The sequence below is a fragment of the Arachis hypogaea genome, chromosome 17 (assembly GCF_003086295.3).
Source record: "Arachis hypogaea cultivar Tifrunner chromosome 17, arahy.Tifrunner.gnm2.J5K5, whole genome shotgun sequence".
NCBI lineage: Eukaryota > Viridiplantae > Streptophyta > Magnoliopsida > Fabales > Fabaceae > Arachis > Arachis hypogaea.
The window spans coordinates 99,643,133-99,787,311 of record NC_092052.1 but is presented as its reverse complement, the minus strand read 5'-3'; the positions used below and the strand labels follow the sequence as shown (position 1 = coordinate 99,787,311).

At 39.6% G+C, this 144,179-nt stretch overlaps 2 protein-coding genes and 3 non-coding genes across 7 annotated transcripts in view; 3 read left to right on the top strand and 2 right to left on the bottom strand.

Annotated features, from left to right (window-relative positions):
• Positions 1–1,077, bottom strand: part of LOC112762446 (uncharacterized) — a 4,069-nt gene extending 2,992 nt beyond the window's left edge. The window contains exons 1-3 of one of the 3 annotated variants that reach the window (XM_072223023.1): positions 575–716; positions 390–489; positions 1–113 (exon numbers count right to left, since the gene is read on the bottom strand). The exon at positions 1–113 is cut by the window's left edge and continues 44 nt beyond it. The gene's annotated coding sequence lies outside the window, so the exon portion shown is untranslated. Of the gene's footprint in view, positions 114–389; positions 490–574 lie in introns of all 3 variants that reach the window. The other 2 variants (XR_011875394.1, XR_011875393.1) reach the window with 2 other exon arrangements.
• A 59,925-nt stretch (positions 1,078–61,002) lies between these two features.
• On the top strand, positions 61,003–61,105 carry LOC112768882 (small nucleolar RNA R71). Its single transcript, XR_003186261.1, has one exon. It is a non-coding gene; the product is annotated as a small nucleolar RNA R71 (small nucleolar RNA).
• Positions 61,106–75,496: 14,391 nt separating this feature from the next.
• LOC112768270 (small nucleolar RNA R71) lies at positions 75,497–75,603 on the top strand. The gene has a single exon (XR_003185707.1). It is a non-coding gene; the product is annotated as a small nucleolar RNA R71 (small nucleolar RNA).
• Positions 75,604–92,487: 16,884 nt separating this feature from the next.
• Positions 92,488–92,916, bottom strand: LOC140180659 (uncharacterized). The gene has a single exon (XM_072221922.1). The coding sequence runs from the start codon at positions 92,914–92,916 to the stop codon at positions 92,488–92,490; it is 429 nt and encodes a 142-aa protein (XP_072078023.1).
• Positions 92,917–107,204: 14,288 nt separating this feature from the next.
• LOC112768032 (small nucleolar RNA R71) lies at positions 107,205–107,308 on the top strand. Its single transcript, XR_003185471.1, has one exon. It is a non-coding gene; the product is annotated as a small nucleolar RNA R71 (small nucleolar RNA).
• The last annotated feature ends 36,871 nt before the right edge of the window (positions 107,309–144,179 follow it).

Genomic DNA, 144,179 nt, shown 5'->3' with positions numbered 1-144,179 from the left:
GCATCAAACTCCTTTGGATATTTCAATGATTTTGGATGAGTCACAATGGTTGCACCTATCAGTTCCTTCTTAGGAGTTGGTTTAACACCAAGCAGGCGCTTAAATTCTCCAACCTGCACATCAAGCACAATATAGATTCTAAAAATGATAAAATTATAAAAAAATTACCATATTTTTAGCAAGATGTTGGATCTTTTTTAATTAGCAGTGCAATAGCAACAAGATCTGCTTCAGTGACATGAAGATGATATTTTGTCCCAGCAGTAATATTTCAGTCTTAGAATTTTCTCCCACGTCTATTAAAATGTTAACAAAGGAAAAATATACCGCAAGCAAATAATTAAATAGATAACTCTACGGCATAAAGTAAGGATATTAAAAATTGTAACCTTGTTAAGTATTTCTTCCAAATTATATCCAATTTGGGATTAGATCGAACCCTAGGCCCTTCTACATTCACTTGGTCTGCTTACTCAAACCAGTCAATTCCTATAATGCAGAATGTATCATATACAATTCACATAATTAAAACCACAAAATTGAAGTCCCGTAATAAACAAGAACAAATTCTCACCGTAATGACTTGGAACGGCATGAGAATTAGTTCCACGAGATCTAATAGCTTCGAATGCAGCTTCAATCGAAGCTTCCAAAGACTCCAGCTCGCTCACTTTCTAGATCTCCTCAGCCAGTGCCACCGAGTCTGCGAAGAAACTGTGCTGTGAGTGCTTCAAGCTGCCAGAGCAAAATCAGAACCAGCGAAAGAAGCCGCCATCAAAGACGACGTAGAAACGGAATATCTAAGCATTATCTCAACGATTTGAATGAAATCTTCCCTGAAGTACTATCCTGAGAGGCAAGAGCTCCACGAATTGAGAGGCTCCACAATCACCTCGTCCTCCATTCATAACTCCAGCGGGTGACGCGTTGAGCTGTTGACGGAGGAAACTTGGCGGCAATGGCGGCAAGGAATTGACCGGCGATGGCGATGAAATCCATATTTTAGGGTTTCAGACTCTCCGTCGTTCTCTCTCTCGAATAACTTTTATTTTTTTTCATTTTTGGTATGCGTTTGGTAAATATTTGTTTGGTTTGGGTCTTTTATAATTAATTGGGTTAAAAACAAACAGTAGGAATTTTTGTTAATTATTTAAAATAGTTACAAATAAAATAGATTGTGGAGGTTCTAATAACTCTCACTAAAAAATTTTCAAAGAATTTTGTAGTGTGATAAAGTGATAAGAGTAATATATATTTTGTTTGTGATAATATTAAAAGTATGTGAAGTTATTAGTGTTTGAAGTGTGCTTTGAATAAAAAATTATATATATTTAATTTTATTATAAAAATATATTGTTACGTACATCTAAATAATCTTTGATATGTAAGTCATTATCTTATTAAGTTATTTATATGGATGTGTTTGTTTTACTATTAGTGTTTTTTTTTTTCAATTAAATCGTTAACATTATTGCCATTTTAAATATTAAGATAATTTGATTACTTTATTAATATTGATATTAACATTATTAAAATGATTCCCCTAGTACATGTATCCTGAATATTAATATTTGTAGGTAATATATATAATTCAAAAAATTTTCTTTTTTTTATAATATGTTACAGGCATTTTTTAATTGGTTTTTTTTTCTATTGTTAATAATATTATCTATACTAATATTATCATGTGTAATAATCTGAAAATTATACGTTATTATTAACTTTAAAAATATGACATTAGTATTAATAATTATAACTAACGTTGAATATTGTTCTATATGTTAAATTAATATTATATATTAATATTCATACTTCTAATTATCGTAAATTATTACCGAATATAAAAGTTATTATGTATTAACATTAAAGTATTTCATATTAATAATATTTATATTAATATATTTATGATAAATATATTATTAAATAAAATACGCAACATACATAAAACATGTTATTCATATATATATATATTTAGTAATTTTCATTATATGTTAGTCTACTTTTTTTTTTCATCTGTATTCATATTCATATTCATATTCAAGTGATGAGAATTTTTAAATCGAAGAAATTCGTTCCACGAGAACAATATAGTTATTTGGTGATCGATGTATTACAGAAAATTAATTTTTATCGCATATCTCAAATAGAAAGAATAGAATATAAAACACCTCTAATAACAGCATTAATAGACATATAGTGATTTGAGACATGCATATTTTATTTCTAGTGAGTGAATGCACGATCACACTAGAAGATATGGCACATATATATAGTCTCCTGATCGACCGTCATGCTATAAGTGCAAGAAGGATAGTAGTTTTTTCCACTTGGTTGGTCAGTGCGTGACCAACTTTGGGATACCGCCAAGTGAAAATAATCATATTTCTAGTGTGATTAAACTGTTATGAATTAGACAAAATCTATCATGCGAAAGCGTTGGACACTCTAGAGCCTGTACAATGCTATGTCCCTTGTCATGTATTCAACTTTATTGAAACCACTTTTTTTTCTGACAAGTCAATGTCGATGGTGAGCTGCAAGTACTTGCCCTTGTTAAGAAATTTTTCGAAAATCAGATCTTTTAGGTAGGGATCGGCATATTTGGCATATCTATAGAAGTCTTTGTTTCGGGTCTCGCGTTATCATACGAAGGAAAGGTTCACTAGTCCTATTGCACGTTTGGGGGACGGAAGCGAATGCCACGGCTAGCTTCGATTTTCGCACTTATTCCTGCAGGTGGAGTCTTTTCGTTGACATAAAAGTAAAATTGTATTTTCATGTGAAAAATGAAATTATTATTTAGTAAATTGTATATTATTATATTAAGTCATTTTTGTTATGTTTCTAATTAGAAAGCTTAATATTTTCAGGTGGAGTATTTGGAGGCAATGCCAGAACCATAGAAGAATGAAGGTAGCACATGTTTGGCAGATGCTTGATGATATACAACCTAAAGCGATAATAACTAGAAACATTAAATTATACTAATAATTAGTATCTTTGTGGTTATTAGCATCTACTCTCTGATGGTGTAACATTCTAATGCAGTTTCTATGGATTTCAGACGTCCAAATCCACCATGAGGTGCCACAAGATGTATACGATCATCATGAGATATGGATTGTTGTTGGCTCCTTGATCAACCTTGAGATCATAAAATGGTACCCAACTGATCAAGTTCATCGATAATTTGGCTATCCCCAGCCAGTACCTAGCCTGCCAAAGGATCTAGAGTAGGATCACAATGTTAGGTTGCATGGTGAACAGAATACCAACTGGAGAGAATACCATAGCCTATTCTCTAATGCTTGTAAAATCTTCTGCAACTTCGCAATGGGAAATTCTGAGAAGGCATGTTTAGCATTGATGCGCTCTTGAATCTCGGCTCTCTTATGGGTAAATAGCTCATTCAAGCAGTAAAAGGTTGCCTTGACAATGCCGTGACAAGAAGGTTGCCTGCACCTTTCAACACAGAGTTTATGCACTCAACTAAATTGGTTGTCATGTGAACCTAGTGATGCCCTTCATCGAAAGTCATAACCTACTGCCGATGATCGATACTGTCACACCATTGAGTGTGTGCCTCTCCCCCCTTTCGCAATTGCTAGTACTGCTCGTTGTATTGTTGTTCTGCCTTAGAATAACAACTACAAAAAAAGGTCTATGGTCACGGTGAAAAACCGTGACCATAGCTAGTGAAATGAGTGACCATAGGTCTATGGTCACGGTTTTTGACCTATGGTCACGGTTTTTCTGCCGTGGCCTATTATCTCGTGGCCATAGACCTATGGTCACAGTTTTTTTCTCTATGGTCACGGTTGTAATGTTCAAATTCTGGCATGGCCTCTATGGTCACCCCTTCCCAAAACCGTGACCATAGCCTTATCTATGGTCACGGTTTTGGCCGTGACCATAGCCTCTATGGTCACCCCACCAAAAACCGTGACCATAGCTATGGTCACGGTTTTGGCCGTGACCATAGCCCCTATGGTCACCCCTGATTAAACTGTGACCATAGAGTTATCTATGGTCACGGTTTTGGCCGTGACCATAGCCTCTATGGTCACCCCACCTAAAACTGTGACCATAGCCTTAGCTATGGTCACGATTTTGACCGTGACCATAGCCCCTATGGTCAACCCTCCTTAAACTGTGACCATAGCCTTATCTATGGTCACGGTTTTCACCTTGGCCATAGCTTATCTATGGTCACCCTATTTTTAAATGGTGACCATAGCCTGTTTTACGTTATGAGATTTATTTTTTTTAAAACATAATCACATCCCAAAATGATGATAATCACAAAATAAATCTAAGAATGAGAAATTTGATAAATCCAAATCATAAAAGTTTCATTAAAAACTAGATATCCATTATAACACTAATTAAAATAGGGTGTAATCTATCCATTACATGTAATATCGGATAAAGTCTCTTATCAAAAAGTAAAGAATACATCAAAATAATACATTTAGATAACCAAACTCATTATAAGACCCATCCCATCTTGTATTTGTATTAAACATATTTTTTTCACATCATGTCCTCCTGCTAGCAAAAGAAATAAACATGTTAGAATAGAGCAAAAATATTTTTGATGATGCAGTACAGTTCAGTAATGAATATGGAGCACAAGTTTAATAAGTCAATCAACATGAAAATTTCATCCACTAAATAACAAGGAGCATTGATAAACTCCTATTTCGTGATTTATCTTGTACTTATTTTGGGAGATTTTATCACCTTTTTCCACATTTATTCAATAAAATAGCATGGTTTTGTGATTCTCCCTTGAATTTTGCTTAAGTGTAAAAACATGCTTTTTAGGCCCTAAATTGGTAATTTTGATTCATTTTAATTCTATTCGATACCTTGATGTGTGTGTTGAGTGATTTTAGGTTATAAGGCAAGTATTGGATGGAAGAAATGAGTAGAAAAGCATACAAAGGGGAGAATGCATGAAGAAACAAAGATTAGGATGCGCACAAGGCGCGCACGCACAAAAGAGATCTCGCCCATGGACGCGCACGTGTACATGCCGCTTCCGCACGGATGAAGAAATTGCCAATCGACACGCACGCGCACATGTCGCGCACGCGCCAATACTCTTACTTGGCCCACTTGAAGGCAAAACGTTGGGGGCGATTTCTGAGCTGCCCAGGCCCAAGTCCAACTTGTTTCTGAGTGTATTTCATGTAGAATTGAAGTACAAGCAAAGGGGGAGCAATTAGTTTAGCCAACATGAGCCTTTAGTTAGTCTTCTAGAGAGAGAAGCTCCCTCTTCTCCCTAGAATTAGGTTAGGATTAGGGTAGATTATCTTAAATTCAAGTTCAATTACTTGATCTCATCTTGTTTATTTTATAATTTCTCATTCCCACATCTTGGTCTTCTTAATTGTGATGTTAATTTCTCGTTTTGCTCTCTTTTGTGATGATGAACCCATGTTGGATTTGATTTGTTTTTAATGCAATTTAGTGTTGATGTTCTTTTTATTGATGAATTGAGTTGTGATCTTACTTTTCTAGCACTTAATAGATGTTAGATTTTATTATTCTTGCAATTTATGATGCTTACTTTTATTGCACTCTATGTGTTTGATGAAATGCTCTCTTTAATTTTTGAGTAGTTTTGTCAACTCTTGGCCTAAGCCAAGGGAATTGGATAATCTTGAGTCATTGGGTATGATTGATTTGGTGATTTGAGAACCCATGGTGATCAATTTGACACCCATTAACGCTAACCCACTACTAAGTTAATTAGTAGGTAGGTTAGGACTTAAGGGTGGATGTGATCAAATCTATTTGATGTACTTCAAACTTAGGAGTAAATGTTACGTACTTAAAGCTTTTGGGAAGTAGACTTAGTAGGTTGGCCTCTCTTGATTATCAATATTCGGTTTTGTTGACAAGGATGGTCATCTCAATTATCCAAATCTTAGCCAAGAGTTCTTTATCTTACTTACTTCACTCACTTGCTAAATTTACTTTCTTGTCATCTCATGAACCAAACCCCCCCCCCTTTTACCCCTTCATAGCCAATAACTAAGCATTACATTGTTATCCTAGGGAGACGACTCGGAGTCCAAATACTTCGGTTAATTTTCATTGGGGTTTGTTCTTTGTGACAACTCAAATTTTTGATGTGGGAATTGTTTGTTGGTTTGGAGCTATGCTTACAACGAAGTAATTCTTTCTACAAGAAGAAATCTAAACCATCGTGCAAATCTCATTTATCAAAATGACGCCGTTGCCGGGGAACGCAATGGTGCTATGTTATTGGCTATTGTATATATTGTGAATAGCTTGAATTTTGGTTTGTTTGCTAGTTTTTACTAGTTAGGATTTTATCTTCTTTGTTTCTTATTGTTCTTTGTTTTTATTTTCTCTTTCACTATGAATTCTCCTCCTTTTGGCTATGAGTGTAGTTCAAACTATGTTGTAGGAAATGAAAGCTCCAATGAGGATATGATCAAGGGTTTGGAATTCAAGGATGGGAGGAACCTCAAGCTTATGAGCAACCTTCATGGCAACAACCTCCTACGAACTCCTATGGGTATAATCCTAATCCTAATGTGTATCAATACAGTGTGTGTGATGACCCTCATTGTGGTTGTCAACCACAATCATCATATGCATGTGATCCCATTCCTCAATATAGCCACACACCATACTCACAAGCCTCACATTACCATTCAACTCCATGTGACCATAACTCATGCACACCCTATCAACCACCATTTGAATCACATCTAGAACAACCACCATCCCAATACCAATACTCCCAAGAATCACAAATTCTACATACACCACCTCAAGAATTCCACCAATATAAACTAACTTCTGATTACGAAAATCTTCCCTCAAGCAATGAATTCTCTCTTTCACCACCACCTTCCGACAAAGCCTTCATATTAGAACTGAGAGACCTCGAATCTCGCATCTTAAGGCGACTAGAGGAGGATGAAACTAAGTTTAAGGAGCTAAAGGCAAGGATAGCTAGCATGGTAGAAGCCGTGAATCACCTAACATCTCACCTAGGTTCATGTACCCTAAGTACTCCCCTTGTTGAATGCAGAGAAACTATTAAGGAGCCTAGCGAGGGAATAAACTTGAAGCTCCTAGTTGGGGAAGAAGAGTTGAAACAAGAAGTGCAACAAGAGGAGAAGATAGAGATTAGCGAACAAAAGGAAGTAGTGGATAGATGTTTGGGATATGTTGAGCTCATAAAGGATGTTAAAAAGGAAAGTGAAGTTGCGGAAGTAAACGAAGAGTTGAAGGAAAATATAATCAGGAAGTGGATTCCATCACTAGTGATTTTTTGCCCACATTGATCAACCCCCTTGACGATCTTGTTGAGCCCTCTCCCAGTGGATTAAAAAGCAAGGTTGAGAAGGATGTACAACCTTCAAAACCCATTGTAAGTGAAGAACTGGAAGAAGTGTTCCAAGGAACAAGCCCTCCTATCTATGATGATTCCGCATCAACATGTGATCCTTTCGAGTTTGAAGAGTCCTCCCCCAAAATGCTTGAACTTCATGAGGAGATAGACTTCACTAGACCTCCTATCTATGATGAGAGTGATGGGGAGGAGATGGAAGAAATTGGTGAAGAAGAATGTGAACTTGAGGAAGCTTGGCATGAGGAGAAACTTGAAGAATCTTGCCAAGTGGTGGAACCCTCCAGAAGAGGATGCACGGGAGTATAGCATGCTTTATCAAGACCCTTGGGAACTCCTTCACCTAGTTCGTCATCCAATCCTCTGCTTGAGTGGGTAAACCTTCTAACTCTCAGCTTTATTATCCTACTTGAGTATGGTTTGCTTGAGACGGATGGCCAACTTAGGGCGCTTTGTGGAATTAAGCAAAAAAGAAGGATGTTTAGTGGTTGGCGTTGAAAATCTAGATTCATTATGGTTGGAAGCTCAAAATTGAAGAACATAAATTCGTGTAATGCTCAATTAAATGGGTCAAGGAGAGTAGTTTGGTGCCTCCATGAGAATTCTGCTTTCTCGTCACCCGGACAAAGTCAAGGCAATCAATTAGAAGATGGGTGCAAGGACAAGATATGGGATCCTGGATTAGCTTATGAAAATCAATTTTGGGAGCTCGTGTCTTGGAGAGGACCTCACCAAAGCTTAATGAAGATGGCTGGAACTTCCGACAACCGATTGGAAGACTAGCACTCTTGGAGGTTCAAGGATGGGTACAAACATAAGCCAACTTGACAAGAAGCCTCCCAAATGTCCAACTTAAGGACTTAAGCCAAAAGTGCTTAGTGGGAGACACCCCACCATGGTAAACTCTTTCCATTCCCTTGTAGATATAACAAATGAATGAATTGAGTTCCATTGTATATAAATCCTTTGCTTCTTGGTACATTTCACTTTGCTTGTTAAGGTGTTTATACATTTTATGCTTTAATTAGGGATGATTCTTTGAATTTGAGTTTTTGCTTGGATTGTAAGTTTCCTCAATTTGTTTGAAAGATTCCCTATTTCTCAAAATGTGTTTAATTTTGCACCTTAGCTAGTTTTAAAATTTAGAGGAGGATAGGAAGGTTATGAGCTCTCTTTGATGCTCATAAAAAAAAAGAGAGAGAAGCCACGTGCAAGCGCAAGGCGCGCGCGCGTGTCGGCTGTGCGTTTCAACTATCTGGGCCAAGGACCAGAGAGTTGGGCCACTTTTGGGCCAACTCTGTGTCTCAACCCACGCAGACGCACGCTGTACGCGTTCACGCCACTCCTTGTTTCACTACCCACGCATTGGCGTACTTGACGCCCCGGCGCCCATTCCATCATCTCAAGCCATCCATGCGCAAGCGCACAGTGCGCGCGCGCGTCGATGCATTTTAGCATCACCCAGGCTAAAGGACCCGAGAGTTGTGCCAACTCTAGGACTCTTTTGTTCCTCTGCCCAGCACACCCGCGCGGACGCGCACCATACGCGTCCGTGCCGATCTCCAATTCTCTCATCTACGCGTAGGCGCATATGGCACCTCCGCGCCACTTCCCTATTTCTGTCACCCACGCAGACGCGCACGGTGCGCGCCTGCGTGGATTTAAAAATCCCATTTAACCAGGGACGCGAAAGCCCTAGCGTAGAAGCGCCCCGGCTCCCTCTCTTCTCTAACATCTTTCCCTCTTCTCCCTCCTCCATAACCACCTTCCCTCTCCATAACCGGCGAGCACTCTGGCGTCCACCACCGCCGTCGCCGCGTGCTCCAATGCCCCTCTTCCTCGCTCTCCCTCTCTTTCACTCAACCCTCTCTATTTCTGCTCTCTCACAGCATCACAGCGCCCTGCTCCACCACGAGCACAGCCGCGGTGCCGTCGTCACCGGAGTGGGTAACACAGTTGGCAACCTCACATTGTTGCCCTCTCCGTCCCTTCCTCCCAATTCTGCTTCCGCTTGGCTTACAGGTTTCTGTTTCCCTTGTTCTGCTTCCCTTTTTACTGCTTTATGATAATTTTGTTAGTTTAGTTAGATTAGCTTATTTAGTTAGTTTAGTTTAATTTAGGCGGTTAGTGAATCTGGGCTGAGTAGTGAATTTAGGATTAATTGAAATCTTTGCTGCTGTGTGAATTTATTCTGTTTCGTTGAATTGCTCTATTCTCTTGGATTGTTCTGTGTTCATTTGATAGGTGATGCTGCTTGCTTGTGTTTGATTGACGAAGCAACTACTGCTATTCTTTGTACTATTTGATTTGCTGTTGCATTATTGGCTGTTTGTTCCATCCATGTGAATTCATATATATGGTTTTGTGTTTTCAAGTATTGATGAACTCATATGGAACCTGATTTGCTGTTTAAACTTGGAAATAGCCAATTTACTGCTGAGATGCTGCCAGATTTTTCTTAACCATGTTCCATGAACTAACGATGCTTTGATTGGTGTAGTGACGTGGCGAAAATTGGCGAGTCAAGAATTGTTATAAGATACGCGTTGCAAGTATAGTTCTCAACCAACCAGAATTCCGCTTATCAATTTAGAAGGGTTGTCACAAAAATTAAAATTGAGATACTGGGAGTATGAATCCCAGGTCGTCTCCCAACGAGTTACAGAAAGGTGTGCTATTTTATTAATCAGAAGTTTTCAAAAAGAGTTTGAGTTGAATAAACAGGAAATTAAATTGGAGAAATTAAGTAATTTAAATAAAAGCCTTGACTGGGAGTAGATTAGTTGGAAGCCCTATTCTTGTTGCAGTACTCTCAAGATTAATTGATAATTGAAGGTTGTTCTGTTTAGTTATCCCTTACTAGGTAAGGAAAAGTCAAACAAGTTGGAATGCTGTTTCTATTCACAAGTCCCAATCCGCTTACTTGGAAGGACTGGCGTTAGTGACTAGATAGCAATCTAACAATAAATCCAATTACAATTTCTCTTTTGAGCAATCCAACTCAAGGGTTCCTTTCAATCAACTCCCCATCAAATTAGGAAACTACTCGCTCATTGTGAATGTGGAATTCATAACATAGAAAAGAGAATTAAAGAAAGACATGATAAATAAAACTCAAAGGAATCAATTAAAAATAAAAGTAACTCTTGTATTAATAAATTCTAAAATAATCCAATAGTAAAATTGAGTAAATTAAAGGACATGGAAGAGTAAAGCCAAGTAAAGAAAACGAACTAGAATGATGAAGTCTTGGTGAGGTAATAACTTTTCTCAATATCCCAATGCAAAGAGCAATAGAAATAAAATCCTAAGAACTATGAATGTGTGTAGAGAGAAAACCTAGGAGAGGAGTAAAACTAGATCTAAAAACTAAAAATTGTGTAGAATGAATGTTGTGTTTGGTTTATGCATGTCCTCTGGCTCTAGTCTGCTTTTCCGGGCCGAAAACTGGGTCAAAACAGGGCCCAAAATCGCACCCAGCGAATTTTGTAGATTATGCAGATCGTGCACGTCACGCGATCGCGTCATTCATGCGGACGCGTCATTCGGCGTTTTGCTTTGCCACGCGGGCGCATCGTCCACGCCTCCGCGTCACTTGTTCTATTCCAATCCGCGAGTCACTATGATTTCCTCTCTTCCGTGCGGTCGCGTGAGCCATGCGGCCGCGTCACGTCTCGCTGGTCATCTCCTCAATTTCTTGTTTTCCTTCCATTTTTGCAAGCTTCCTTTCCAATCTCCAACTCATTCATGCCCTATGAAGCCTGAAACACTTAACACACAGATCACGACACCGAATGGAATAAAGGTGAATTAAAATACATAATTAAAAGTCTCTAGGAAGCAAGTTTTCAATCATGTAGTAATTTTAGGAAGGAAATATAAATGCATGCTAATCATATGAATAAGTGGGTAAAGATCATAATAAAACCACACAATTAAACACATTATAAACCATAAAATAATGGTTTATCATATGGCAAACTCTAGTTGATGATTTTTGTTTCAATTAGCACTTTGTTACCTAAATGATCTTGGAAAATCCTCAAGAACAAGTTTTGGTCTTGCTTATACTCTTTGCTTGTTATTCATGATGATTTGTGTATAGGCATTGAATAGTTTGAATGAATTTTCTGATTGACCATAACTTGTGACTTCCTTAAAATGTCAGATCTCTTTTGCATAAACATACAAGTTGAAAGTTTTTAATCTATGAGGCTAATTGATTCACATGATCGTGCATAATTGACATTAAGCCACATAGACCATAAGGTTTTTCACTCTTTTCTCAGCTTGTAACTTTTATGCATTATTGAATTTAGTGTTGAATAATTCTTTATTGATTTTTTTTAATGATTTGACTTCACCAACACAAGTTCATTTGACTCTAGTGATCATTGCATTGATTGATGTACTATTTCATATTAATTGCTTTCTAGCTATACCATATTTCATCATCAATGACTTATTGCATTTCATGATTGTGAACATGTTTATATTCTTATTTTGTGCATTCTCTTTTGAATTGAGCTAGTAACTACCATATCACTGATTTTCAAACCGATTTCTAACTTTAACTTGTTTAACCAACTAACCTCTTTTAGTTTTCAACCTAACTCTTTTTATCATTATTTTGGATATGATGTTTCCTAAGCTTGATGAACAAGTAATGTGCAAAATATGGTTTGAATTCTCGGTCTGAAGTTTGGCCTGCATTCTGAATTCTGTTTGCTTGCATTCCAAGAAATCTCCTTTCTTTATTCACTTCATGAGTATACTTTGCTTTGAGTGCTTTGTATCTATTTGTCTATCTGCTTATATTGTATCATCTCTGTTTTTCAGGATGTCAGACAAAGGAAAGGCTATAGCCACTACTTCCAAAAAGAGGAAGCGCTCTAAGACCTCTACCCCCTCTCCCTATACAAATTATGCTAAGAATCCGCTGAATGAGGTGGATAGGGAAAACCAGTTGCTACCACCCACTGACCCAATTAAATTCCCAAACCTCTACTGTGAGCTTTGCTTCTCTGACTTCCGGAAGAAAAATCTCAACATTGAGAAGAAACTGCTTCTTCCTAATGATGTGAGGCGTGCCATTAACACCCGAATTCTGGAGTTAGGATTGGACTTTGTTGATAGAGACTTGGGGAGGGTGAATAATTCATGGGTGAGAGAATTTTATTGCAACTTCTTCCGAGCCAATGTTGATTCAGTTCAGCTGAGGGGTAGAGAGATTATGATCACTAAGGATGCTATTGGAGATGCACTGCTTTGCCACCATCATCCTGATGAGACCTGCGCCTATAGGCAGGTAGAGGTAGCTATCCTTTCCATGACCTTTGACTATGAGGCGCTTAAGCGCATAATTGCCACACCAGATGCTCCCTGGGTGATGGATTCGAACAACAAGAAGCCTAAGGGGATGCGCTTTGCTTATCTGACGAGGGAGGCCAAGACCTGGCAGCATATCTTCGCACACTATGTCTTCCCCACCACTCACTTTTCAGAGATCCCGATGGATATGCTGGTTCTGATTGGGTGTGTGATGGAGGGGAAGGAGATAAATTTCCCCCGACTAGTCAGACATAGTATCTGGAGAGCTCATATTCGTGGCTTGCTACCCTTCCCTACACTGGTCGCCAGCATGATCGAGCTGGCAGGTGTCCTATGGAAGGATGATGATGTGACACCACTACCCCCAGATGACAATGACAAGGAGACCACCATTCCATGGGGTGGGTGGGTGCACGAGAAACCCCCACCCAAACGCCGTTCACGAGCCAGAGCAGTGGAGGAGGCAGCTCAGCCCTTATCGTCAGCAGCAGTCATAGGACCCCCTTCTACTTCAGCAGCCGGAGCATCCTTACCACCACCACCACTAGTACCTGAGCCGACTTATCTATTGGTGCAGCACCTTCTTCGCTTCATGGAGCGCTTCAAGCGTCGTGTCATGTGACGTCTCAATCGCATCGACCAGGTGTTTGTATCGCAGGGCATCGAGCTACCACCGCTCTCAGACTCTCCAGCTTCCGACGAGCAGGATCAGGAGGAGGAGCTGGCTGAGGAGCTGATTCATCAGGATGCACCTTCAGAGACACAGGCCACCACTGAGGTCCAGCATCCCCCTGAGGATCCACAGCCACATCCAGAGCCGCAGCCAGTCCCAGTTCCACAGCCTGAGCTTGAGGAGCCCGGTGCGATTATTGACCCCCAGCCCGAGCTTCAGCAGTAGCATCGAGGACGATGCTTGATTCTAAAGTGTGGGGAGGTCACTGTTCGTGACCGGTGTTTACATTTATGTGGTGAACTTTCGGACATCTATTTATGTTTTCTGCTACTTTATTTTATTTTGCACTTTATCTTTTAGATCATTTTGGGATGACTGTATATACTTGCTATTGTAGATACTCTTGTTTTGGTAGTTGCATACTTTTAATATATATATATATATATATATATATATATATATATATATATATATTTCATCTTAGTTTTTGATTGTGATTAGAAAAGTGTTTTGGATTGTTAAAAATCTAGTTGACCATTTTTATATAAGAATTGTGTTTTGATTGAAAAAGGGATAAACTAGGAAAATTTTTAGAATAAGCTTAGTCAATATGATGAAAATTTTCAAGAAATTCATTTTTAGGGTACCACCCAATTGGTTGAAAAAAAATTTTTTTAGAACTTGCTTGAATTATATACTTTGTGGAACATGATTTTTGAGCTAAGAACATAAGCATGTGAGATTTGAGCCTAATTGTGTGGTTACATCATATATGACCACTTATTTTCATTCTTGTGTGCATTATTCTCTTCCTATGATTGTAATCTTTGATTTGTTTAATTCTATATGTCCATTATTTTGTGTATACATGCATTTATATGATTGAGGCCATTGTTCAAATAGCTCACTTACCCAAATAAGCCTACCTTTTATCTTCCATTGATAACCAATTTGAGCCTATGCTTAACCCATTTGTTCTTAATTGTAGCACATTACAAGCCTAAGTGAAAAACAATAAATATCCCTTAATTTGGATCTTGATTAGCTTAGGCTAGTGAGAGTGTTTATCATTTGATTTTGGGAACATTGGGTAGAGATAAAAGTGTGTTTTTGTATTTATGTTGAGAATCTTGGGAATTGGGTACATACTCATGTATTAATCATGTGTAAACCATATGCATTTATGTTCTTGTATATATTTTAGTTTGAAAAAAAATGATGAGAAAAACAAAAAGAAAAAATATATATATATAAGAAAAAAAAAAAGAGAAAATATATAGAAAAGAAAGAAAAAGAATTACAATAAAAAGGGGACAAAAATGCCCTAAAGTCAAGGTTCAATAAAAAAATCAATGCATATGTGTAGTGATCGAAAGGGAATGCATGAGTGTGTGAAAAAGTGAAGAATGGATAGCTAGGTTTGTTTAGAATTGTATAGGTTGTCATAGGTTAGGTGGAAAGTTTAAATTGATCAAAGATTCAGATTTCAAGCTTACTTGACCATATGCATCCTACCTTGACCCTAGCCCCATTACAACCTATGGGAAAGCCCTCATGATATTTATATGCATGCATGAATTAATTGTTGATTGTTAGATGAAAAAAAAAATCTTGGAAAGCATGATTAGGGGAGAATTGAGTGAATCAACCCCATACACTTGAGTAACTAGAGCGAATACACATCCGGTGAGGGTTTGATCGCTCAATTACATGTTTCCATCCATGATCATGTTTTCTTGCAAGTTTGTGAACTCTTTCAATGATTCAATCCAATTGTGGTTTGCTTGATTGCTAATACCTTGTCCCTTGTGCTTGTATGTGTATTCTTGGAGATTGATTTATTTTGATAAGCCATTGCATCATGTAAATAGATTGCATATAGATAGATTGCATTTAGTAGTTGCATTGAATAAATGTTAATACCCTTTGCTTCTTCTTGATTTTAGCATGAGGACATGCTTAGTTTAAGTGTGGGGAGATTTGATAAACCCCGATTTTGTGATTTATCTTGTGCTTATTTTGGGGGATTTTATCACCTTTTTCCACATTTATTCAATAAAATAGCATGGTCTTGTGATTCTCCCTTGAATTTTGCTTAAGTGTAAAAACATGCTTTTTAGGCCCTAAATTGGTAATTTTGATTCATTTTAATTCCATTCGATGCCTTGATGTGTGTGTTGAGTGATTTTAGGTTATAAGGCAAGTATTGGATGGAAGAAATGAGTAGAAAAGCATACAAAGGGGAGAATACATGAAGAAACAAAGATTAGGACGTGCACGCGCACAAGGCACGCACGCGCAAAAGAGATCTCGCCAATGGACGCGCATGCGTACATGCCGCTTCCGCGCGGATGAAGAAATTGCCAATCAACGCGCACGCGCACATGGCACGCACGCGCCAATACTCTTACTTGGCCCACTTGAAGGAAAAATGTTGGGGGCAATTTCTGAGCTGCCCAGGCCCAAGTCCAACTTGTTTCTGAGTGTATTTCATGCAGAATTAAAGACCAAGCAAAGGGGGAGCAATTAGTTTAGCCAACATGAGCCTTTAGTTAGTTTTCTAGAGAGAGAAGCTCCCTCTTCTCTCTAGAATTAGGTTAGGATTAGGGTAGATTATCTTAAATTCAAGTTCAATTACTTGATCTCATCTTGTTTATTTTATAATTTCTCATTCCCACATCTTGGTCTTCTTAATTGTGATGTTAATTTCTCGTTTTGCTATTTTTTGTGATGATGAAACCATGTTGGATTTGATTTGTTTTTAATGCAATTTAGTGTTGATGTTCTTTTTATTGATGAATTGAGTTGTGATCTTACTTTTCTTGCACTTAATAGTTGTTAGATTTTATTATTCTTGCAATTTATGATGCTTACTTTTATTGCACTCTATGTGTTTGATAAATTGCTCTCTTTAATTTTTGAGTAGTTTTGTCAACTCTTGGCCTAAGCCAAGGGAATTGGGTAATCTTGAGTCATTGGATATGATTGATTTGGTGATTTGAGAACCCATGGTGATCAATTTGACACCCATTGACGCTAACCCACTACTAAGTTAATTAGTAGGTAGGTTAGGACTTAAGGGTGGATGTGATCAAATCTATTTGATGTACTTCAAGCTTAGGAGTAAATGTTACGTACTTAAAGCTTTTGGGAAGTAGACTTAATAGGTTGGCCTCTCATGATTATCAATATTCGGTTTGTTGACAAGGATGGTGATCTCAATTACCCAAATCTTAGCCAAGAGTTCTTTATCTTACTTACTTCACTCACTTGCGAAATTTACTTTCTTGTCATCTCATGAACCAAACCCCCCCCCTTTTACCCCTTCATAGCCAATAACTAAGCATTACATTGTTATCCTAGGGAGACGACTCAGAGTCCAAATACTTCGGTTAATTTTCATTGGGGTTTGTTCTTTGTGACAACTCAAATTTTTGATGTGGAAATTGTTTGTTGGTTTAGAGCTATGCTTACAACGAAGTAATTCTTTCTACAAGAAGAAAATCTAAACCATCGTGCAAATCTCATTTATCAAAATGGCGCCGTTGCCGGGGAACGCAATGGTGCTATGTTATTGGCTATTGTATATATTGTGAATAGCTTGAATTTTGGTTTGTTTGCTAGTTTTTACTAGTTAGGATTTTATCTTCTTTGTTTCTTATTGTTCTTTGTTTTTATTTTCTCTTTCACTATGAATTCTCCTCCTTTTGGCTATGAGTGTAGTTCAAACTATGTTGTAGGAAATGAAAGCTCCAATGAGAAGATGTATCAAGGGTTTGGAATTCAAGGATGGGAGGAACCTCAAGCTTATGAACAACCTTCATGGCAACAACCTCCTACGAACTCCTATGGGTATAATCCTAATCCTAATGTGTATCAATACAGTGTGTGTGATGACCCTCATTGTGGTTGTCAACCACAATCATCATATGCATGTGATCCCATTCCTCAATATAGCCACACACCATACTCACAAGCCTCACATCACCATTCAACTCCATGTGACCATAACTCATGCACACCCTATCAACCACCATTTGAATCACATCTAGAACAACCACCATCCCAAGAACCACAAATTCGACATACACCACCTCAAGAATTCCACCAATATGAACCACCTTCCGATTACGAAAATATTCCCTCAACCAATGAATTTTCTCTTTCACCACCACCTCCCGACGAAGCCTTCATATTAGAAATAAGAGACCTCGAATCTCGCATCTTAAGGCGACAAGAGGAGGATGAAACTAAGTTTAAGGAGCTAAAAGCAAGGATAGCTAGCATGGTAGAAGCCGTGAATCACCTAACATCTCACCTAGGTTCATGTACCTTAAGTACTCCCCTTGTTGAATGCGGAGAAACTATCAAGGAGCCTAGCAGGGGAATAAACTTGAAGCACCAAGGTGGGGAAGAAGAGTTGAAACAAGAAGTGCAACAAGAGGAGAAGATATAGATTAGCAAACAAAAGGAAGTAGTGGATAGATGTTTGGGATATGTTGAGCTCATAAAGGATGTTAAAAAGGAAAGTGAAGTTGCGGAAGTAAACGGAGAGTTGAAGGAAAATGATCAGGAAGTGGATTCCATCACTAGTGATTTTTTGCCCACATTGATCAACCCCCTTGACGATCTTGTTGAGCCCTCTCCCAGTAAATTAGAAAGCAAGGTTGAGAAGGATGTACAACTTTCAAAACCCATTGTAAGTGAAGAACTGGAAGAAGTGTTCCAAGCAACAAGCCCTCCTATCTATGATGATTCCGCGTCAACATGTGATCCTTTCGAGTTTGAAGAGTCCTCCCCTAAAATGCTTTTACTTCATGAGGAGATAGACTTCACTAGACCTCCTATCTATGATGAGAGTGATGGGGAGGAGATGGAAGAAATTGGTGAAGAAGAATGTGAACTTGAGGAAGCTTGGCATGAGGAGAAACTTGAAGAACCTTGCCAAGTGGTGGAACCCTCCAGAAGAGGATGCATGGGAGTATAGCATGCTTTATTAAGACCCTTGGGAACTCCTTCACCTAGTTCGTCATCCAATCCTCTGCTTGAGTGGGTAAACCTTCTAACTCTCAGCTTTATTATCCCACTTGAGTATGGTTTGCTTGAGACGGATGGCCAATGGTGTATGAAATCACAATCACACTTTTGCAATTCGGCACAACTAACCAGCAAGTGTACTGGGTCGTCTAAGTAATACCTTACGTGAGTAAGGGTCGATCCCACGGAGATTGTCGGCTTGAAGCAAGCTATGGTTATCTTGTAACTCTTAGTCAGGATATCAATAATTCTTAGATTTAATTGTAAAAAGTAAAAGAACTTGAAATAAATACTTGTTATGCAGTAATGAAGAACAGGTTGAGGTTTCGGAGATGTTTTGTCTTCTGAATCTCTGCTTTCCTACTGTCTTCTTCTTCATGCATGCAATGCTCCTTCCATGGCAAGTTCTATGTTGGGCATCACCGTTGTCAATGGCTACTTCCCGTCCTCTCAGTGAAAATGTTCCAAATGCGTTGTCATCACCGCACGGCTAATCATTTGTCGGTTCTCGATCATGTCGGAATAGGATCCATTGATCCTTTTGCGTCTGTCACTACGCCCAACACTCGCGAGTTTGAAGCTCGTCACAGTCATCCCTTCCCAGATCCTACTTAGAATACCACAGACACGGTTTAGACGTTCCGGATCTCAGGAATGGCCGCCAATAATTCTAGCTTATACCACGAAGACTCTGATCTGAATCATAAGGCTAAGAGATATTCATTTAATCTAAGGTAGAACGGAGGTGGTTGTCAGGCACGCGTTCATAGATGAGAATTATGATGATTATCACGGATCATCACATTCATCAGATTGAAGTGCGAATGAATATCTTAGAATAGAAGCAAGCGTGATAGAATGGAAAACAGTAGTAATTGCATTAATTCATGAAGAACAGCAGAGCTCCTCACTCCCCAACAATGGGGTTTAGAGACTCATGCCGTAGAAGATACAATATGAAACGTGTAGAATGTCATCTGGTACAAGATGAATCACTAAAAGTAGTTTTTATAGTAAACTAGTGACCTAGGGTTATAGAAAATGAGTAAGCTAGGGTGTTTAGTGTAAAAATCCACTTCCGGGGCCCACATGGTGTGTGCTTGGGCTGAGCATTGAAGCCTTCATGTGTAGAGACTTTTCTTGGAGTTAAACGCCAGCTTTTGTGCCAGTTTGGGCGTTTAACTCCAACTTTTATGCCAGTTCTGGCGTTAAACGCCAGAATTCTTAAGCTGACTTGAAACGCCAGTTTGGGCCATCAAATCTAGGGCAAAGTATAAACTATTATATATTTCTGGAAAGCCCAGAATGTCTACTTTCCAACGCAATTGAGCGCTCCAATTGGGCTTCTGTAGCTCCAGAAAATCCACTTCGAGTGTAGGAAGGTCAGAATCCAACAGCATCTGCAGTCCTTTTTCAGCCTCTGAATAAGATTTTTGCTCAGGTCCCACAATTTCAGCCAGAAAATACCTGAAATCACAGAAAAACACACAAACTCATAGTAAAGTCCAGAAAAGTAAATTTTAAATAAAAACTAATAAAAATATAATAAAAACTAACTAAAATATACTAAAAACATACTAAAAATAGTGCCAAAAAGCATATAAATTATCCGCTCATCACAACACCAAACTTAAATTGTTGCTTGTCCCCAAGCAACTGAAAATCAAATAGGATAAAAAGAAGAGAATATACAATAAATTCCAAAAACATCTATGAAGATCAGTATTAATTAGATGAGCGGGGCTTTTAGCTTTTTGCCTCTGAACAGTTTTGGCATCTCACTTTATCCTTTGAAGTTCAGAATGATTGGCTTCTATAGGAACTCAAAATCCAGATAGTGTTATTGATTTTTCCAGTTAAGTATGTTGATTCTTGAACACAGCTACTTTATGAGTCTTGGCGTGACCCTAAGCATTTTGTTTTCCAGTATTATCACCGGATACATAGATGCCACAGACACATAACTGGGTTAACCTTTTCAGATTGTGACTTAGCTTTTCTAGAGTCCCCAATTAGAGGTGTCCAGAGCTTTTAAGCACATTCTTTTTACTTTGGACCATGACTTTAACCGCTCAGTCTCAAGTTTTCACTTGACACCTTCACGCCACAAGCACATGGTTAGGGACAGCTTGGTTTAGCCGCTTAGGCCAGGATTTTATTCCTGAGGGCCCTCCTATCCACTGATGCTCAAAGCCTTAGATCCTTTTTATTACCCTTGCCTTTTGGCTTAAAGGTTTATTGGCTTCTTCTGCTTGCTTTTTCTTTCTTTTTCTCTCTCTCTTTTTTTTTCGCATATCATCCTCTTTCTTTCTATTCACCGTTTTTTCTTGCTTCAAAAATCAATTTTTTGATTTTTTAGATTATCAATAACATTTCTCCTTTTCCATCATTCTTTCAAGAGCCAACAATTTTAACATTCATAAACAACAAATTCAAACATATGCACTGTTCAAGCATTCATTTAGAAAACAAGAGTATTGCCACCACATCAAAATAATTAAACTGTTTTAAAATTTGAAATTCATGTACTTCTTTTTCTTTTTCAATTAAAGACACTTTTTATTTAAGAAAGGTGATGGATTCATAGGACATTCATAGCTTTAAGACATAAACTTTAAATTTTATTAATCATGGAATGACAATAAGACTCAAAAATAAATATAAGAGCAACCCAATAATAATAGAAGACAGAACATAATAAAAAAAAGAAAAATAAATGACACTTAAAATAGACTCTCAATAATAAAGGTTATCACAAAGTTAGGACTCAACAACCTTGATTTTGAGAAGTGGATGCTCCCTCAATCTATGGGGTGCTTGGTCCTTCAAGGGAGAGCTTCTGGCGCTTCAGCTCCTGTAGCTCATGCCCCTGCTTCTCCTGTTCCTTCAGCAGTTTGCAGAGCATGCAGTTTTGATTCTGCTGTTCTTCCTTAAGTTGTTCCATAGCTTCTTGCAACTTGGTAACAGATGCTTCTAGGCGGGTCCAGTAGTCAATTTCAGGAATTTCTGGGAGGAACTCTTGCGCCCTCCTTTTTATGGAGTTGTCTTGCACTTGTCCTTCATTGACTTCTTGGTGATTGGGTGTTCAATTGGGATAAATTTATCTACTCCCATCCTCACCCCAGCATCTTTACATAGCAGAGAAATTAAGCTTGGGTAGGCTAGTTTGGCTTCAGTGGAGTTCTTGTTTGTAATTGTGTAAATCTCATAAGAAATCAGATGATGAATCTCCACTTCTTTTCCAAGCATAATACAATGAATCATCACTGCTCTTTTGACAGTGACCTCAGAACGGTTGCTAGTGGGCAATATAGAACGCCCAATGAAGTCCAACCAACCTCTTGCAACTAGTTTGAGATTTCCCCTCTTGAGTTGGTTTGGGACACCTTTTGAATTGGTTATTCACTTAGTTCCAGGGAGGCATATGTCCTCTAGAACTTGATCCAACCCCTTATCTACTCTCACCATTCTCCTATTAAAGGATTCTGGATCATCTTGTAGTTGAGGCAGTTTGAAGACCTCTCTTATTTTGTCCAGATGGAAGTAAATAAGCCTCCCTCTGACCATGGTTCGGTAGGTATGAAAGGTGGTTCCAGTTATTCTCTGCTTATCTGTTAGCCACAGATTTGAGTAGAATTCCTGAACCATATTTCTTCCAACCTTTGTTTCAGGATTAGCTAGAATTTCCCATCCTCTGTTTCGAATTTGCTCTTAGATCTCCGGATATTCATCTTCTTTCAGATTGAATTTAAATTCCGGGATCACTGACCTCAGACCCATTATTTTGTGGTAATGGTCTGCATGTTCTTTGGTTAGGAACCTCTCTTGATTTCAAAGACTCTTTGGAGTATTCTCTTTTTTGCCTCTTGATTTGGTTTGTTTTCTCTTAGGTGCCATGATCTTGATGAGTCTTAGCTCAGTGATCACGGGAAAATACACCAAACTTAGAGGTTTGCTTGCCTCAAGCAAAAGAAAGGAAAGGGGAGAGAGAGGAGAAGAGGCAAATTTGAATGGTGGAGAGGAAGGGTGGCCGAATGTGTATTTATAAGAGGAGGGGAGGGATTTCGAAAATTTTGAAAGAGATATGCCATAGAGATATGATTGGTGGAAGAAAATAAAATCATGATATGAAAAAGATGAGATTTTCAATTGAAAAAGATATAAAAAGGTTAAATCTGAAAATTTGGTTATGCATCTAAGAAATAAGAGATGATATGATGGGTTTGAAAAGATTTGAAAAGAAATTGAAAAGATACTTGAGTTTTTGAAGAAGATTTGGGAAGGATTTGAAAGAAAATTGAAAAGAAATTTAGAGAATTGTTGAATTTTTGAAAATTGAGGGTGAATAATGAAAGTTTGAAACATGTTTATGCAGAAAATTATGAGTTAAAACATGAAAATTTGAAAAAAATTTGAATTTGGAAACAAAATCTCCTCCCCTGCCTTTCTGGCGTTAAACGCCCAATTGTTGGCCATTATGGGCGTTTAACACCTAGCCAGGTGGCGTTAAATGCCAGAAACCCCTTTATCACTGGGCGTTTTGCTGAACGCCCAGGATGCTGCAATTCTGGCGTTAAACACCCAGAATGGTACCCATTCTGGCGTTTAATGCCCAAAATGCCCTTTACTGGTGTTTTCTTGTCAGCAAGCTCCTTTTCTCTGCTTTTTGCACTGAATCCTTCTGTAACTCTGTGAATTCCTTCAATTTCAATGATTAACCTTTGAAGAAAATGTATATCAAATTTCTACAAGTATTAATTACAACAAATAACCTGCTAATGGCTGGGTTGCCTCCCAGCAAGTGCTTCTTTATTGTCTTTAGCTGGACCTTTACTGAGCTTCATTCAAGCCTCAGTTTTGAGCATTCTTGCTCAAAATTGCTTTCAAGATAATGTTTGATTCTCTGTCCATTAACAATGAACTTTTTGTCAGAATCAATATCTTGAAGCTCAACATATCCATATGGTGACACTCCTGTAATCACATATGGTCCCTCCACCGGGATTTTAATTTCCCGGGGAATAATCTGAGCCTAGAGTTGAACAGCAGAACTTTTTGTCCTGGCTCAAAGACTCTGGATGACAATTTCTTGTCATGCCACTTTTTTGCTTTTTCCTTATAAATTTTTGCATTTTCAAAAGCATTGAGTCTGAACTCCTCTAGATCATTTAGCTGGAGCAATTTTTTCTCAGCAGCTAACTTAGCATCCAGGTTTAGGAATCTGGTTGCCCAGTAGGCTTTATGTTCTAGTACCACGGGCAGATGACAGGCCTTGCCATACACAAGCTGGTATGGAGAGGTTCCTATAGGAGTCTTGAATGCTGTTTTGTATGCCCACAGAGCATCATCCAAACTCTTTGCCCAATCCTTTCTACGGGAAATTACAGTCTATTTCAGGATTCTTTTTAGCTCTCTGTTAGAGACTTCAGCTTGCCCATTTGTCTGTGGATGATACGGAGTTGCTACTTTGTGGATAATTCCATATCGGACCATAGCAGAGTAAAGCAGTTTATTGCAAAAATGGGTGCCCCCATCACTGATTAGCACTCTGGGAATACCAAATCTGCTGAAAATATGTTTCTAAAGGAACTTCAGCATAGTCTTGGTATCATTAGTGGGTGTGGCAATTGCCTCCACCCATTTAGATATGTAGTCTACTGCCATCAGAATGTAAGTGTTTGAGTATGATGGTGGGAAAGGACCCATGAAGTCAATACCCCATACATCAAACAACTCAATCTCCAAGATCTCTTGTTGAGGCATGGCGTAACCATGAGGTAAGTTGCCAGCTCTTTGGCAACTGTCACAGTTATGCACAAACTCTCGGGCATCTCTATAGAGAGTAGGCCAGTAGAAGCCACATTAGAGGACTTTAGTGGCTGTGCGCTCACTTCCGAAATGTCCTCCATACTGTGATCCATGACAATGCCACAGGATCTTCTGTGCCTCCTTTCTAGGGACGCATCTGCGGATCATTCCGTCTGCACATCTCTTAAAGAGATATGGTTCATCCCACAAGTAGTACTTTGCATTAGAAATTAGTTTTTTCTTTTGAACCCTGCTATACTGATAAACCACTATTTTATGGTTTATTTTGTACTCAATTGAGTGGTTTTTATCTACTCTTTACCCACTTATTCATACTATTTGCATGGTTTTACATTTGCCTTCCTAATTATGTGCTTTGATTGAAAACATGCTTCTTTGATCTTATATTTGCTTATTATTAATCCTCTCTTATCACCATTAGATGCCTTGATATGTGTGTTAAGTGTTTTCAGATATTATAGGGCAGGAATGACTCGGAGGATGGAAAGGAAGCATGCAAAAGTGGAAGGAATACAAGAAGATGAAGAAGTTGCTAAGCTGTCCAGCCTGACCTCTTCGCACTCAAACGGCTATAACTTTAGCTACAGAGGTCCAAACGACGCGGTTCCAGTTGCATTGGAAAGCTAACGTCCGGGGCTTCGATTTGATATATAATATGCTATAGTTTCCCTGACACTAGGCGACGCGACCGTGTGATCCATGCGGCCGCATCGCAGTGACGGAAATCATCGTGTTTGAATTCTTCTCCAGCGATTTTCGGGCTGTTTTCGACCCAGTTCGCGGCTCAGAAAACACAGATTAGAGGCTATAAAGTGGGGGATTGCATCCATTCATAGGAGGCTCTGATAATTCATAATTTTAGGAGTAGATGTAGTTTTTAGAGAGAGAGGTTCTCTCCTCTCTCTTAGTTTTAGGATTTAGGATTTCTTTTAGTTTTAGGAGTGACTCTCAATCCCAGGTTCTTTATTTTTATTTATTTTCTTAATTTAATTTATGAACATCTATGCCAGATTTAATTTCTTTTGTTAATGCAATTCGAGGTATTTTCAGATTTAAGATTGCTTTGCTTATATTGATGCTTTTAATTTAATTTAGATATTTTTCTCCCTTTTGGCTTTGGTCAAGTGATTGGTAGTACTTGAGTTATCAAACTCAGCAAGTGATTGAAATTGGCAGATTTTGCTTTAGCTAGGATTGCTCTAACACTAGTCTCTCCACAGGAGTTGACTAGGACTTGAGAATCAAGCTAATCAGTCCACTTAACATTCCTTTGTTTAATAAAGGCTGACCAAGTGGGATTAAAACCCAATTCTCTTCACACTTGATAAGGATAACTAGGATAGGAATTCCAATTCTTATACCTTGCCAAGAGATTTTATTATTATTATTTTATTTTACTTGTCATATAACATATTCCCTCCTTACTTCCAAAACCCCAATTTACAAACTCATAACCAATAATAAGAACATACCTCCCTGCAATTCCTTGAGAAGACGACCCGAGGTTTGAATACTCGGTTATCAATTTCAAAGGGGTTTGTTACTTGTGACAACCAAATTTTTTGTAAATTGTTTTCATTCATGTTTTGGTTTGGTGTTTCTGAACTCTGTTTTACTCTGCTTTACCCAACCCGTTTCATGAATGCTATGGTAGACTTTCTTATCCTCTTTGGTTTCCTGGTTCATAAACTGCATTTGTGATTCACTGATTCTAATTTTTGCTTTATTTCTATTCGAATCAGCATCACCCTGTTTTCCTTGTTCGATTATGAGTACTTCTATTCTTACCTGTGAATCCTTGTTATATGGAATTTTTTTCTATGCCACTTATCTTAACCCGCACTTTACTAACTCACTAATTTTAATTTACTAATTTCTTCTTCAAATTCTAACCATACTAACCCTTTTGATCTCTTTTCTGTTTATTTTCACTTTCCTCTAACTTTCTAACCATGGCATATTGATTATTTTTCTATTTAACATAAATTCAATCACATTTCATATACTCATTTTCCTTATTTTATTTCTCCTTTGCCGCTTTGAGTTTCCTTTGTTTAATTGCCTATTTGCTTTACTATTCTTATCCATATCCTGGTTTTCTGTTTTTCAGGATGTCTGCCTCACAAAGGAAAGGAAAAGGCAAGGCTACTGGTAAGCGCAAGCGAGGAGATTCCTCCCAGTCCATCATTGCCCTCATGCACGATTCCTCATGGCGGGAGAAGAACTTCACACAGCAGGAAAAAGCTGACCAGCTGCTCCCTGTAAATGATCCTATAAAATTTGCAAACCGGTACTATGAGCTGAAGTACCCGGCTTTTGCAAACTCCAGAAATCTATACCTGGAGTGAACTCTGAAGATTCCAGAAGCACTCCAGCAGTACACCACTGAGCAAATCAAGCAAAGGGGCTGGTTCTTTCTGGAGAGAACACTGACAGAGGTCAACGCATCTTGGGTCCGGGAATTCTACTGCAACTACTACCTCACCACCCTAGATGCAGTGAACCTGAGAGGAAAACAAATTCTGGTCACTGAGGAGGCCTTAGAGGACATTCTCCAGCTCCCAGCCAAGTCCGATAAGCCTGATGGTTATTCAAAGGCTGAGGAGGACATGCGTCAGATGCAGTTTGATTGGGATGCCGTGAAGGCACGAATAGCTCTCGACCCGACAGTTCCTTGGGAGACGGGTCAGGACACCACCATGCCTTGAGGGATCAAGAGAGCGTACTTAAATGATGAGGCTCGGTTATGGCATCAGAACTTGAGTAATTATGTGATGCCGAGTACTCACGAGACGGAGATCCCGACTGCTATGATCACCCTCCTTTGGTGTGTGATGGAGGGGAAGGACCTTTATCTGCCACGCTTTATCCGGTATTTTATGGCCAGGGTCCACGTCCGAGGCACCCTCCCTTTTCCATATCTGGTTACACAGCTAGGCCGTCGAGCTGACGTGCCATGGGAGGATGCCGATGAGAGACCACCAGCGGCAGATTGCAGGAAGATCATTCCTCACAGCAGAAACTTCTTAGCTTTGGGCTACAGACCACCACCCTTCACTGCTACCGATGAGCCAGCCCCACCGTCTGCTGGACCCTCTTCATCCACAGCTGCCACTGCTGCTCCTGCTGCTACCACTGCACCTTCACCTGCCTCTGAGCCCATATACCGCCTCGTGCACCGCCTATTCCAACAGCTTGATCAGATGGAGCGCCGTAACCGGCGCCGGTATGAGCGATTGGAGCGTCGCAACAAGCGACGCTATGAGCACCTGAAGCTGATGATACGATCCAGCGACATCCCTCTGAGTCCGACACACCATCTGAGCCATCAGAGGAGGAGGAGGATGGGCACGAGGAGGAGACTCATTTCCAGGAGGAGACCCATCAGCAGGCAGCCACAGAGCAGGCTCCCCCGCATCAGGAGGTTATGCCCAAGATAGAGGCTGCGGATCCGGAGATCCCAATCCAGTCAGCCCCACCTCTACAGCAGCCAGACCCTCAACCCACCACCACCGCAGAGCCTCCAGCTGCCATCCCTACCAGTGATGACACCCCTTCACACCCGACTTGATTGAGCATCAGGGACGATGCTTCATTTTAAGTGTGGGGAGGTCGCCATCTCTGGCGTTTATTTTGGTGAACCACTACATACTTTTTCTTTTATTTTGAATATTTTTCTGTATTTTTCTTTTTACTTTTATTTTCTGAGTACTTATACATTGTTTTTATGTATTTTTACTCTAATTTTGTATATTGCATCTTTAGTTCATATTTTTAGTTATTTAGTTTAGTTTGCAATTCTGATTTATTAGTGGATTAATTAGTATAGTTTACCCTTTTTAGCATAAGATAGTATAGTTTAAATTGAAAAATATAAAAAGAAAGTAAGCTAGAAAATTGAACATATGAGATTTAAATCCATAAACCTTGTATATAACATTACATGATGTAGTTAAGCTGACAACATTTCATCAAGGAGGAACATTAAAACTTTAAAAACTACCCTAAATAATTTTTTTATGAGAATAATGGGAATTTTTAACTAAACCTGCATAACATATATGAATGATATATGATGCTTGAGTTAGAGAACACACAGCCTGTGAGTTTTGAGCTTAATTGTATGGTTGCATTCAAACCATAACTTCATTCCTGTGTGTTTTGCTTCTTTTTAATTCTGATGTTCTTTACTTTGCTTTAATCTATATGTCCAATTATAGAATATAGAATAGATACATACCAAAAGAATGATTGAGGCCATCATTTGATTTTAGCTCATTTACCCCAGAATAACCTACCTTTCACATCACCCTTGTCAGCCCCCTTGAGCCTTTTAACCCCCTCTTATTCTGTATTTTACCATATCACTAGCCTTAAAGCAGAAAAATAATTAAATATCCCAATTGAATCTTTGGTTAGCTTAAGATAGTGTGTTAATTAAGTATGAGAAAACTGTGGGAACATGGGTTAATAAAGGAAAAGTATAATGTTTCTAATTTATTTGAATATCAGGAATTTGGGAACCTACTCGTGAAAAACCAAAATAGAAAAATAATAGAAAATCCATGTGCATTAATAAGTTATGTTTGTTTCTCTACAAAAAAACAAAAAAAAAAGAAAAAAAAAAGAGAAAAAAGAGAAAAATCCAAAAATACTCAATAAATAAGTAAATAAGGGGACAAAATTACTCCAATATTAAGTTTAATAAAAGATCAATGCACATGTGATAAAAATTAAAGAAAAATTTGGTACATGAGTATGGGAATTATACAAAAGTGAGAATTATGGGTAGCTAGGCATGAATTTAAAGTATATAGAGTATATGTATATTAGGTGAGAGCTTAGGTTAATTGAAGATTCATATTATAGCTCACTTGGCCATACATATATCCTTACCTTTACCTCAGCCCCATTACAACCTTGAAAAGACCTCATGATGTTTGCTTTGGTACATTAAATATTTTTTGATTGGTTAGATGAAGAACAAGGTTTAGAAAGCATGACTAGAGAAGAGTAGAGTGAATAACCCTATACACTTGAGAGATTAGAGTGATATACACTACCAGTGAGGGTTCAATGCTTGATTCTATGTTCCCTGCTTTCATGAGCTGTCTTCTTACAAGTTTACTTGATTTTTATTTTATGATTTGAATTACTGAAATCTGATTTATGTTTGTCTTGGAGAACTTATTTATTTTTAACCAAGTAGGTAGAAACATTTTGCATGTAGTTGCATTCATATAGATAGGATTGCATTTCATACATTCTTACTTTCTTCTTCATTCCTTTAAAGCTTCTCTTGAGCTTAGCATGAGGACATGCTAATGTTTAAGTGTGGGGAGGTTGATAAACTACTATTTTATGGTTTATCTTGTGCTCAATTAAGTAGTTTTTATCTACTCTTTACCCACTTATTCATACTATTTGCATGGTTTTACATTTGCCTTCCTAATTATGTGCTTTGATTGAAAACATGCTTCTTTGATCTTATATTTGCTTATTATTAATTCTCTCTTATCACCATTAGATGCCTTGATATGTGTGTTAAGTGTTTTCAGATATTATAGGGCAGGAATGACTCGGAGGATGGAAAGGAAGCATGCAAAAGTGGAAGGAATACAAGAAGATGAAGAAGTTGCTAAGCTGTCCAGCCTGACCTCTTCGCACTCAAACGGCTATAACTTTAGCTACAGTGGTCCAAACGATGCGGTTCCAGTTGTGTTAGAAAGCTAACGTCTGGGGCTTCGATTTGATATATAATATGCTATAGTTCCTCTAACGCTAGGCGACGCGATCGTGTGATCCATGCGGCCACGTTGCAATGACAGAAATCAGCGTGTTTGAATTCTTCTCCAGCGATTTCCGGGCTGTTTTCGACCCAGTTCACGGCCCAGAAAACACAGATTAGAGGCTATAAAGTGGGAGATTGCATCCATTTATAGGAGGCTCTGATAATTCATAATTTTAGGAGTAGATGTAGTTTTTAGAGAGAGAGGTTCTCTCCTCTCTCTTAGGATTAGGATTTAGGATTTCTCTTAGTTTTAGGAGTGACTCTCAATCCCAGGTTCTTTATTTTTATTTATTTTCTCAATTTAATTTATGAACATCTATGCCAAATTTAATTTCTTTTGTTAATGCAATTCGAGGTATTTTCAGATTTAAGATTGCTTTGCTTATATTGATGCTTTTAATTTAATTTAGATATTTTTCTCCCTTTTGGCTTTGGTCAAGTGATTGGTAGTACTTGAGTTATCAAACTCAGCAAGTGATTGAAATTGGCAGATTTTGCTTTAGCTAGGATTGCTCTAACACTAGTCTCTCCACAGGAGTTGACTAGGACTTGAGAATCAAGCTAATCAGTCCACTTAACATTCCTTTGTTTAATAAAGGCTGACCAAGTGGGATTAAAACCCAATTCTCTTCACACTTGATAAGGATAACTAGGATAGGAATTCCAATTCTTATACCTTGCCAAGAGATTTTATTATTATTATTTTATTTTACTTGTCATATAACATATTCCCTCCTTACTTCTAAAACCCCAATTTACAAACTCATAACCAATAATAAGAACATACCTCCCTGCAATTCCTTGAGAAGACGACCCGAGGTTTGAATACTCGGTTATCAATTTCAAAGGGGTTTGTTAATTGTGACAACCAAAACGTTTGTATGAAAGGACTTTTGAAGGTTTAGAAACTATACTTGCAACGAGGATTTATCCACAATTTTCTAGACCACGCAAAAGTTCTCTCATCATGTACTCCTGGGGTATGAACCTCACAGCTTTATAATTTGCAATGTCTGCAAACCATGGTGCTTCTTGAATGGCAAAGAGTTGCTCATCTGGAAAGGTCTCAGAGATCTCAGTAGAAGGGAGGGACGCCCCAGCTACTAGCTCTATCCAGGACAGGTGATCAGCTACCTGGTTTTCTATCCCTTTTCTGTCTCTTATTTCTATGTCAAACTCTTGCAGAAGCAACACCCATCTTATGAGCCTGGGTTTTGAATCCTGCTTTGTGAGTAAATATTTAAGAGCATCATGGTCAGTGTACACAATCACTTTTGATCCTACTAAATAGGATCTAAACTTGTCAATGGCATAAACCACTGCAAGCAGCTCTTTTTCTGTGGTTGTGTAATTCTTCTGTGCGTCATTTAGAACACGACTGGCATAGTAAATGACGTGTAGAAGCTTGTTATGCCTTTGTCCTAACACTGCACCAATGGCATGGTCACTGGCATCACACATTAATTCGAATGGTAATATCCAGTCAGGTGCAGAGATGACTGGTGCTGTGATCAGCTTAGCTTTCAGGGTTTCAAACGCCTACAGACACTCTGTGTCAAACACAAATGGCGTGTCAGCAGCTAGCAGGTTGCTCAGAGGTTTTGCAATTTTTGAAAAATCCTTTATAAACCTCCTATAGAATCCTGCATGCCCCAGAAAGCTTCTGATTGCCTTGACATTGGTAGGTGGTGGTAATTTTTGAATTACCTCTACCTTGGCTTGATCCACCTCTATTCCCTTGCTTGAAATTTTGTGCCCAAAGACAATTCCTTCAGTCACCATAAAGTGATATTTTTCCCAGTTTAAGACCAGGTTAGTCTCTTGGCACCTTTTTAGGACAAGTGCTAGGTGATCAAGACAGGAGCTGAATGAGTCTCCAAATACTGAGAAGTCATCCATGAAGACTTCCAGGGACTTCTCTACCATATCAGAGAAGATAGAGAGCATGCACCTCTGAAAGGTTGCAGGTGCATTGCACAGACCAAAAGGCATTCTTCTGTAAGCAAATACCCCAGATGGACATGTGAATGCTGTTTTCTCTTGGTCTCGAGGATCCACTGCAATTTAGTTGTAGCCTGAATAGCCATCTAAAAAGCAGAAGTATTCATGGCCTGCTAGTCTCTCTAGCATTTGGTCTATGAATGGTAAAGGAAAATGATCCTTTCTGGTGGCTGTATTGAGCCTTCTGTAGTCAATACACATACGCCACCCTGTAACTGTTCTTGTAGGAACCAGTTCATTCTTTTCATTATGAACTACTGTCATGCCTCCCTTCTTGGGGACGACTTGGACATGGCTCACCCAGGGGCTATCTGAAATAGGATAAATAATCCCAGCCTCTAGTAACTTAGTGACCTCTTTCTGCACCACCTCCTTCATGGCTGGATTTAGCTGCCTCTGTGGTTGAACCACTGGCTTAGCATCATCCTCCAATAGGATCTTGTGCATGCATCTTGCTGGGCTAATGCCCTTAAGATCACTTATGGACCACCCAAGAGCTGTCTTGTGTGCCTTTAGCACTTGAATTAGTACTTTCTCTTCCTGTGGATTTAAAGCAGAGCTTATGATCACTGGAAAAGTATCACCTTCTCCCAGAAATGCATATTTCAGGGATGGTGGTAGTGGTTTGAGCTCGAGTTTAGGAGGTTTCTCCTCTTCCTGAGGGATTTTTAGAGGTTCTTTTATTTCCTCTGGTTCATCTGGATCAGGCTGAACATCTTTAAAGATGTCCTCTAGCTTTGATTCAAGACTCTCAGTCATATTGATCTCTTCCACCAAAGAGTCAATAATGTCAGTGCTTATGTAGTCATTTGATGTGTCTGGATGCTGCATAGCTTTGACAGCATTTAACTTGAACTCATCCTCATTGACTCTCAGGGTCACTTCCCCTTTTTGTACATCAATAAGAGTTCGTCCAGCTGCTAGGAAAGGTCTTCCTAGAATGAGAGTTGCACTCTTGTGCTCCTCCATCTCCAGCACTACAAAGTTAGTGGGAAAAGGCAAATGGCCCAACCTTGACAATCATGTCCTCAATTATGCCTGATGGATATTTAATGGAGCCATCAGCAAGTTGAAGACATATCCGGGTTAGTTTGACTTCTTCAGTCAAGCCAAGCTTTCTAATAGTGGATGCTGGTATTAGGTTGATACTTGCTCCAAGGTCACATAAAGCTGTCTTGGTACAAGCACCTTCTAATGTGCATGGTATCATAAAGCTTCCTGGATCTTGAAGCTTCTCTGGTAAGCTTTTCAGAATGATTGCGCTGCATTCTTCAGTGAGAAACACCTTTTCAATTTCTCTCTAATCCTTCTTATGACTTAAGATCTCTTTCATGAACTTAGCATAAGAGGGTATTTTCTCAAGTGCCTCTGCAAACGGGATCTTTATCTCAAGAGTCCTGAGATAGTCTGCAAAGTGGGCAAATTGTTTATCCTGTTCCGCTTGGCAGAATTTCTGAGGATAAGGCATCTTGACTTTATATTCTTCAACCTTAGTTGCTGCAGGTTTATTCCCTACAGAGGTGGTTGGAGAAGCCTTCTTAGAGGGGTTATTATCAGCACTTGCACGTGTTTGATCCCTCATTGGTGTTTGAACGCCAGGATTGGGTGCAGGATGGGCGTTTAACGCCATCTTCCCACCCTTTCTGGCGTTTGAACGCCAGAATTATTTCTCTTTGAGCGCTTGCTGTCCTCAGAGGGATTTTGGGTAGTGGTTTGATCATCCTCTATCATTTGTTCCTTTCTTGACTTTTTGCTACTTTGAACTGAATTATTCAATGTCTTCCCGCTCCTTAGTTGGACAGCTTGGTATTCTTCTGTTATCTGTTTAGATAGTTGCTGTCTTATCTGATTCAATTGTGCTTCTATATTTTTGTTAGTATTTTTGGTGTCTTGGAGCATCTCTTTAAATTCTGCTAATTGTTTTGTCATAAGGAGAAATTGCTGTTTAAGTTCAACAATCTGTTCTTGAGGATTATGATCAGTAGTTGCTGTCATAACTTCTTCTTTTATGGAGGGCTCACTACTTGAGTACAAATGTTGATTTCTAGCAACTGTATCTATGAGTTCTTAAGCCTCTTCAATTGTCTTTCTCATGTGTATAGATCCACCAGCAGAGTGGTCTAGAGACATTTGAGCTCTTTCTGTAAGCCCATAGTAAAAGATGTCTAACTGTACCCACTCTGAAAACATTTCAGAGGGGCATTTCCTTAGCATCCCTCTGTACCTCTCCCAGGCATTATAAAGAGATTCATGATCCTCTTGTTTAAAGCCTTGGATGTCCAGCCTCAGCTGTGTCATCCTTTTTGGAGGGTAAAATTGATTCAAGAATTTGTCTGATAACTGTCTCCATGTTTTTATGCTTGCTGTGGGTTGGTTATTTAACCACCTCTTAGCTTGATCTTTTACAGCAAACGGAAACAGTAATAATCTGTAGACATCCTGATCCACTTCTTTATCACGTACTGTGTCAGCAATTTGTAAGAACTGTGCCAGAAACTCAGTAGGTTCTTCCTATGGAAAACCGGAATACTGGCAATTTTGCTGCACCATGATAATGAGCTGAGGATTTAGCTCAAAACTGCTTGCTTTGATGGGAGGTATACAGATGCTACTTCCATATGCAGCTGTAATGGGGTTAGCATATGACCCCAGAATACTTCTGGATTGTTCATTTCCACTTATGTCCATGATGGAGAAAAGGGAATTGAAATGAATTACAGATAAATTATATTTTTATTTTTATTTATTTAATTAAAAGTGACCGAAATTAAAATAGAATAAAATAAAATAAATAGAAAATAAAATAAAATTTCGAAAAAAAATAAAATAAAAGCAAATTGAAAACTAAATTAATTAATTAATTAAAAGGATTTTGAGATTAACAATCAAAAGGATATGATTGAAAATTATTTTGAAAAAGATATGATTGAGAAGATATGATTGCAATTTAAAAAAAAAGATATGATTGAAAAGATATGATTGAAGAAATTAGAAAGATTTGATTTTTGAAAAAGATTTGAAAAGATCAATTTTTGAAATTGGAATTTTGACTTGACTAAAAAGAAAAGATATGATTTTGAAAATCTTTGACTATTTTAATGCCAAATTTCGAAAATCATGAGTAAAATAAGGAAAAGATATTTTTTTTATTTTTGAATTTTAACGAGGAAAGAGAGAAACAACAAAATGACACTAAACCTAGAAATTTTAGATCAAAACAGAGAGAACAAACAAGAAAACTTTGGATGTCAAGATGAACACCAAGAACACTTTGAATATCAAGATGAACACCAAGAACAAATTTTTGAAAAATTTTTAAGTAAATAAAGGCACGAAACACACCAAACTTAAAATTTTTAGAAAATCAAACACAAATTTTCGAAAATTTAAAGGAAAACACAAAGGAGACACCAAACTTAGAATTTTTAAGGATCAAGAAACAACTAAGAGCATGCAAATTTGAAAAATTAAAAGAAAGTAAAAGCATGCAATTGACACCAAACTTAAAATATGAAACTAAACTCAAATAAAAGACTCTAAACCAACAAAAATAAAATATTCCTACTCTAAGCAACAAGATAAACCGTTAGTTGTCCAAACTCGAACAGTCCCCGGCAACGACGCCAAAAACTTGGTGCACGAAATCACAATCACACTTTTGCAATTCCGCACAACTAACCAGCAAGTGCACTGGGTCGTCCAAGTAATAACTTACGTGAGTAAGGGTCGATCCCACGGAGATTGTCGGCTTGAAGCAAGCTATGGTTATCTTGTAACTCTTAGTCAGGATATCAATAATTCTCAGCTTTAATTGTAAAAAGTAAAAGAACATGAAATAAATACTTGTTATGCAGTAATAAAGAACAGGTTGAGGTTTTGGAGATGCTTTGTCTTCTGAATCTCTGCTTTCCTACTGTCTTCTTCTTCATGAACGCAAGGCTCCTTCCATGGCAAGCTCTATGTTGGGCATCACCGTTGTCAATGGCTACTTCCCGTCCTCTCAGTGAAAATGTTCCAAATGCGCTGTTACCGCATGGCTAATCATCTGTCGATTCTTGATCATGTTGGAATAGTATCCATTGATCCTTTTGCGTCTGTCACTACGCCCAACACTCGCGAGTTTGAGGCTCGTCACAGTCATTCCTTCCCAGATCCTACTCAGAATACCACAGACAAGGTTTAGACGTTCCGGATCTCAGGAATGGCCGTCAATAATTCTAGCTTATACCACGAAGACTCTGATCTGAATCATGAGGCTAAGAGATATTCATTTAATCTAAGGTAGAACGGAGGTGGTTGTCAGGTACGTGTTCATTGATGAGAATGATGATGATTGTCACAGATCATCACATTCATCAGATTGAAGTGCGAATGAATATCTTAAAATAGAAGCAAGCGTGATAGAATGGAAAACAGTAGTAATTGCACTAATTCATGAAGAACAACAGAGCTCCTCACCCCAACAATGGGGTTTAGAGACTCATGCCATAGAAGATACAATATGAAACGTGTAGAATGTCATCCGGTACAAGACGAATCACTAAAAGTAGTTTTTATAGTAAACTAGTAACCTAGGGTTACAGAAAATGAGTAAGCTAGGGTGTTTAGTGTAAAAATCCACTTCCGGGGCCCACTTGGTGTGTGCTTGGGCTGAGCATTGAAGCTTTCATGTGTAGAGACTTTTCTTGGAGTTAAACGCCAGGTTTTGTGCCAGTTTGGGCGTTTAACACCAGCTTTTATGCCAGTTCTGGCGTTAAACGCCAAAATTCTTAAGCTGACTTGGAACGCCAGTTTGGGCCATCAAATCTTGGGCAAAGTATAAATTATTATATATTGCTGGAAAGCCCAGGATGTCTACTTTCCAACACAATTAAGAGCGTGCCAATTGGGCTTCTGTAGCTCCAGAAAATCCACTTTGAGTGCAGGGAGGTCAGAATCCAACAGCATCTACAGTCCTTTTTCAGCCTCTGAATCAGATTTTTGCTCAGGTCCCTCAATTTCAGCCAGAAAATATCTGAAATCACCGAAAAATACACAAACTCAAAGTAAAGTCCAGAAAAGTAAATTTTAAATAAAAACTAATAAAAATATAATAAAAACTAACTAAAATATACTAAAAATATACTAAAAACAGTGCCAAAAAGAGTATAAAGTATCCGCTGATCAGCCAACTTAGGGCGCTTTGTGGAATTAAGAGAAAAAGAAGGATGTTTAGTGGTTGGCATTGTAAATCTACATTCATTATGGTTAGAAGTTCAAAATTGAAGAACATGAATTGGTGTAATGCTTAATTAAATGGGTCAAGGAGAGTAGTTTGGTGCCTCCATGAGAATTCTGCTTTCTCGTCACCCGGACAAAGTCAAGGCAATCAATTAGAAGATGGGTGCGAGGACAAGATATAGGATCCTGGATTAGCTTATGAAAATCAATTTTGGGAGCTCGTGTCTTGGAGAGGACCTCACCAAAGCTTAATGAAGATGGCTGGAACTTCCGACAACCGATTGGAAGACAAGCACTCTTGGAGGTTCAAGGATGGGTACAAACATAAGCCAACTTGACAAGAAGCCTCCCAAATGTCCAACTTAAGGACTTAAACCAAAAGTGCTTGGTGGGAGACACCCCACCATGGTAAACTCTTTCGATTCCCTTGTAGATATAACGAATGAATGAATTGAGTTCCATTGTATATAAATACTTTGCTTCTTGGTACATTTTGCTTTGCTTGTTAAGGTGTTTATACATTTTATGCTTTACATTATACACCCGCGCGGACGCGCACCATACGCGTCCGCGCCGATTCCCAATTCTCTCATCTATGCGTAGGCTTATATGGCGCCTCAGCGCCACTTCCCTATTTCTGTCACCCACGCAGACGCACGGTGCGCGCCCGCATGGATTTAAAAATCCCATTTAACCAGGGACGCGAAAGCCCTAGCGTAGAAGCGCCCCGGCTCCCTCTCTTCTCTAACGTCTTTCCCTTTTCTCCCTCCTCCATAACCACCTACCCTCTCCATAATCGGCGAACACTCCGGCGTCCACCACCGCCATCGCCACGCGCTCCAACACCCCTCTTCCTCGCTCTCCCTCTCTTTCACTCAACCCTCTCTGTTTCTGCTCTCTCACAGCATCACAGCGCCCTGCTCCACTAGGAGCACAGCCGCGGTGCCGTCGTTACCGGAGCGGGTATCACAGTTGGCAACCCCACATTGTTGCCCTCTCCGTCCCTTCCTCCCAATTCTGCTTCCACTTGGCTTTCAGGTTTCTGTTTCCCTTATTCTGCTTCCCTTTTTACCGCTTTGTGTTAATTTTGTTAGTTTAGTTAGTTTAGCTTAGTTAGTTAGTTTAGTTTAATTTAGGTGGTTAGCGAATCTGGGCTATGTAGTAAATTTAGGATTAATTGAAATCTTTGCTGCTGTGTGAATTTGTTCTGTTTCGTTGAATTGTTCTGTGTTCATTTGATAGGTGATGCTGCTTGCTTGTATTTGATTGACGAAGCAACTGCTACTATTCTTTGTACTATTTGATTTGCTGCTGCATTATTGGCTGTTTGATCCATCCATGTAAATTCATATATATGATTTTGTGTTTTCAAGTATTGATGAATTCATATGGAACCTGATTTGCTGTTTAAACATGGAAATAGCCAATTTACTGCTGAGATGCTGCCGGATTTTTCTTAACCATGTTCCATGAACTAACGATGCTTTGATTGGTGTAGCAAACTCTAGTTGATGATTTCTGTTTCAATTAGCACTTTGTTACCTAAATGGTCTTGGAAAATCCTCAAGAACAAGTTTTGGTCTTGCTTATAATCTTTGCTTGTTATGCATGATGATTTGTGTATAGGCATTGAATAGTTTGAATGAATTTTCTGATTGACCATAACTTGTGACTTCCTTAAAATGTCAGACCTCTTTTGCATAAACATACAAGTTGAAAGTTTTTAATCGATGAGGCTAATTGATTCACATGATCGTGTATAATTGACATTAAGCCACATAGACCATAAGGTTTTTCACTCTTTTCTCAGCTTGTAACTTTTATGCATTATTGAATTTAGTGTTGAATAATTCTTAATTATTTTTTTTTAATGATTTGACTTCACCAACACAAGTTCATTTGACTCTAGTGATCATTGCATTGATTGATGGACTGTTTCATATTAATTGCTTTCTAGCTATACCATATTTCATCATCAATGACTTATTGTATTTCATGATTGTGAGCATGTTTATATTCTTATTTTGTGCATTCTCTTTTGAATTGAGCTAGTAACTACCATATCACTGATTTTCAAACCGATTTCTAACTTTAACTTGTTTAACCAACTAACCTCTTTTGGTTTTCAACCTAACACTTTTTATCATTATTTTGGATATGGTGTTTCCTAAGCTTGATGAACAAGTAATGTGCAAAATATGGTTTGAATTCTCGGTCTGAAGTTTGGCCTGCATTCTGAATTCTATTTGCTTGCATTCCAAGAAATCTCCTTTCTTTATTCACTTCATGAGTATGCTTTGCTTTGAGTGCTTTGTATCTATTTGGCTATCTGCTTATATTGTATCATCTCTGTTTTTCAGGATGTCGGACAAAGGAAAGGCTATAGCCACTACTTCCAAAAAGAGGAAGTGCTCTAAGACCTCTACCCCCTCTCCCTATGCAAATTATGCTAAGAATCTGCTGAATGAGATGGATAGGGAAAACCAGTTGCTACCACCCACTGACCCAATCAAATTCCCAAACCTCTACTGTGAGCTTCGCTTCTCCGACTTTCGGAAGAAAAATCTGAACATTGAGAAGAAACTGCTTCTTCCTAATGATGTGAGCCATGCCATTAACACCCGAATTCTGGAGTTAGGATTGGACTTTGTTGATAGAGACTTGGGGAGGGTGAATACTTCATGGGTGAGAGAATTTTATTGCAACTTCTTCTGAGCCAATATTGATTCAGTTCAGCTGAGGGGTAGAGAGATTATGATCACTGAGGATGCTATTGGAGATGCACTGCATTGCCACCATCGTCCTGATGAGACCTGCGCCTATAGGCAGGCAGAGGTAGCTATCTTCTCCATGACCTTTGACTATGAGGCGCTTAAGTGCGTAATTGCCACACCAGACGCTCCCTGGGTGATGGATTCGAACAACAAGAAGCCTAAGGGGATGCGCTTTGCTTATCTGACGAGGGAGGCCAAGACCTGGCAGCATATCTTCGCCCACTATGTCTTCCCCACCACTTACTTTTCAGAGATCCCGATGGATATGCTGGTTCTGATTGGGTGTGTGATGGAGGGGAAGGAGATAAATTTCCCCCGACTGGTCAGATATAGTATGTGGAGAGCTCATATTCGCGGCTTGCTACCTTTCCCTACACTGGTTACCAGCATGATCGAGCTGGCAGGTGTCCCGTGGGAGGATGATGATGTGACACCACCCCACCCAGATGACGATGACAAGGAGACCACCATTCCATGGGGTGGGTGGGTGCACGAACCCCCACCCAAACGCTGTTCACGAGCCAGAGCAGTGGAGGAGGCAGCTCAGCCCTCATCGTCAGCAGCAGTCACAGGACCCCCTTCTACTTCAGCAGCCGCAGCATCCTTACCACCAACACCACTAGTACCTGAGCCGACTTATCTATTGGTACAGCACCTTCTTCGCTTCATGGAGCACTTCGAGTGTCGTGTCATGCGACGTCTCGATCGCATCGACCAGGTGTTTGTATCGCAGGGCATCGAGCTACCACCGCTCCCAGACTCTCCAGCTTTCGACGAGCAGGATCAGGAGGAGGAGCTGGCTGAGGAGCCGATTCATCAGGATGCACCTCCAGAGACACAGGCCACCACTGAAGTCCAGCAGCCCCCTGAGGATCCACAACCACATCCAGAGCCGCAGCCAGTCCCAGTTCCACAGCCTGAGCCTGAGGAGCCCGGCGCGATTGTTGACCCCCAGCCCGAGCTTCAGCAGTAGCATCGAGGACGATGCTTTATTCTAAAGTGTGGGGAGGTCACCGTTCGTGACCGGTGTTTACATTTATGTGGTGAACTTTCGGACATCTATTTATGTTTTCTGCTACTTTATTTTATTTTGCACTTTATCTTTTAGATCATTTTGGGATGACTGTATATACTTTTAATATATATATATTTTGCATCATAGTTGTTGATTGTGATTAGAAAAGTGTTTTGGATTGTTAAAAATCTAGTTGACCCTTTTTATATAAGAATTGTGTTTTGATTGAAAAAGGGATAAACTAGGAAAATTTTTAGAATAAACTTAGTCAATATGATGAAAATTTCCATGAAATTCATTTTTAGGGTACCACCCAATTGGTTGAAAAAAAATTTTTTTAGAACTTGCTTGAATTATATACTTTGTGGAACATGATTTTTGAGCTAAGAACACAAGCATGTGAGATTTGAGCCTAATTGTGTGGTTACATCATATATGACCACTTATTTTCATTCTTGTGTGCATTATTCTCTTCCTATGATTGTAATCTTTGATTTGTTTAATTCTATATGTCCATTATTTTGTGTATACATGCATTTATATGATTGAGGCCATTGTTCAAATAGCTGACTTACCCAAATAAGCCTACCTTTTATCTTCTATTGATAACCAATTTGAGCCTATGCTTAACCCATTTGTTCTTAATTGTAGCACATTACAAGCCTAAGTGAAAAATAATAAATATCCCTTAATTTGGATCTTGATTAGTTTAGGCTAGTGAGAGTGTTTATCATTTGCTTTTGGGAACATTGGGTAGAGATAAAAGTGTGTTTTTGTATTTGTGTTGCGAATCTTGGGAATTGGCTACATACTCATGTATTAATCATGTGTAAACCAAATGCATTGATGTTCTTGTATATATTTTAGTTTCAAAAAAAATGATGAGAAAAACAAAAAGAAAAAAAAATATATATATATAAGAAGAAAAAAAGAGAAAATATATAGAAAAGAAAGAAAAAGAATTACAATAAAAAGGGGACAAAAATGCCCCAAAGTCAAGGTTCAATAAAAAAATCAATGCATATGTGTGGTGATCGAAAGGTAATGCATGAGTGTGTGAAAAAGTGAAGAATGGATAGCTAGGTTTGTTTAGAATTGTATAGGTTGTCATAGGTTAGGTGGGAAGTTTAAGTTGATCAAAGATTCAGATTTCAAGCTCACTTGACCATATGCATCCTACCTTGACCCTAGCCCCATTACAACCTATGGGAAAGCCCTCATAATATTTGAATGCATGCATGAATTAATTGTTGATTGTTAGATGAAAAATAAATCTTGGAAAGCATGATTAGGGGAGAATTGAGTGAATCAACCCCATACACTTGAGTAACTAGAGCGGATACACATCCGGTGAGGGTTCGATCGCTCAATTACATGTTTCCACCCATGATCATCTTTTCTTGCAAGTTTGTGAACTCTTTCAATGATTCAATCCAATTGTGGTTTGCTTGATTGCTAATACCTTGGCCCTTGTGCTTGTATGTATATTCTTGGAGATTGATTTATTTTGACTAAGCCATTGCATCATGTAAATAGATTACATATAGATAGATTGCATTTAGTAGTTGCATTGAATAAATGTTAATACCCTTTGCTTCTTCTTGATTTTAGCATGAGGACATGCTTAGTTTAAGTGTGGGGAGATTTGATAAACCCCGAATTCGTGATTTATCTTGTGCTTATTTTGGGGGATTTTATCACCTTTTTCCACATTTATTCAATAAAATAGCATGGTTTTGTGATTCTCCCTTGAATTTCGCTTAAGTGTAAAAACATGCTTTTTAGGCCCTAAATTGGTAATTTTGATTCATTTTAATTCCATTCGATGCCTTGATGTGTGTGTTGAGTGATTTTAGGATATAAGGCAAGTATTGGATGGAAGAAATGAGTAGAAAAGCATACAAAGTGGAGAATGCATGAAGAAACGAAGATTAGGACGCACACGCGCACAAGGCGCACACGCGCAAAAAAGATCTCGCCCATGGATGCGCACGCGTACATGCCGCTTCCGTGCGGATGAAGAAATTGCCAATCGATGCGCACGCGCACATGGCGCGCACGCGCCAATACTCTTACTTGGCCCACTTGAAGGCAAAACGTTGGGGGCGATTTCTGAGCTGTCCAGGCCCCAAGTCTAACTTGTTTCTGAGTGTATTTCATGCAGAATTGAAGTCCAAGCAAAGGGGGAGCAATTAGTTTAGCCAACATGAGCCTTTAGTTAGTTTTCTAGAGAGAGAAGCTCCCTCTTCTCTCTAGAATTAGGTTAGGATTAGGGTAGATTATCTTAAATTCAAGTTCAATTACTTGATCTCATGTTGTTTATTTTATAATTTCTCATTCCCACATCTTGGTCTTCTTAATTGTGATGTTAATTTCTCGTTTTGCTCTCTTTTGTGATGATGAACCCATGTTGGATTCGATTTATTTTTAATGCAATTTAATGTTGATATTCTTTTTATTGATGAATTGAGTTGTAATTTTACTTTTCTTGCACTTAATAGTTGTTAGATTTTATTATTCTTGCAATTTATGATGCTTACTTTTATTGCACTCTATGTGTTTGATGAAATGCTCTCTTTAATTTTTGAGTAGTTTTGTCAACTCTTGGCCTAAGCCAAGGGAATTGGGTAATCTTGAGTCATTGGGTATGATTGATTTGGTGATTTGAGAACCCATGGTGATCAATTTGACACCCATTGACGCTAACCCACTACTAAGTTAATTAGTAGGTAGGTTAGGACTTAAGGGTGGATGTCATCAAATCTATTTGACGTACTTCAAGCTTAGGAGTAAATGTTACGTACTTAAAGCTTTTGGAAAGTAGACTTAATAGGTTGGCCTCTCATGATTATCATTATTCGGTTTGTTGACAAGGATGGTGATCTCAATTACCCAAATCTTAGCCAAGAGTTCTTTATCTTACTTACTTCACTCACTTGCTAAATTTACTTTCTTGTCATCTCATGAACCAAAAAAAAAAACCCCTTTTACCCCTTCATAGCCAATAACTAAGTATTACATTGTTATCCTAGGGAGACGACTCGGAGTCCAAATACTTCAGTTAATTTTCATTGGGGTTTGTTCTTTGTGACAACTCAAATTTTTGATGTGGGAATTGTTTGTTGGTTTGGAGCTATGCTTACAACGAAGTAATTCTTTCTACAAGAAGAAAATCTAAACCATCGAGCAAATCTCATTTATCTAGCATTTATAACAAAATCCTTTTTCTTAAATAAATCAAAAACGAAATATAATTTATCCTATTCTTAATAAATCAAATAACACAGTTTCCCAAATATTCAAACACATTGTCACCCAACTTAACCAGAATTTTATCAACATTGACACCAAAACACACAAAAATATGTATTATTCACAAAATCCTGGTTCTCCTATAATCAACTATTATGTTCACCCAAAAATTCAGCTTCGTATAGTTTCCAATTATTACAAATTATCTTTATACTTTTAAAATAACTACATTAGTTTACAATTTAGATTTTAAGGAATTAATTTAACAATCGATTTATGATCTCTTTACAATTCACAAGTTCAAACCTAGCTTATCAAAAATCAATTCAACATCCAATGTACTGCCAACAAGCAAAATCAGAATCTCCAGCAAACGTTCACCAAGCAATCCTCAATTCACATATTACTATAATCAAAGCATAAACATAACGTACTCATAGCTAGCCCAACTAATCAGGATTAAGTAAAATAATCAAAACACTGATCATTATCATAACAACCACAAAAGTTGTTACAGTCCATAGACATAATCAGAATCAATAAATCATGACACAGAAAATTAGTCCAACCATTACAGAACTATTTATATACTCTTAAAGTTGCTATTCTATTTCAGAAAATCAAGTTTTCAAGACAGTTTAATCCCTTAAAATCCAATCCTTCAATAATCACCAAAGCCAATTTCAACCAGTCACAAGTCAATTTCATAGCCATTCCGATTTATCAGATAACTAAAATCAACAAGCACTTATTCTCAATAATCAGAATACAGTCACAACTTAACCAATTCAGCATAATAAAATTAGAATTTTCAACAATTCCATTAAAATCAGAAAAAAATCAATATCAATTACAGCTTCAAACACTCACAACAACAAAACCCAATAACATTCACCACCATAACCTAAATTCAATAATTTAATTGAAACACTAAAGCATCATCAAACTTAATCCAAATTTCACAACCTCATACCAAGCTTATTCCTATCAATTAATCATATTTATGAATTATTTGCAATTACTCACTAAACCTCATTGGCATTCATAAGTTAAAACTGTTAATTTTGAAATAAATTTCCTACCTCGATTAGCCGAAATTCGATAATCAAACGCAACAAAACCTTCTTTTATTTTTAATTCGCAGTGGCAACAACAATATTGAATCGAACTAACAGCAGAGGCATTTTTTATCACTTCTCAGCAGCAGCTGATAAACCACTATTTTATGGTTTATCTTGTGTTTAATTGAGTGGTTTCATCAAGTCTTTACCCACTTATTCATATGATTTGCATGATTTTATAATCCCTTCCTAGTATTGTTTTATGATTGAACACTTGCTTCCTATAGATCTTTAATTAGTATATTTTAATTCTCCTTTATACCATTTGATGCCGTGATCCGTGTGTTAAGTGTTTCAGGCTTTATAGGGCAGGAATGGCTTAGAAAATGGAGAGGAAGCTTGCAAAAATGGAAGGAACACAAGAAACCAAGGAGATGACCAGCGAGCACTGACGCGCACGCGAGCGTGCGAAATGGAAAAAATTGCAGCGACGCGAAGGCGTGCCTGACGCGTACGCGTAGATTGGAGTCTGCACAAAAGACACGCACGCGTGACAAGGAAATTCGCCAAATGACGCGCACGCGTGAATGACATGTACGCGTGACCTGCGCGATCTACAGAATTAGCAGAAAATGCTGGGGGCGATTTCGGGCTGCATTTTGACCTAGTTTTTGGCCCAGAAACACAAAATAAAACTAGGGAACATGCAGAGAATCAACACACACATTCACATATTCTCATTAGGATAGCTTTAGATTTTTAGATCTGAATCTAGAGAGAAACTACTCTTCCTCTAGGTTCTCTTTACATTCATAGTTTATTGCTTTTGCTTTTGGATATTGAAGAGTCATCACCTCTGTTGAAGATATTATTCTAGTTTGTTTCCTTACTTACTCTTTTATTTATTCCATATTTTTAATTTTTGTTTAAAGTGGTAATTGGATTATTTTCATGGATTGTTAATGCAAAGGATTACTTTTATCTTTAATTAATTTTCAAAGCTTTATTTTATTTAATTTATCATATCTTCTTCTTATATTCTTATGAGCGTTACATTCATGTCAATGGAGTAGATTCTCCACTTGACACGGGGGTTGATTAGGAGGAGACACTTGAGTTGGAATGCTCAAGTGCTTAGTTAAATTGGGAGTTGTTGGCTAATTCTGTATTTACTAACGCTAGACCTTTCCAAGGGAGAGGACTAGGATTTGCGAATAAGAGTTAGCTTAATCACTTGACTTTCCTTTATTTAGTTAGGGTTAACTAAGTGAAAATAACAACCTTTTTACACTACACTTGAGAGAATTCCAACAAGGATAGAACTTTTGATTAATCATTCCCCCAATCAAGGCTTTTTATTTTGAATACTATAAATTCCTTTTTATTTTCATTGCATTTAATTATAATTATTTATTTTCTGTTATTCAACTCTCAAAATTCTCGGAAAACTCCTGATTAATAACTAAGCACCCTTTCTAGCAACTCGTTGGGAGACGACCTGGGACTCAAACTCCCAGTATTTTTATTCTAAACTTTTGTGACAACTTTTCTAAATTGATGAGGCATATTTTTGCTGGTTAAGAGCTATATTCGCAACGCTTTTCTATTATATTACAATCTCTTAATTGGTCTAACTTCCGCCCCTCGTCAATTTTTGGCGCCATTGCTGGGGAGTTGCAATTGTGTGCTAAATTATTAATTAGTGTACATATTTTTATTTTATTTGCGTATTTTATTTTATTTTATTACCATGAGTTGTATGTTTCTTTCATTGAATGATGCGTTCACTGCCTGATCCGAGCTTAGCTGCTTTTGATCCTGAAATTGAAAGAACTCTTTCACGTATTAGCCGAGCTCGATGTAGGTTAGCCTCTGAGGATGGTGAAGTCATTGTTATCGATTTACCAGTCTCATCTGAGGGCGAATCTAAACCGCCATCTGAGGAAGAAACAAGCCCCTTTACTACTGATTTAGTTGATTCACGTGCAGATAACATGGCAGCACCTAGGAGGATTACTTTCTAGGAAGTTGGAGCCCCAGATTTTACACTGCAGCCATATCAAGTGCATCATCCAACTCTGGCTGTAGATTTTGAGCTGAAGACTGCATTAATCAACCTGATGCCCAAGTTTCATGGTTTACCTGCTCAGGAGCCTATCAAGCACCTAAGAGATTTCCAGACAGACTGTTCTACTGTTAGGCGCCATGGTGCAAATGAAACTTCTATTCTGTTAACCGCCTTCCCGTTTTCTCTTAAGGGAAAGGAAAGGGAGTGGTACTACTCCCAACCTGAAGCAACTGTTACCAATTGGGATACGCTCAGGAGAAAATTCTTGGAAAAATACTTTCCAGCTGAAGTTACAGACAGACTAAGAAAAGAGATTTCCTGCATTGTTCAAGGAGAATCAGAGACTCTTTATGAGTACTGGGAGCGCTTTAAGAACCTTCTAGATGCATGCCCCCATCACATGATTGACAGGCTAGTCTTAATCAGCTACTTCACTCAAGGCATGAAGCCTCGGGATAAAACCACACTAGATGGTGCTAGTAATGATTCTCTGAAAAAGTACAAGACCACAGATGAAGCATGGCAACTGATCAGCGACTTAGCTGAGTCTACTAGGAATCACAGGCACAGGAGCAGCCACTCAAAAGCTGTTGCAGAAGTTTTCTCTAGCACTGAGACTTCTGCTCTTACACGGAGTATATGTGAAATGACCAACCTATTGAAGCAAATGCAGTTGAACCAACAACAACAAGCTCAGCCTTCCCCACCACAACAAAACCAACAGTTAGTTCCCCAAAGAGTATGCGGAATATGTGCTGATTATAGTCATTATACTGATGAATGCCCGTAGCTCCAACAAGAAGACAACACTATTGCAGCTACTCATAACTTTTATGACCGCCCGAATCAAGGATACAATCAACAAGGCGGCAACTACAACCAAGGTGGGAACTATAACCAAGGATGGCAGGACAACTCCAACCAAGGTTGGAGAGATAATTCCAACCATGGCTGGAGGGACAACTATAACAGAGGAGGCAAAGATAACAATGGAAACCAGAGGTGGAATAACAACAATAGACAGTAGAATCAGAACCAACCTTACAGGGTTCCTCACCTAAGGCAATCACAAGGACCCCAGCACAACCAACAACAGGTCCCTCAGATCATTTGTCCCACTTCCTCATCAAATGACGAGATGCTTCGTTCTCTTGCATAAGGACAACAAGACATGCAGGCTATACTAAACTCTATTTTAAATGGTCTGAATGCTACTTTACAAGCTCTCGCCGCCCGGATAGATTCATTATCTACTTCCACTAACTAACCTTTAAGCTCCAGTGGAATTCCTTTTCAACCCTTACCTAACCCCAAGGGTGGCATCAATGCCATCACTTTGAGGTTCGGAATCACACTGCAAGAGAAGACCCAGGAGGAGCCAAGCCCAATAGAACATACCCAAATTGAAGACTCAGTAGACGTGGAAGATGCCGAAATGAAAAATGCTGAAGAGGAAGAGGAGGTACAAGACAAGGTTGAAGAAGAACTAGCTTAGCAAAGGAATAGAGCACCAAAGGATACAGAAGCTGCAAGTGGCACCATTCCTATCCCATTCCCACACCTTGCAAGGAAATCCAGGAAGCAGATGGAACTTGATCCCAAAATAGTAGAAATTTTCAAAAAGGTTGAGGTAACTGTTCCCCTTTTTGATGTCATTCAGCAAGTACCTAAATATGCAAAGTTTCTGAAAGATTTATGCATACATAAAGATAAAATTAATGGGAGGCATACTTGAAAAATGTAGTGATCCAGGTCCATGTATGGTAAACTGTACCATTGGAGGTGTAATATTTTCTGATTGCATGTGCGATTTAGGAGCGTGTGTTAGTATAATGCCATTGTCTATATATGATACTTTAAGGCTCCCTCCCTTAAAAAGGTCGGCAGCTCATTTTGTGTTAGCAGATAAAAGCATTATTACAGTAGTTGGAATTGCTGAAGATGTATTAGTGAGCATTAAGGGGCTCACATTTCCCATTGACTTCTATATCCTGGAAATGCCCCCTAATGACTCAGGAAGACCATCACCAATCCTGCTTGAAAGACCATTCCTGAAGACTTTGAAATTCAAGCTGGATGCATTCTCAGGAACTTACTCCTTTGAGATAGATGGCAGAACAGTGAGTTTCAATTTAAATGAAGCTATGAAGCACCCTTCAGAAGATCATTCTATCTTCTAGTGCGACATCATTGATGAAACGGTAGCTGAAGTTCACCAAGAAGAAGTAGAAGAGAGACACATGGAGCAAGGTCTAAGTGTGGGGACACCCTCTGAACACAATAAGGACACTTTGCCATTATCATTAGCTCAAGATGATCCAGAGCCTAGCCCTGAGTAGAAATTGGAATTGAAACCCCTTCCTCCACACCTCAAGTATGCTTACCTTGAGGATAATTAGAAGTTTCCAGTTATCATTTCAAGGGAACTCACTTCCCAACAAGAAGAGCAGCTACTTAGTGTGCTGAGAAAACATAAGAAAGCAATTGGGTGGAGCTTGGCGGATATAGTAGGCATCAGTCCTCGAGTTTGTGAGCACAGAATATACTTAGAAGAGGGGGCAAAGCACGTCCGTCAACCCCAAAGAAGATTGAATCCCACCATCTTAGAAGTTTTCAAGAAAGAAGTGACCAGGCTACTTGAAGCAGATATTATCTACCCTATCTCAGACAGTGAATGGGTCAGTCCAGTACAAGTGGTGCCCAAGAAGTCTGGAGTCACAACAGTAAAGAATGAGCATGGAGAGCTCCTGACAAATAGAGTGCAGAATTCATGGAGAGTTTGCATTGACTATAGGCATCTCAACCAAGCTACTCGTAAGGATCATTACCCCTTGCCATTTATTGATCAGATGCTTGATCGCCTGTCAGGTAAATCCCATTACTGTTTTTTAGATGGTTATATAGGCTATTTTCAAATTCATATAGCTCCTGAAGATCAGGAGAAGACTACTTTTACATGTTCCTTTGGAACATATGCATATAAAAGGATGCCTTTTGGCTTATGTAATGCACCGGCTACTTTCCAAAGATGCATGATGAGTATCTTTTTAGATCTTATTGAGAACTGTACGGAAGTTTTTATGGATGATTTTAGCGTATATAGTGATTCCTTTAGCCTTTGCTTGGATAGTTTAGCTAGAGTATTAGACAGGTGTGTTAGTTCAAACCTTGTATTGAATTTTGAAAAATGTCACTTTATGGTAAAACAAGGGATTGTTCTAGGACATGTTGTTTCTTATACTGGTATTTCTGTAGATCCAGCAAAGGTGGATGTCATTTCTAGTTTACCTTACCCCTCCTCCGTGAGGGAAGTCCGTTCGTTCCTTGGCCATGTTGGTTTTTACAGGAGATTTATTAAGGACTTCAGTAAGGTAGCATTACCTTTATCCAGACTGTTGCAGAAAGATATTGAGTTCGAATTCAGTGAGGATTGCATGCAAGCATTTGATAAGATGAAGATCGCCCTGACTCAAGCTCCAATCGTGAGAGGACCAGACTGGAGCCAGCCATTTGAGATTATGTGTGATGCCTCCAACCATGCAGTAGGAGCGGCGCTGGCTCAGCGCGAAGGTAAGGATCCTTTCGTAATTGCTTATGCGTCTAAGACCTTAGATGCTACTCAGTCTAATTACACTACTACTGAAAAAGAGCTTCTAGCCATTGTTTTTCCTCTGGATAAATTCTGAGCCTATTTACTTGGTACTAAGGTGGTAGTGTACTCAGACCATGCAGCTCTAAAATATTTATTAGCTAAAAAAGAGTCCAAACCAAGGCTAATACGTTGGATACTGCTACTGCAAGAATTTGATTTAGAAATTAAGGATAGGAGTGGTAACCAGAATTTAGTGGCAGACCACTTGAGTCGCCTTGAGCATATTAAGGATGACCCCACTCCTATAAATGATACTTTTTTATTTGACAGTTTGCAAGCAGTATCTGAAGTAGTTCTTTGGTATGCACCTGTAGCTAATTATCTAGTTAGCCATACTTTCCCTCCAAATTTTACTAAGCATCAAAGGAACAAGCTGAAAAGCGAGTCTAAATATTATATATGGGATGACCCATACTTATGGAGGTGTGGTGCTGACTAGGTAATTAGAAGGTGTGTACCCTAATCAGAATTTCAGTCCATTTTAGAGGCCTGCCACTCTTCTGACAGTGGAGGACATTTTGGCCCTCAAAAGAACAGCTAGAAAAATCTTAGACTGTGGATTCTGGTGGCCTACTCTTTTTAAAGATGCTGCTGAATTTTGTAAATCTTGTTCCACATGCCAAAGGTTTGGTAATATATCCAAGAGGGATGAGATGCCTCAACAGATTATGCTTTTCTGTGAAATTTTTGATGTTTGGGGCATTGACTTCATGGGTCCATTTCCAAACTCTAATGGTTACCTTTATATACTGTTAGCTGTAGATTATGTTTCTAAATGGGTGGATGCAATTCGTACCCGTACTGATGATGCTAACACTGTTGTTTTCTTTGTTAGAAACCATATTATTTGTCACTTTGGATCACCACGACCAATCGTGAGCGATCAAGGCACTCATTTTTGTAACAGGAGACTAACAGGATTATTGAAGAAGCATGTGATTGTTCACAAAGTAGTAACAACTTATCATCCCTAGACCAATGGGCAAGCAGAAGTGTCTAATAGAGAGATTAAACATATTCTGGAGAAGATAGTGAAGCCTCATAGAAAGGACTGGAGTGCCAGGCTACAAGATGCACTCTGGGTATATAGAACAGTATACAAGACACCCATTGGGATGAGCCCCTTCCGCTTAGTGTACAGAAAGGCTTGCCACCTTCTAGTAGAGGTGGAACACAAGGCTTTCTAGGCTGTGAGAGAGTGCAACATGAATTTTGAGGAAGCTAGTGCTGAAAGGAAGCTACAACTGGCAGAATTAGAGAACCTTCGCCTAGAAGCATATGATAACTCCAAGCGATACAAAGAGAAGATGAAGGCTGTCCATGACAAGCACATAAAAAGGAGAGAATTCAGACCAGGGGAGTTAGTTCTTCTTTATAACTCCAGACTGCGGCTTATGCCAGGTAAACTGAGATCAAGATGGGAAGGTCCCTATGAAGAACTGAAGATTGATGGTTTAGAAGTTATAGTAAATTCTCGTTGCAAGTATAGTTACTAAACCAAGCAATCAACCTTTCTTACAAAAGTTTTAGTTGTCACAAGTAACAAACCCCTTTAAAATTGATAACCGAGTATTTAAACCTCGGGTCGTCTTCTCAAGGAATTGCAGGGAGGTGTTCTTATTATTGGTTATGAGTATTGTAAATTGGGAGTTTTGAAAGTAAGGAAGAAGTATGTTAATGATAAGAAAAATAAAATAGTAATAATAAAATAAACTCTTGGCAAGGTATTAGAACAGGAAATCCTGTCCTTGTTATCCTTATCAGATGTGATGAGAATTGGGTTTTAATCCCACTAAGTTAACCTTTACTAAAGCAAAGGAAAGTCAAGTGGACTAATTAGCTTGATCCTCAAGTCCTAGTCAATCCCTGTGGGAAGACTAGCTTTAGAGCAATCCAGATCAATTAGTAATTTGCCAATTTCAATCACTGCTGAGTTTGACAACTCAAGTATTACCAATTACTTAACCAAAGCCAAAAGGGAAGAAATTCTACTTGAATGAAAATAATTTGGATAAATTAAAAGCATTCATAACATAAATAAAACAATCTTAAATCTGAAATACCTCAAATTATATTAAATAAAATATTCAAATATAACATGGAAAAGTTCATAAATTAAATTAGAAAAATAAATAAAAGGAATATTGAACCTGTGATTAAAGAAGTTGAAATCCTAAATCCTAAGAGAAATCCTAATCCTAAATCCTGAGAGAGAGGAGAGAACCTCTCTCTCTAAAAACTACATCTAAATCCTAAAATTGTGTATTATGAGCTGATTATTATGAATGAGTGGATTCCCCAGACGTTAGCTTTCCAACACAACTAGAACCGCGTCATTTGGACCTCTGTAGCTAAAGTTATAGCCGTTTGAATGCGAAGAGGTCAGGCTGGACAGCTTAGCAATTTCTCCAACTTCTTGTATTCTTTCCACTTTTGCATGCTTCCTTTCCATCCTCTGAGCCATTCCTGCCCTGTAATTTCTGAAATCACTTAACACACATATCAAGGCATCTAATGGTAATAAGAGAGGATTAAACATACGGAACTTAAGACCAAAGAAGCCTGTTTTCAATCAAAGCATATAATTAGGAAGGCAAATGTAAAACCATGCAAATAGTATGAATAAGTGGGTAAAGAGTTGATAAAAACCACTCAATTGAGCACAAGATAAACCATAAAATAGTGGTTTATCAACCTCCCCACACTTAAACATTAGCATGTCCTCATGCTAAGCTCAAGAGAAGCTATAAAGGAGTGAAGAGGAATGATAGAATGTATGAAATGCAACCTATCTGTATGAATGCAACTACATGCAAAGTGTTTCTACCTACTTGGTTAAAAGTAAATAAGCTCTTCAAGACAAACATAAATCAGATTTCACTAATTCAAATCATACAATAAAAAGCAAATAAACTTGTAAGAAAATAGTTCATGAAAGCAGGGAACATAGAATGATCCACTGAACCTTTACTGGTATTGTATATCACTCTAACTCTCAAGTGTCTAGGGTTAATCACTCTACTCTTCTCTAGTCATGCTTTCTAAACCTTTTTCTTCATCTAACCAATCAACAAAAATTTAATGTACCAATGCAAACATCATGAGGTCTTTTCAAGGTTGTAATAGGGCTAGGTAAGGGTGAGGGCATATATATATATAAGGCTAAGTGAGCTAACAAAGTGAATCCTTGATTAGTCTAAGATCTCACCTAACATATACATACTTTATATAATTTAAAAATACTTTACCTAACTACCCAATTTTTTTCCACTTTTGTATTACATGCTCATGTATCAAACTTATTTTTGAATTTTGTCCCATGTGCATTGATTCTTTTTATTTTGCATTTGGGGTAATATTATTTTTCTTTCTTTTTTTCTCTCCTTTTTTTTGTATCCCCTTATTTAATTACTTAATATTTTTTTTTCAATGCACATGTGGTAGGCGAAATTGTGATCATCAACAATGGCGCCAAAGGACTTGGAGCTCTTAAACGTGAATCACACTTTGTCACAATTCCGCACAACTAACCAGCAAATGCACTGAGGGTCGTCCAAGTAATAAACCTTACGTGAGTAAGGGTCGATCCCACGGAGATTGTCGGCTTGAAGAAAGCTATGGTCATCTTGTAAATCTCAGTCAGGCAGATTCAATTGGTAATGGAGGATTGATAATTAAAAGATGAATAAAACATAAAATAAAGATAGAGATACTTATGTAATTCATTGGTGGATTTCAGATAAGCGTATGAAGATGCTTTGTTCCCCTTGAACCTCTACTTTCCTATTGCCTTCTTCCAATCATTCATACTCCTTTCCATGGCAAGCTGTATGTTGGGAATCACCATTGTCAATGGCTACATCCCGTCCTCTTAGTGAAAATGTTCAACGCATTCTGTCACAGCACGGCTAATCATCTGTCGGTTCTCGATCATGTTGGAATAGAATCCAGTGATTCTTTTGCGTCTGTCACTAACGCCCAACACTCGCGAGTTTGAAGCTCGTCACAGTCATTCAATCCTTGAATCCTACTCGGAATACCACAGACAAGGTTTAGACTTTCCGGATTCTCAAGAATGGCCGCCAATGGATTCTAGCTTATACCACGAAGATTCTGATTAAGGAATCCAAGAGATACACACTCAATCGAAGGTAGAACGGAGGTGGTTGTCAGGCACACATTCATAGGTGAGAATGATGATGAGTGTCACGGATCATCACATTCATCAAGTTGAAGAACAAGTGATATCTTAGAGAAGAAGTAGGCGTGAATTGAATAGAAAAACAGTAGTAATTGCATTAATTCATGAGGAACAGCAGAGATCCACACCTTAATCTATGGTGTGTAGAAACTCCACCGTTAAAAATACATAAGAACAAGGTTCAGGCATGGCCGTGAGGCCAGCCCCCAAACGTGAAAAGATCTATGAAAGTATATCAAGTGTATCAAGTGTGAGTAAAAGATAAAAATACAATAGCAAAGGGTCCTATTTATAGAAAACTAGTAGCCTAGGGTTACAGAAATAGGTAATTAATGCATAAATCTTCTTTCAGGACCACTTGGTGTGTGATTGGGCTGAGCATTGAAGCATTTTCATATAGAGACTTTTCTTGGAGTTAAACGCTAGCTTTTGTGCCAGTTTGGGCGTTTAACTCCAACTTTTGTGCCAGTTTTGGAGTTAAACACCAGAATTCTTGAGCTGGTTTGAAACGCCTGTTTGGGCCATCAAAGCTCGGGCAAAGTATAGACTATTATATATTGCTGGAAAGCTCAGGATGTCTACTTTTTAACGCAATTGAGAGCGTGCCAATTGGGCTTCTGTAGCTCCAGAAACTCCACTTTGAGTACAGGGAGGTCAGAATCCAACAGCATCTGCAGTCCTTTTTCAGCCTCTGAATCAGATTTTTGCTCAGGTCCCTCAATTTCAGCCAGAAAATACCTGAAATCATAGAAAAAGCACAAAAACTCATAGTAAAGTCCAGAAGAGTGATTTTTATTTAAAAACTAATAAAAATATAATAAAAACTAATTAAAATATACCAAAAACATACTAAAAACAATGCCAAAAAGCGTATAAATTATCCGCTCATCACAACACCAAACTTAAATTGTTGCTTGTCCCCAAGCAACTGAAAATCAAATAGGATAAAAAGAAGAGAATGTACAATGAATTCCAAAAACATCTATGAAGATCAGTATTAATTAGATGAGCAGGGCTTTTAGCTTTTTGCTTCTGAATAGTTTTGGCATCTCACTTTATCCTTTGAATTTCAGAATGATTGGCTTCTATAGGAACTCAGAATCCAGATAGTGTTATTGATTCTCCTAGTGAAGTATTTTGATTCTTGAACACAGCTACTTTATGAGTCTTGGCCGTGGCCCTAAGCACTTTATTTTCCAGTATTACCACCGGATACATAAATGCCACAGACACATAACTGGGTGAACCTTTTTAGATTGTGACTCAGGTTTGCTAGAGTCCCCAATTAGAGGTGTCCAGAGTTCTTAAGCACACTCTTCTTTTTGCTTTGGACCTCGACTTTAACCGCTCAGTCTCAAGTTTTCACTTGACACCTTCACGCTACAAGCACATGGTTAGGGACAGCTTAGTTTAGCCACTTAGGCCAGGATTTTATTCCTGTGGGCCCTCCTATCCACTAATGCTCAAAGCCTTGGATCCTTTTTTTCACCCTTGCCTTTTGGTTTAAAGGGGTATTGACTTTTTTTGCTTGCTTTTCTTTTTTTTTTTCTGCAAGCTTTTCACTGCTTTTTCTTGCTTCAAGAATCAATTTTATGATTTTTCAGATCATCAGATAACATTTCTCCTTTTCCTTTCATTCTTTCAAGAGCCAACAATTTTAACATTCATAAACAATCAAATTCAAAAACATGCACTGTTCAAGCATTCATTCAGAAAGACAATAGTATTGCCGCCACATCAAAATAATTAAACTGTTTTAAAATTTGAAATTCATGCACTTCTTTTTCTTTTTCAATTAAAAACATTTTTCATTTAAGAAAGGTGATGGATTCATTTTCATAGCTTTAAGGCATAGACACTTAGACACTAATGATCATGTAATAAAGACACAAACATAAATAAACATAAAGCACAATTTTCGAAAAAATAGAAAAATAAAGAACAAGGAAATTAAAAAATGGGTCCACCAGAGTGATGGCGGCTTGTTCTTCCTCTTGAAGATCTTATGGAGTGCTTGAGCTCCTCAATGTCTCTTCTTTGCCTTTGTTGCTCCTCTCTCATGGTTCTTTGATCTTTTCTGATTTCATGGAGGAGGATGGAATGCTCTTGGTGCTCCACCCTTAGTTGTTCCATGTTGGAACTCAATTCTCCTAGGGAGGTATTGATTTGCTCCCAATAGTTTTTTGGAGGAAGATGCATCCCTTGAGGTATCTCAGGAATTTCATGATGAGGAATTTCCTCATGCTCTTGATGAGGTTCTCTTGTTTGCTCCATCCTTTTCTTAGTGATGGGCTTGTCCTCATCAATGAGGATGTCTCCCTCTATGTCAATTCCAACCGAATTGCAAAGGTGACAAATGAGATGAGGAAAGGCTAACCTTGCCAAAGGAGAGGACTTGTCCGCCACTTTGTAGAGTTCTTGGGATATAACCTCATGAACTTCCACTTCCTCTCCAATCATGATGCTATGTATCATGATAGCCCGGTCTATAGTAGCTTCGGACCGGTTGCTAGTGGGAATGATTGAGCGTTGGATGAACTCCAACCATCCCCTAGCCACGGGCTTGAGGTCATGCCTTCTTAGTTGAACCGGCTTCCCTCTTGAATCTCTCTTCCATTGAGCGCCCTCTTCACATATGTCCATGAGGAATTGGTCCAACCTTTGACCAAAGTTGACCCTTCTAATGTAGGGGTGTGCATCTCCTTACATCATGGGCAAATTGAATGCCAACCTTACATTTTCCGGACTAAAATCTAAGTAATTCCCCCGAACCATTGTAAGCCAATTCTTAGGGTCCGGGTTCACACTTTGATCATGGTTCTTGGTGATCCATGCATTGTTATAGAACTCTTGAACCATTAAGATTCTGACTTGTTGAATGGGGTTGGTGAGAACTTCCTAACCTCTTCTTAGAATCTCATGTCGAATCTCCGGATATTCGTCTTTTTTGAGCTTAAAAGGGACCTCGGGGATCACCTTCTTTTTGTCCACAACTTCATAGAAGTGGTCTTGATGCACCCTTGAGAGGAATCTCTCCATCTCCCATGACTCGGAGGTGGAAGCTTTTGCCTTTCCTTTCCTCTTTCTAGAGGTTTCTCCGGCCTTTGGTGCCATAAATGGTTATGAAAAAACAAAAAGCTTTAGCTGTTACCACACCAAACTTAGAAGGTTGCTCGTCCTCGAGCAAAAGAATAAAGAAGAGAGTAGAAGAAGAAGAAATAGAGGAGATGGAATGGGCTTTGTGTTTCGGCCAAGGGGGAGAAGTGGTGTTTAGGTTGTGCGAAAATGAAGGAGTGAAGATGGGTTTATATAGGAGTGAGAGGGGTGTGTGGTTCGGCCATTATGGGTGGGTTTGGGAGGGAAATTGGTTTGAATTTGGATGGTGAGGTAGGTGGGGTTTTATGAAGGATGGATGTGAGTGGTGAAGAGAATGGTGGGATTTGATAGGTGAGGGGTTTTTGGGGAAGAGGTATTGAGGTGATTGGTGAATGGGTAAAGAAGAAAGAGAGTGGTGGGGTAGGTGGGGATCTTGTGGGGTCCACAGATCCTGAGGTGTCAAGGATATCTCATCCCTGCACCAAGTGGCGTGCAAAACGCCCCTTTCTGCCAATCCTGGCGTTAAACGCCAGGCTGCTGACCATTTCTGGCGTTTAACGCCAGCTTCTTGCCCATTCCTGGCGTTAAACACCAGTCTGGTGCCCATTTCTGGCGTTAAATGCCCAGAATGGTGCCAGATTGGGCGTTTAACGCCCATCCTGCTACCTTTACTGGCGTTTAAACGCCAGTAACTATCTCCTCCAGGGTGTTCTATTTTTTATTCTGTTTTTCTCTCTGTTTCTTCATTTTCAATTATTTTTGTGACTTCACATGATCATCAACCTACAGAGAATATAAAATAACAATAGAAAATAGAAATTTAATATAGATAAATAAAAATTGGGTTGCCTCTCAACAAGCGCTTCTTTAATGTCAATAGCTTGACAGTGGCTCTCATGGAGCCTCACAGATGTTCAGAGTAATGTTGGAACCTCCCAACACCAAACTTAGAGTTTGAATGTGGGGGTTCAACACCAAACTTAAAGTTTGGTTGTGGCTTCCCAACACCAAACTTAGAGTTTGACTGTGGGGGCTTTATTTGACTCTGTATTGAGAGAAGCTCTTCATGCTTCCTCTCCATGGTTACAGAGGGATATCCTTGAGCTTTAAACATAAGGGAGTCTTCATTCACTTGAATGATCAATTCTCCTCTGTAACATCAATCACAGCCTTTGCTGTGGTTAGGAAGGGTCTGCCAAGGATGATGGATTCATCCATACACTTCCCAGTTTCTAGGATTATGAAATCAGCAGGGATGTAATGGTCTTCAACCTTTACTAAGACATCCTCTAACAGTCCATAAGCCTGTTTCTTTGAATTGTCTGCCATCTCTAGTGAGATCCTTGCAGCTTGTACCTCAATGATCCCTAGCTTCTCCATTACAGAGAGAGGCATAAGGTTTATGCTTGACCCTAGCTCACATAGAGCCTTCTCAAAGGTCATGGTGCCTATGGTACAAGGGATTGAGAACTTTCCAGGGTCCTGTCTCTTTTGAGGTAATCTCTGCTTAGTTAAGTCATCCGGTTCTTTGATGAGCAATGAAGGTTCATTCTCCCAAGTCTCATTACCAAATAACTTGGCATTTAGCTTCATGATTGCTCCAAGGTACTTAGCAACTTGCTCTTCAGTGACATCTTCATCCTCTTCAGAGGAAGAATACTCATCAAAGCTCATGAATGGCAAAAGTAAATTTAATGGAATCTCTATGGTCTCAGTCTGAGCCTCAGATTCCCATGGTTCCTCATTAGGGAACTCCATGGAGGTCAGTGGGTGTCCATTGAGGTCTTCCTCAGTGGGAATCACTGCCTCTTCCTCCTCTCCATGTTCGGCCATGTGAGATGTGGTTATGGCCTTGTACTCTCTTTTTGGATTCTCTTCTGTATTGCTTGGGAGAGTGCTAGGAGGGAGTTCAGTAATTTTCTTACTCAGCTGACCCAATTGTGCCTCCAAATTTCTAATGGAGGACCTTGTTTCAGTCATGAAACTTTGAGTGGTCTTGATTAAATCAGAGACAATGGTTGCTAAGTCAGAGTGGCTCTACTTAGAATTCTCTGTTTGTTGCTGAGAAGATGATGGAAAAGGCTTGCTATTGCTAAACCTGTTTCTTCTACCATTATTGTTGTTGAAACCTTGTTGAGGTCTCTGTTGATCCTTCTATGAGAGATTTGGATGATTTTTCCATGAAGGATTATAGGTGTTTCCATAGGGTTCTCCCATGTAATTCACCTCTTCCATTGCTGGGTTCTCAGGATCATAAGCTTCTTCTTCAGAGGAAGCTTCCTTAGTATTGCCTATTGCTGCTTGCATTCCAGACAGACTCTGAGTAATCATATTGACTTGTTGGGTCAATATTTTATTCTGAGCCAATATGGCATTCAGAGTATCAATCTCAAGAACTCCTTTCTTCTGAGCTGTCCCATTATTCACAGGATTCCTTTCAGAAGTGTACATGAATTGGTTATTTGCAACCATTTCAATGAGTTCTTGAGCTTCTGTAGGCGTCTTCTTCAGATGAAGAGATCCTCCAGCAGAGCTATCCAATGACATCTTGGATAGTTCAGACAGACCATCATAGAAGATTCCTATGATGCTCCATTCTGAAAGCATGTCAGAAGGGCACCTTCTGATCAATTGCTTGTATCTCTCCCAAGCTTCATAGAGGGACTCACCATCCTTCTGTCTAAAGGTTTGGACTTCCACTCGAATCTTACTCAATTTTTGAGGTGGAAAGAACTTTGCCAAGAAGGCGTTGACTAGCTTTTCCCAGGAGTTTAGGCTTTCTTTAGGTTGTGAATCCAACCATGTCCTAGCTCTGTCTCTTATAGCAAAAGGAAAAAGCATAAGTCTGTAGACTTCAGGGTCAACCCCATTGGTCTTGACAATGTCACAGATTTGCAAGAACTCAGCTAAGAACTGATGAGGATCTTCTAATGGAAGTCCATGAAACTTGTAATTCTGTTGCATTAGAGAAACTAATTGAGGCTTAAGCTCAAAGTTGTTTGCTCTAATGGTAGGGATTGAGATGCTTCTCCCATAGAAATCAAGAGTAGGTGCAGTAAAGTCACCAAGCACCTTCCTTGCATTGTTAGCATTGTTGTTGTTTTCGGCTGCCATGGTTTCTTCTTCTTTGAAGAGTTCTGTTAGGCCCTCTAAAGAGAATTGTTCTTTAGCTTCTCTTAGCTTTCTCTTCAAGATCCTTTCAGGTTCAGGATCAGCTTGAACAAGTATGCCTTTATCTTTGTTCCTGCTCATATGAAAGAGAAGTGAACAAGAAATTATGGAATCCTCTATGTCATAGTATAGAGATTCCTTGAGGTGTCAGAGGAAAAGAAGAATAGAAGGAGGGGATAGAGATGAGAGAATTCGAACTTATCAAGAGGGATAGAGTTCGAATTGCACCTTGAGGAGGAGTGTTAGTCCCTTAAATAGAAGGATGTGAGAAGAAGGGAAAAAATTTTTGAAATTAATTAAAAGATTTTAAAAAGAAATTTGAAAATTTGATTGAGATTTTCAAAAACTAAGATTGGGAAAGAAATAAAGTGATTTTTGAAAAAGATTTTGAAATTAGAAAAAGATATGATTGAAAAAATTAATTTTGAAAAAGATGTGATTGAAAAGATATGTTTGAAAAGATATAATTGAAAATCAATTTAGAAAAAGAAAAATTTTTGAAATTAAAGTTGATTACTTGACTATCAAGAAATTAAAAGATATGATTCTAAAATTTAAAATTTGATCATTTCTTAATAGGCAAGTAACAACTTGAAAATTTTTGAAGTAAATCTTGAATTAAAGCAAGGATTTTGAAAATAGTAAAAATAAATATAAAATGGAAAGAAATTGATTTTGAAAGAGATATGATTGAAAAGATATGATTTGAAAAAGATTTAATTTTGAAAAATTATGAAAACTTGAAAAAAAGTGAATTAAAAACAAAATCTTCCCTCTAGTGTCATCCTGGCGTTAAACTCCCAGAATGGTGCCCATTCTGGCGTTTAACGCCCAAATCTCTACCTTTTTGGGCGTTAAACGCCAGTTTTCCTTCTTTACTGGGCGTTTTGCATGCCCAGCTTTTTCTGTTTGATTCCTCTGTTGAATGTTCTGAATCTTCAATTCTCTGTATTATTGACTTGAAAAGACATAGTTTAAAAATATTTTTTGAATTTTTGATGATGAGAAATAATAAAAATGCAACTAAGATCAAGTAAACAATGCATGCAAGACACCAAACTTAAATGTTTGTATACTAAGGACTATAACAATGTTAAAATGCATATAAAAAACAACAAAACACACTAAACAAGAGAATTTAAAGATCAGAGCAATGAAATCATCAAGAACAACTTAAAGATTAATGAAGAACAATATGTATAAATTCGAAAAATGCAAGAAGAAGAAAGTCATGCAATTCACACCAAACTTAAAAATTAGACAATAGACTCAAATAAGAAACATAAAATATTTTTGATTTTTATGATTTTATAAAATTTTTTTGTGATTTTCGAAACTTATATGGAAAAGAAAATAAAGGGATTCAAAAATTTTAATAAGAATTCCAGGAATCATGCAATGCTAGTCTAAAGCTTCAGTCTAAAAACATTAGACATGTTTGGCCAAGCTTCAGCAGGACATTACATTCAGCAGCTAAATTGATGAGAATCAATCAGCTTTTGTGATGATAAGAACATCACCTTGAAACTCTAGAATTCATTCTTAAAAATTCTGAAAAATACCTAATCTAAGCAACAAGATGAACCGTCAGTTGTCCAAACTCGAACAATCCCCGGCAACGGTGCCAAAAACTTGGTAGGCGAAATTGTGATCATCAACAATGGCGCCAAAGGACCTGGAGCTCTTAAACGTGAATCACACTTTGTCACAATTCTGCACAACTAACCAGCAAGTGCACTGGGTCGTCCAAGTAATAAACCTTACGTGAGTAAGGGTCGATCCCACGGAGATTGTCGGCTTGAAGCAAGCTATGGTCATCTTGTAAATCTCAGTCAGGCAGATTTAATTGGTGATGGAGGATTGATAATTAAAATATGAATAAAACATAAAATAAAGATAGAGATACTTATGTAATTCATTGGTGGATTTCAGATAAGCGTATGAAGATGCTTTGTTCCCCTTGAACCTCTACTTTCCTATTGCCTTCTTCCAATCATTCATACTCCTTTCCATGGCAAGCTGTATATTGGGCATCACTGTTGTCAATGGCTACATCCCGTCCTCTCAGTGAAAATGTTCAACGCACTCTGTCACAGCACGGCTAATCATCTGTCGGTTCTCGATCATGTCGGAATAGAATCCAGTGATTCTTTTGCGTCTGTCACTAACGCCCAACACTTGCGAGTTTGAAGCTCGTCATAGTCATTCAATCCTTGAATCCTACTCGGAATACCACAGACAAGGTTTAGACTTTTTGGATTCTCAAGAATGGCCGCCAATGGATTCTAGCTTATACCACGAAGATTCTGATTAAGGAATCCAAGAGATACACACTCAATCGAAGGTAGAACGGAGGTGGTTGTCAGGCACACATTCATAGGTGAGAATGATGATGAGTGTCACGGATCATCACATTCATCAAGTTGAAGAACAAGTGATATCTTAGAGAAGAAGTAGGCGTGAATTGAATAGAAAAACAGTAGTAATTGCATTAATTCATGAGGAACAGCAGAGCTCCACACCTTAATCTATGGTGTGTAGAAACTCCACCGTTGAAAATACATAAGAACAAAGTTCAGGCATGGCCGTGAGGCCAGCCCCCAAACGTGAAAAGATCTATGAAAGTATATCAAGTGTATCAAGTGTGAGTAAAAGATGAAAATACAATAGCAAAGGGTCCTATTTATAGAAAACTAGTAGCCTAGGGTTACAGAAATAGGTAATTAATGCATAAATCTTCTTCCGGGCCCACTTGGTGTATGCTTGGGCTTAGCATTGAAGCATTTTCGTGTAGAGACTTTTCTTGGAGTTAAACGCCAGCTTTTGTGCCAATTTGGGCGTTTAACTCCAACTTTTGTGCCAGTTTTGGAGTTAAACGCCAGAATTCTTGAGCTGACTTGGAACGCCTGTTTGGGCCATCAAATCTCGAGCAAAGTATGGACTATTATATATTGCTGGAAAGCCCAAGATGTCTACTTTTCAATGCAATTAAGAGCGCGCCAATTGGGCTTCTATTGCTCCAGAAAATCCACTTTGAGTATAGGGAGGTCAGAATCCAACAGCATCTACAGTCCTTTTTCAGCCTCTGAATTAGATTTTTGCTCAGGTCCCTCAATTTCAGCCAGAAAATACCTGAAATCACAGAAAAATACACAAACTCATAGTAAAGTCCAGAAGAGTGATTTTTATTTAAAAACTAATAAAAATATAATAAAAACTAATTAAAATATACTAAAAACATACTAAAAACAATGCCAAAAAGCGTATAAATTATCCGCTCATCAACATGGTAATTTAATTATTTTGATTTCATATGAGCATGCTTTCCAAATTTTTAAATAACTTATTCAGTTTAATTCCCTACTTTTTCATATCATCCCATGTTCCCATAAAATTCCCCACACTTAAATTATACACAGTATCTATCTTAAGCTAACCAAGGATTCAACTTGGGATTTTTATTTTGTTTTTCTGCTTAAGGCTAGTAATGTGGTTATGAAATAGAAGGGGGTTAAAAAGATCAAAGTGGCTAACAAGGGTGATGTAAAAGGTGGGCTTATTTGGGATAAGTGAGCTAATAACAAATAATGGCCTCAATCATATGCAAGCATGTAAATACACTAAATAATGGACATATAGAATGGAACAAAGCAAAGATTGCAATTATAGAGAAGAAAACACACAAGAATAAAAATTTATGGTTAAATAATGTAACCATGTAAATAAGCTCAAAATCTCACAGGTTGTGTGTTCTTTGGCTCAAAAACCATGTTCCAAATACAACTTCAAACAAGTTTTACACAAAAAATTTTGATTTTAAATTAGTTAAATTTTTCAAAAATAGGATCTTAAAAAGAAACTTATTATTTTAACCAAGCAGTGGCTAAAATGCATAAAATCAAACAATCATGCAGTGAAACATGCAAATGTAAAAATGTACCAAATAAAATATTGGTGTTGAGAAGAAAATAACTAACCCATGGAGATCGGTATCGACCTCCCCACACTTAAAGATTGCACAGTCCTCGGTGCATGCTGAGATGTGCAGGTGGACGGGTTGTTCCAACTGATGCTTTTCTTCAAGGATTGTGCAGATGGACTTGTTTGTCTCCCCTTTTAGAAGTTTCTCCCTTTTTCCGTCTTCGGTGGCCAGCCTGAAAGAAGAGAAAAAGAAGAAAAGTAACCTAAAAGATAGAAAATAAATAAAATATGAGTATTAATGCCAGATGATAAGGGTCTCATTTACATGGAAGCTTCAACATGTTCGTGAGAAAATAATAGAAGCACATGGCATATCAGTGGTGTAGAAATTGCAACAAAGGGGAGGAGTGTGGGTAATGAAAATATCAATATAAGTTCATGTCAATGCAAATGAAGTGCTAGTATCATAAAAGATTGGCATTGGCAGATAATTAATATCATCCCACAGTGTAAAACAAGTCACTAAGCACCAAAATAATTCAAGAAAAGATGCAACAGTTGAATAAGAACATTTAACACCAATGGTAAAATAATAAATTTAGAAAAAAAAAATAAAAATATGCACAAAATTAAAATGCAATGAATGAAATATGAAAATAAATTAAGTAAAATAGAATGAAGGTGAAAAGGAATGAGAAGTGGAAGAAATAAAGTAAGAAAAAAAGAAGAAAAGACAGAAGAAATTAGGATTAGAGAAGAAAAGAGAAAATAATTAGCGCTGATTTGGATGAGTTGTGCGGCGCAGGCGACGCGGACTCGTGAGTGACGCGGTCGCGTGGTGCACGATAAGGTCAGGTGACGCGGACGCGTGGGTCACGCGATCGCGTGGCCTGATTTGTGCGATTGGCGCGAGGGCAGCCTCGCGTTCCCGCAACTCTCTGTTGTAAATGCATATTGCCAAAAAACTAGGTGACGCGATCGCGTGGTTGATGCAATCGCGTGAATGGCCTTTCTTTTAAAAATGACGCGAACGCGTGGGGCACGCGTTCGCCTGGTAGGGCTTGTGCTTTTAGCATGGCTCCAGCCCCACTCCATCACAACTCTCTGCCATACACCTGTTTACGTCGATTTCACAGAGCCACGCGTTCGCGTGGGTGACGCGGATGCATGGGAGGCATTTTTTCCACATGACGCGGTCGCGTGGGGCTATTTGTGCCAAAGGCACGCCTCCAGCCACGCTCTCGCGTGACTCTCTGTTCACTTTTCTTTTCTTCCTAATGCAGTTGTGACGCGGACGCGTCGCGTGCGATTTTTTTTAATGCAGTATTCAGAATGCAAAATGATATGGATGTTATGAGTAATTCCAGGTTCAATGAAAATAATATAAAATAAAAACAAACAACACGAAATAAAATTGAAAAAGAAACGATCATACCATGGTGGGTTGTCTCCCACCTAGCACTTTTAGTAAAGTCCTTAAGTTGGACATTTGGTAGGTCCTTTGTTATGGTGGCTTGTGCTTGAACTCATCTAGGAATCTCCACCAGTGTTTGTACTTCCAAAAACCTCCGGGATCCCAAACTAGGCGCAGAAAGCCTTCAAGCAAGTTAAAGCAAGTGACAAGGCCCCAAGAGTGTTGATTTCCAGACTGAATTCCGGGGTCCCAGACTTTACTTTTACACCCGTCTTCTTGTTGATCATCATGATTCCATCTGGGTAGCAAGCAATCTGAATTCTCACTAAAGCGGCCAAACAACTTCCTAGACCCATTCAGTTGAGCTTTATACCAACCTTTGTAATTCAATTTAGAGCATGCAACCATATTGAACCTTGCATGACAATTCCTACAACTGACCATCTCCCGCTTGCTCTTATAGCCACAAAGAGCTCTAAGCTGATCATCTGTTTCAAGCAAAACATATTCAAGTGAGCTAATTAAGGATAGAGATGAGAGATTTACCCACTTGAATGAAGGGATGGATGGTTGATGCTCACGGAAACTTGTTTCTCAACAAATTTTCTTCAGCAAGTGTACCGAAATTGTCCTCAGGTAAAAACTCACAATAGAGTGAGGTTGAATCCCACAGAGATTGATTGATCAAGCAACTTTAATTAGAGGAATGTTCTAGTTGAGCGAACCAGAATTTGATTTGAGATTTGCAGAAAATTAAATGGCGGAAAAGTAAATAGCAGAAACAGTAAATACTAGAAATAAATAGCTGAATGTAAATGGTGGAAAGTAAATTGCAGAATCTTAAACGGGAATGGGGTAATTGCTCATAAAAGTAAATGGCAGAAATTAAAGAGAATGGGTAAGATCAGAAATGGGGAGTTCATTGGGCTCAGGAGATGTTGCATTCTTCGGATCAAGTTCATTTTCATCTCTTCCTCAATCAATGCATTCATTGATCTCCTTGGCAATCTTAAGTGATCGAATTCCAATTTCTTGGTAATTCAATCTCTCAAATCTTGATCAATAGCCAATTCCTTGGTCAATTGCTCATGAGAAGAAATGAAGTATGGTCACCGATTATACCACATGCATTTCCCAAATCAAATGTTGGTAGGATTACAGTCACATATCCATCCAAATCCAATTTGGTCCAGCATGAGAAAGCATTTCTAGCATGATCTCTTCATTCCTCTTTCAAGGTTCAGAAGAGATCCAAGTATGAATAGCTTCTTTTCCAAGATAACTACCCAATTGGATGAAGATCGAAAGCTTTCTAGTAAAATCAAGAGAAAAGATAGAAGAAGGAGAATGAAAACTAATATTGATCCATCAAATTACAACAGAGCTCCCTAACCCAATGAAAGGGGTTTAGTTGTTCATAGCTCTGGAAAATAAAAACCAAGATGGAGAATACATGATGAAAGTAAAACTAGAAGTGCAGAGAAAGTAAAATACAGAGAGTAGTTCTATGCCAAAGGCTCCCTAAAGTTTCCAACTCTCCTAAACTAATTCAAAGCTACTCCTATATATACTACTCTTCCGATCTTCTAGTTGGCTCTTCAAGTCTTGGGTATGGGCCTCTGAATCTTGAGTTTGAAGCAGTTATCCTTTTCATTGGGCTTAGCTTTGCTTGCAGAGAGAAAAGGTGAAGTAGGCAGGGACTTTGACTCAGGACGTTAGTGGTGTCAACGTTAAGTGAAAGTGTGGGTTCGAGAACGTTAGTGACAATCACCTTTTTCACTAACGTTCCTAACCCAAATATGATCACGTTGACTTCAACGTTAGTGGCACTAACGTGACCACTAACTTTGCCTCTTGGTCCTTCGCACACGTTATTGGGACTTACCTTTCCCAATAACGTGAAGAGTCCTCCCTTGTCCCTACGTTAGCATCCATGTTAACTAGGTTAACGTGGCTTCTAACGTAGTAATGCCAATCCTTCGAGAACGTTAGTGACACTTACCTTTGTCACTAACGTTCCAATGTGCCCCTATTTCCCACGTTAGAGTCCATGTTAACTAAGTTAACGTGGCTTCTAACATAGTCATGCTAGCCATCTCCAACGTTAGTGACAAAGGTGAGTGTCACTAATGTTGGCTCATCATCTCTTTATCCACGTTAGCTTCCACATTAACTAAGTTAACGTGGGAGTTAACGTTGCTCATGGTGGCTCTTGGTGGTTCACCCCAACGTTAGTGACAAAGGTAAGTGTCACTAACATTGGCTATCAATTGCTCTCTCCACGTTAGCTTCCACGTTAACTAAGTTAACGTGGGAGTTAACGTGGCTTATGGAGGCTTGGCCAACGTTTGTGACAAAGGTGAATGTCACTAACGTTGGCTTCTCTTTTGCTTCTTAACGTTAGAGTCCACGTTAACTAAGTTAACGTGGCTCTTAATATGGCCACTTATGAGCTTGGTCCAACGTTGGTGACAAAAGTAAGTGTCACTAATGTTGGCTCCATTTTCTTTCTTCCACGTTAGAGTTCACGTTAACTTAGTTAACGTGACTCTTAACGTGGGTTATGATGGCTTCGAGGGCGTTATTGGTGATTACTTTTCTCATTAACGTTGCGAGCTAGCTCCCATTCCACGTTAGTAGTCACGTTAGTTAGACTAACGTGGCTGCTAACGTGGTTCTTCCTTGCTTCCTTTGTCCTGAAATCAAGCAATAAAGTGCATCAAAGTTCTAATCCAAATCATGAGACATGCATCCTCTAATTTATGATATAATTCATGCAAAATTCTCATGAAATCATGTAAAGTGCACAATGTATGCTTGAATCAAGATGTAAGTAAATATCTACCCAAAACTAGCTTATTTTCTAAGAAAATGCATGAAACTACCTTAAAACAGTAAAGAAAAGGTCAGTGAAACTGGCCAAAATGCCCTGGCATCACAACACCAAACTTAAAGCTTTCTTGTCCCTAAGCAAGTACTGGAACAAGAGAATGATGAATGAAATGCCAAGAGAAAATGAGTCATTCTTGTGGAAGTCATGTCCCTGGTTTTATGGTGGTTTCATGCATAGCAACTTAGGTTCATTCCTTCACTGGCTTTCAGACCTTTATCATGTCCTAGAATACTCACTTTGCTTGCATCCGTGAGACTTTTATTCATTGATCCCTTTTGTTTCTTGTCAATTCAGGGCTTATTTGTGTTCTTAGGCTAAGTGCTCTGTAAGGGGGCAACTCTTTAAAATAAGCTTTCAGCCAACACTCCCGAACCAGTTGGTTCAATGTGCTAGGTGTTGAAACACCCCTAAGGACTTACTTCCTCAAGTCTCTCCCCCATACATACACACCACAGGCACATGGTTTGTTTATTTTCTTTCCTTGAGGTCTTGGTGTCCAGCACCTATTTGGGCTACTAAATGTTCTGTAGCAAAGATTGCTCTTGATAGTGGACTTTCAGCTGATAATCCCGGGTTAGTTAACCCAAGTTACCAGGTGATAAAGCACCCCTGAGAGCTTAGTAATCCAAGCAGATCTTTGGTACAAGAACACCACAGACACATCCCTCAAAACTCAAACCCTTGGTGCCCATCCTCTTTTCTTGCTATTTTTCTTTTATTCTTCACTTTAATTGTTTCTTTCCCTTTTTCTTATTAGGATCATGTTATTTAGCTAGTCTCATGGGGTGTGTTCAAAGCATATGATTTAGGACAGATAGTTGTCTTCCCACCTTGTTGGTGAACCAACTTAGCTTACTTATGACTACACCACAAACTTAGGAACTTACTCCATAGTATGAACTCCACTCTGGTCTTTTATAAAACACTCATTCTCTTTTCATTTGATTCAAAAGGACAAGCATACAAGTAAGTAAGGAAATGATGCAGTAATGACATTCAGACTAGCAAACACAGCCCTAATCAACAAAAAGTTTAAAAGACAGAATTGAAAAAGGTTCAAACTAACATGGAAACATGTTTTATTTCATACAAGATCTTCCTTATTTAAAGCATAGAAAAAAAATGGATCAAAGAGGGAACTCTAAAACCTTTTACTCATGTGGATGCCCATGCTCCCCTCCTTGTTTGTCTTCTTTGTGTCCTCTTGTATTTCCTCGCATCCGTGCCAATCTTGCTTGCTTCCAATCCTCAAGTGCCTTCGTCACTGATTCATGACTCTCTTCCACCTTTTGTCTTTCTTCTCGTGCTAATTCATCCTTCATTTGTTCATACCTTGCGATTCCCGGATGCAATATAGGCAGCTGTCCTACTAAGTATCTGAGCCTGGCTTGAGTGTTTATATGATGCCCAGTCTCGCTCATGTAAACTCCTTCTGTGAATGCCCTTTGCTCGTCCAATAGTTCTGCATGTTCTATTTGTCTTCGATGCATCTCATGTATATATGCACCTTGATGTGCTTGGATGTTGATTAGCTTCTGGATAGATTCTTGTTGTTCATTTTGCCCTTGTTCTATCCTGTGGAATGTTTCACTCCATTGTTGTCCTTGACTCAGTTGCTACTCCATCATTTGCTTTTGCCACTCCCCTTGTTGAGTCATCCATCTTGAGAGTGATTCCTCTTGCTGCCCCATCATCTGTAATTGAAGCTCTTTCTTTGCTCCTTGGCTTTCCAAATATTGTCTAGATAGGCCATCAATGGCTTCCTGTAGTTGGTGCATATCCAAAGTGGCTGGTGTTTGCCCCTCTAAGACTTGTCCTTCTACTACTTGAGGGGCTGGCCTCTTCCTTTGCTTCCGTTGAGGCAGGGGGGATGCGGCAGCATGCATCCGTCGAACGGTTATTGGAATGCCCTCTTTTATCCACATGGGGTCCTCATCATCAAACACCACCCCAGCTTTCTTGCATAGTCGGTAAATAGTGTTGGGGTAACCTAACTTTCCTCTTGAGTCGCTTTTCTCTGTTATCTTTCTAATGCCTGCGGCTATGAGTTCATGAACCTTGATCTCTCCTCCTTTGAGTATACAGTGCACCATTGTGGCTCTCTTGAGGTTCACCTCCGAGTTGTTCCCTGCTGGGAGGATGGATCTCCTTACAAATTCGAACTACCCCTTTGCTTCCGGAGTGAAGTCTGCTCTCTTGATGAACCTTGGTCTCCTATCCACATATCTTTCCCAGTCAGCTCCGGGTACATAAATATCTTGCACAATCTGGTCATAATTGGGGCTGTTGTCCATTCTTGAATGATAACCCTCTTCAAACGGTATGGACCATAGCTTTAATGCCCTCATGACACTCATGGGATTGAAATCCACAATCTTTCCTCCCACAAAGCTTGTATATGACTCATCGGCCTTATCATATCGGACCGCATTTGCATAAAACTCTCTTATAAGATTTGCATTTACCTTAACAACCGGATCAGTGAGGAGCTCCCATCGCCTCTTTTCTACCTTCGTCGTGATTTTCGGGCACTCATTCTTTCTGACTTGAAATCCAAGTTCATATATTATTTCCTTATCAACCATCCACCCGTACTGCAATGCACGGTGCAAGCTTCTAAATTTCTTTTCATCATATGGGTGTTGCTCCATAGGTTCCTTTCCCTTCCTTCTTTTAGAGCTCGAAGATTTCATGAATGGGAGTTAATGTGTGAAGGTGGTAAGGGTGTGGAGACTTTTGGTTGTTTGGGATTGAGTGCAATGAAGGGAGTGAGGGGGAATGTTTTTAATGTGGTAAGAATGGTTTGGTTCTGAGAGGGGATGTTAAGCTGGGCGTTTGGAATGTGAAGGGGGTATGGAGGGAGAGCTACTTATATATGGAAGTGATGGGCAAATGAAGGGTTTGGATAGATGATTTGAGTGTGAGATGGACGGATGGGGTTCAGCACAGAGAAAGGACAAGGATCATCAACTTTATGAAGGGTGTTGTTCGGTCTTTAAGGGTCTCATCCTTTTCAATGTTGCATGGCAACATTTTCCCAATGCATTCCCCCTTGAGACATGTGTGAAATATTCTCCTTTTGTGTTATCCGAACCTTCCTCATTTAATTGTCTAATCAATCCCCTTCAATGCTCCTTTCCCTTTTCCTATAAAAATAAAATAAGAAAAATTAATATTATTGAGAAATTAAACTTTATGGCTAGAATAATAAAAAAAGAACTAGATTGTTTATTCATGAACACCAAGTAACTAACTAACTGTGTATCCTTATACGCACATTGGTGGCACCTTGGGTGACACCAAACTTAGTTTGTAGCACTGTGATGAAAAAGTTTTGTTCAAGGCTCCAAGACTAGCATGCTCTGAATTGCATTCATGTTTTCTTGGCGTACTTTGAACACCACTTATTCTTCACTATATATTGCATAATAAGGATTTCACCAAGTGTTTGTCAAATTTGGGTTAGAATTCTTGAATATTGACTTATTCACTATTTTCTAAAAGCATATAAAACATGGGTTGCCTCCCATGAAGCGCTTCTTTAGCGTCACTAGCTTGACGTTTCTTCTTCATCAGGGAGGTTGATAATGCTTCAAGTCCTCCCCTCTTACTGTGGACCTATATCCATTGGTTGTATCAATGATCTCTACATGTTCCAAGGAGAGAACTCTGTTGATAGTGAAGACCTTAGGTAATTGAGATGGTACAGTGGGGAGATCAGGGGGGATATCTGGGAAGTAAGCTGAGATCACTTTATCCCCTGGAGAGAAGTCCTCGGTAGGGATCTTCTTGTTCCTCCACCTCCTTGGTACCTTCTTCTTTGTTCCTTGTGATGTTGTCTTACTCTTTGTGACCTCCTCCTCTAAGGAAATGTGGTTACTGGTCTCATATGATTCTGGTGGTTTAGGTTCCTCCTAATTTTCTTTGAGCTGTGGCAGTTGCTGTTTGCCTTGTTCATCAATCAAGGGAGTTTCCAGATGTGCTGGTTGTGCTTCAGTGCTTGTTTCTTCCTTCAGTATCTCATTGTGATTCTTCCTTGGTTCCTTGTTCTCTTGATCTATTTCTTGTGAGAGTTTGAAGACATTAAAGCTGAGTTATTCATCATGGATCCTCAAAATTAGCTCCCCTCGCTCTACATCTATGAGTGCTCTGGCTGTAGCTAGGAATGGTCTTCCCAATATGATTGGGTGAGTGTGACTCTCTTCCATGTCCAATATGACAAAGTCTGTTGGGAGGAAGTATTTCCCAACCTTTACCAACACATTTTCTACCACTCCTATTGCTTGTTTTTGAGTTTTATCAGCCAGCCTGATGACTACATCTGTGGGCATTATCTCATTGATCTGCAGCTTCTTCATAAGGGATAAGGGCATTAAGTTGATGCTTGCTCCCAAATCGTAGAGTCCTTTATCAAACATGGTTTCTCCGATGGCACAAGGAATATAGAAACTCCCTGGGTCCTTTCTTTTTGTAGGCAACTCTGGTTGAATGAGGGCACTGCACTCCTTGTTCATCACTATAGTTTGGCCTCCCTTGAGTGAGCTTTTCCTGGGAAGCAGCACCTTCATATACTTGATGTATTCAGGCATTTGCTGGATGATCTTGATGAATGGTATGTTTACATGCAGAGATGCAAACAAGTCAAGAAATCTTGAGTATATTCTCTTCTCCATAGCACCATTGAGTAGTTGGGGAAAGGGTGCATAGAGTCTCAGCAGCTCCTGTTGTGAGATTTTTGGCTCTTGGTGATCTTTTTCCTTCTTCTCTGCTGAGGTATCTCCAGGTTGTTCTGGTGGCCTGTTTGGCTTGTCTTCAGTCTCCTTATCACTTGTAGTGACCATCTTGCAATCTTCCCATCTTACTTTCTTTGTTTCACCTCTCGGATTTTTCTCTGTGTCACTTGGGAATCCATCTGTAGGTTTGGGAATCTGCTCAGAGAGATATCCCACTTGAGATTCCAACCTCTTGATGGTGTCTCCCTAGCTCTTAAAATTGGCTCGCACTTTCTCCTTGAACACCTTGTTGTCTTGAATCTCTTTGCATATGCCTTCAAGTAGGTTTTCAATCTTCGAGAGTCTGTCATCAAATGATGGTGGGTTAGGGTTGGATGGATGAGAAAGGTTAGTTTGGCCTTGGTAGAAGTGTTGAGAGGGGTGGTTATGTGGGTGCTGATATGGTCTAGGTGTGGCATGTTGGTGAGCTAAGTTGTTGGGATTTGGATGTCTTTGATCTATGCCTTGGTCTTGTTGATTTTCCCACCCAAAGTTTGGGTGGTTCCTCTATCCAAGGTTGTAGGTTTTAGAGTATGGATCATGGTTTTGCCTAGGTGAATTCCCAATGTAGTTGGCTTGCTCCTGACTACCCTCTGCTTCTTCATTCACTTCTTCTTGGGTCATTGATGAGGTGGTGATTGCTGCTACTTGGTTCCTCTCTATCTTCTTGGTGAGGTCAGCCAACTGCTTGGTTATGAGCTTGTTTTGGGCCAGCAGTGCATCCACATTCTTTAGCTCCATCACTCCTCTAGTGTTCCCTCTTTCGGAGGCATAGAAGTAGTCATTCTCTGCTACAGTTTTAATGACATCTATGGCCTCCTCAATGGTCTTCTTCTTGTTCAGAGATCCCCCGGATGAGTGGTCCACTGCCTTCTTTGATTCATAGGAAAGGCCTTCATAGAAAATGTGTAGCTGCACCCATTCATTGAACATATCTGGTGGACACCTCCTTGTTAGGTCCTTAAACCTCTCCCATGCTTCATATAGAGTCTCACCATCCTGCTGCCTGAATATTTGCACCTCAGCTCTCAGCCTATTAATCCGTTGAGGAGGATAGAATCTTGCCAAGATTTGATTACCACATCTTCCCAGGTTGCTAAACTCTCCTTTGGGAAGGATTCCAGCCATTTAGATACATTGTCCTTGAATGAGAAAGGGAACAGAAGTAGTCTATAGGTGTCAGGATGAACACCATTAGACTTCACAGTATCACATATCCTCAAGAAGGTGGTTAGATGTTGATTGGGGTCTTCTTGGACACTCCCTCTGAATGAACAGTTGTTCTGAACAAGGGTGATGAGCTGTGGCTTTAGTTCACTTGTTGGCATGTATGGTTGGCCTTTGGATGCTACTCCCACAGTTTCCTGGGTTTGGGTTGATGTAAGAACCCAGAACTCTTCTCTCTTGCCCAGCATGATTTGCTAGACCCTCTCTGCCATGGTTGTGAGCCTCTTCTTCATCTTCCTCAGCACCAACTACTCTATTTCCTCTTGCTTCCCTCCTTAATCTAAGGAAGGTCCTCTCAGGATCAGAATCAAAGGAAGTTGAAGCCCCGCTTCTTCTCCCTATCATACAACCTACAAGGCGCAAGCAAGGAACTAGATGCAAAGACTATTTTAAAAAAAAATGCTGTTAGTGTGAGTGATGCAATATATCAAACAGTTAGTGGGTGAGTGAAACAGAGTGTAAACAACTGAAATAAAGGGGTTAAAGGGATGGGAATACAAAATAACTGAAACCGAAAGTAAAGTGCTCAAACAGAAATTTAAATTAACAGAATAACAAATGCTCAATCTAGTGATCCTCCAACTTAATCATTGTTGATACAAAATCAATCCCCGGCAACGGCGCCATAAACTTGATGCTCACGAAAACTTGTCTCTCAACAAATTTTCTTCGGCAAGTGTACCGAATTTGTCGTCAAGTAAAAACTCACAATAGAGTGAGGTCGAATCCCACAGAGATTGATTGATCAAGCAACTTTAATTAGAGGAATGTTCTAGTTGAGCGAACCAGAATTTGATTTAAGATTTATAGAAAATTAAATGGCGGGAAAGTAAATAGCAGAAACAGTAAATGCTAGAAATAAAGAGCTGAATGTAAATGGTGGAAAGTAAATTGCTGAATCTTAAACGGGAATGGGGTAATTGCTCATAAAAGTAAATGGCAGAAATTTAAGAGAATGGGTAAGATCAGAAATGGGAAGTTCATTGGGTTCAGGAGATCTTGCATTCTCCGGATCAAGTTCATTTTCATCTCTTCCTCAATCAATGCATTCATTGATCTCCTTGGCAATCTTAAGTGATCGAATTCCAATTTCTTGGTAATTCAATCTCTCAAATCTTGATCAATAGCCAATTCCTTGGTCAATTGCTCATGAGAAGAGATGAAGTATGGTCACTGATTATACCACATGCATTTCCCAAATCAAATATTGGTAGGATTACAGTCACATATCCATCCAAATCCAATTTGGTCCAGCATGAGAAAGCATTTCTAGCATGATCTCTTCATTCCTCTTTCAAAGTTCAGAAGAGATCCAAGTATGAATAGCTTCTTTTCTAAGATAACTACCCAATTGGATGAAGATCGAAAGCTTTCTAGTAAAATCAAGAGAAAAGATAGAAGAAGGAGAATGAAAACTAATATTGATCCATCAAATTACAACAGAGCTCCCTAACCCAACGAAAGGGGTTTAGTTGTTCATAGCTCTGGAAAATGAAAATCAAGATGGAGAATACATGATGAAAGTAAAACTAGAAGTGCAAAGAAAGTAAAATACAGAGAGTAGTTCTATGCCAAAGGCTCCCTAAAGTTTCCAACTCTCCTAAACTAATTCAAAGCTACTCCTATATATACTACTCTTCCGATCTTCTAGTTGGCTCTTCAAGTCTTGGGTATGGGCCTCTGAATCTTGAGTTTGAAGCAGTTATCCTTTTCATTGGGCTTAGCTTTACTTGCAGAGAGAAAAGGTGAAGTAGGCAGGGACTTTGACTCAGGACGTTAGTGGTGTCAACGTTAAGTGAAAGTGTGGGTTCGAGAACGTTAGTGACAATCACCTTTTTCACTAACGTTCCTAACCCAAATATGATCACGTTGACTTCAATGTTAGTGGCACTAGCGTGACCACTAACTTTGCCTCTTGGTCCTTCGCACACGTTATTGGGACTTACCTTTCCCAATAATGTGAAGAGTCCTCCCTTGTCCCTACGTTAGCGTCCACGTTAACTAGGTTAACGTGGCTTCTAACGTAGTAATGCCAATCCTTTGAGAACGTTAGTGACACTTACCTTTGTCACTAACGTTCCAATGTGCCCCTATTTCCCACGTTAGAGTCCACGTTAACTAAGTTAACGTGGCTTCTAACGTAGTCATGCTAGCCATCTCCAACGTTAGTGACAAAGGTGAGTGTCACTAACGTTGGCTCATCATCTCTTTATCGACGTTAGCTTCCATGTTAACTAAGTTAACGTGGGAGTTAACGTTGCTCATGGTGGCTCTTGGTGGTTCACCCCAACGTTAGTGACAAAGGTAAGTGTCACTAACGTTGGCTATCAATTGCTCTCTCCACGTTAGCATCCACGTTAACTAAGTTAACGTGGGAGTTAACGTGGCTTATAGAGGCTTGGCCAACGTTAGTGACAAAGGTGAATGTCACTAACATTGGCTTCTCTTTTTCTTTTTAATGTTAGAGTCCACGTTAACTAAGTTAACGTGGCTCTTAACGTGGCCACTTATGAGCTTGGTCCAACGTTAGTGACAAAGGTAAGTGTCACTAACGTTGGCTCCATTTTCTTTCTTCCACGTTAGAGTTCATGTTAACTTAGTTAACGTGACTCTTAATGTGGGTTATGATGGCTTCGAGGGCGTTATTGGCGATTACTTTTCTCATTAACGTTGCGAGATAGCTCCCATTCCACGTTAGTGGTCACGTTAGTTAGACTAACGTGGCTGTTAATGTGGTCCTTCCTTGCTTCCTTTGTCCTGAAATCAAGCAATAAAGTGCATCAAAGTTCTAATCCAAATCATGACATGCATCCTCTAATTTGTCATATAATTCATGCAAAATTCTCATGAAATCATGTAAAGTGCACAATGTATGCTTGAATCAAGATGTAAGTGAATATCTACCCAAAACTAGCTTATTTTCTAAGAAAATGCATAAAACTACCTTAAAAATAGTAAAGAAAAGGTCAGTGAAACTGGCCAAAATGCCCTGGCATCAATGGTGATGGCTTTGGGGGAGAGGTCTGATGAGCGAATAATTTATACGCTTTTTGGCATTGTTTTTACTTAGTTTTTAGTATGATTTAGTTGGTTTTTAGTATGTTTTTATTAGTTTTTAATTAAAAATCACATTTCTAGACTTTACTATGAGGTTGTGTGTTTTTCTGTGATTTCAGGTATTTTCTGGCTGAAATTGAGGGAGCTGAGCAAAAATCTGATTCAGGCTGAAAAAGGACTGCTGATGCTGTTGGATTCTGACCTCCCTGCACTCAAAGTAGATTTTCTAGAGCTACAGAACTCCAAATGGCGCGCTCTTAATTGCGTTGGAACGTAGACATCCAGGGCTTTCCAGAAATATATAATAGTCCATACTTTGCTCAAGGATAGACGACGTAAACTGGCATTCAACACCAGTTCCATGTTGCAGTCTGGCGTCCAGCGCCAGAAACCAGTTACAAGTTGGAGTTCAACACCAGAAACAGGTTACAACCTGGCGTTGAACGCCCAAAACAGCCCAGGTATGTGAGAAGCTTAAGTCTCAGCCCCAGCACACACCAAGTGGGCCCCAGAAGTGGATTTCTGCACTATCTATCATAGTTTACTCATTTTCTGTAAACCTAGGTTACTAGTTTAGTATTTAAACAACTTTTAGAGATTTATTTCGTGCCTCATGACATTTTTAGATCTGAACTTTGTAATCTCTGACGGCATGAGTCTCTAAACTCCATTGTTGGGGGTGAGGAGCTCTGCTGTGTTTCGATGAATTAATGCAACTATGTTTGTTTTCTATTCAAACACGCTTGTTTCTATCTAAGATGTTCGTTCGCACTTCAATATGATGGATGTGATGATCCGTGACAGTCATCACCATTCTCAACCTATGAACGCGTGCCTGACAACCACCTCCGTTCTACTTTCGATTGAATGAATATCTCTTGGATTCCTTAATCAGAATCTTCGTGGTATAAGCTAGAATCCATTGGCAGCATTCTTGAGAATCCGGAAAGTCTAAACCTTGTCTGTGGTATTCCGAGTAGGATTCAGGGATTGAATGACTGTGATGAGCTTCAAACTCGCGAGTGTTGGGCGTAATGACAGACGCAAAAGGATCAATGGATCCTATTCTCACATGATCGAGAACAGACAGATGATTAGCCGTGCGGTGACAGCGCACCTGGACCTTTTTCACTGAGAGGACGGATGGTAACCATTGACAACGGTGATCCACCAACACACAGCTTGCCATAGGAGGAACCTTGCGTGCGTGAAGAAGAAGACAGAGAGAAAGCAGAAATTCAGAAGACAAAGCATCTTCAAACTCCAACATATTCTCCATTATTGAGTAACAAGTATTTGTTTCATGCGCTTTTATTCCTTGCAATCAAATTTGATAAGTGAATTGTTTTATTGTTTTCCTAACTAAGAGTTACAAGGTAACCGTAGATTGCTTCAAGCCAACAATCTCCGTGGGATCGACCCTTACTCACGTAAGGTATTACTTGGACGACCCAGTGCACTTGCTGGTTAGTGGTACGAGTTGTAAAAAGTGTGATTTACAATTCGTGCACCAAGTTTTTGGCGCCGTTGCTGGGGATTGTTCGTGTTTGAATAACTGACGGTTTATTTTATTGCTTAGATTAGGAAAAATTTTTCTTTTTGGTTTAGAGTCTCTTATTATTGTTTTTGGTTAAAATTTTAGAATCCTTATTTTCTCTTTAAAAAATTTTTTTTCGAAAATTATTTTTTTTATTTTATTGACTTTTTCTTGTTTGATCTCTGGTTTTTATTATTTTGTGACTTTTCTTGTTTTCCTGTGCCTTTTCAAAACATTAGTTTTCAAAAAAAAATTTTTTTTCTTTCATTCTTAGTTATTTAAAAAAAAATACTTCTTCAAAACAAGTGTTACATTTACTGCCCAATTGGCTAGAGCGTTGGTCTTAGTTCGTGGCAATTTGGTATACTCTTTTCAAAATCTTCTTTTTAAAAAAAAATAATTTCTCTATTAAATTTTGTGCCAAACTTTAAGTTTGGTGTTTTCTTGTTGATTTCCCTTTGGTTTTCGAAAATTTTAGTTTGGTTTTCTAAAAATTTTAAGTTTGGTGTTCTTTCTTCATGTTCTTGTGTTCTTGTGAGTCTTCAAAGTGTTCTTGAGTTTTCCTTGTGTCTTGATCTTAAAATTTTTAAGTTTGGTGTTCCTTGGTGTTTTCCCTCCAAAATTTTCAAAAACAAGGAGCATTAGATCTAAAAATTTTAAATCTTGTGCTATCTTATTGTTTTTCTCTCTCTTCTTTAAATTCAAAAATATCTTTTCTCTCTATTTTAAAGCAAATTTTCGAAATTTACTTTTAAAATTCAGATTTTTATTTCAAAATTTAAAACCTTTTTCAAAAATCATCATATCCTTTTCAAAACTTCCTAACCACTTTCTCTCTCCTCATTTTTTCGAAAATTTTCAACTATTTTTATTTATTTTATTTTAATTTATTTTATTTTCGAAATAAATAAATAAATAAATAAATAAAAATAATTTTTTTTATTTTACATCATCTCCCTTTCTCCATCATGGATCTAAGTGGAAATGAATAGTCCAGAAGGACTCTGGGGTCATATGCTAACCCCTCTACTGCTTCATATGGGAGTAGTATCTGCATACCCTCCATTGGAGTCAGTAGCTTTGAGTTGAATCCTCAGCTCATTATCATGGTGCAGCAAAGCTGCCAGTATTCCGGTCTTCCACAGGAAGAACCTACAGAGTTTCTGGCACAATTTTTACAAATTGCTGACACAGTACATGATAAGAAAGTAGATCAGGATGTCTACAGATTATTACTGTTTCCATTTGCTATAAAAGATCAAGCCAAGAGGTGGTTAAATAACCAACCTAAGGCTAGCATAAGGACATGGAAACAGCTGACAGAAAATTTCTGAATCAATACTTTCCTCCAAAACAGATGACACAGCTAAGGTTGGACATCCAAGGCTTTAAACAAGGAGATAATGAATCTCTTTATGATGCCTGGGAGAGATACAGAGAGATGCTACGAAAATGTCCCTCTGAAATGTTTTCAGAGTGGGTTCAGTTAGACATCTTCTATTATGGGCTTACAAAAAGGGCTCAGCTTTCTTTAGATTACTCAGCTGGTGGATCTATCCACATGAGAAAGACAATTGAAGAAGCTCAAGAGCTCATTGATACAGTTGCCAGAAATCAGCATCTGTACCTAAGCAGTAACCCTTCCATGAAAGAAGAGGTTAAAACAGTAACTGCTGAACTCAATCCTGCAGAACAAGCTGCTGAATTCAATCAGCAATTAGATTTTCTAACAAAACAGTTAGCCGAATTCAAGGAGAGACTACAAGAGACAAGGATGGCTAATATAAATATGGAAGAACAATTAAAGCAAACAAAGTAGCAGCTGTCAAAACAAATAACAGAAGAATGCCAAGCAGTTCAATTAAGAAGTGGGAAAACATTAAATGCCCCACCTCAAGGCAGCAGGAAAACAAGAAATGAGCAAACTACCCAAATTCCATCTGAGGACAGTAAGAGCCCAGGGAAAAATAATTCTGGCGCTAAAACGCCAGAAATTGGGTGGAAGGCTGGCGCTGAACGCCCAAACCATGCTCAAGACTGGAGTTCAACGCCAGAAACAAGCAAGGAACTGGTGTTGAACGCCCAAAGGAAGCACAGTTCTGGCGTTCAGACGCCAGGAACAGATGAGGAGTTGGCGTCTAACGCCACTCCAGCTTCCAACCCTGGCTTTCAAATGCTGCGAGTAACCTACCTTTTCCTGCCTTAGTTTCAGATCTAGTCTCAGCAGCCGGAGTCTCCTACAGAGCTGGGGACACCAAGGCCATGATTCCACGGGATGATCAGTACGTCCCTAACGGGAAGTATATTAGACCTCCAACAGCCACTATCGACCGGAGCACAAAACCAACGGAAGATATTCCTTCACCTTCTACATCACAAGCACCTTCAACAAACCAACTGCTCTATCAGATACTTGAGAAGTTAGACCGGCTTGACCAGAAAGGAAAGCAAAGGGAGCGCCATAACAAGTGCCGATTTACAAACCTCAAGGAGCTGCTTGTTGGTAACCACCCACCTGAAGAAAACCCAGACACCCCGGACTCCACTTCATTGTGGAGATGCTGCTAGCAGCCCCCCTTTGTTCTTGACTGATGGCACCGAGGACGGTGCCAAGCTTTAAGTGTGGGAAGGTCGGTCAGTACCTAACTTCCGGAGGTAATTTCTCTTCCCTAACACCAATAGAATAGGATATTTTTTTTTCTTCTTCTTTTGTTAGGATAGGATTAATTGCATAGTAATAGGTAATTGCATGCATGTTCGATTTGGTTGAAAAATAATATGTTTCTTTTCAAGACTCTATTTTTGAAAAATTTCACTAATTTAAATCAAAACTTTTTTAGTTAAACTATGTCAAGACTGTAAATTGGAACATAAATGATAGCTAAGAACACACAACCTGTGAGATTTGAGCTTAATTACATGGTTACATTATTTAATCGTAATATTTTATTCTTGTGTGTTTGCTTCTTTATGATTGTAATCTTTATTTTGTTCCATCCTATATGTTCAATGTTTAATGTGTTATATGCATGCATATGATTGAGGCCATTATTTGACTATTAACTCACTTATCCCAAATAGCCTACCCTTCCATTTACCTTTGTTAGCCGCTTTGAGCCTTTTAATTCCACTTGTTCTATATTTTACCACATCACTAGCTTTAAGCAAAAAAACAATTTAAAAACCCCAATTGAATCTTTGCTTAGCTTAAGATAGAGATTGTGTGTCAATAAAGTGTGGAAAAGCTATGGGAACATGGGTTAACAAGAGAATGTGTTATGTTCTTACAAATTGATAGAATATTGGGAATTTGGGTACCTACTCATGAAAGACCAGAAAAATTAAAAATCCATGTGCATTGATAATGTTATGTTTATTTTTATGCTTCAAAAAAAAAATCCAAAAATATTCAAGTAATTAAGTAATTAAATAAATAAATAAGGGGACAAAATTACCCCAATGCTAAGCAAGTTAATGAAAAAAATCAATGCGTGTGTGATACAAGTTAAGAGAAAAGTTGATGCATGAGTATGTGATGTAAAAGTGAAAATTTTGGGTAGCTAGGCATGATTCTAAAAATATAAAGAGTGTATGTAGAGGTAAGAGCGTAGGTTAATCAAGGATTCAATTTATAGCTCACTTAGCCATATATATACCCTCACCTTTACCTTGGCCCCATTACAACATTGAAAAGACCTCATGATGTTTGCATTAATACATTAAATACTTGTTGATTGGTTAGGAGAAGAACAAAGTTTAGAAAGCATGATTAGAGAAGAGTAGAGTGATTACCCTATACACTAGAGTGACTAGAGTGCATATACACCATCAGTGAGGGTTCAATGCTTGATTATATGTTCCCTGCTTTCATGAGCTGTCTTCTTACAAGTTTACTTGTTTTTACTGTATGAATTTTAATTAGTGATATTTGATTTATATTTGTCTTGAAGAACTTATTTATTTTTAACCAAGTAGGCAAAAAAAATTATTTTAGCATATAGTTGCATTCATACATAGGTTGCATTGCATTGCATGAGTCTTACTTTTCCCTACTCATTTATTTTATCTCCTTAAGCTAAGCATGAGGACATGCTAATGTTTAAGTGTGGGGAGGTTGATAAACCACTATTTTATGATTTATCTTGTGTTTGATTGAGTGGTTTCATCAAGTCTTTACCCACTTATTCATATGATTTGCATGATTTTATAATCCCTTCCTAGTATTGTTTTATGATTGAAAACTTGCTTCCTATAGATCGTTAATTAATATATTTTAATTCTCCTTTATACCATTCGATGTCGTGATCCGTGTGTTAAGTATTTCAGGCTTTATAGGACAGGAATGGCTTAGAAAATGGAGAGGAAGCTTGCAAAAATGGAAGGAACACAAGAAACCAAGGAGATGACCAGCGAGCATCGACGTGCACGCATAGCTCACGCGAGCGTGCGGAATGGAGAGAATTGCAGCAACGCGAACACGTGACTGACGTGTACGCGTGGATTGGAGTCTGCACAAAAGACGCGCACGCGTGGACGACACGTACGCGTGACAAGAAAATTCGCCAAATGACGCGCACACATGAATGACGCATACGCGTGACCTGCGCGATCTGCAGAATTAACAGAAAATGCTGGAGGTGATTTCGGGCCGCGTTTTGACCCAATTTTCAGCCCAGAAACACAGAATAAAGCCAGGGAACATGCAGAGACTCGACACACACATTCACATATTCTTATTAGGATAGTTTTAGCTTTTTTTATCTGAATCTAGAGAGAAACTACTCTTCCTCTAGGTTCTCTTTACATTCATAGTTTATTGCTTTTGCTTTTGGATATTGAAGAGTCATCACCTCCGTTGAAGATATTATTCTAGTTTGTTTCCTTACTTACTCTTTTATTTATTCCATATTATTAATTCTTGTTTAAAGTGGTAATTGGATTTTTTCATGGATTGTTAATGCAAAGGATTACTGATAAACCACTATTTTATGGTTTATCTTGTGCTCAATTGAGTGGATTTTATCAATCTTTCATACACTTATTCATAGAAATTGCATGGTTTTACATTTGCCTTCCTAATTATGTGCTTTGATTGAAAACATGCTTCTTTGGCCTTAAGTTCCCTATGTCTAATCCTCTCTTATTACCATTAGATGCCTTGATATGTGTGTTAAGTGATATCAGAGATTACAGGGCAGGAATGGCCCAGAGGATGGAAAGGAAGCATGCAAAAGTGGAAGGAATACAAGAAATTGGAGAAATTGCTAAGCTGTCCAGCCTGACCTCTTCGCACTCAAACGGCTATAACTTTAGCTACAGAAGCCCAAATGACGCGGTTCCAGTTGCGTTGGAAAGCTAACGTCCGGGGCTTCTATTTGATATATAATATGCTATAGTTTTTCTGACGCTAGGCGACGTGAACGCGTGCTTCACGCGGACGCGTCGCCGTGGCAAAAATCAGCGTGGCAGATTTCTTCTCCAGCGATTTCTGGGCTATTTTCGACCCAGTTTGCGGCCCAGAAAACACAGATTAGAGGCTATAAAGTGGGGGAATCCATTCATTCATAATAATAAGCTTATAACACATAATTTTAGTTTTAGATGTAGTTTTTAGAGAGAGAGGTTCTCTCCTCTCTCTTAGGATTTAGTTTTAGGATTTATGATTATTTCTTCTTCATCACAGGTTCAATGTTCCTCTTATTTATTTTCTACTTTTATTATATACCTTTAATTATTATTTATCTTTTCAATTTGGCTTATGCTACATTCATGTTATGATTTTCTTAATTAATATTATTTGAGCTATTTCAGATTTAAGATTGCTTTGCTTTATTTATATTGATGCTTTTAATTTAATTTAGATATTTTCTTCCTTTTGGCTTTGGTTAAGTAATTGGTAACGCTTGAGCTGTCAAATAAAGTAGTGGTTGAAATTGGGAGTTGCTCCAATAACTCTAGGTTAACAAAGTGGGATTAAAATCCAATTCTCATCACAATTGATAAGGATAGGACTTCCAGTTCTAATACCTTGCCAAGAGTTTATTTTATTACTACTATTTTATTTTTCTTATCATTTAACATACTAGTTCCTTACTTTCAAAACCCCAAATTTACAAGGTTCATAACCAATAATAAGAACATACTTCCCTGCAATTCCTTGAGAAGACGACCCGAGGTTTAAATACTTCGGTTATCAATTTTATCAGGGGTTTGTTACTTGTGACAACCAAAACGTTTGTAAGAAAGGACTTTTGTTGGTTTAGAAGCTATACTTGCAACGGGAATTTATTTGCGAATTTCTAGACCACGCTAAAGTTCTCTCTTCAAAATGGCGCCGTTGCCGAGGAATTGTAAACGTGTGCCTTTTTTTTTTTGAAAGAAAGCTCAACACAACAGGTGGAGCATAGGGACCAACAGCAAAGAAAGAAACTAACATCTAAATATAAATAACCAGAAAAAACAAAGCTATATATATCCCTTTGCTATCTCCGGTATTGCCATCAACAACAAAAAGGGTCAGCATCTAACCACTCCTTGTAGCTCAACGCAGACATGTTAATAATCTCCTGAACCCCTTTTTCTTTGTTCTGAAAAATCCTCCGGTTCCGTTCCAACCATAAGTTCCAAATGATCGCACAGAAACACACCATCCATCTTTTACACTTCTGTTTTGTACTTGAGTTCTCAATCCAACTCTGAAAGTGGTCTTTTACTGCACCTGGACAAGCCCATTGCATTCCAACAGATGATAACCAAGCACACCATACCTGCCAAGCAAAGCTACAACCAAGAAATAGGTGGTGGCCATATTCAACACTATTGTTACATAAAACACATAGAGTATCTTGTTGGTGAATGATCCCAAGCCGATTCAGTCTCTCCTTCGTGTTAACTCTCCCAACCAGGACAAACCAGACAAACAACTCTACTCTGGGTGGGACAAGGCCTTTCCAAATGGTACTAGTAAAGTTGTAGCTATGTATATCATCCGGAGCCATTTCCACTTGCAATACCTGCACAAATGAGTTAGTAGAAAAAATTCCTTGCTTATCATACTTCCATACAACTCTATCCTCTCTCCCAAGATAAAGTTTGACCAGCCTTAGAGTGTGGTGAAGCTGATTTACTAGGTCCAATTCCCATTGGAACAAGTCTCTCCTCCACTGAAAATTCCATATCCACTCTAGCCCATCCCAAAACCCACAGTCCCCTATCATTGATCCTGTTTGGTTTGAAACCGAGAATAGCCTTGGAACGCGGTCTTTCAAAGAACCTCCCTGAATCCAAACATCCTCCCAGAACCGAGTGCGTCTCCCGTCACCCACCTCCATGGATAACCCGGTAATCATCTTCTGTCTAACTTTTTGACTCTTGAACTATATCTGACAGATATCCTTCCACGGACCACCTCGGATAGGTAATTCTTGAGAGGACAGGAGCTCATTTGGATTCATGTTGTTACAAGAACATACTACCTTCTTCCACAGAGGGCACTCCTCTTTAGAGAACCTCCACCACCATTTAAACAGAAGAGCTGAATTCCTTATCATAGCATCCCCAACCCCCAACCCACCTAACTTCTTAGGGGGCTTGAACCACTTCCCACTTAATCAAAGCCATACCACTCTTTCCGTCCTCTTTACTCCATAGAAATCTTCTTTACAAGGAAATTAGTTTCTCTGCAACAGTTTTTGGCATCTTATAGAGGCTCAGATAATAAACCGGTAGACTATTTAATACAGATTTGATAAGTACCAGCTTACCGGCCTTATTGAGGATCTTGGTCTTCCAGAGACTGAGCTTTTCCTTCACCTTGTCAATCACTGGCTTCCATGTCTTCACCAACCTTGGATTTGATCCTAGCCAGATACCGAGATATTTAACAGGTAATTTGGCTTGCTTACAGCCCAGCACATCGCACATACGTTGTACCCACTACTCATCACAGTTAATAGGAATCAGGCTAGATTTATCAAAGTTAATACTTAAACCTGACATCAACTGAAAGCATCTAAGCAATCTCCTGTAGTTCTTAATTGTGTCTTCCTCTGGAGGGCAGAACAAAATAGTATCATCTGCGAACTGTAGATGCAACAACTCAATATGTTCTCTCCCAACCATCAACGGTGATATGCGCCCGTTCCTCACAGCTTCTCCAATCATCCTATGTAGGACATCAACAACAAGTACAAAGAGAAATGGTGACAGAGGATCCCCTTGTCTCAAACCCCTTTCCATCTTGAACGGCTTAGACAGTGAACCATTTATCAGCATTGACATAGAGCACGTGCTAATACACTCCATCACCCAGCCCCTCCATCTTCGACCAAAACCCATCTTCTGCAGTACAAGCTCTACAAAGCTCCACTTAACTCTGTCATATGCTTTCTGAAAGTCCAGCTTTATTATTGCCACTTTCTTCTTCCGTTGTTTGATCCACTGAACCGTTTCACATGCAATTAGAGCCCCGTCATGAATCTTCCGACCCTTCACAAAAGCACTTTGCGTCTCTCCTACTAACCCTGGCATAACCCCTCTCATTCTCCTAACCAGCATCTTCGAGATAACCCTATACACACACCCCACCATGCTAATCGAACGCAAATCTTTGATTTCCTTAGCACCAGTAAACTTGGGGGCCAACGCCACCCATGTAACATTAGCATCAGGCGGCAACCTTGAAGATTGGAAAAAATCCAACACCGCTGCCATGAAGTCCGGGCCTATATCATTCCAACACCTCTTCATGAAGTTCATGTTGTAACCGTCATACCCTTGGGCCTTAGACGATTCACAATCCCAAACTGCCTCTTTAACCTCCTCAGGTGACGGTAGCACCTCTAAAGCAAGAGAATCCTCCTCGCTGATCCTTTCCACCAGACCATCTCTGAACCCCACCTCAGGGGACCTCTCTTGATGATATAATTCTTTGTAAAACTTCCTGATGGCAAGTTTAATCCTAGCTTGATTCCTTATCAATCTTCCATTAACAGCTAGTGTATCAATCCTGTTATTTCTCTGTCTCGTCAAGGCTAAGTTGCGAAAGTATCTCGTATTTTTATCCATGTCCCTTGCAAGCCTCGACCTTGACATCTGCTTCCAATGTAGTTCTTTCCTGACATACCATTTCTCACAGCACTTGACTAACGCCTTCCTTCTTGCTTCCACTGTCACATCATAGGTCCCATTGCCAACCATGTCATCAATCTTCTGAATCTCTTCCTCAAACTTCAAGATTTTCCTATCCATATCACCAAAGTTGTCTCTGTGCCATCTCTCCAAAGGAATCGTCAACGCCTTCAGTTTATTAGTGAATTGTATCTCTCCCAGTCCTCTCCATTCCTCCTTGACCATTCTTAGAAACCCTTCATGAGTAAACCACGAATCCAGACTTCGGAACGGCCTCGGCCCATCTCTTAGTCTATTCTCTTCCACTATGATAGGGCAGTGATCTGACAATTCCCGTGGACCACCTCTCAATCGAGTCTCCGGAAATACCTCAAGCCATTCCATACTAACCAGAGCTCTGTCGATACGGCTGCATGACTGACCTCTGAACCATGTAAACTTATGGTCTGAAATTGGCAGGTCCACCAAACCCATGTCATGTACCCAATCCTTATAGTCCTGTGCCGACAAAGGTAAGCTTTCTAAACCTCGCCTCTCTTTCACTTGTCCAATCTCATTAAAGTCCCCCAGAAAACAACAGGCACCTGGGCATAAGCCTGCCATGTAACTCAACTCCTCCCACACAGCACGTTTCTGATCTCTAGTGTGAGCACCATAAACCAAGAAAAATGCACAGTTAACCGACTTCTCTGATAGTACCCCTTCAACACACAGCCATCGCTCACCTTTATAGCAATTTCGCATTTTAAAAAAACCATCATCCCACATTAATAAAAAACCACCAGAGGAACCATCGGACTCCATATACTCCCATCCCACGCATCCGTTCCCCCAGATTTTCGATACATTAAACCTTGTCACTAACTATCTTTTAGTCTCTACCAGACCTAGCATATCCACCCTATAATCATTTTGGGTCTGCTTCGTCTTACTTTAGCCTTCTGTTTTTCCAATCTTCTCTTTCTAGCAATCTCTTCATTCTGTTCTTGGAGGATAGCCATAATATCTTCTTCCTCATTAAGCAACATTGCTCCAGACTCTTTCGCTAGCTCCCATGTCTTCTGGTTTTCCAGCATTTGTTCAGCCAAACTTGCACACTCATTACTACTGTCCGCATCCTCATTGGCTTCTCCTTGTTCCCCTTTATGGTTGCCTCTAACATTGTACTCCTCCTCTACATTCTGCATCGGAACATTCCTATCACTGGCCGAATCAATCCCGAAGCCTGGCTTCCCTGAATTTGCGTTACCACCAGCTGCTGCTTCATGATAGTCATTGTTGCTGTGACCGTTTACCTCCTCATCCCCTTGAACCTCCTCCGGACTCGTCACAGCACCCTCCGCCATGCCAGCGTGTTCTTCCAACCTGTAAGCCCCTGACCATGCCACTTTATCTCCTCCTGCACTCTTCCTCTCACCGGCGATGCCTCTCCTTCCCGATGCACAACCAGCGAGCACCAGTGCAACCTCATCGTCATTCAACCTCCGCGACGAGGTTTTCCCACCGACGGATGCATTGCATCCCTCTACTTCGTCACACTCAGCCCCGTTCCACTCACCCAGGACACCCGCTCCCAACCTTCCCGCATTACACCGTGCCTCCTCTCCGGCATCGTGCAGGACGCGGCAGCCTCCACCTTCTCGCTTTCCAAGGTTCTCGCTGTTAGTCTCAAGCACCCGTGGTTCCCCTAGTGGCGCAGTTGGAACAGAAATCGCAGGTTTCATCTCTTGGATCAACCTGACCCGCCCCACAGCCTCGTGGTGCATTCCCTGGAGTGAGCCGGCCCGACCCGCAGCTTCCTAACCCAGCCCATTATGGCAAGTACCGATACACAACAAAGAAGCTGTTAATGATTTTGGGCCTCCGTGGCCCATCGCTGCTTTATTGTATTTAAAGGCATTGGCAGCCCTTCTCTTGTCTGTTACACATATTCCATTGGGCTTTCCTCTTACAAGCCCAATCTGGTCGCAGGTGTAGCTCCACGGGATTGTGAGCTCCAAATCAGTTTCGTTACTCTCTCCCATTCCCATCAAATCTGCCAAGCCATTAATATTGCCATAAATTTGCTTATTCTTACCCGAATTGTTTTGATTGAGCTTTAAGTGGTCATTACTCCATTCGTTTAAAATTGACTCTGAAATTACTGATCTACCCTCATCCTCTTTTTCATGTCGTACCCTTTCCGTAACTACTGACGCTGCCTGATCTCCATAGCCTATCAACTTTGTAAGGTCATGCGACATGGTATCATCAGCATCAGGGACTCTACTTGTTACGTTATTTCGACGAACGCAGACGACATCTTCTTCCGTTTTTTTTTTCAATGTACATTGCGCACTGTAGACCTCCTGTCCCACCTCTTTTACCAATACGTTGAATCCACTGGTACCTAGACTGATATGAACCCATTCATGGATTACATCCATAACACAAGTATCAATTAGTACACGGCTGACACTAAACGAGGTGCACGATTCCGTCCCTTTATCACACCCAACCACCTCTCCCCATTGGCCTCCGATCTTCTTGAACGTATCCACTGTCCAAATATGTAATGGGACTCCATAGCACTCTAGCCAGACTCTTCGAGAATCACCTTTCTCTGATTCGTCCCACCTTCATATGTTATGAAATATTTGTAGCAGGCTATTTATTTTGAATGTGTACGTCTCTTCAGCATTCAACAGGCTATCAAATGTCAGCAAGGCTTTGTAAGCTCCCAATTCTCGTACCTGAACAACTTGTGGAAAGTTCTTAGCTACCAGATTCTGTAACAACCCAAAGTCAATGGCCGTTGTTGTTCCATCTATCAAGCTCTTCTGTAGCCAGTTCAAGTTCTCTTTCGCCACAACCACTTCCAGTTTTTTTGTCCATCTGTTCCCATGTGGGTCTTGGATCTTCTTATCTTTTCTCATATCCTTAGAACTACTAGCTGTGGGAGCCGGAGCATCATCACGTTCATTTTGCGGCTAGCAGTCAACTTCTCTTCGAGCGATCCCTCCTTCCTGTATCATCTTTGTGCCATTCGCCGCTGACAGTCTCCTATATTTCGCTTCCCTAACAGATACAACCCTACCTCTCAGTCTCATACGATTCATCTCTGTTATGGCCTTTAGAGCTCCTCCCCTCGTGGTGTATCGTATGAACGAAAAGATGTACAAACTACCATTTTTTTGCTTCCGTGAAAGGTATATGTCGTTTATGCGTCCAGTCCAACTGAATAGCTCGAACAGTTCTCTCTTTGAGATGTCCTCTGGAAGGTTATCCAAGAAGATTGAAAAGGACTCTGTCTCCAATCGCTGATACTCTTCTCGATTCCAAACTCTAGGATCTTTAATCGGATTCCTAAAACTACCCACCACTGTGTTTCCCACCCACACACTCTCTCTCCCTCTCATCCTCTCTTTACTCCCCTAGATATATATTAACGATAAATATTTGCTTTTTGCTTGTTTATTTGATTTTATTTTTGTTTTTATTTTTGCTTTTTCGTAAATTAAGAGGTTATTGGTTTTTATTTAGTTATTAAAAATTTTTCAAAAAAAAAATTTCTTGGTGTTCATCTTGACCTTCAAGTTGTTCTTCATGTTCATCTTGACCTTCAAGTTGTTCTTAGTTGTTTTCTTCGTTTTGATCTAAAAATTTTAAGTTTAGTGTCATTTTATTGTTTTTCTCTTTCCTCATTAAATTCAAAAATTCAAAATTTAAAACTAAAATTTCAAATTTCAAATTTCAATTTTCAAAATTCAAATTAAAAAAATTTAAAATTCAAATTTCAAATTTCAAAATTTAAAATTTCAAAATTCAAATATTTTTTAAAAATCATATCTTTTTTAAAATCTTATCTTATCTTATTTCAAAAAATCAAATTTCAAATTTCAATATTTAAATTCCAAAATTCAAAATCCAAATTTAAAATTTAAAATTTAAAATTTTAAAAATTAAACCTTTTCAAAATTTAAATCTTTTTCAAATTCTTATCTTATATTGTTGACTTTTTTTCAAATTTCAAATTTCAAAATTCAAATTTCAATTTTCAAAATTCAAATTTTAATTTTCAAAATTCAAAATTCAAAATTCAAATTTCAAATTTCAAAATTCAAATTTCAAAATTTAAAATTCAAAATTTAATTTTCAAATTCAAAAATTTAAATTTCAATAACCTTTTAGTTTAAATTGTTTTTATTTTTGTTTTTAATTTTTATTTGCTACTATGAACTCTCACCCCTTTGGCTATGAGTCTAGTTACAATTATATTGCAGGAAGAGGAAATTACAATGAGAACAGGCATCAAGGTTGGAACAATCAAAGATGGGAGGAGCCACAAAGATTTAATCAACCCTCATGGCAACAACCACCTCCAATGAACTATCAACAACGACCACCATATGCCTATAAACCCTCTCCTCAACATGACTTTGGACCACCATACTCACAAGCCCCTTTTCACCATTCACCTCCATATGACCCTAACCCGTATCCACCATACCAACCACGTTATGAGCCAAATGAACCCTCCTATCCACCCCAAACCTCCATGGAGAAAGCACTTACCGATCTAAACTCTACTATACAAGCTCTCGTTACCCAAATCAGACCACCAAATACCTTCAACAATCAACCCTCAAGCTCTAGTGTACTTCCTTTTCAACCACAGAATGATCTCTCCATCCCATCACCACTATCCATGGAAGAGCACCCACATCCATCAATCTAAGAGCAACATGATCCCAATGATGCTATTGACATGGAACAAGAGAGAAGGGATCATCTTCACGAATCCATACTTCATAAGGAGCTAGAGGAGGCCCTAAAGGTGAAGGTAGTAAAGACCCTTGAAGATGAAAGAATAGTTGAAAGGAAATGTCATGGAAAGAAAATCATCAAGGATGAGCATGATTTTATATTAAAACTACTAGACAAAGCAGTAATTATTGAAGAGGAAAAAGTGGTTGAAGACTTGCGAGATGCTGAACCTCCATGGGAAAATCAAGACATAGAACCTCCTTCCAAGACGGTTGCATTTGATGTTGAGGAGGGTGTACAACCTCCAAGGCATATCATAGTTGAAGACTTGGAAGAGGTTGGTCAAGAGATGGAGATTATAGAAGAAGAAGCACAGCCTCCCATGCCCTTGGTAAGCAATGAAGAAGAGATCAAATTGGAAGAAAGCTACCAAGAGGAAGAGGTTGATATTGAAGAAGCTTGCAAAGAGGTGGTAGTTGTCAAAGAAGAACACAAAAGAGTGGAGCTTGCAAGTTCATTAGAAACCCCTCCCCCTAAGTTGCCATCATCCTTCACAACATTCAAGTGGGTAAAATTCATATCCCTTAGCTTTCTAATTCCACTTGAATATAGGCTACTGGAGACGGATGGTCAACTTAGAGCTCTTTGTGACATTAAGAGTAAGAGGAAGATGGTCAGTGGTAAGAATTGTCCTGCTAGGTTCATTATGGTTGGAAGCTTTAAGTTTAAACGCAAAGGTTGGTGTAGAGCTCAACTGAATGGGTCTAGGAAGTTGTTTGGCCGCTTTAGTGAGAATTCAGATTGCTTACCACCCGGTTGGAATACTAATGATCAACAAGAAGACGGGTGCAAAGGCAAGATTTGGGACCCCGGAATTCATTCTGGCAATCAACACTCTTGGGGCCTTGTCACTTGCTTTAACTTGCTCAAAGGCTTTACGTGCCTAGTTTGGGACCCCGGAGGCTGTTGGATTCACAAACATTGGTGGAGATTCCTGGATGAGTTCAAGCACAAGCCACCATAACAAAGGACTCCCCAAATGTCCAACTTAAGGACTTTAACTAAAAGTGCTAGGTGGGAGACAACCCACCGTGGTATGATCGTTCCATTTTCAATCTTATTTAGTTTTGTTTGTTTTTTAGTTTTATTTTATTTTATTGAACCTGGAATTATTCATAACATCTGCATCAGCATCTGCATACTGCATTCTGCATTTTTCAAAAAAAAAAAGCACGCACGCGACGCGGCAGCGTCGCTGACGCGTCTGCGTCACAAGTGCATTAGGAAGAAAAGACAAGTGAACAGAGAGTCATGCGAGAGCGTGGCTGGAGGCGTGCCCTTGGCACAAATTGATCCACGCGACCGCGTCGCTGACGCGTCCGCGTCATGTGGGAAAAATGCCTCCCACGCGTCCACGTCATCCACGCGAACGTGTGGCCTTGTGAAATCGACGTAAAGAGGTGTATGGCAGAAAGTTCTGATGGAATGGGGCTGGACCTATGCTAGAAGCACAAGCCCTACCACGCGAACGCGTGTCCCACGCGTTCGTGTCATTTTTAAAAGAAAGGCCATCCACGCGACCGCGTCACCCAGATTTTTGGCAAAATGCATTTAAAACAGAGAGTTGCGCGACCGCGAGGGTGCCCTCGCGCTAATGGCACAAATCACTCCACGCGAACACGTGACCCACGCATTCGCGTCACTTTATAGAAGCGCTATCCACGCGAACGCGTGAACCACGCGTCCGCGTCACATGCGTCGCACAACTTATCCAGCTCAGTGCCAATTATCTTATCTTTTCTTTTCTAATCCTAATTTCTTCTATCTTTTCTTCTTTCTTCTTCCTTTCTTCCTTACTTCTTCTTCCCTTCTTTTCCTTCTCATTCTTCTTATTTTTTTTATTTTTTTAATTTATTTGCATACTTTCATACATTGCATTATTTTCATTGGTGTTAGAAATTTATTTGGGTCATTATTTTCTATATTTTTGTGGATTATTAAAGGAATTGTTTGACAATTATATATTAATTTTTAAAGGGTTGCTTGCATGTTCAATTTAATACTTTTAATAGCTTATTTACCATGCTTGCTATGTGTTTGTAAAAAAGCCCATATGGCATTGTGCACTATTTTTAGATTTCTTTTATTATACTACTCTAAATTCTTGCTTTTCACAAAACCCTTTTTATATTATATTATTTAAATATAATTGTTATTACAAACATGTTGTTAGTTTGAAAGACCTGGTAATCTAACTTGGACATTGAATGCTTGATCTATGCTACTCATGCCTTTGCCAGCATACCAATAAAACATCTTGCATTTAATTGTCATTACATGCACTTGCTATATTTCCATTGATGAACTTTTTACATGTAGTCATGACCATGTGTTAACGTTATTCTTCTTTATTGTGCATTGATTACCACCTTTCCCACTCTCTTCCTTGATCTAACCCCTAGCTTTTAAAGTTACTTTCTTTTTCCCTTTTCAGGATTGCCACCAAGAAGGGTAAAGAGAAAGCTACTCCCAAACCACCGGCAAGGAAAGGAACAAAAAGAGCCCCAGCTGAGGAACCACAACCCCCATCCACTTGCACATCTTAGCATGCACCGAGGACGGCACAATCTTTAAGTGTGGGGAGGTCGATACCGACTTCCAGGGGTTAGTTACCTTCTTTTCAACACCAATACTCTATTTTCTTTATTAGTTCATTGTTGCATTGCAAAATAGATTGCATGTGTAGTTGATTGTTTGCATTTAAGTACTACTTGGTTAAAGTAATAAATTTTTTTTAGGACTCTATTTTTGAAAAATTTTACTAATTTTAAATTGAAAATTTTTTTTATGTTAAAACTTGTTTGAAGTTGTATTTGAAACATAGTTTTTGAGCCAAAGAACACACAACCTGTGAGATTTTGAGCTTATTTACATGATTACATTATTTAACCAGAAATTTTTATTCTTGTGTCTTTTCTTCTCTATAATTGCAATCTTTGCTTTGTTCCATTCTATATGTCCATTATTTAGTGTATTTACATGCTTGCATATGATTGAGGCTATTATTTGTTATTAGCTCACTTATCCCAAATAAGCCTACCTTTTACATCACCCTTGTTAGCCACTTTGAACTTTTTAACCCCCTTCTATTTCATAACCACATTACTAACCTTAAGCAGAAAAACAAAATAAAAATCCCAAGTTGAATCCTTGGTTAGCTTAAGATAGATATTGTGTACAATTTAAGTGTGGGGAATTTTATGGAAACATGGGATGATATGAAAAAATAGGGAATTAAATTGAATAAGTTATTTGAAAATTTGGGAAGCATGCTCATGTGAAATCAAAATAATTAAATTACCATGTGCATTGAAAAAAAATATTAAGTAATTAAATAAGGGGATAAAAAAAAAAGAGAGAAAGAAAAATAATATTACCCCAAATGCAAAATAAAAAGAATCAATGCACATGGGACAAAATTCAAAAATAAGTTTGATACAAGAGCATGTAATACAAAAGTGGGAAAAATTTGGGTAGCTAGGTAAAGTATTTTTAAATTATATAAAGTATGTATATGTTAGGTGAGATCTTAGACTAATCAAGGATTCACTTTGTTAGCTCACTTAGCCTTATATATATATACCCTCACCCTTACCTTAGCCACATTACAACCTTGAAAAGACCTCATGATGTTTGCATTGGTACATTAAATTTTTGTTGACTGGTTAGATGAAGAACAAAGTTTAGAAAGCATGACTAGAGAAGAGTAGAGTGATTAACCCTAGACACTTGAGAGTTAGAGTGATATACACTACCAGTAAGGGTTCAATGCTTAATTATATGTTCCCTGCTTTCATGAGCTATCTTCTTACAAGTTTACTTGCTTTTTATTTTATGTTTTGAATTAGTGAAATCTGATTTATCTTTGTCTAGGAGGATTTATTTACTTTTAACCAAGTAGATAGAAATATTTTGCATGTAGTTGCATTCACATAGATAGGCTGCATTGCATACTCTCTATCATTCCTATTCACTTCTTTATAGCTTCTCTTGAGCTTAGCATGAGGACATGCTAATGTTTAAGTGTGGTGAGGTTGATAAACCACTATTTTATGGTTTATCTTGTGCTCAATTGAGTGGATTTTATCAATCTTTCATACACTTATTCATAGAAATTGCATGGTTTTACATTTGCCTTCCTAATTATGTGCTTTGATTGAAAACATGCTTCTTTGGCCTTAAGTTCCCTATGTCTAATCCTCTCTTATCACCATTAGATGCCTTGATATGTGTGTTAAGTGATTTCAGAGATTACAGGGCAGGAATGGCTCAGAGGATGGAAAGGAAGCATGCAAAAGTGGAAGGAATACAAGAAGTTGGAGAAATTGCTAAGCTGTCCAGCCTGACCTCTTCGCACTCAAACGGCTATAACTTTAGCTACAGAGGTCCAAATGACACGGTTCCAGTTGCGTTGGAAAGCTAACATCCAGGGTTTCGATTTGATATATAATATTCCATAGTTCCCTGACGCTAGGAGACGCGAACGCGTGCTCCACGTGGACACGTCGCAGTGGTAAAAATCAGCGTGGCAGATTTCTTCTCCAGCGATTTCTGGGTTGTTTTCGACCCAGTTTGCGGCCCAAAAAATACAGATTAGAGGCTATAAAGTGGAAAAATCCATTCATTCATAATAATAAGCTCATAACACATAATTTTAGTTTTAGATGTAGTTTTTAGAGAGAGAGGTTCTCTCCTCTCTCTTAGGATTTAGTTTTAGGATTTATGATTATTTTTTCTTCATCACAGGTTCAATGTTTCTCTTATTTATTTTCTACTTTTATTATATACCTTTAATTATTACTTATCTTTTCAATTTGGCTTATGCTACATTCATGTTATGATTTTCATAATTAATATTATTTGAGGTATTTCAGATTTAAGATTGTTTTGCTTTATTTATATTGATGCTTTTAATTTAATTTAGATATTTTCTTCCTTTTGGCTTTGGTTAAGTAATTGGTAACACTTGAGCTGTCAAATAAAGCAGTGGTTGAAATTGGGAGTTGCTCCAATAACTCTAGTTTTTCCATAGGAATTGACTAAGACCTGAGGATCAAGCTAATTAGTCCACTTGATTTACCTTCATAGTTAGAGGTTAACAAAATGGGATTAAAATCCAATTCTCATCACAATTGATAAGGATAGGACTTCCAGTTCTAATACCTTGCCAAGAGCTTATTTTATTATTACTATTTTATTTTTCTTATCATTTAACATACTGGTTCTTTACTTTCAAAACCCCAAATTTACAAGATTCATAACCAATAATAAGAACATACTTCCCTGAAATTCCTTGAGAAGACGACCCGAGATTTAAATACTTCGGTTATCAATTTTATCAGGGTTTGTTACTTGTGACAACCAAAACGTTTGTAAGAAAGGACTTTTGTTGGTTTAGAAGCTATACTTGCAACGAGAATTTATTTGCGAATTTCTAGACCACGCAAAAGTTCTCTCTTCAATTACTTTTATCTTTAATTAATTTTCAAAGCTTTATTTTATTTAATTTATAATGTCTTCTTGTTATATTCTTATGAGCGTTACATTCATGTCAATGGAGTAGATTCTCCACTTGACATGGGGGTTGATTAGGAGGAGACACTTGAGTTGGAATGCTCAAGTGCTTAGTTAAATTCGGAGTTGTTGGCTAATTCTGTATTTACTAACGCTAGACCTTCCCAAGGGAGAGGACTAGGATTTGCGAATAAGAGTTAGCTCAATCACTTGACTTTCCTTTATTTAGTAAGGGTTAACTAAGTGAAAATAACAACCTTTTTACACTACACTTGAGAGAATTCCAACAAGTATAGAACTTCTGATTAATCATTCCCACAGTCAAGGCTTTTTATTTTGAATACTATAAATTCTTTTTTATTTTCATTGCACTTAATTATAATTATTTATTTTCTGTTATTCAACTCTCAAAATTCTCGAAAAACTCCTGATTAATAACTAAGCACCCTTTCTAGCAACTCATTGGGAGACGACCTGGGACTCATACTCACAGTACTTTAATTCTAAACTTTTGTGACAACTTTTCTAAATTGATGAGGTGGATTTTTGCTGGTTAAGAGCTATACTCGTAACGCTGTTCTATTATATTACAATCTCTTCATTGGTCTAACTTCCACCCCTCGTCAGCAGCAGTGGCATGAACTAATCGATTCAAAACCATAATAGTACTCTTGACAAGCACCAACGACCTCGGTCGCAGCTGCGGCGGTGTAGAGTAACTCACAGTGACAATTTTGTTTAATACAAATAGTCTCAACGACAGGCTTCATAGTAGAGACAAATTGGGAGACAAGGAACAATCAAAAATAGGGTAAAGCTTACCAAAAAAGTAGTGGTTCTAACGGTAGTTTCCGATGGTGATGGCGGCGTGCAGCTCGACGATGGATCACACTCGCAGCAGCAATGACAGTCACAGTACCTCCTCAATCTCGCGATTCTGCCTCCCTTCCTCCACGCCTCTGGTAGCAATGGCCAAGTGGTACGCGGAATCGTGATCTCACACTTTTCTCACAACTCCGTGCAACTAACCAGCAAGTGCACTGGGTCATCCAAGTAATAAACCTTACGTGAGTAAGGGTCGATCCCACGGAGATTGTCGGCTTATAGCAAGCTATGGTCATCTTGTAAATCTCAGTCAGGCAGATTCAAATGGTTATGTGGTTTGATAATTAAAATATAAATAAAACAGAAAATAAGATAAAGTTACTTATGTAATTCATTGGTGGGAATTTCAGATAAACGTCTGGAGATGCTTTGTTGCTTCTGAACCTCTGCTTTCCTATTGCCTTCTTCCAACCAGGCGTTACTTCGTCACAGTCATCCCTTCCTGGATCCTACTCGGAATACCACAGACAATGTTTAGACTTTTCGGATTCCAAGAATGGCTGCCAATAATTCTAGCCTATACCACGAAGATACTAATCTCACGGACTCGGTCCGTGTATTAGATATCCAAGAGAATATACTCCAGCTGTCGTCCAATGACTACGTTAACCATCATGTAGACCGCTTTGTGGTTGTCAGGCACGCGATCTTGGCTAAGCGAGTAACGAAGATTGGGTGATTGTCACGGGTCACCCCTTCATTCTGACTTAACTCAATTAAGTACGAGAGTATATCTTGGAGAAGAAGTAGGCATGAATTAAATAGAAAAACAATAGTACTTGCATTAATTCATGAAGAACAGCAAAGCTCCATACCTTAATCTATGGGGTGTAGAAACTCCACCGTGAAAAATACATAAGTGAAAAAGGTCTAGGCATGGCCGTGAGGCCAGCCTCCAAATGTGAACATACAAGTTCCAAAATGATCAAAAGATAAAAACTCTCTAAAATAAATCTCTAAAAGTAGTTTTTATACTAAACTAGTAACTAGGGTTTGCAGAAAATGAGTAACTAAGTGCAAATAGTGCAGAAATCAACTTTCAGGGCCCACTTGGTGTATGGTTGGACTGAGCATTGAGCTTTACACGTGCATAGGCTGTTCTTGGAGTTAAACGTCAGCTTTGGTGCCAGTTTGGGCGTTTAACTCCAATTCTGGTGCCAGTTTGGGCATTTTATGCCAAGATGTCTTAGGCTGTCTTTGAATGCCAGTTTCGGCCATCAAATCTCGAGCAAAGTATGGACTATTATATATTGCTGGAAAGCCCAGGATGTCTAATTTCCAACACAATTGAGAGCGCGCAAATTGGGTTTCTGTAGATCCAGAAAATTCACTTCAAGTGCAGGAAGGTCAGAATCCAACAGCATCTGCAGTCCTTTTTTAGCCTCTGAATCAGATTTTTGCTCAAGTCCCTCAATTTCAGCCAGAAAATACATGAAATTACAGAAAAACACACAAACTCATAGTAAATTCCAGAAATGTGATTTTTAAATAAAAACTAATAAAAATATAATAAAAAGTAACTAAAACATGCTAAAAACTATGTAAAAATAATGCCAGAAAGGGTATAAATTATCTGCTCATCACAACACCAAACTTAAATTGTTGCTTGTCCCCAAGCAACTGAAAACAAAATAGGATAAAAAGAAGAGAATATACAATGAATTCCAAACTTATCCATGAAGATTAGCTACAATTAGATGAGCGGGACTTGTAGCCTTTTTGCTTCTGAATAGTTTTGGCATCTCACTTTATCCTTTGAAGTTTAGAATGATTGGCATCGAAAGGAACTCAAAATTCAGATAGTGTTATTAATTCTCCTAGTTCAGTATGTTGATTCTTGAACACAGCTACTTTATGAGTCTTGGCCGTGACCCTAAGCACTTTGTTTTCCAGTATTACCATCGGATACATAAATACCACAGACACATAACTGGGTGAACCTTTTCAGATTATGACTCAGCTTTGCTAGAGTCCACAGTTAGAGGTGCCCAGAGCTCTTAAGCACACTCTTTTTGCTTTGGACCACGACTTTAACCGCTCAGTCTCGAGCTTTTCACTTGACACATTCACGCCACAAGCACATGGTTAGGGACAGCTTGATTTAGCCGCTTAGGCCAGGATTTTATTCCTGTGGGCCCTCCTATCCATTAATGCTCAAATCCTAGGATCCTTTTTCTACCCTTGCCTTTTGGTTTAAAGGATTACTGGCTTTTTCTGCTTGCTTTTTCTTTTTCTTTCTTTTTTTTCTTTATTTTTTTTGCCATTTTTTTCGCAAGCTTTATATTCACTGCTTTTTCTTGCTTCAAGAATCAATTTTATGATTTTTCAGATTATCAATAACATTTCTCCTTTTTCATTATTCTTTCAAGAGCCAACAATTTTAACATTCATAAACAAAAAATTAAAAAATATGCACTGTTCAAGCATTCATTCAGAAAACAACAAGTATTGCCACCACATCAAAATAATTGAGCTAATTTCAAGATAAAATTCGAAATCCATGTACCTCTTGTTCCTTTGCAATTAAAAACATTTTTCATTTAAGAAAGGTGAAGGATTCACAGGACTTTCATAGCTTTAAGACATAGACACTAGACACTAATGATCATGTAATAAAGACACAAACATAGACAAAACATAGAGCATGTAATTCGAAAAATAGAAAAATAAAAACAAGGAAATTAAAGAACGGATCCACCTTAGTGATGGCAGCTAGTTCTTCCTCTTGAAGATATTATGGAGTGCTTGAGCTCCTCTATGTCTCTTTCTTGCCTTTGTTGCTCCTCCCTCATGGCTCTTTGGTCCTCTCTAATGTCATTGAAGATGATGGAGTGCTCTTGGTGTTCCATCCTTAGTTTCCCCATGTTGGAACTCAATTCTCCTAAGGATATGTTGATTTGCTCCCAATAGTTTTGTGGAGAAAAGTGCATCCCTTGAGGTATCTCAGGGATTTCTTGATGAGGAACTTCCTCATGCTCTTGTTGAGGTCCATGAGTGGGCTCTCTTGTTTGCTACATCCTCTTCTTAGTGATGGACTTGTCTCCTTCAATAAGGATGTCTTCCTCTATGACAATTCCAACTAAATTGCATAGGGTACAAATGAGATAAGGAAAGGCTAACCTTGCCAAAGTGGAGGGCTTGTTCGCCACCTTGTAGAGTTCTAGGGATATGATCTCATGAACTTCTACTTCCTCTCCATTCATGATGCTATGGATCATGATAGCCCGGTCTATTGTAACTTTAGACCGGTTACTAGTAGGAATGATATAGCGTTGGATGAACTCCAACCATCCCCTAGCCACGGGTTTGAGGTCAAGCCTTCTTAGTTGAACCGGCTTGCCTCTTGAGTTTCTCTTTCATTGAGCTCCTTCCACACAAATGTCCATGAGGACTTGGTCCAATCTTTGATCAAAGTTGACCCTTCTAGTGAAAGGATGAAGATCTCCTCTCATCATTGGCAAGTTAAATGCCAACCTCACATTTTCCGGACTGAAATCCAAGTAATTCCCACGAACCATTGTGAGCCAATTCTTTAGGTTTGGGTTCATACTTTGATCATGGTTCTTAGTGATCCATGCACTGGCATAGAACTCTTGAACCATTAAGATTCCGACTTGTTGAATGGGGTTGGTGAGAGTTTTCCAACCTCTTCTTTGAATCTCATGTCGGATCTCCGGATATTCACCCTTTTTTAGCTTGAAAGGGACTTCGGGAATCACTTTTTTCTTGGCCACAACTTCATAGAAGTGGTCTTGATGGATCTTTGAGATGAATCTCTCCATCTCCCATGACTCGGAGGTGGAAGCAATTGCCTTCCCTTTCCTTTTTCTAGAGGTTTCTCCGGCCTTAGGTGCCATTAATGGTTATGGAAAAATAAAAAAAGCTTTAGCTTTTCCCACACCAATCTTAGAATGGTTGCTCGTCCTCGAGAAAAAGAAGAAAGAAATGAGTAGAAGAAGAAGAAATAGAGGAGATGGAGGGTAGTGGTGGTTTTGGCCAAGGGGGGTAGTAGTGTGTATGATATGTGAAATTGAAGGTGTTGAGGAAGGGTATTTATAGGGAAAGAGAGAGGGGGAATTCAGTCATGAAGGGGTGGGTTTAGGAGGGGAATGGTTTGAATTTGAATGGTGAGGTAGGTGGGGTTTATGATGGATGGATGTGAGTGGTGAACAGGATATGGGAAAGAGGGTAAGATTTGATAGGTGAAGGTTATTTGGGAAAGAGTTATTGATGGGATTGGTCAAGGGTATTTGGAGAAGAGTGTTATGGAAAGGTGTGAAGAGGAGAGAAGAGGTGGGGTAGGTGGGGATCCTGTGGGATCCACAGATCCTGAGGTGTCAAGGAATTCTGCTCCCTGCACTATTCTGGCATTCAAACGCCCACTGTGTGCCAATTCTGGCGTTTAACGCCAGCTCTTCTACCTTTCCTAGCGTTAAACACCACTCTGCTGCCTATTTCTGGTGTTAAACGCCAGCCAGATGCCCATTTCTGGTGTTTAACGCCAGCCAGATGCCAGACAGCCCTTTCTGGCGTTAAACGCCTAGAGTGCTGCCCATTCTGGCATTTAACGCCCAGAATACTACCAGGCTGGGCGTTAAACGCCCATTCTGCTATCCTTACTGGCGTTTAAATGCCAGTAAGCCTGTCTTCCAGGGTGTGCTATTTTTCATGCTATTTTTCATTTTGCTTTAATTTTGCAGTTGTTTTTATGACTTCACATGATCATCAACCTAAAGAAAACATAAAATGACAATAGAATATAAATAAATATAATTAAATAACATTGGGTTACCTCCCAACAAACGCTTCTTTAATGTCAATCTTGACAGTGAGCTCTTAGAGAGCTTCATAGAGACTCAAAGCTTGATGTTGGCCTCCCAACACCAAACTTAGAAGTTTAGTGTGGGGGCTCTGTTTGACTCTGTATTGAGAGAAGCTTTTCATGCTTCCTCTCCATGGTTACAGAGGAAGATCCTTGAGCCTTAAACACAAGGTAGTCCTCATTCAGTTGAAGGACTAACTCTCCTCTGTCCATATCAATCACAGGTCTTGCTGTGGCTAGGAAGGGTCTTCCAAGGATGATAGATTCATCTTCATCCTTCCCATTGTCTAGGATTATAAAATCAGCAGGGATGTAAAAGCCTTCAACCTTCACTAAGACATCCTCTACAAATCCATAAACCTATTTCCTTGAATTGTCTGCCATCTCTAATGAGATTCTTGTAGCTCGACCTCAAAGATCCCTAGTTTCTCCATCACAGAGAGTGGCATGAGGTTTATACTTGAACCAAGGTCACACAGAGCCTTCTTAAAGGTCATGGTGCCTATGATGCAAGGTATTGAGAACTTTTCGGGATCTGGTTTTTTCTGAGGTAATTTCTGTTGAACCAAGGTATTTAGTTCATTGATGAGCAATAGAGGTTCATTCTCCCAAGTCTCATTACCAAATATCTTGGCATTCAGCTTCATGATTGCTCATAAATATTGAGCAACTTGCTCTTCAATAATATCTTCATCTTCTTCAGAGGAAGAATACTCATCAGAGCTCATGAATGGCAACAGTAAGTTCAGTAGAATCTCTATGGTCTCTATATGAGCCTCAGATTCCTTTGGTTCCTCAATGGGGAACTCCTTAAGGGTCAGTGGACGTCCATTTAGGTCTTCCTCAGTGGAAATTACTACATTTCCCTCCTCTATAGGTTCGGCCATGTTGGATGTGTTTATGGTCTTGCATTCTCTTTTTGGATTCTCTTCTGTATTGCTTGGGAGAGTACTAGGAGGGATTTCAGTAACTCTTTTACTCAGTTGACCCACTTGTGCCTCCAAATTTCCAATGGAGGACCTTGTTTCAGTCATGAAACTGTGAGTGGTCTTACTTAGATCAGAGATTATGGTTGCTAAGTCAGAGAGGCTCTGCTTAGAATTCTCTGTCTGTTGCTCAGAAGATTATGGAAAAGGCTTGCTATTGCCAAACCTATTTCTTCCACCATTATTATTATTGAAACCTTGATTAGCCTTCCACTAATCCTTCCATGAGAAGTTAGGATGATTCCTCCATGAAGGATTATAGGTGTTTCCAAAGAATTCTCCCATGTAATTCACCTCTTCCATTGTAGGATTCTCAGGGTCATAAGCTTCTCCTTTAGGGGAGGCTTCTTTAGTACTGCCTAATGCAGCTTGCATTTCAGTCAGACTCTGAAAAATCATATTGACTTGCTGAGTCAATATTTTGTTCTGAGCCAATATTGCATTCAGAGTATCAATCTCAAGAACTTCTTTCTTCTGAGTTGTCCCATTATTCACAGAATTTCTCTTAGAAGTGTACATGAACTGGTTATTTGCAATCATTTCAATGAGTTCCTGGGCTTCTACAGACGTCTTCTTCAGATGAAGAGATCCACCAGCAGAGTGATCCAATGATATCTTGGACAATTCAGACAGACCATCATAGAATATACATATGATGCTCCATTCTGAAAACATGTCAGAAGGACACCTTCTGATCAATTGCTTGAATCTTTCCCAAGCTTCATAGAGGGATTCACCTTCCTTCTATTTGAAGGTTTAAACTTCAACTCTAAGCTTGCTCAACTTTTGAGGTGGAAAGAATTTGGCCAAGAAAGTATTGACCAACTTGTCCCAAGAGTTCAGGCTATCTTTAGCTTGTGAGTCCAACCATGTCCTAGCTCTGTCTCTTACAGCAAAGGGGAAAAGCATAAGTCTGTAGACTTTAGGATTAACCCCATTAGTCTTAATAGTGTCACAGATTTGCAAGAATTTGACTAAAAACTAATGGGGATCTTCCAATGGAAGTCCATGAAACTTGCAATTCTGCTGCATTAGAGAAACTAATTGATGCTTAAGCTCAAAGTTGTTTGCTCCAATTGCAAGAATTGAGATGCTCCTTCCACAGAAGTCAGAAGAGGGTGCAATAAAGTCACCAAGCATCTTCCTTGCATCTCCACCATTGTTATTGGGTTCGGCCATCTCTTCTTATTTTTCAAAAAATACTGTCAAGTACTCTACAGAGTGTTGTGCTTTAGCTTCTCTTAGTTTCCTCTTTAGAGTCCTTTCAGGTTCAGGATCAGCTTCAACAAGAATGCTCTTATCCTTGCTCCTGCTCATATGAAAAAGAAGAGAACAGAAAAGAATAGAAATCCTCTATGTCACAGTATAGAGATTCCTTTATATGAGTAGAAGAATAGAAGAAATAGAATGAAGAAGGGAGAAGAAGGAGAATTCAAACACAGAGAGAGGGAGTGGGTTCGAATTTTAAGAAGAAGAGTGTTAGTAAATAAATAAAAAATATAGAAAGAGATGAGAGAGAGAAGAAATTTGAATTTTAATTTAAAAGAAAAGAAAAATATTTTTGTTTTTATTTTAATTATTAGTTAGAATTCGAATTTAAGAAGGAAAATAGAGTAAAATTAGAAATTATAATAATTAGTTAATTAAAAAGAATTTTGAAAAAGAGGTTAGTGATTTTCGAAAATTGGAGAGAGAAAAATAGTTAGGTGGTTTTGAAAAAGATATAATTGAAATAGAAAATTTTTAAAATCAAACAAAAAGTCAAGTAGTTAACTGAAAAAGATTTGAAAATCAATTTTGAAAAAATAAGAAGTTAGAAAAAGATTTTGAATTTAAGTTTTGAAAAAGATATGATTGAAATCTTATTTTGAAAAAGATTGAAAAGGAAATTAAAAAAAAAATTATTTTTGAAATTAAAGTTGATTATTTGACTAACAAGAAACTAAAAAATATGATTGTAGAATTTAAAGATTGATCCTTTCTTAATAGGCAAGTAACAACTTGAAAATTTCTAAATCAAAACATTAATTGTTAGCAATAAATTCGAAAATATGAAATAAAAATAAAGAAAAGATTTTGAAAATCAATTTTTAAAATTTTCAAAAAACATGAAAGAAAATTGAAAAAGATTTGATTTTGAAAAAGATTTGAAAAGATAGAATTTTTAAATTGAAATTTTGACTTGACTAACAAGAAACAATCAAATTTTAAAATTTTTGACTAAATCAATTCAAAATTTCGAAATTTATGAGTGAAATAAGGGAACGATATTTTTTTTATTTTTGAATTTTTAACGAGGAGAGAGAACAACAACTAAATGATGCAAAACATAAAAATTCAAGATCAAAACAAAAAATACATGCAAGAACACTTTGAATGTCAAGATGAACACCAAGAACACTTTGAAGCTCATGATGAACATCAAGAACATATTTTTGAAAATTTTTAAGAAAAGAAAGACATGCAAGACACCAAACTAAAAAATTTTTAAACTTTAGACACTAATAATTAGAAAATGCATATGAAAAACAAGAAAAGACAACAAACAAGGAAGTCACAAGATTAAACACAGAACAATGCATATAATTTCGAAAATTAAGAAAAATTAAAATATGCAATTGACACCAAACTTAAAATTTGACACAAGACTCAAACAAGAAACACAAAATTTTTTGTTTTTATGATTTTATTAATTTTTTTGTATTTTTTGAAAATTATTTTGGAAAAAGAAAATAAAGGGATACAAAATTTTTAATAAGAATTCCAGGAATCATGCAATGTTAGTCTAAAGCTTCGGTCCAAAAATTTAGACATGGCTAAATAGCCAGCCAAGCTTTATGTGAAAGCTTTGGTCCAAAAGATTAGACATGGCCAAATGGCCAGCCAAGCTTCAGCATACAAATTCAGACATACAACAGCCAAATAGATTGGAATCCAAAGGCTCTTGCCATGATAAGTGGAAGCCTCAGTCCAAAAGATTAGACATGGCTTAACAGCCAGCCAGGCTTCAACATATCATATGAAACTCTAGAATTCGTTCTTAAAAATTCTGAAGAACATATTTGAATTTTTTTTGGAATTTTTCGAAAACTATATATTTTTTGTAAAAAATTTTTTTTCGAAATTAAAAATAAAAGGCTTAAACATAAAATAAAATTACCTAATCTAAGCAACAAGATGAACCGTCAGTTGTTCAAACTCGAACAATCCCCGGCAACGGTGCCAAAAACTTGGTATGCGGAATCGTGATCTCACACTTTTCTCACAACTCCGTGCAACTAACCAGCAAGTGCACTGGATCGTCCAAGTAATAAACCTTACGTGAGTAAGGGTTGATCCCACGGAGTTTGTCAGCTTGAAGCAAGCTATGGTCATCTTGTAAATCTCAGTCAGGCGGATTCAAATGGTTATGAGGTTTGATAATTAAAATATAAATAAAACAGAAAATAAGATAAAGTTACTTATGTAATTCATTGGTGGAAATTTCAGATAAGCATCTAGAGATGCTTTGTTGCTTCTAAACCTTTGCTTTCCTATTGCCTTCTTCCAACCAGGCATTACTTCCTTCCATGGCAAGCTGTAAGATCCTCTCAGTGAAAATGGTCCTCTACGGTTTCTGTAAGGCTAATTAACTATTAGATTTCTCGTCTCGGATGAAAAATACCAGGTACAGCTACCGCATGGCTAATCATCTGTCGGTTCCCGCTAGCGTTGGAATAGAATCCACTGATTCTTTTGCACACTATCACTTGTGCCCAACATTCGCAGCTTTGAAGCTCGTCACAGTCATCCCTTCCTGGATCCTACTCGGAATACCACAGACAAGGTTTAGACTTTCCGGATCCCAGGAATGGATGCCAATAATTCTAGCCTATACCATGAAGATACTAATCTCACGGACTCGGTCCGTGTATTAGATATCCAAGAGACTATACTCCAGCTGTCGTCCAATGACTACGTTGAACATCATGTAGACCGCTTTGTGGTTGTCAGGCACGCGATCTTGGCTAACCGAGTAACGAAGATTGGGTGATTGTCATGGGTCACCCATTCATTCTGACTTAACTAAATTAAGTACGAGAGTATATCTTAGAGAAGAAGTAGGCGTGAATTGAATAGAAAAATAATAGTACTTGCATTAATTCATGAAGAACAACAGAGCTCCACACCTTAATCTATGGGGTGTAAAAACTCCACCGTAGAAAATACATAAGTGAAAAAGGTCTAGGCATAGCCGTGAGGCCAGCCTCCAAACGTGAACATACAAGTTCCAAATTGATCAAAAGATAAAAACTCTCTAAAATAAATCTCTAAAAGTAGTTTTTATACTAAACTAGTAACTAGGGTTTACAGAAAATGATTAACTAAGTGCAGATAGTGCAGAAATCCACTTCCGGGACCCACTTGGTAGGTGGTTGGACTGAGCATTGAGCTTTACACGTGCATAGACTGTTCCTGGAGTTAAACGCCAGCTTTGGTGCTAGTTTGGGCGTTTTACGCGAAGATGTCTTAGGCTATCTTTGAACGCTAGTTTGGGCCATAAATCTCAGAAAAAGTATAGACTATTATATATTGATGGAAAGCCCAGGATGTCTACTTTTCAACGCAATTGAGAGCGCACCAATTGAGCTTCTGTAGATCCAAAAAATCCACTTCGAGTGTAGGAGGGTCAGAATCCAACAGCATCTGCAGTCCTTTTTCAGCCTCTGAATCAGATTTTTGCTCAGGTCCCTCAATTTCAGCAAGAAAATACCTGAAATTATAGAAAAACACATAAACTCATAGTAAAATATAGAAATATGATTTTTAATTAAAACTAATAAAAATATAATAAAAAGTAACTAAAACATGCTAAAAACTATGTAAAAACAATGCCAAAAAGGGTATAAATTATCCGCTCATCACCAAGGCTTTAGTGACGGCTTCATTCATCACCTCTTCTCTCTTGCATCTTCGGCCACTCTTGCTCTCCTCTGTTCACGATTCACGACAGCGACAGAAACTTCATCGACGGCGACGCAGCAGCGGTAAGCAAACGAAGATCTCTGATGGCGACGGCAATGCTTCCCGCGATGAGCGCTCGCAGCAACGGCGGCAAAACGGGATGGGCGCGACGGCGATGCTCTTCACAGCTCCGTGAACAACTGACAGAAGACGATGCAGTGCGGGCACGGCTGGGCAACGCTGAGGATGGTGGCATGGGATCCTCTCGTGCGGCAGCCCGGCGGTCACGGCGGAAGCAAACCAGCAGCATCTTCCCTCTCTCTATGCGTTCCTTTCTTACGTTCTGTGTGTGTTGTTACGTTGAATGAGGGTAAGAGTGCTGTTTGGGTTAGTGAATTAGGGAATTTACGGTTTTCAATTTGAAAATTAGGTTCTGATCCAATTTGGGAATTAGAATTAGAAATTAGGATTTTATAAAAAAAAAATGGATAGATATGAATAGATATTTTGATAAAATTAAAGGGAAAAATAATTTTAAAACCAAATATACTTTATTAAAAATATTTAGAAATATTATTTATCATAATATTCCTAAGTTTTATTAATTATTTTAATTTAAGTTATAAAATGAACATATTAATCACATTTTTATAAAATATAGTTTAAACTCTATTAATTACTCAAATTAAATAATATAATTTTCATTATTTTTCTATCACCAGAACATTAGTTTCAAATTATAAAATAACTAGTTATAATAAAGATTATACATAAATATTCTTTGACGTAAACTTAAAATATTTATAAAAATTAATCTAATCATTTCTAATAAATTAATTTCTAAGAGTTCAAATTAATAACATAATATATTTAAAATAGAATTATTTAAATTAAATTATACAATTATTTTTTATTTTTCAATAACCGAAATTATAATTTCAATTATACCAAATATCTAATAAAGATTATATAAAAATTAGCTTCGTTCTTTAGTTTTAGTTCCTTAGGGTTTTCACATTTTTTTCCTAATTAAAGCACAAAACTTAATAATCGATTTAATTTAATGGTTAAATTTTTAGTGTACAAAATTAATTTAATTTTTATATTGTTCCAATTATCTTATACCGTACTATGGCTAAAACTTAAAGTATAATTAAAACGAATTTGGCATTATAAGTGGTCATTAATGATGGACTAGTTTTTCATCCATTATTAAGTTATTAAATCATTTTTTATATTATTAAGTTTTAAATCTTTTTTTAAATTAAAATTAATATTATTCAACTTAATTTTTTATTTATAAAATTAAATTTAAAATTTTAATATTTAAAATAAATTATATAAAATTATTGTTAGTTTTAATTATTAAAATTTTTAAATTTTAAAAAGATAAAATATTTAAAATTATAAAAAAAACATAAAAATCTTAATTAATTTAAACTCAAATGATTAAAATTGTGAGCATAGACCTCTTTAGGTCACCCTCTAAAACCGTGACCATAGACCCCTTTAGGTCACCCTCCAAAACCGTGACGATAGACCCCTTTTAGGTCACCCTTTTGAAAAACCGTGACCATAGACACTTTTTGGTCACTGGAAAAAACCGTGACCATAGACCCCTTTAGGTCACCCTCAAAACCGTGACCATAGACCCTTTTAGGTCACTGTTCATAACCTGGGTCAAGCTGTCCGACCCGGGATGTTTAGCGACATGGCGACTGACCTCTTCAGGTCCGATTAGCCGACCTCTTCTCAAAGAGATCGGCCAAACCGATAGGAGAGCCCAATAGAGGGCCCAAATAGAGGAACACGACCCAAATCCAAAGGCAATCCAAGCCTATAGAGATAAAGGCGGTTCCCTTAAAGATAAGCTGACTTCACCCAAAATAAGATAAAGATAAGATAAGATAACTAACTTATCTTATTAGAAAGGTCAGCCCCATCTACTGTAAATACACTGGAGCACCCAGGTATAACTCATATTCTGATTCTACATAAAACCTGTTTAATACCCATGCTAACTTAAGCATCGAAGTCTCTTGCAGGTACCCCCCACCCTTCGGTGACCAAGGATCAGAAGTGTAGCCAGTCCAACAAGTCGGACACAACAGCTCCGGCTGCCACCAGCCAGACGGACATGTCATCTCCGACCAGTACTGAAGATCTCATCCGAGATCGACCTACAGTTTCAGGTAACCCTCGGAACATTGGCGCCGTTGCCGGGGAACCTGGAAGTCATCCCAACACCATGGCGGACGGCCATGACAACGACCACGATTCAGATCTAGAAAACAGAACGCCGCACAAGAACGCGGACACTACGCCAAAGGATACTCCGGAATCCAACGGGGACAAAAACTCATCAAATCCCGGGGTAATAGAAGCACTTCAAGATCGCTTAAAGCAACTTGAAAAAGAAACCCAACAACAACGAGAGGTTGGGAAGGATCTTCAAAGAGAGGTATGGCGACGTCGAGAACTGGAAGACAAACTACTGCAATTAGAAGCCGATCTCAAAGCAAAAGCTCCTCGGGCCACTCCCGAGGAAAATTCACGCAAATAACAAGATCCATTCACCAGGGAAATCATGAAAATCAAAATTCCAAAAGACATCAAACTCCTGGATATGATTTTGTATGATGGTACCACAGATCCCAACCATCATCTTAGCAATTTCAGAAGCAGAATGTACCTCACCGACGCCTCAGATGCCGTTCGTTGCAAAGCTTTTCCAACAACTCTCACGAAGACAGCTATCAGATGGTTCGACAACTTACCTCCGAATTCCATCTCAAACTTTGACGACCTGGCCAAAAAATTCCTAGCCAGATTCTCCATCCAGAAAGATAAGGCCAAACACGCCCCCAGTTTACTGGGGATCAAGCAAGGCGATCGGGAGAGCCTCCGCAACTACATGGAAAGATTCAACAAAACATGCATGGACATACAAAGCTTGCCAACAGAGGCCGCCATCATGGGACTCAGCAACGGCCTACGAGAAGGACCTTTTAGCCAATCTATATCAATGAAGTACCCTACCTCCTTAGACGAAGTGCAGGAGCGAGCAGAAAAATACATCAACATGGAAGAAAACGCTCGGTTGGGAGAAACCTCCAAATCCGGGGTCCCCAACCAAGATAAAGATAAGGAGTCCAAAAGGAAAGAAGATTGACAAGTGGAGAAAATAAAAAAATACCACAATTACACCCCTCTCAGGGTATCCTTAGTCGACGTATACAAAGAAGTCTGCCATACGGAGAGAATACCCCCAGCTCGGCCACTCAAAGGCAAAAGAGGGGGAGGAAACCGGAATGAGTATTGTGAGTATCATCGAGTGCGAGGGCACTCCACCAACGAGTGCTTCGATTTAAAGAACATCATAGAAAAATTGGTGAGGGAAGGAAAACTAGATCGGTTTCTGGCCACCCGAGATGATGATCAAAGAAAGAGATGAAGGGACGAAGATATCGGACGAACCGCGTACACCAGAAATACACGTCCACATGATACACGGCGGATTCGCAGGGGGAGAAATCTCCAAATTATCTCGCAAAAGATATCTCAAAGAAGTATATCATGTCGAGGGAAAGGAGGAAGCACCCGACATCCCTGCAATCACATTCACTAAAGAGGATGCATCCGGTATCATCTCGGGACACGACGACCCTATGGTCATCACCATCATACTGCCAAACGCCAATCTGCACCGCACATTAATAGACCAAGGGAGCTCCGCCGATATCTTATTCAAAGCTGCCTTCGACAAGCTCGGCCTAGAAGACAAAGAGCTTAAGGCATATCCGAACAATCTGTTCGGACTCGGAGATGCCCCGGTACAACCACTGGCATACATATTGTTCATACCCTAGGTCGAGCTATCCGTCCCGGAATGATCAATGATAAAGCGACCGACCTCTTCAGGTCGAGCGGACCGACTTCTTCTTAAAGAACTCAGCCGTGTCAACAAAGGAGCCCAGTAAAGGGCCCAAATGGAGGAACACGACCCAAATCCAAAGGCACTTCAAGCCTATAGAGATAAAGGCGGTTCCCTTGAAGATAAGCTGACTTCACTCAAAATAAGATAAGATAAGATAAAGTAACTAACTTATCTTACCCGTAAGGTCAGCCCACATTACTATAAATACACTGGAGCACCCAGGTATAACTCATACTCTGATTCTACATAACCCCTGTTTAATACCCATGCTAACTTAAGCATCAGAGTCTCTTGCAGGTACCCCCCACCCTTCGGTGACAGAGGATCAGCAGCACGTTCAAGTCCAAACAAGTCGGACGTACCAGCTCCGGTCACCATTCACCAGCCGGACACATCGGTTCCGACTAGCACAGAAGATCTCGTCCGAGATCGACCTACAGTTTCAGGTAACCCTCGGAACATTGGCGCCGTTGCCGGGGAACCTGGAAGTCATCCCATCACCATGGCGGACAACCATGACAACGACCACGACTTAGATCTAGAAAATAGAACACCGCACAAAAATGCAGACACCCCACCAAAAGACACTCTGGAATCCAATGGAGACAAAAATTCAGCTAAACCGGGAGCAATAGAAGCCCTTCAAGATCGCTTGAAGCAACTTGAAGAAGAAACCCAACGACAATGAGAAATCGGAAAAGATCTACAAAAAGAAGTATGGCGACGTCGAGAATTGGAAGACAAGTTACAGCAATTAGAAGCCGATCTCAAATTAAAAGCCCCTCGGGTCACTCCTGAGGAAAGCTCACGCAAAGAACAGGATCCGTTCACCAGGGAAATCATGAAAACCAAAATTCCGAAAGACTTCAAAATCCCAGATATGATTTTGTACGACGGCACCACCGATCCCAACCATCATCTAAGCAATTTCAGAAGCAGAATGTACCTTATCGATGCCTCAGATGCCGTTCGCTGCAAAGCCTTTCCGACAACCCTCACGAAGACGGCGATCAGATGATTCGACAGCTTACCTCCCAAGTCCATCTCAAACTTCGACGACCTAGCCGGAAAGTTCCTTGCCAGATTCTCCATCCAGAAAGATAAAGCTAAACACGCCCCCAGTCTACTAGGGATCAAGCAAGGAGATCGGGAGAGCCTCCGCAACTACATAGAAAGATTCAACAAAACATGCATGGACATACAAAGCTTACCCACAGAGGCCGCCATCATGGGACTTATCAACGGCCTACGAGAGGGACCTTTCAGCCAGTCTATATCAAAAAAGTACCCGACCTCCTTAGACGAAGTGCAGGAACGGGCAGAAAAATACATCAATATGGAAGAAAACGCTCGGTTAGGAGAGACCTCAAAATCGGGGGCCTCCTACCGTTACAGAGACAAGGAATCTAAAAGAAAAGAAGACCGACAAGGGGAGAAAATTAAAAAATACCATAATTATACTCCCCTCAGAGCATCCCTAGTCAAAATATACAAAGAGGTCTGCCATACAGAAAAAATTCCCCCAGCACGGCCCCTCAAAGGAAAAAGGGGAGGAGGAAATCGGAAGGAATATTTTGAATATCATCGGGTCAGAGGACACGCCACCAACGAATGCTTCGACTTGAAAAATATCATAGAAAAATTGGTGAGGGAAGGAAAATTAGATCGATTCCTGGCCACCCGAGATGATGATCAAAGAAAAAGACGAAGGGATGAAGATACCGAACGAATAGAACGATCACCTCGGACACCAGAAAGACACGTCCACATGATACATGGCGGATTCGCAGCAGGAGGGATCTCCAAATCTTCCCGCAAAAGGTATCTCAAAGAAGTATATCATGTCGAAGGAGAGGAGGAAGCACTCAACATCCCAGCGATAACATTCACTAAGGAGGACGCGTCCGGCATCATCACAGGACACGACGATCCCATGGTCATCACCATCATATTGGCAAACGCCAACCTACACCGCACCTTAATAGACCAAGGGAGTTCTGCCGACATCTTATTCAAGACAGCCTTTGATAAACTCGGCTTAGAAGAAAAAGAACTTAAGGCATATCCAAACAGTCTGTTCGGGTTAGGAGATACCCCAGTTCGACCACTAGGATATATATCACTACATACAACCTTCGGAAAAGGAGACCAATTCAGGACCCTCAAAATAGACTACATCGTAGTCGATGTAAGTTCAGCTTACAATGCTCTCATAGGTCGGACAACACTCAACCAACTCGGCGCAATAGTCTCGACCCCACACCTATGTATGAAGTTCCCAACTCCAAAAGGGATAGCCACGATAAAAGATGACCAAAAGATGGCACGTCGCTGTTATAACGAAAGCCTAAACCTCAGAGGCAAAGGAGAAGAGTTCCACGCAATCGAGTTGGGCGGAGTTCAACGACGAGAAGATCTTCGCCCCCAACCAGAGGGCGAGATAGAAAAAATTCAGATCAGGGACACCTCGGAAAAAACAACTAATATCGGCACAATCCTCAAAGGAGATTTAAAAGAATTGCTAATACAATTCTTACGAGATAATGTCGACCTCTTTGCATGGAAAGCCGCGGACATTCCAGGCATAGACCCTAAGCTAATGTGCCACAAGTTGGCGGTCTACCCAGGATCTCGACCGGTACAGCAGAGACGAAGAAAGCTTGGGCCAGAGCGATCCCAGGCTGTGGAAGAGCAAGTACAGGCACTGCTGGAAGCTGGATTTATAAGAGAAGTTAAATACCCGCTATGGCTAGCCAACGTCGTCTTGGTGAAAAAATCGAATGGGAAGTGGCGAATGTGCACCGATTACACTGATCTCAACAAAGCTTGTCCAAAAGATCCATACCCACTCCCAAGTATTGACGCCCTGGTAGATGCTTCCTCTGGATATAAATATCTCTCGTTTATGGATGCATATTCAAGATACAACCAAATTCCCATGTATCCACCAGATCAAGAAAAGACCTCGTTTTTAACACCAAAGGCGAACTACTGTTACATCGTGATGCCCTTCGGTCTCAAGAACGCATGAGCTACTTATCAAAGACTAATGAATAAAGTTTTTTCGGATCACATCGGAAAGATCATAGAGGTCTATGTGGACGACATGCTAATAAAAACACAAAGCGAAGAGACACTATTGTCCGACCTGGCTCAAGTATTTGACACCATAAGGAAGCATGACATGCGACTCAATCCCGCGAAATGCACCTTTGCAGTAGAAGCAGGCAAACTCTTAGGCTTCATGCTCACTTAAAGAGGAATTAAAGCAAATCCAGACAAATGTCAGGCCATACTCAACATGAAGAGCCCAACCTGTGTTAAAGAAGTACAGCAACTCAATGGGAGACTGGCCGCCCTATCCCGATTCTTAGCAGGAGCCGCGATAAGATCTCTTCCCTTCTATGCTACTTTAAGAAAGGGAAAACAATTCGAATGGACAATAGAGTGCGAGCAAGCCTTCCAAGACCTCAAGAAGTTCTTAGGACAGCCACATATCCTATCCCGACCGCGAGTTGGAGAACCACTCATATTATACCTCGCAGTGGGAAGCAAGGCAGTAGCATCAGCACTAGTCAGAGAAGACGAAAATGGACAAAAACTTGTCTACTTCATTAGCAAGGCACTACAGGGATCCGAGCTGAACTACCAGAAAATAGAAAAATTCGCCTATACTCTTATCCTAACATCTCGACGACTCCGCCCGTACTTCCAGGCTCACACCATTAAGGTTCGAACTAACCAACCCATAAAAGGAATATTGCAGAAAACAGATCTAGCAGGCAGAATCTTACAATGGGCAGTCGAGTTGTCAGAGTTTGATCTCCAATATGAAGCTCGGACGGCAATCAAATCACAATATCTGGCCGACTTTATCGCAGAATTCACAGATGCCCTAGAAACCCCCACAGAATGGAACCTTTACGTGGATGGTTCTTCAAATAAGACTGGAAGCGGCGCAGGCGTGATAATAGAAATCAACCAAGGAACCCAAGTTGAGCTCTTCCTTAAGTTCGGGTTCCTGGCCTCAAACAACCAGGCGGAATATGAAGCATTATTAGCTGGCTTGAAGCTGGCTAAAGAGGTCGGAGCTCAAAAACTCAACATTTACAGCGATTCACAAGTGGTTACATCACAAATAACAGGGAGCTACCAAGCCAAAGATCCCACCATGAAAAAGTATATGGATAAAACCAAGGAACAGCTCGGACAAATCGGGGAGTATAAGATCTGCCACATACCCCACGAACAAAATGCCCGAGCTGATGCACTCTCAAAACTAGCCAGCACCAAACCAGGGGGTAACAACAGAAGCCTCATCCAGGAAATGTTGCAGAACCCGTCAATCTCGGAAGAGGAAAAAATCCTGACTATAATAAGTCAGGACCAAGGATGGATGAGCCCTATAACCAACTACCTCAAAACAGGAACGCTCCCCATAGAAGAAAAGGAGGCAAAAAGGTTAAAAAGGGAGGCACAGTACTACACCATCATAAACAACATCCTGTACAAAAGAGGAATCTCAACACCTTTACTAAAATGCGTGCCAACCTCCAACACAAGAGAAGTGCTAGAAGAAATACACGGCGGTATCTGTGGCAATCATCTCGGAGCACGAGCTCTCGCCAAAAAAGTGCTTCAGGCGGGATTTTATTGGCCAACTCTACAAAAAGAAGCCACAGAATTTGTAAAGACATGCCCACCATGTCAGAAACACGCCAACTTTCACATCGCCCCGCCAGAAGAGCTCATCAGCGTGACCTCGCCTTGGCCGTTTGCAAAATGGGGACTCGATCTTCTCGACCCCTTCCCACAGGGATCAGGACAAGTTAAATTCCTCATAGTAGGGGTAGATTACTTTACAAAGTGGATCGAGGCAGAGCCCCTAGCCAATGCCACCGCTCAAAGAGGCCGGAAATTCTTATATAGAAACATTGTCACGAGGTTCGGGGTTCCATATTCAATAACCACAGACAATGGCACTCAATTCACAGATGCAGGCTTCAGAAAACTAGTAGCCGACTTGAATATAAAGCACCAGTACACCTTTGATGAACATCCATAAGCCAACGGATAGGCCGAAGCTGCTAACAAAGTCATACTGGCCGGATTAAAACGGAGATTACAAGATGCAAAGGGAGCCTGGGCAGAAGAGTTTCCACAGGTCCTATGGGCATATCGAACAACGCCACATTCCACCACGAAGGAATCCCCCTTCCGATTAGCATATGGAATAGAGGCAATGATTCCAGTAGAGATCGAGGAAGGGTCGCCCAGAGTAATTCACTACAATGAGGGAGCAAACTCCCAACTTCAGAGAGAAAAGCTCGACTTGTTACCCGAACTCCAGGAAAGAGCTCGGATCAGGGAAGAAGCTCTAAAGTGCCGAATGGCTTCCAGATATAATCAAAAGGTAGTGCCGAGAAGTTTTGCAGAGAATGATCTCATCCTAATCCGAAATGATATCGGAACAACTCGACCAGGAGAAGGAAAGCTGGCAGCAAACTAGAAAGGACCCTACCGAGTTGTAGAAGTACTTGGAAAGGGCTACTACAGACTGTCTGAACTCGATGGACGAGAGCTTCCCAGGTCGTGGCACGCTTGCAACCTAAGAAGGTACTACATTTAAGAAAAGATAAAAAGATTTCATCATTGGATGCACTCTTTTTCCTAAAAAAGTTTTTTAATGAGGCACCGAGTTGAGACTCAGACAATCCCATATGTATCTATTTGCACTTTTCCTTTAAATAAAATATATTTTAGATATTCTACAAAGATTTCAAGACGCATTAATCTGAAGCATTCATCGTCCGATTATAAAGCAACAGATCGGCAGAAAGTGAAAAAGAATTTCACTGTACGATCACGATAAAGACAACCATCCGATAAAGGCGAAAACGCGATTCACCCAAAGGACGATCTAGAGATGACAACCACTTTCTACAAATCGGCAAAGATGAACACAGAATAATGTAAGAAGTTATCGAAAGTGATCTAAAAAAGAACCTGACGAGGTCTTACGAATCGCTAAAATAATAACTTAAAGACTGATCGAACATTAAGAAGTCGAACCAAGTCAAACCAAGTTATAAGTAAACCCTGGAAAGAGGTCTGGCCAACCCTATTAAAGAGGATTACTTTAACTTAGAAGGGCCCGACATAACAAAGTCAGCCCAAAACAAAAAGTTATTAAAGTAGTCCCTGAAAGAGATCTGACAAAGATCCAAGAAAGAGGACTACAAAAAATAACTTAAGGGAGACCGACATAACCAAGACGGACTCCTACTACCAAAAAGTTATCAAAGTAGTCCCTGAAAGAGATCTGACAAAGATCCAAGAAAGAGGACTACAAAAAATAACTTAAGGGAGACCGACATAACTAAGTCGGACTCCTACTACTGATAAGTTATCAAAGTAATCCCTGAAAGAGACCTGACAAAGGTCCAAGAAAGAGGATTACAAAAATAACTAAAAAGAGATTGACCTGACGAAGTCAATCTCCTACAGACAAGTTATAAAAAAGTAATCTCTGAAAGAGAGGATTACAATAATAACTTAAAAAGGGACCAACGCAAAGGAACTAGTCACAAATACGGAAAGCCGAGAAACAAGTTGGACCTCACAAATCGTAACCTCAAAGGATTCAAGCTGCAAACAACGAAATAACCCAAGGAGGTCAAGCCACAAGATATCACACATCAGCAGAAAACAGAAAAATGGTAAATCAAAAGGCATTATGTAAAATCTACAAGTTGCAAAAGCCTCGAAGGCCAGCAAAATCTAAGGATGGCGAGCTACCTTTTTTGTTTGTCAAAATAAAAGTTGCTAGAAAAGCAACTAGGAAAGCGTCAACAAATAAATAAGAAAGTCTTAAAAATCCCACAAGCCAGGCCAACTACACAAATTCCCAGGAAAGAGATCAGCAAGCATCAGGAGCCTTCTTGGCAGCATCAGGACAAGGAGAAGGAGGACGAGTCTGAATCGGTACGGCGTCTATAGTTTCATCCTCCCGGTTCAGAATCTGGCAATCCGAATCAGGTGCAACCGGAGGAACAGAAGAAGTCGGCACTTTAGCAGAGGACACAGGGGGAGGAACAACCTCATCATCATCACCCTCATCATCAGGTACAATCTTGCCATCTCTGACAATATTATCCAGGCTAAAAAGGGTGAGATCGGCCTCGGGAGCAATGACCCGAACTTGCTCCTTCAAGTTCTCGTAAGCAGCAGTCACGCTGCCAACGAGATGACCTTGAAGCTCAGAATAATCTTCCCGGGCATGGTCGAGCTCCTCCCTCAGGCGCATCACCTCTCGATAAGAGGTAACGTAACTATCCTTGTACATCAAGACTGCGTCCTCAGCCAACCTCAACGAAGCTGCCAATGACTGAGAACTCGACTCCTCATTCTTCAAGTCCTTCTCCAGCTTGGCCACCTTCGTCTCAAGCTCCTCCTTTAACTCCTTCATCCGATCAAACTCTTGTTTCGCCTCCTCCATAAACGCTTTAGTGGCGTGGAGAGGGAGATTCTGAGCAGTCCGATATATGGCAGCCGACATATACGCCATCTTCACATGATTTTGGGCCATGAATTCCAAGTGATGAAGGATGGACACATCGTCCATGGAGAGAGTGCCGTAGGGACCGATTTGTGATCCACGAATTCAATAGCATTAAAATCAGGAGCATCGAGGTCGAAGGGCTCAGCAGTCTTTTGTTTTTTATTGGGAGGAGCAACAGAAGGAGCAGCAGAGGCGACGTGAGGATCTACCAAAGGAACTCAGGGTGTAGGGATCACTTTCTTTACCCCGGCAGAACTCTGCACTGATGGCTTCTCGCGCACCTGGGAGGATCCCTCCCCAGCTGCCCTGGCAGCAACATTTCTGGCAGCAGTCGCCCTCTGTGCCCTCTTAAAAGCTTTCATAGCTTCATTATTCTTCATTGCCTCTGCAAGCAAAACAGAAAATTCAGCTACTAGTCGGATAAGTCGGAAAAGACAGCTACAAGCAACATAAACAAGATAATAAAAGAAACACAAGATACCCAGTTCAGTTTGAAGAAGAGAAGGATTGGTTAGAAATTTCTTTGTGTCAAGATGGGGAGGTTGACCCCAGCGTTCTTCCAAGATAGTCACAAAGGCTCGCTCAGCCTCATCCAACATTTCCCACGAATACCGGGAGACCCTCACATCTTTTTGCCATTCCAAGGGAAAAGCAGGTTTGTCATTCTCATCCAGAAAAAAGGGTCGAGCTCCTTCAACAGCTCGGACCTTGAAAAAGTAGTTTTTAAAATCACGGAACGACTCGTCAAACATGGAAAAAACCTTCTTTCCTTGGGTAGAACGAAAGGAGACCCAAGCTGACTTCTTTTTTACCACACCGGGCTTAGTCAAGACAAACAGATAGAAAAAGAGAGATTGGGAAGCAGGAATACCAAAACCATCGTACAACAATTGGAAATTTTTAATAAAATTCCAGGAATTGGGGTGAAGTTGAGAAGGGGCAACATTACAAGACCATAACAGATCGGCTTCAAATTTGGTAAAAGGAAGGGTGATACCCAGCTGACCAAAGAAAAAATCATAAGCATAAAAGAAAGGGCGACCATCAACAACCCGAGTTGAAAAGCAGACTTTCTCGTCAGAAGAGGGGGGACAAGTTCATAGTTCTTCTCATCTCTAGAATTACTACAGACACTATGAAACTGCCTAAGCTGAGCACAAAAATCAAAATCAACCAACGAGACACACATGAGAACCATGGAGTCCACCCAGTCGGCCATACCCGCGGGAACCTGGGAAGGCATCTCTACAACGTTATTTCGGGAAGACATGAGGTCAACTAAATCCTACAAAAGAAAAGAAGAGTGGATTACTAATAAAACATCTCGGATGAGGGGCAAAACAACTCGACAGACAAACAAACAGGAAAGGAAAACCCCAAGACTCAAACCAAAGCCCTTGGGGCATCCCTTGGAGGCAGTAAACAAACAAGGACTTTCAAGTTACTTCTACAGCCTACATCCCGAAACTCATCAAAATAAAATACAGAAAGAAAAACAAAGGAAGCAAAAACGCAAAAGGTCCACCCTCCTACAGTTTATCAGAAGTTCCAAAAACGGCCAAGGCAGAAAAATAGCAAAAGGTGCAAACTTTCTTGAAATAAAGCAAAAAATCAGCAGAGAACAAGCATCAACATCGAAACATGAATCATCAAAGACGCAACTCACAAACATGCAAAGCCCCAAAAAGCATCAAGCAACAGGAAAGCAAAAAGGATCATGCAGAAGAGGAAAGAAACTCCCGGAATACACATTTCAAATAGGAGCGACAAAAAACAGAAAAGATACAAACTTTCCTTAAAAGCAAAATCAAAACACCATCATAAAACCAAAGCGACAAAAGAAGAAGAAAAATGCGAGTGAAACTAACCTGGAGAAGAAAGAAGCTTCAAGGGAAGGAAGAGACGCAGAAATGAAAGTTACCCAAAAAAACGCCAAGCAACGCCGCAACGCAAGGAAAACAGAAATATGGGCGAAAAGCAGAGAGTAAGAGAACAAAGGAAGAAATTGCGAAGAAGTTACGAAAAGAGCGAAGAAGGGAAACTGTTTCCTGAGTATGAAATTCAAAAATAAAGAAGTTTAAGGGAAACGGGACAATTAAATGCCAATTAATTAGGGTATTAAACCCTCGCACGTTCCCCAGAACAAAGCGCTAATACAAAAAACGCACGCTTTTTGAGGAAAAATGTTCTACATTCAAAAGCTACTATGAAGGAATCGACAAAAATTCTTGAGTTCGGCTTCAAGAAGGACTGAAGTCAAGGACTCGACCTCGACAAAGAAGACCGAGCTCAAGCAGGGGCACTGTTCATACCCTGGGTCGAGCTATCCGACCCAGAATGAACAATGATAAAGCGACCGACCTCTTCAGGTCGAGCGGACCGACTTCTTCTTAAAGAACTCGGCCGTGTCAACAAAGGAGCCCAGTAAAGGTCCCAAATGGAGGAACACGACCCAAATCCAAAGGTACTTCAAGCCTATAGAGATAAAGGTGGTTCCCTTGAAGATAAGCTGACTTCACTCAAAATAAGATAAGATAAGATAAAGTAACTAACTTATCTTACCCGAAAGGTCAGCCCACATTACTATAAATACACTGGAGCACCCAGGTATAACTCATACTCTGATTCTACACAACACCTGTTTAATACCTATGCTAACTTAAGCATCGGAGTCTCTTGCAGGTACCCCCACCGTTCGGTGACAGAGGATCAGCAGCACGTTCAAGTCCAAACAAGTCGGACGTACCAGCTCCGGTCACCATTCACCAGCCGGACACATCGGTTCTGACCAGCACAGAAGATCTCGTCCAAGATCGACCTACAGTTTCAGGTAACCCTCGGAACACATATCACTACATACAACCTTCGAAAAGGGGAACCAATCCAGGACTCTCAAAATAGACTACATTGTGGTCGATGTGAGTTCAGCCTACAATGCTCTAATAGGTCGGACAACACTAAACCAACTCAGCGCAATAGTCTCGACTCCACATCTATGCATGAAATTCCCAAATACAGAGGGGATAGCCACAATAAAAGCAGGTCAAAAGATGGCACGTCGCTGTTATAACGAAAGTCTAAACCTCAGAGGCAGAGGAGAAGAGTTTCATGCAATTGAGCTTGGCAGAGTTCAGAGACGAGAAGAACTCCATCCGCAGCCAGAAGGGGAGATAGAGAAGGTTCAGATCGGAGACACCTCAGACAAAACAACTAATATCGGCACGATCCTGAAAGGACACTCAAGAAATACTGGTACAATTCTTACGAGACAATGTTGATCTCTTCGCATGGAAAGCCGCAGACATGCCAGGCATAGACCCCAAACTAATGTGCCACAAGTTGGCAGTCTATCCAGGATCTCGGCCGGTACAGCAGAGACGAAGAAAACTTGGGCCAGAGCGATCCCAAGCTGTGGAAGAACAGGTACAAGCATTACTGGAGGCAGGATTCATAAGAGAAGTCAAGTACCCATTATGGCTAGCCAGCGTCGTCTTGGTGAGAAAATCAAATGGGAAGTGGCGAATGTGCACCGATTACACCGATCTCAACAAAGCCTGCCTAAAAGATCCTTACCCACTCCCAAGTATCGACGCTCTGTTAGATGCTTCCTCCGGATATAGATACCTCTCGTTTATGGACGCATACTCGGGATACAACCAAATCTCCATGTATCCACCAGATCAAGAAAAGACTTCGTTTTTAACGCCAAAAGCGAATTACTGCTACATTGTGATGCCTTTCGGTCTCAAGAATGCGGGAGCTACTTATCAAAGGCTAATGAATAAAGTCTTCTCAGATCACATCGGAAAAATCATGGAAGTCTATGTAGACGACATGTTAATAAAGACACAAAGCGAATAGACATTGTTGTCCGACCTGGCTTAAGTGTTCGACACTATAAGGAAGCATGACATGCGACTCAATCCTGCGAAATGCATCTTTGCAGTAGAAGCAGGCAAATTCTTAGGTTTCATGCTCACACAAAGAGGAATTGAAGCAAATCCGAATAAATGTCAAGCCATACTCAACATGAAGAGCCCAACATGTGTCAAAGAAGTACAACAACTCAACGGGAGACTGGCCGCCCTATCCAGGTTCTTAGCAGGACCAGTGATAAGATCTCTCCCCTTTTATGCTACTTTGAGGAAGGGAAAGCAATTCGAATGGACAACAGAATGTGAACAAGCCTTCCAAAACTTCAAGGAATTCTTAGGACGGCCACCTATCCTATCTCGACCACAAGAAGGAGAACCGCTCATATTTTATCTCGCGGTAGGAAGCCAGGCAATAGCCTCAGCACTAGTCAGAGAAGACGAAAGTGGGCAACAACCCGTCTACTTCATTAGTAAAGCGCTACAGGGATCCGAGTTGAACTACCAGAAAATAGAAAAGTTTGCCTACACCCTCATTCTAACGTCTCGACAACTTCGCCCGTACTTCCAGGCTCACACCATTAGGGTTCGAACCAATCAGCCAATAAAAGGAATATTGCAGAAAACCGATCTGGCAGGCAGAATTTTACAATGGACAGTCGAGCTATCCAAGTTCGACCTCCAATATGAAGCTCGAACGGCCATCAAATCATAATATCTGGCCGACTTCATCGCAGAATTCACAGATGCCCTGGAAATTCCCACAGAATGGAATCTCTATGTGGAAGGTTCTTCAAATAAGACTGGAAGCGGCGCAGGTGTGATAATAGAAAGTAACCAAGGAACCCAAGTTGAGCTCTCCCTCAAGTTCGGGTTCCCGGCTTCAAACAACCAGGCAGAATATGAAGCGTTATTAGCTGGTTTGAAGCTGGCTAAAGAGGTTGGAGCTCAAAAACTCAACATCTACAGTGATTCACAAGTAGTCACCTCACAGATAACGGGGAGCTACCAAGCCAAAGATCCCACCATGAAAAGGTATTTGGATAAAACCAAAGAATAGCTCGAACTCCTCGGGGAATATAAGATCTGCCACATTCCCTGCGAACAAAATGCCCGAGCTGACGCACTCTCAAAACTAGCCAGTACCAAACTAGGGGGCAACAATAGAAGCCTCATCTGGGAAATGCTATAGAACCCGCCAATCTCGGAAGAAGAAAAAATTCTAGCCATAACAGAGCGGGATCAAGGATGGATGACTCCCATAATTAACTACCTCAAAGCAGAAACACTCCCCACGGACGAAAAAGAGGCTAAGAGGTTAAAACGGGAGGCTCAGTACTACACCATCATAAACAACACCCTATATAAAAGAGGGATCTCAATACCATTACTAAAATGTATGCCGACCTCCAACACAAGGGAAGTTTTAGAAGAAGTACACAATGGTATTTGTGGCAATCATCTCGGGGCACAAGCTCTCACCAAAAAGGTACTGCGGGCGGGATTCTACTGGCCAACCCTACAGAAAGAAGCTATAGAATTTGTAAAGACATGTCCACCATGTCAGAAACATGCCAACTTCCACATCGCCCCGCCAGAAGAGCTCATCAATGTAACCTCGCCCTGGCCATTTGCAAAATGGGGACTTGATTTTCTCCGATCCTTTCCCCAAGGATCAAGACAAGTAAAATTCCTCATAGTCGGAATAGACTATTTTACAAAATGGATTGAGGCAGAGCCCCTAGCCAATGCCACCACTCAAAGAAGCCGGAAATTCCTATACAGGAACATTGTAACGAGGTTCGGGGTTCCATACTCCATCACCACAGATAATGGCACTCAATTCACAGACGCAGGCTTCAGTAGACTAGTAGCCGACTTGAATATAAAGCACCAGTTCACCTCCGTCGAACACCCTCAAGCCAATGGACAGGCCGAAGCCGCCAACAAAGTCATATTGGCTGGGTTGAAACGGAGACTACAAGATGCAAAGGGAGCTTGGGCCGAAGAACTTCCACAAGTCCTATGGGCATATCAAACAACGCCACACTCCACGACAAATGAATCACCCTTTCGACTAGCATATGGAGTGGAGGCAATTATCCCAGTAGAGATCGAAGAAGGGTCATCCAGAGTAGTCCACTACAATGAAGAGGCCAACTCTCAACTTCAGAGGGAAGAACTCGACCTACTACCTGAAATCCAAGAAAAAGCTCGGATCAGGGAAGAAGCACTAAAACGTCGAATGGCTTTCAGATATAATCAAAAGGTAGTGCCGAGAAGTTTCGCAGAGAATGATCTCATCTTAATCCGAAATGATATTGGGACGACTCGACTAGGAGAAGGAAAGTTGGCAGCAAACTGCAAAGGACCCTACCGAGTTGTAGAAGTACTCGGGAAGGGCTACTACAGATTGTCCGAACTCGACGGACGAGAGCTTCCCAGATCATGGCATGCCTGCAACCTAAGAAGGTACTACAGTTAGAAAAAGTAAAAGATCTCATTATTGGATGCACTCTTTTTCCTGAAAAGGTTTTTTAATGAGGCACCAAGTGAGACTCAGACACTATCCGACTTATAGGGATGAAAAATTCCCGCATGTATATATTTGCACTTTCTTTTGAATTAAATATATTTTTAAATATTCTACAAATGTCCAAGACGCATTAATCTGAAGCATTCATCGTCCGATTATAAATAACTTAGAAGAGGACGACGTAAAGAAGTCGGTCACCTACAAAATAAGTTATAAAAGAAATCCCTGAAAGAGACCTGACAAAGGTCCAAGAAAGAGGATTACAAAAATAACTTAGAAGAGGACGGCGTAAAGAAGTCGCCATCCTACAAAACAAGTTATAAAAGTAATCCCTGAAAGAGACCTGGCAAGGGTCCAAGAAAGAGGATTACAAAAATAACTTTGAAGAGGACGACGTAAAGAAGTCGGCCTCCTACAAAACAAGTTATAAAAGTAATCTCTGAAAGAGACCTGACAAATGTCCAAGAAAGAGGATTACAAAAATAACTTAGAAGAGGATGACGTGAAGAAGTCGGCCTCCTACAAAACAAGTTATAAAAGTAATCCCTGAAAGAGACCTGACAAAGGTCTAATAAAGAGGATTACAAAAATAACTTAGAAGAGGACTTCGTGAAGAAATCGGCCTCCTACAAAACAAGAGTAATCTCTGAAAGAGACCTGACAAAAGTCCAAGAAAGAGGATTACAAAGATAACTTGGTAGAAGACAACATAAAGAGGCTGAGCTACAACCTCAAAGGATAGAAGACAACATAAAGATAACTTGGACCCACACAGCCACAACCTCAAAGGATCCAAGCTACAAACTGTAAAGTATAAAGCAATCCAAAGAGGCTGAGCCGCAAGGTTCCAACACTCTCAAAAACTAGAAGAGATACCAAGTCAAGCGCAAAAAAGCATGATATAATCCACAAAGTTATAAAGCTTCAGAGGCCACCAAAATTTACCTCAAAAAAGCTAGCAAGCTACTTTTGTTCTTTAAAAGTAAAAGTTGCTCGACAAGCAACTAGAAAGTGTCGGCAATTAACAAAACAATAAAAGTTTAAGAGCCCAAAAGCCGGGCCAGCTGCACAAATATCCTGAGAGAAATCAGCAAACATCGGGAGCCTTCTTGGCAGCATCAGGACAAGGAGAAGGAGGGCAAGTCTGAATAGGCACAGCATCCACAGTTCCATCCTCCCGGTTCAGAATCTGGCAATCCGGATCAGACACAGCCGGAGGAGCGGAAGAGGTCGACACTTTGGCAGAGGACACAGGGGGAGGTTCAACATCATCATCTTCGTCATCAGGGACAATCTTGACATCCCTGACAACGTTATCTAGGCTGAAGAGGGTAAGGTCGGCCTTGGGAGCAATAACCCGAACTTGTTCTTTCAGGTTCTCGTAAGCAGCAGTCACACTGCCAACGAGATGACCCTGAAGCTCAGAATAATCTTCCCGGGCACTCTCTAGCTCCTCCCTCAGGCGCACCACCTCCCGATAAGACGTCACATAACTGTCCTTATGCCTCATAGCCGTATCCTCGGTCAGCCTCACAGAAGCCGCCAGAGAAAGGGAACTCGCCTTCTCAGTCTCCAAATCCTTCTCCAACTTGGCAACCTTTACCTCAAGCTCCTCCTTAAGGCCCTTCATCCGGTCGAACTCTTGCTTTGCCTCCTCCATAAATTCTTTGGTGGCAAGGAGAGGAAGATTCTGGGCAGTTTGGTATAGAGCAGCTCCCATATACGCCATCTTAATGCTATTTTAGGTCATAAATTCTAGATGGCGAAGGATGGACACATCGTCCATGGGAAGGGCACCATAGGGACCAATTTGCTGATCCACGAATTCAATTGCATTAAAGTCGGGAGTATCAAGGTTAAAAGGCTCAGCTGTTTTCTGTTTCTTATTGGGAGGAACGCCAGAAGGAGCGACAAAAGTCAGGGGAGGGTCAGCCAGACGAACTCAGGGAGTGGGGATCACCCTCCTCGGAGAACTCGGCATGGACAGCTTCACGCGCACTTGGGAAGATCCCTCCCCGGCCGCCTTGGCCGAAATGCTTTTAGCAGCAGTTGCCTTCTGTGCTCTTTTAAAAGCCTTCATGGATTCATTATTCTTCATTGCCTCTGCAAAACACAACAGTAAGAAATGAAGCTGCAAGTCGGAAAGGCATTTACAAGCAAAATAAACAGATAACAAAGGGAAATTCAGGAACGCAAAATACCCAGCTCGGTTTGAAGAAGAGAGGGATTGGTTAAAAATTTCTTTGTATCGAGATGGGGAGGTTGACCCCAGTGTTCTTCCAAGACGGTCACAAAAGCTCGCTCAGTTTCATTCAACATCTCCCACGTGTATCAGAACACTCACACATCTTTTTGCCATTCCAAGGGAAAGGCGGGCTCATCATTCTCATCCAAAAAAAAGGGCCGAGCACCTTCAACAGCTTGGACCTTGAAAAAGTAATTTTTAAAATCACGGAACGATTTGTCAAACATGGAAAAGACATTCTTCCCCTAGGAAGATCGAAAGGAGACCCAAGCCGCCTTCTTTTTTACTACTCCAGGCTTCGTCAAAACAAATAAATAGAAGAAGAGAGATTGCGAGGCGGGAACACCAAAACCATTGCACAACAATTGAAAAATTTTTATGAAGCCCCAGGAATTAGAGTGAAGTTGAGAGGGAGCAACATTACAAGACCATAACAGGTTGGTCTCAAATTCAGTAAAGGGAAGGGTGATACCCAGCTGACCAAAAAAGAAGTCATAAGCATAGAAAAAAGGGCGATCTCTAACAACCCGAGTAGAGAAACAAACTCTCTCTTTAGAAGAGGAAGGGACAAGTTCATAATTCTTCTCATCGCCGGCATTACTACAGACCCTATGAAACTGTCTAAGCTGCGCACAAAACTCGGAATCAGCCAAAGAGATACACATAAGAACCATTGAGTCCACCCAATCGGCCATGCCTTCAGGAACATGGGAAGACATCTCTACAACGTTATAGCGAGAAGACATGAGGCCAACTAATCCTACAATAAGAAAAGAAGATAGGATTACTAAATGAAAAAACATCTCAGACGAGGGGCAAAAACAACTCGACTAATATGATACAGACGAACAACAGAAAACGAAAACCCCAAGACTCAAACCAAAGTCCCGGGGCATCCTTTGGAGGCAGTAACAAACCAAGGTTAAAAGGAAATTCCTACAGATTACGTCCCGGCACTCATCAAACAAGAAAAAGGTTTCAAAGAAAACAAAGGAAGTAAAAACACAAAAATCACTACCTTTCTACAGTCTATCAGCAAAAAGCATGGTCAAACATCAAAAATGCCAAGCAAAAATCATCAAAGGCCCAACCTTTTTCAGAATCAAGCAAAAACACCATCAAAGGCGCAAGCAGAAATGGCGACAATATGCAAAATCCCTAGAAAAGGTTTAAGCAACAAGAAAAGCAAAAAGGATCTTACAGAAGATGAAGAAACCCCTAGAACACACAACAATTAGGTGCGACAAAAACAGAAAGATCCAAACTTTCTCTAAAGAAAAATCAAAACTTGATCACAAAGCCAAAGCAACGAAAGAGAAAGAAAATACGAATGGAACTCACCTGGAGAAGGAAGAAGCTTCGGAGGAAAGAAGGAGGCGTAAAAATGGAAGCTGCCCAGAAAATTCGCCGAAAGACGCCGCAACGCGAGAAAAAGCAGAAATAAGGGCAAAAAACAGATAACGAGAGAACAAAGGAAGAAAATGTGAAGAAGTTACAAAGGAGCGAAGAAGAGAAACCATTTCTGGGTTTTCAAAAATCAAAAGCTTCAAAGGAAAAATGGGGCAATTAGTGCTAATTAATGAAAGTATTAAACCCTCACACGTTTCCAAAGCACTGATGTGAAAGCGCACGCTTTTAGAGAAAAACGTTCTACATTCAAAAGATTCTACAAAAAGGGAAAAATCGACGAAATGCTTGAGTTCGGCTCCACTATAGAAGGACCGAAGTCAAGGACTCGACCTCAAAAAAGAAGACCGAGCTCAAGCAGGGAAACTGTTCATACACTGGGTCAAGTTGTCCGACCCGGGATGTTTAGCGACATGGCGACCGACCTCTTCAGGTCCGACTAGCCGACCTCTTCCCAAAAAGATCGGCCAAACCGACAGGAGAGCCCAATAGAGGGCCCAAATAGAGGAACACGACCCAAATCCAAAGGCAATCCAAGCCTATAGAGATAAAGGCGGTTCCCTTGAAGATAAGCTGACTTCACCCAAAATAAGATAAAGATAAGATAAGATAACTAACTTATCTTATCAGAAAGGTCAGCTCCATCTACTATAAATACACTGGAGCACCCAGGTATAACTTATATTCTGATTTTACATAAAACCTGTTTAATACCCATGCTAACTTAAGCATCAGAGTCTCTTGCAGGTACCCCCCCACCCTCCGGTGACCAAGGATCAGAACTGTAGCCAGTCCAACAAGTCGGACACAACAGCTCCAGCTGCCACCAGCCAGCCGGACACGTCATCTCCGACCAGTACTGAAGATCTCATCTGAGATCGACCTACAGTTTCAGGTAACCCTCGGAACAGTCACCCTTCCGAAAAACCGTGACCATAGACCCTTTTTGGTCACTGTAAAAAACCGTGACCATAGACACCTTTAGGTCACCCCAAAACTGTGACCATAGACCCTTTTAGGCCACCCCTAAAACCGTGACCATAGACTCCTTTAGGTCACCCTCAAAACCGTGACCATAGACCCCTTTAGGTCACCCTTCCGAAAAACCGTGACCATAGACCCTTTTTGGTCACTGTAAAAAATTGTGACCATAGACACCTTTAGGTCACCCCCAAAACTGTGACCATAGACCCTTTTAGGCCACCCCCAAAACCGTGATCATAGACTTCTTTAGGTCACCTCCCAAAACCGTGACTATAGACCCTTTTAGGTCACCCTTTTTTGAAAAACCGTGACCATAGCCCTTTTTGGTCACTGTAAAAAACCGTGACCATAGACCCCCTTTAGGTCACCCCTAAAACCGTGACCATAGACCCTTTTAGGCCACCCCCCAAAACCGTGACCATAGACCCCTTTAGGCCACCCCCAAAACCGTGACCATAGACCCTTTTAGGTCACCCTATTTTGAAAAACCATGACCATAGAACCTTTTTTGTCACCGTAAAAAACCGTGACCATAGACCCCTTTAGGTCACCCCTCAAAACCGTGACCATAAACCCTTTTAGGCCACCCTTTTTTAAAAAAACCGTGACCATAAGTACTCTATGGTCACCCTTTCCAAAAAAACCATGACCATAGCTTTTTTGTCACCCTAAAAAAACCGTGACCATAGAGGGTGTATGGTCACGGTTTTTTACCGTGACCAAAAAAATCGTGGCCATAGACCTAAAATATTGTAGTGAACCTACATGAAAATTCATTTCAAGATCTTACTATATATTACTAATTCAAAAAGTATATAGTAGATTTAAAATCAACAAAGATCAACTTTATATAAAGAGCATGTTTTACTCATATTTATAATGAGTTTTTGCAAGTAATGAATCTTCGTAGAAAGTTTGACGTAATATGCCTAACATAAAATAGATGAAATACCCTAGGATGACTCCACACACCATTACTTCTAGATTTTGTTGTGCTAATACAATCATGCTGATAAAAAATAATACCCATACCATCCCTCCAAATGACACTCCTCCGTAGATTATCTAGAAAAATGCCATGCATCAACAGTATCTCCTTCAACAATGGAAAAAGTAAGTGGCACAATATTCTGATTTTCATCTTGAGACACGTCAACCAAAAGATCAGAGCTCCTCTGTATCGTCCATACAGATGTGTTCCATACACCATGTCGGCAAGCACTCATTTCTAACCACCAAAGATTTTTGCAATCAACTTTTTCTTTGCCAACCACACTTTATGATAGCTTACCGTATAGTTGAACCTCAACTGAACATCTGCAATCACAACTCAGACCATGAGAGATGGGTCGTCACATTCAACTAGAGGCCTTATAGCATTCGTAATTAAGTTGGAATCTAGTTTCGAATGGTCTTGAAAAATTGTATCTATAGTACAAGTATAACTTTCATTATATCGTCTAATTTCTTAATAACGTTTTCTCTAAATCAAACTAGCCCGAATCAGCAAATCACAACCTCTACTATATTATAAGCATTTCGCATAAAATGTCAAAAGCTCAAACTCATAGACCCTATAATCGACCCCCTTAGAAATGGTGTAATTCCTAATTTCCATGACTCCAGCCTCCCTAGAACTGAACTCTATTCCAATAGCAAACTCATCATCTTGCACAAAAGGAACACCTGTGGACAGTGAATAACAATTTGTAAGTTATATAGAAGTATATCTAATTATATTTAAAGTGTTTAGTATAAATATATTGTTAAAATTTCAATGTTAAAATTTCAATGATTGGTATAATATTTTATTGAAGCATTCACAATAGCAAAAAAAATAATGTAAGTTATTTCTTTCCTTATTTTTTTGGCACAAAACAATATGATTAAAAAGTACTTTCAAAATGTGCGAAATTTATCGTTTTGAAATAATCAACGTTTTTTAAAATACACTTTAACTGGCACCTTAACTAAATTCATTAAAGATGTAATTTCAACAAATATATTTTTAATAATTCAACATCTAAAATTGATATGTATTAAAATTTGAGAGTAAAATTGTCATAACCAAAAAATAATAGTCACATACCTGATTTTGCAAACTAGGAAAATCCTAGTATGTTCATAGCTTCGAGATCCAAAGCATGCATGAAAGATAGCACACCGAAAGGATGTTGGGTTGTTACGATATTGAATGCAGCCTGAACTTCCATGTCAATGGTCTCATTCCCTTCATCATTTTCTCCCAACATGTTATCGTTAACTAAGAACTCTTCTTCACTATTACTGTTATTTTTTTCCTAATCTATGTTGTCCCCTTTATTTAGGAAGGATTCATTAGCTTCGTGACTAATAGTCAACTCCTCGAATTCAACATACAACTCGATCATCGACAATACATGAGCTTGATTATCTCAATAAATCATTAACATCTCTAGCATAGTAGCTTGACGAATGGATTTTTGACGGTTTAGAATTTCACTAATGAAATCTCATTGTAAAGTATAGTTTCTAAACCAATCACCAATCCTTTCATACAAAAAGTTGTTTGTCACAAGTACAAACCGCTAAAATTTATAAACCGAAGTATTTAAACCTCGGGTCGTTCTCCCTAGGACTTACAATGAAGTGTCTTGTTATCGGTTATGAGTTATTTTGGGGTTTCGGATAAGAAGCATGAAAAGTAAATGGCAATGAAAATAAACTAACAACTATAAAAGGCTCTTGGCAAGGTATGAAAATTAGAAGTCCTATCCTAGTTATCCTTTTCAATTGTGATGAGACTTGTTCATTGCTACCACTTAGTCAACCCTCACTAATTAAAGGAAAGTCAAGTGGATGAATCGATTTGATTTCTCAAGTCCTAATCAACTCCTAAAGGAATGACTAGCTTTAGAGGTTTTCAAATCAATTAGCAATCTATCCAATTATCAATCAACAAGGGAATTAGATAACTCAAGTGTCACTAATTACTCTACCTAAGCCAAGAGGAACAAAATCTACACTAAAATCCAACCAAGCATTTCATCAAACACTTGGAAGGCACAAAAGAAAAACATAGTAAATCAACAACAAGAATGAAATCTAACAACAATTATTGAAAGGAATTAACAACAACAATCAAAAGGAACACAATTATCATGAATTACCTCAAATTGCATTATTGAAAGAAAACCAAGGAACAACAATATATCCAAAACAAAATGAAGAATTACAATTATTAAAGCACACATCTAGAAAGAGGAAGAGGAGAAGATTAAGAATTGGTAAATGAAAAGTGAATCAAAGCATGAGTTAAACCTAGATCTAAGAAGGGAGATTAACCTAAACCTAATCCTAATCCTAGAGAGAAGAGAGAGCTTCTCTCTCTAAAAACTAACTACAAAGCTCAAAACTAAACTCATTGGTAACTAACTTCTAAAGTGATCAATGATCCTAAGTGATGAATGATGCCTTCTCCTTAATCCTTCATCCTTTTATTCCTTTCCCTTAGCAATTTGGCGCCAAAATGGGTTCAGAAAACCTCTCAAATCGCCAGGCACGTGTTGCATTAATGAGGTCATGTGCCATCATCGGCGCGTGCGTGCATGGTACGCGTGCGCGTCCCTGGTCGATTCTGCAATGTGCGCGCGAGCGCCTTGTGCGCGTGCGCGTGCATGACTGACTTTGCTTCTTTGACTTTTTATGCTTCTCTCCACTTGTATGCTTCCTTCCTTGCTTCCTTTGATCCATGCCTAGTTTCAACCTGAGGTTACTAGCAAACACATCAAGGCATCGTATGGAATCAAACAGAAACTAGAATTCACCAAGATAAGGCTTAAAAAGCATGTTTTTATACTTAAGCACAATCATGGGAGAGATAACAAAACCATGCTAACTCTTAGGCTAAATGTGACAAAAGGTTATCAAAATGTTCTAAATTCAAGGCAAAACAAACCGTCAAATTGGGGTTTGTCAACCTCCCCACACTTAAGCCTTAGCATGTCCTCATGCTAAAATAAGATTGGAACTAAGGGGCATGGCATTTATTGAATGCAACTAAACTATATGAGTCCTATCTAAATGCAACTTTCTAAAGCAATTGGAAATGCTTAGTTCAAACAAATCAATTCCCAAGAGAGCATGTGTAAGCACAAGAGCTAAGTAATAAGGACCAAGTCCAAACCACAATTGTATTGAATTGTTAAAAGGAGTTCAAACTTGCAAGAATATAGATAATATAGGTGAATGCATGTAATTGAACTCTTGAACCCTCACCGGATGTGTATCCGCTCTATTCACTCAAGTGTTTAAGGGTTAATCCACTCAATTCTCTTCTAATCATGTTTTCCAAAATTTGATTTTCTTCTAACAATCAACACTTATTCAATGCGTGCATACATTCATCATGAGGTCTTTCATTTAGGTTGTAATGGGGTTAGGGTCAAGGTAGGAGCATTTATGGTCAAGTGGGCTAGGATTTGAATCTTTGATTGGCATAGACTCTCCCACCTAACCTATTTAATGACCTATACAAATGCGAGCTATTCTAACTACCCATTCTTCACTTTTTCTTACATACTCATGCATTTTCTTTTCATTTCACAACACTTATGCATTGATTCCTTTTTATTGACTTCACTTTGGGGCATTTTGTCCCCTTTTATTTTTTTCTCTTTTTTTTTCATTTTATTTTTCTCTTCATCATTATTTTTTTTCTTTATATATATATATATATATATTTTCTCTTTTTTTTTTCTTCTTTCAAGCTAAATACAAGAACATCAATGCATAAGGTCTCTACGTTTGATTAATACATGAATATGTGCCCAATTCCTAAACATAAAAGTGTATTGCCCCTTTTTATCCCATCCAATGTTCCCAAGCCTCACCAACTTGAATAATACACACTCTCACTAACCTAAGCCAATCAAGGATCCAAACAAGGACTTTTCATTGGTTTTCCGCCTTGGGCTTGTAATGAGCTAAAATAAGGATGAGTTGGTTAAGCATAGGCTCAAAGTTGGCTAACAATGGAGAGTAAAAGGTTGGCTATTTGGTTAAGTGGCAAATGAAATAATGGCCTCAATCATATAAATGCACAAACACAAGAAATAAACGGATATATAGAATCAAGCGAATTAAGGATCACAATCATGGAAAGAGAACAATTTCACACAAGAATGGAAAATAAGTGGTTATAAAATGTAACCACATCAATAGGCTCAAGTCTCACAAGCTTGTGTTCTCAATTCAATACATGCTTCAAAAGGTATGAATTTCAAGCAAGTTTCAAAAATTTTCTTTCAATCAATTGGGTTAATGCCCTATATTTAAACTTTCTTGAAAAACCTCAATGTTTGACTAAGCATTGTTGTGATTGAAAAATTCAAAAAATTTTCTTAGTTTACCCCTTTCTTTTTTTTTTTCACTCAAAACTAATTTCTTGTGCAAAAAGGGGTGACTAAGTTTCACTTAAAACATGATTTCTAATCACAACCACAAACTAAAAGGAGAATATACAAAAGGAGATATGCAAAAATGTATAAAGAAAAATCCAACTAAAATCCAACTAAGATATGGAGTCTATCATCCAAAATATCGAAAAATATCCAAAAGCATCAAAATATCTAAAATCCAAAATAAGCAATAAAAGTATCCAAAGCAACTAGAAATGCATCAAAATATATACAAAGATGTGCAAAATGAGATAACTAGGCCGAAAAAGAGTTCACCGGTTCCCAAATAATGCTACCGGTGCCCTCCCCACACTTAAGATTAAGCATCGTCCTCGATGCTAAACCGGAGGATCAGTGGGAGGTACAACGATAGGCTCTGGCTCTGACTGTGGCTGTGGGACCGGCTGAGTCTCCTGTGTCTGAGGTGGTGCCTCCATGTGTGCTGGCTCCGTAGTGTCAGGGGCATCCTGCTGAGCTGGTGCCTCCGCGTCCTCCTCCTGATGATCCTGCTCATCGGAGGCCGGAGAATCGGGAAGCGGAGGTAGCTCAGCGCCTAGAGAGATAAGTGCCTGGTCCATCCGATCCAAACGGCGTCTGACATGGTGTCGCTCTCGCTCCAAGAACCGGAAGAGACGCTGGACCAGGAGATAGGTAGGCTCAGGTGCTGCTGGAGGGTCTGTAGATGGTAGAGGAGCTGCGGCTGTAGAAGATGATCGGCCAGCTGCAGGGGCTGGTGGTGAAGGTGTCCCTATGGCAGCCCGAGCCCGAGAGCGGCGGCTAGCAGGTGGCCGCTCGTGCACCCAAACACCCCAGGGGATAGTAACCTCCTTGTCATCAGCATCAGCGGGTGGTGGTCGCACATCATCATCCGACCATGGGACATCAGCCAGGGCTGCCATACTCGTGACCAATGTAGGAAACGGAAGTAGGCCACGAATATGCGCCCGCCACATGCACTGTCGGATAAGTCTAGGGAAGGAGACATCCTTCCCTTCCATAACACACCCGATCAGCAGAAGCATCTCCATGGGGACCTCAGAAAAGTGGGTGGTAGGCAGGACGTAGTGGGCGAAGATCATCTGCCAAGTCTTGGCCTCCCTAGTCAAATGATTGAACAACATCCCCTTTGGCTTGGTGTTGCCCGCATCCATAACCCAAGAAGCCTCCGGTATCCCAATCACGCGCCGAAGCGCCTCATAATCAAAAGTCATGGTATGGATGGCTATCTCAGCCTGATGATGGGCACACTGGTCATGTGGAATGTGTTGGCAATGAAGTGCCTCCCCAATGGCGGCCTCGGTGAGCAGAATCTCTCTATCCCTCACCTGAACTGAATCCAAGGTCGGACGGAAGAAGTTGCAGTAAAATTCTTTCACCCAGGATATATTGATATCACCCAAGTCCCGGTCAACAAAATAAATACCTAACTCAAGGATCCGACCGTTAATGCGCCGTCTCACATCATTAGGTAGGAGCAACTTCTTCTCAATATTGAGCTTCGTGGTTCGATATCTAGAGAACCGAAGCTCACAGTAGAGGTTGGGGAATCTGTCAGGATTGGTAGAAGGTAACTGCTGATTCTCTTTATCCTCGTCCTGCAAAGGATTCCTAGCATAGTTTTTGTAGATGGAAGGAATGGGGGGGTAGAGTGTTTTCTCTTCTTGGAGGCGGTGGCTATGGCCTTGCCTTTATCCGACATCCTGAAAAAAAATGATAGAATATATAAAACATTTAGCATGTAACAAAGAAGACATGTTCAGGATATCATTATCAAAGAGCAATCATGATGTTGCACTGAATAAGTAAAAATGAACAAGTAAGCATAAGTGACTGAACCAAAACCGTAATCCTCATTAAAGGTAACACCTCATATGCAAAAGGCACTAATATCATCATAGTCATGAAAGAATTGTTAAAGAGGGTTAAAAGTGAGTGTAAGTAAAATGGTGAAAGAAATTAGTGGGTTAGAAAAGTGGATTAGTGATATGATGATATATAGGCTCAATTGAACGAGAAATTGCGGTTCATGTGCACGGTGATTGGGCAAATCCGGGAAGTCAAAAAGGAAACGGAAATTTGCCTAAAACTGAAAATAAAAAAAATCGAAGTGAAACAAATTTTCTTGAAAATCGGGTAGCATTCCGGCTTAAAATTGGACGTTCCCGGATAGCAGAATAGCACAAACAGTAAGAAAGCAGCATCAATTAAGCACAGCAGCAGTGGTACAGCATTCAGGCAACAAGAAGTGCATAAAAAGCAGTCCAAAACCAGCATACAACATACAAACAGACAAACAGCAAGTAAGCACATACGGAGCACTTATCAGGCCTAGAATCCTCTATCCAGTCCTAGCTACCTAACCGCAAGTATTTCTAACTAATCCTAACATACAACATTCCAATGCTAACTAACATGCAATTCTAGGAGTTAACATAAATGAACAAACAAAAAGGAAAAGAATAGAAAAGAATAAACAGAAATGGAGCAGGAACCTGGGAGCAGGAGGGAACTAAGAATGGAAAGGGAATTCGGGAGCAGGGGGCCACAGAAGCAGAAATTGCGCCGCCGTCAACGGTGGCGGTGATGGCAGAGGGGCGGCGAAGTTGGCAGAGGGGGTTGCGCGGTGGTTCGGCTGAAGGGATGAGAAACTGAGGGGAGGGGTGATGGTGAGAGGGGAGAAGGAAAGGAGGATGTGGAGGGGGGCCGAGGGGGAACCGCGCCGCCGGCAGTGAAGACGGGGCGGCGGCGGAGGGCTTGGTCACGGCGCGGTTGAGAGGGGTGAGAGGGAGAGAGAGAGAACGGGTAGTGGTGAGAAGGGAAGAGGGGTTGAGGGTGAGTGAGGGCGAGTCGCCGGCGGTGAAGGTGGCGCGGCGGCGGAGGCGGTGCTGCTGCTGCGATGGTAGATGGGGCGAGGGGAAGAAGATGGAGGTTGAGAGGGATGGGTTGCGCGACTGCGCAGTGGGCTTCGCGAGGTAGGGTTATCCCGATTTTTGAATTGGCGCGTGCGCGCACCTTGCGCGTCCGCGCCCATTGAGAAAAATGGGCTCTTACGCGTGCGCGTACAACGCGCTTAGGCGAGGGTGAGCGAAATAGGGAAGGGCGCGTGCGCGTACCGTGCGCGCACGCGTGCATGGAGTTGGGCTAGGGGCTTAGAGTTGGCCCAACCCAGGCCTAACTCTCTGGAGAATGGCCTGGAGGTTGCGCTACTAGACCTGCGCGCACGCGGCAAGTACGCGTCCGCGGGCATTGAGGGGAATGGAGAACTACGCGTGAGCGTACAGTGCGCGCACGCGTACATGAGATTGGGCCTTAGGCTTAGAATGGGCTTGAGGCATGCCCAACTCTCTGGTCCATGGCCTAGTTTGGTGGCACCGCGCAAGGACGCGCGCGCGGCAAATGCGCGTCCGCGTGCATTGACGAATTCGTGAAATGGCGCGCTGGCGCGATGCGCGCGCTCGCGCAGATGGGGTTGGACCTGGGGCCTAGAGCCAGCCCAGAAATGGCTTAACTCTCTGGAATTTGGCCCAAGCAGTTGCAGCAGCAGATCGGCGCGGACGCGGCAGATGCGCGTCCGCGCGAACTTCCAGGATCTAATAGTTGGCGCGCCCGCATGTAGTGCGCGTCTGCGCCCCTTTTTTTTTTTTCTGGGTGTTCCCCTTAGTGTTCACAACTCCTATTCACTCAACCATCATAGAATTCACAAAAAAATGCAATTTTTGGTATTATTCATCTACTACTAAACACAACATGCATGTGACTAAGCTAACAATTAAATTGTACAAACAAATTTGTGTGAAACATCTACCTACAATGGTAACTCAAATCACTTATTAGGCAAATTTAAAAAGGAATGGAAAGAGTTTACCATGGTGGGGTGTCTCCCACCTAGCACTTTTAGTTTAAGTCCTTAAGTTGGACATTCTTAAGATGCTTATTGTCATGGTGGCTTATGTTTGTACTCATCCTTGAATCTCCAAGGATCCTTGCTTCTCAATTGGTTGACAGAATTTCCAACCATTTTCGTCAAGCTTGGGCAAAGTTCTACCCAAGATATGAGTCCCCATAGTTGATCTTCATATAGCGAACCGGGATCCCATATCTTGTCTTCACACCCATCCGTTAGTTGAGTTTCATGGTTTTGTCGGATGAGCGGTTGACATAAAGGTGATTGGCACATAGAATTCTCTTTACTCCACCAATGCTTTCTCCTAGATCCGTATAAAGTGATTCTTGTCCCAACATCATCCCTATACCTTGAAGATTTGACCTCAATGAGCCTAATTCCTAACTTGCAACCACTACACAACTCATTCTTGCTTTTAATTCCACAAAGAGCTCTAAGTTGTCCATCCGTTTCAATCAAACCATATTCAAGCGAGAAAGTGAAGCTTATGGATAAGAATGTTACCCACTTGAAAGTTGTGTTGGATGGTAATTTGGGAAGAGGGGCTTCCCCACACTTAGACCATGCAAAGTCTAATTCCTTGTGCTCTTCTTTGTGTATTTCCACCTCTTTACGGGCTTCCTTGATTTCAACCCTTCCCTTTTTGTTACGCGGCTTGGTGTTATCTTCAAAAACTTTATCTTGTTTAATGAGAGGCGATTCAATTTTGGATAGAAATTCATTGATGAACGAGGTCATCTCTTGATCAACCTCTTCATATTCTTCAATTTCAATATACACCATGCCCTTCTCATCTTCCTTGGGAGGTTGTGCATACTCT

Excerpts from the sequence above, each read along its gene's own strand:
- LOC140180659 (XM_072221922.1), bottom strand. The coding sequence starts at position 92,916 with ATGAGAGGGAGAGAGAGTGTGTGGGTGGGAAACACAGTGGTGGGTAGT.